Source organism: Saimiri boliviensis, chromosome 10 (genome assembly GCF_048565385.1).
Source record: "Saimiri boliviensis isolate mSaiBol1 chromosome 10, mSaiBol1.pri, whole genome shotgun sequence".
Taxonomy (NCBI): domain Eukaryota; kingdom Metazoa; phylum Chordata; class Mammalia; order Primates; family Cebidae; genus Saimiri; species Saimiri boliviensis.
The window spans coordinates 72,814,642-72,958,820 of NC_133458.1; the positions used below are offsets into that span (position 1 = coordinate 72,814,642).

General features: G+C 37.8%; 1 protein-coding gene and 2 long non-coding RNA genes across 4 annotated transcripts; 2 read left to right on the plus strand and 1 right to left on the minus strand.

Annotated features, from left to right (window-relative positions):
* Positions 1-1,973: 1,973 nt before the first annotated feature.
* On the plus strand, positions 1,974-60,687 carry SDHAF3 (succinate dehydrogenase complex assembly factor 3). The gene is made up of 2 exons (XM_003921238.4): positions 1,974-2,198; positions 53,627-60,687. Exons 1-2 carry the CDS (start codon positions 2,025-2,027, stop codon positions 53,792-53,794), a joined length of 342 nt encoding a protein of 113 aa, XP_003921287.1. The 5' UTR covers positions 1,974-2,024; the 3' UTR covers positions 53,795-60,687.
* Positions 40,707-111,070, minus strand: LOC141580092 (uncharacterized). Of its 2 annotated transcripts, none has more exons than XR_012512128.1 (3): positions 110,939-111,070; positions 52,886-52,976; positions 40,707-48,219 (listed from the first exon to the last, which is right to left on the minus strand). It is a non-coding gene; the product is annotated as an uncharacterized LOC141580092 (long non-coding RNA). The 2 variants fall into 2 exon arrangements; XR_012512129.1 differs by having other exon boundaries at positions 40,707-41,153; positions 48,055-52,976.
* On the plus strand, positions 75,835-85,757 carry LOC141580093 (uncharacterized). Its single transcript, XR_012512130.1, has 2 exons — positions 75,835-79,646; positions 82,379-85,757. It is a non-coding gene; the product is annotated as an uncharacterized LOC141580093 (long non-coding RNA).
* Positions 111,071-144,179: the final 33,109 nt, after the last annotated feature.

Below are 144,179 nucleotides of genomic sequence, written 5' to 3' on the forward strand. Positions count from 1 at the left end.
GAAAGAACTCTGGAGACTGTGAGAGAATCACAAAAATTCCAACATTCCTGCCTCTTATTCAGCAGACAGAATATGAGGCACCTGATACTGTTAGTAAGTTTCACACATTAATTCAACGGATATTTATTGAGAGCTTATTGCAGGTCTAGTGCAGGTCAATAACAAATCACAAAATCCCTGCCCCCATAGAATTTGTATTCTAGTTGGGGGGTAACAGAGAATAAGCACATGAGTAAATTACATAAGTAATATTAAGAGAAACAAAGCAGGCGAGGAGCATAAGAAATTCTTGGTTTGGTTATGTTGCAGTTTTAAGCAGGGTTTCAAATAGGGTTGCCAGGGAGGGTCTCATTAGAAGGGGACCTGAAATAATGAGCTGAGTGAAATAATGTGTTAGCTAAAATGATACATTTGGCAAAGCATTCCAAGTAGAGAGGACAGCAAGCGCCAAGTCTTCAGTTGGGAGCATAACTGGCTTTTTAAAAGTTGAACTAAGAGGTAGGAGGCCAGTGTGGCTGGAACTGGCTAACTAGGGAGAAAGCAATAGGAGAAAATTTAAAGTTTTAAAGGCTAGAGATTCTGGGCTTTACTCTGATGAAAATCTCTGGAGGCTTTTGTTGAGCAGAGGAGTGACATGGTTTGATTTACAGTTTAGGCTGTTAAAAGAAAAACTTTAGACAAGTTAAATCTACACAGACACACACACACAAACGATTTATGAGGCATTCATCAGGCAGCAGCACTTAGAACAGGGAGAGGTTCAGAGAGCTCTACCCAGCACTGTGGGCAGGCAGTATTTGCAGACAAAAAAAAGAGAGTGTTCCACAGAAACAGCTTGATTGGTTATAGTTGGGCTTGTTTGGGTAGGACATTATGAAGTATTTGCCTAATATGGACATAGTCTGATGAGTTGGCAGTCTGTGATTGGCTGAAGCTCAGCTGCCTCTAAAAATAATATACTCTCAGTTGCAGTTCATTTACATACTAAGTTAGGTTGCAGTTCCCTACATAGCAACTCAGAGTAGGGAGGAAGCTTTAGGCCAAATTTAATTTAAATTAAGTTGGAGCATGACCACAGTTGGTCACGGCCAGAAGCTGAACACAGATATGGAAGCTAACACAATATCCAATAGCGAGAGATTGTGGTAGAGTACACTGGGCGAAACGCTTGATTCCTGCATTTTTGTTGGTGACACCATCATGATTTGCTGAAGAACCAAATGGGAGACAGGAAAGGACAACACAAGGAGCTGTCAGCTTTGGAAACCAGTTCAACTCTCATTATTACCTTTGCAAAAGATAGAGCCTTGTGAATTTCTAGATTCATCATTCTTATCCCAGACTATTTAACCAGAATCTCCAGGATCATGGTCCTGGAAACAATACATTTAAAACGCTTCCTAAGGATTCTTCTGCAGCCAATGTGACTTGGACTAGGTGTCAGCCGGCTCAGGGCTCACTTGCGTTGTTTACATGGAAGAGCCCATGCCCAGAGTATAAACTGGGTGTACAGCGCTGTGCAGTGTGCAGGTTGGTGAGCTACCGGATTAATCTCTGATCCCTGGCGGTGGATGCAGTAGTATTCTAAGATGCCTCAAGTGATTTGGGAACCATGGAAGGATTCCTGGAGGAGCCTGATTTTAAGGAAGCGTTTCTCAGGCCTTTGGTAAGAGGATAGAAACGAAGTTGAATGAAGAAGACAGTGGAGTGGGACTGAGAAGTGACAACGGCCCACGACAGACCTCTCTTTCAAGGTCTTTGTCACCAGATCGCAGCCCAGGAGAGGCCACAACCAGGCGCAGGCGCGACTCCACAAAGGCTACGCTCTTTGCTGAGACGGACCAACCCGTTTCCCGCCCGGAGGAGAGCTTGGGTTTCCGGAAGGACCTAATTCTGGGAGGGACCAAACCGGATAGAGGTCGCGCAACCTCTTCTGTCGGCCTTCCGGTTCACTAATAACGCGATTTCTCAGAGGGACGTGAACACGTTGTCCCTCTGCGCAGGCGTGGTCGGCGCGCGGCGCAATGGCGGGGCGGCACGTTTCTCGAGTCCGGGCCTTGTATAAGCGCGTCTTGCAGCTGCATCGTGTTCTGCCCCCGGACCTCAAAGCCCTGGGCGACCGGTATGTGAAGGACGAATTTAGGAGACATAAGGCTGTTGGTTCTGACGAGGCCCAGCGTTTCTTGCAGGAATGGGAGGTAAGTGGCGCCCTTTCTTTGCCCAACACCTATGGGGTCCCTCGGTGTCCCGGTTTCTTGTTCCATGGCCCCATGCAGGATTAAACAGTGCAGCAACCTGTTTTGTGTGAACTAAACAGCGTAATGCTGTTCAGACGACACTTTCCAAAGTTTCTCTCACGGGTTTCTCAGTGGAGCAGATCCTGTTACTTCAGCGTCTCCAATTCAGTTTAACGTTTGAGCTCCTGCAGATAACAGGTGCTGGGAGGGTGAGGATGGGTCACTGAAATGAGCAGGTCCTCGTTAAGTGCCTGCTCAGGAGCTTTTTGTCCCTTTAAGTGCCTTTGCACCTAGAAAGACCAAAGGAACTTTTTGTCCCTGTAAGTGCCTTTGCACGTAGAAAGCGCCCATTAATAAATTAATGGCTCTATTATTAGTTTTCAAATTTAAAGGCTTATTTCCCTGTTATTATTTCTTTAATCTCAGCTCTCTTGGTGGATTTAAATTTTCTCACTTGACCGTTACAGAAATCAAATAACATGAAAAAGACTATAGATTACAATAGACTGGAGATTACAAACGGTGAAGGAGAAAAATGCTGGTGGCAGTTAAGTCAGGTGAAAGTTGTTTTTCCGGGGTCTCAAGTCAGTGTTACATCGCCACGCACCGTTGCTCTAAATATTAAAGAGACACATGCACTAGCAGTAAGTCATTTGACTATTTTTTTTTTTTTTTTGAGTGAAGAAAAAAACGTATTCAGAATATTTCGTGGGACTTGGGGCCCTGCAGGTTTGCCCCTAGTTTTCACTTGCAAATATTAAGAAATGAATGGAATTAGAGATTAGAATGACAGCTCAGATATTTTAAAGCATGAGTTGGAGCCGGTATGAAAATAGAGGTAAGCAATTCCTCAGCCTGAACAGTTGAAGAGGAGATGACTGAAGTCAGCTTAAAAAAAAAAAAAAATTGTAGAAGAATGGTTAGGGTGAACACAAAATTTGCACTTCCAGAATTCTTATTTGTAGAATTATTGAAGCTTTTAAGAGTGACATTTAGAACAATGGAGAAATTTAGAACTTTCTTGAAAATCATGGTGTATTTGGTGTAATTCGCTTGCCTGAAGCCAGGGAAGTTGAAGCTTTTCAGATACAGAGCACTTTTAATAAGGTAATTTGGTCTTGGAGCCTGAAGAACTGGAGTCAGATTGAGTCTCTGATATTTATTAAGTGTGAGATAATTTTCCTAGTCTTATTTTCTCATCTGTAAAATAGTGTTTATATATGCATCTCAAAATTTATGTATGTAAATGTATTTACAAGCACTTGTATTTTGTTAATTGTTATGAAGCTATAAGATACTGTATTAAAGTATTTTACATCTTTTAAGGTACATCATTTTGTGACTGTACACAAAGGAGAGTAGCCCTCTGTTGGGAGGAAATAAGGTTATTTCGAGAAGTCTTAAAGTGTAAGAACTTGGAAGCCTTTTAGGGAAAAAGTAGGAAAGAATAGCAACTCAGAAAAAAATTGATAATAGGAGAGAGATGATAGTAGGAGAGAGAGAGGGTATATAAAAGAACTGCGTAAATAAAAAATGTGTTAGTTGACCTAGTAGGCTTGGTAACAGGTGTGGAGCGTTTTAAAACTCATAGAGAAGAGTAGCAAGACTGCGGAGTTCCTCTACATCCTGTTTTCCCTTATGTTAGCATTTTACATAGTCAGGGTACAGTGATCAAAAGCAAGAAATTAACATTGCTACAATACTATTAACTACAGGTTTTATTTACATTTTGCCAGTACTTTCACTAATGTCCTTATTCTGTTCCAGGATCCCACGGGGATTCTACAATGCGTTTAGTCATTCTTTTTCCTTAATCTCCTTTCTGTGACTGTTCCTCAGTCTTCTTATCTTTCATGACTTTGATACTTTTTTGAAAAGTACGGGTTTGTTACTTTGTGAAATGTTTCTCACTTTGAGTTTGTCTGATGTTTTCTCCTGGTTAAATTGATGTTATACATTACTGAGAATAGCACGGGGCGAACTGTTCTCAACACTTAATGTCAGAGGGTAAATGATATTAAATGACTTCTTACTGGTAATGATAACAGTGATCACTTGGTTAAAGTGATAATCCGCCTGGTGTCTCCACTGTAAACTTACTATTTTCCCCTTTGAAATTAATACCTAGTTGGAGGTAGGTACTCTCAGGATTTGCAGATGAATGCTAATCTTAGCATTCGTTGAAGGATTTTGGCATTGTGTTCCAATGGTGTTTTTTGGTTTCCCTTATTCTTTCTGAATTTATTAGTTGACATATGTCTGTAGAGAACAGTTTTCTTATCTTTCCCATTGTTGACCTAGTGAATTTAATAAATTGGCAGCTGGGTAAAGATAAATTTTAACCTAGTTATCCCTTTGGATAACATAATTCTCATAGTTGCAAGGCAGCTTAATCTAAGCCTGGGAGTAAGAATTGGTAGATTGGGTCCTACTAAGAAAGATAACTTGAAGAACTGGTCACTTTGGAAGAGTAGGGCTAGAGAAGATGCTAATGATTTGGAGGGGAGGAAAACCTGGCTAGAGAAGTTTTATCACCAGAGAGTAATATACTTAAGACTTCCAAGTCTTTCCCCCCAACATGTTCTTCAAAACATGTAATTTATGATTGTTTTACTAGATATTGTGAGATATGATATGGATTTTTATGTCTTTGTTGTTTTTCAGTTAGTGCTGATTACAAACTTGGCACCTGTTGTTTGAATCTTATTTAATAGTTACATTTACATCAAACTAAGTAACTGTTGTGGACTTCTAACTTAATATATTATGTAGAGTCTGGACTACACAATCCCAATCCCTCACACACATCTAAATTTAATTATGGACTTGAATGGATTCTGAATTTGTTTTACATCAGTGGGCAATGTTGGGTATAGTTACCACTTGATAGAATGGGATCAAGAATGCTAGAGGCCCCTGTATTTGGAAGAGAGTTCTCTAATTCCCTTATTTGTGATCCTGAAAAAGTGGCAATATCATAATAGAATTCAGTTGGGGAAAGTTTTTGTTCAAGGGCCACTTGGGGCAGGATAGAAGGAAAGTATTTCATTTAAAGTATAGAAATGTAAAAAACAGGTTTACAGACTAAATATAAATAGTGAATTTATAAGTTCGGGAAGAGTTTTTGGGAATCTATTAAGGGAGAATGTACGATAACTGGTTTGTAAACTGTGCATTGTAATCTCTTAACTCTTAGGAGGTAACTTTTAGAAGTGAAATTGAGACTCCATAGATTAGGGGTCTTACTATGGCATTTTAAATATTCTGACTGTGCTCATTTTTGGGGAATAGTTGATTTAAGTAAGGCTATTTTTCTCTCTTTGCCTACCACTTATTTTGTAGGAAATCAGAATAAGCATTGAGGATTAAATAGATAAAACATGTTGGTGAGAGAATGAGACAAGGAGCACAGAAGAGTGTGCTGTCAGGAGCTACCTGAATAGACTTCATGTGTTTAATTTTTCTTTCTCTGTCCCATTTATTTTTCTCAGTTGCCCCTTGCCTAGTTTCTGTTGTTTTTCTTAAAGAGCTGCTTTGTTCTGTGTCTGTTGGGAATGTTTTTTAAGTGTTAGTTTTGTTTCTAGAAAACAAAGGCATAAACGTTTTGCAGATAGTTTTGATCACTTACTATTGTCAGACAATGTGCTAGGCATTTAGGATGCAAAAATGAACAATAATTATATTTTATTTTCACGGTTTTCAAAGTTTAGTAGAAAAGGACAATTGTAATATAGTATGAAAGAGTGTCTACTAAATGCTGTGGGATCAAGGAGGAATGGAGGAAGTTAAAAGCTACACAAGATGGTTAAGTCTTGAGTAGGTCAAATTTACTATGTCAAAAAGAGAACTTTCTAGAAAGAGGGAATAACATATGCAGAGGCATCGAGGTAAGAAACAGTATGACTTTTTTCCAGGAACTGCAGTGTTGTGTTTGGAATTTAGCGTTTTATACAGAAGATGAGGAAGAAATAAAGCTAAAGAGGTGGGAGGAGACAGGATATTTTGCTAAGGATTTTAAGTTTTTATTTTGAATCATTGAAAACTTTTTAAATGGTAGAAATGATTTAAATAACCTGAAAAGATCATGTTAGCAGCAGTATAGAGGAATAATTGAAGAGCCAGACTGAAAGTAGGAAGAACTGTTAGTAGATTGATATAGTAATACCAAGCCAAGTAGGTATATGCCTAAATCAAGACAGAGGCCTTGAAAATGGAGAATATGGATTTATGAGGTTTTTTTTTTTTCTTTTAAAGTAGAATGGAACTTGACTTGTTGACCAATACAGTATTAGTGAAGAGAAGAAAACAGAATGGATAACTTCTGGATTTGGAGCATGATACCAAAAACCAGAATAGTTATGTAGGAGGAACAGATTGGGAATGAGTTCAGTTTGGTGTGCTTTGCGCTAAAAATTCTGATGGAACAGTTAAGTGAAGATGTTCAGAGAGATAAGTGTTGGGCTGATGCTCAGGAGACAGATTGTGGCTGGAGATAGAGATTTGGAATTTATTACCTGTAGTTGGTGGACCAAAGGTGTGGGTGGAAGTGCCCCTTTTGGGTATAGTATAGGGAAACTTGGTCAAAGAAGATTAACATTTAGGAGTTATGAGATTGAAAGTAGTAGTATAGTGCTGGAATTGTTTTATTTTTTTTCCATTTGTATTTAGTTGTTCTTAGCTACTGCTGCAAAGGAATGTACTTTTTAACTTTTTAAAAATTTTAAGTTTTGGGATACATGTGCTGAACCTGCAAGTTTGTTACATAGGTATATATGTGCCATGGTGGTTTGCTGTACTATCAACCTGTCCTCTAGATTTTAAGCCCGGTGTGCGTTTAGTATTTGTCCTGATGCTCTCTATCTTTCTTCCTCTCATGCCCCTGACAGGCCTCAGTGTGTGATGTTCCCCTCCCTGTGTCCATATGTTCTCATTGTTCAACTCGCACTTAAGAGTGAGAACATTCAGTGTTTGGTTTTCTGTTCCTGTATTAATGTGTTGAGGATGACAGTTTCCAGCTTCATCCATGTCCCTGCAAAGGACATGGATTCATCCTTTTTTATGGCTGCATAGTATTCCATGGTATATATGTGCCACATTTTCTTTATCCTGTCTATCATTGATGGGCATTTGGGTTAGTTCCATGTTTTTGCCATTGTAAATAGTGCTATAGTAAATGTGTGCGCATGTGTCTTTATAATAGAATGATTTATTATCCTTTGGTTACGTACCCAGTAGTGGGATTGCTGGGTCAAGTGATATTTCTGGTTCCAGATCCTTGAGGAATTGCCTCACTGTCTTCCACTATGGTTGAACTAATTTACCCTCCCACCAACAGTGTAAAAGCAGCCCTATTTCTCTGCATCCTCTTCAGCATCTGTTGTTTCCTGACTTTTTAATGATCACCATTCTGAGTGAGGTGGTATCTCATTGTGGTTTTGATTTGCGTTTCTCTGATGACCAGTGATGATGAGCCTTTTGACAGATGTTTGTTGGCCACATAAATGTCTTCTTTTGAGAAGTGTCTGTTCATATCCTTTGCCCACTATTTGATGAGGTAGTTTTTTCTTGTAAATCTGTTTTAAGTTCCTTGTGGATTCTGGTTTTCAGCCCTTTGTCAGATGGATAGATTGCAAAAATTTTCTCTGATTCTGGAGGTTGCTTGCTCACTCTGATGATAATTTCTTTTGCTGTGAAGAAGCTCTTTAGTTTAATTAGATCCTATTTGTCAATTTTGGCTTTTGTTGCCATTGCTTTTGGTGTTTTAGTCATGAAGTCTTTGCCCATGTTTATGTCCTGAATGGTATTGCCTAGGTTTTCTTCTAGAGTTTTTATGGTTTAAGGTTTTATGTTTAAGTTTTAATCCATCTTGAGTTAATTTTTGTATAAGGTTTAAGGAAGGGGTCCAGTTTCAGTTTTCTGCATATGGCTAGCCAGTTTTCCCTACACCATTTATTGAATAGGGAATCCTTTCCCCATTGCTTGTTTTTGTCAGGTTTGTTGCAGATTAGATGGCTATAGATGTGTGGTATTACTTCTGAGATCTCTATACTGTTCCATTGGTCTGTATGTTTGTTTTGGAACCAGTACCATGCTGTTTTGGTTGCTGTCACCTTGTAGTATAGCATGAAGTCAGGTAGCCTGATGCTTTCAGCTTTGTTGTTTTTGGTTAGGATTGTCTTTGCTATACAGGCTCTTTTTTAATTCCATATGAAATTTAAAGTAGTTTTTTCTAGTTCTTTGAAGAAAGTCAGTGGTAGCTTGGTGGGGATAGCATTCAATCTATAAATTACTTTGGGCAGTATGGTCATTTTCACAATATTGATTCTTCCTATCCATAAGCATGGAAGGTTTTTTCATTTGTTTGTGTCCTCTCATTTCCTTGAGCAGTGGTTTGTAGTTCTCCTTGAAGAGGTCCTTTGTGTCCCTTGTAAGTTGTATTCCTAGGTATTCTCTTTGTAGCAATTGTGACTAGGAGTTCCCTCATTTGACGCTGTGCTTGTCTATTATTGGTGTATAGGAATGCTTGTGATTTTTGCGCATTGATTTTGTATCCTGAGACTTTGCTGAAGTTGTTCATCAGCTTAAGAAGAAGTATACAATCATGTCATCTGCAAACAATTTGACTTCCTCTCTTCCTATTTGAATATTCTCTATTTCTTTCTCTTGCCTGATTGCTCTGGCCAGAACTTCCAATACTATGTTGAATAGGAGTGGTGAGAGAGGGTATTGTTGTCTTGAGCCGGTTTTCAAAGGTAATGCTTTATCATTTTTATTGTGTCTATTTGAGTCTTCTCTTTTCTTCTTTACTAATCTGGTTACCAGTCTGTCTACTTTGTTAATCTTTTCAAAAAACAGCTCCTGGATTCATTGATTTTTCTTTTCTTTTTTTTTCTTTTAAGGGTTTTTCATGTCTCTGTCTCCTTCAGTTCTGCTTTGATCTTAGGTATTTCTTGTCTTCTGCTAGCTTTTGAATTTGCTCTTTCTTCTCTAGTTTTTGTTTGTTTGTTATTATTCTCTAGTTTTTAAATTGTGATGTTAGGATGTCAATTTTAGATTTTTCCCATTTTCTTATGTGGGCATTTAATGCTATAAATTTCCCTTTAAACACTGCTTTAGCTGTGTCCCAGAGATTCTCTTTGCTGTCTTTGGTTGTTTCTTTGTTCTCTTTGGTTTCAAGAAACCACTTTCAGGGACCCCAATCAATTGTAGCTTTGGTTTTCACATAGTCCCATATTTCTTGGAAACTTTGTTCCTTTTTAATCTTCTTTCTTTAATCTGTTTTCATGCTTTATTTCATTAAGTTGATCTTCAGTCTCTGATATCCTTTCTTTCGCTTGATTGACTTGGCTATTGATACTTGTATATGCTTCACAAAGTCTCATGCTGTATTTTTCAGCTCCATCAGGTCATTTATGTTCTTCTCTAAACTGGTTATTCTGGTTAGCAATTTGTCTAACCTTTTTTCAAGGTTCTTAAGTTCCTTGCATTGGGTTAGAACATACTCTTTTAGTGTGGAGGAGTTTGTTATTACCCAGCTTCTGAAGCCTACTTCTGTTAATTCATCAAACTCATTCTCCATCCAGTTTTGTGTCCTTGCTGGAGAGGAATTGTGGAGGAGAAGAGGCATTCTGGTTTTTGGAATTTTCAGCCTTTTTGTGCTGGTTTTTGCTCATCTTTGTGGATTTACTTTGGATGGGGTTTTGTGTGGGGTCTTGTTGATGTCGATGTTACTGCTTTCTGTTTGTTAGTTTTTCTCCTAACAGTCAGGCCCCTCTTCTGCAGGTCTGCTGTGGTTTGCTGGAGGTCTACTCCAGACCCTGTTTGCCTGGGTGTCAACAGTGGAGGCTGCAGAACAGCAAAGATTGCTGCCTGCTCCTTCCTCTGGAAGCTTCATCCCAGAGGGGCACCAGCCTGATGTCAGCCGGAGCTCTCCTGTATTGAAGAGGAAAATTAAATTATAATATTGGCAGTCTGTAATTGCTGCATAATAAAGTTTACTGTATTGTGTTCAATATAAAACCTAACCCTCAGCTCTGCTTAAAATTAACTAACTCCCCATAAGACCTACCTTATTTATTCTCCACACATTCTCAGCAAAGTTCCCAGGCATCTCAAGACTCCTGTTTTTCTTGCTGATCAGCTGCAAGGTCACAGGGCAAGGTAACACCCAAAGGATGTACAATGTGTTTCTCAAAATGCTATTTTTCAAAGGTAATGTACATCATAAGATATGTTACAAATTAATTTAGTGTTCTTTGTCCTGGCTTCTGTAAACCTGTTAGCTGCTATATTATCCTGGATGTATAAAAAGTACCCCATTTTCTTTCTCCTTTGCTCATCCTTGGTATGCTAATCCACTGAGCCAACTTAAAAAAAATCCTCCTGTTTCACCCACTGGTCTCTCTGGTCTCCTGAATATTCTGCAACAGTATGAGGTGTCTGTCAACCCTGTTCGAGGTCTCTTCCAGTGAGGAGGCATAGGGGTCAGGGACCCACTTGAGGAGGCAGTCTGTCCCTTAGAGAGCTCAAGCACTGTGCTGGGAGAACCCGCCTTGTCAGGATCCACTGCTCTCTTTGGAGAGGGCCAGCAGGAACGATTAAGTCTGCTGAAGCTGTGCCATCAGCTGCTCCTTCCCCCAGGCGCTCTATCCCAGGGAGATGGGAGTTTTATCTATAAGCCCCTGAGTGGGGCTGCTGCCTTTCTTTCAGAGATGCCCTGCCCAGTGAGGAGGAATCTATGGAGGCAGTCTGGCCACAGTTGCTTTGCTGTGTTTTGTTGAATTCCTCCAAGTCCTTAGAGGAACTTTCCCCCTGACAGTCAGGGGAAAACCGCCTATTCAAGCCTCAGTAATGGCAGACACCCCTCTCCACCCAGGCTGGATGGTTCCAGGTCAACTTCAAACTGCAGTGCTGACAGTGAGAATTTCAAGCCAGTGGTTCTTAGCTTGCTGGCCTTCATGGGAGAGGGACCTGCTGAGCGATACCACTTGGTTCCCTGGCTTCAGCCCGCTTTCCAGGGGAGTGAACCATTTGTTCTGTTTCACAGGGGTTTCAGGCACCACTGGGGTACGAAAGAAAAAGAAAAAGAAAAAGAAAACGAAAACAACTGCAGCTAGCTTGATGTCTGCCTGAAGAGCTGCCCAGTTTTGTGCTTGATACCCAGGGCCCTGGTGATATAGGCACATAGGGAATCTCCTGGTCTTCAGATTGCAAAATCTGTGGGAAAAGAGTAGTATCTGGGCCAGATAGCACAGTTCCTCATGGCTTCCCTTGGCCGGGAAAGGGAGGCCCTTGACTCCTTGCACATCTCTGGTGAGGCAATGCCCCAGCCTGCTTCTGCTTGCCCTCTGTGGGCTGCACCCACTGCCTGACGAGTCCCAGTGAGATGAACAGCGTACCTCAAGTGGAAATGGAGAAATCACCTGCCTTCTGCGTTGGTCTTGCTGGGAGCTGCAGACTGGAGCTGTTCCTGTTTGGCCATCTTGCCACATCCAAGATAATCCATTTTCTTTTTCATCCCTTCAAATAAAGGCAACAGTCTCACTATCATGGACTGACCATTTGAAACTGCTCCTACTTGTTGAATATGTTCAATTCTTTATACTTGTATGATAATCTAGATATCATAACATTTTCTCTCACTTTATTTTGTTGCATTTCGAGAGGAGGATACGTTTCAGATTTCAGGTAGCCATCTCTTTGTAACTATCATGGGATTTTTTTTTTTTATATATGATTTTGAAGTGGCTTATCAGATATGTATGATTAAGTGGCATGCCACCTATATTTAGAGTTTTCTTGACTTAGTATAATTAGGATTGGATGGGTGTTTTGCTAGTTTTATAAATGTATGCTTCTCTTACCTAATTTGAGGACCTCATTTTGTTGCTTTTTAACATCTTGATTTATAGTTTTATTTTAGCTTGAAGGAGAAAAGGAATGAATTGCTTCTCTGTTTAGTGAATGGATTGTATGTGTCAGGGATACATCTCCCAAATATGAGTGGGTCAGTTAGGTCTCAGTCAAATTGCTAATTCTGCATTTTACTCCTTGTTGGTGTTTTTGTGATGGTTTATTGAATGGTGATGTGTCACACATATATGTTTTCTACATCAAGTTTTAACTTCTAAAAAATTTTAGGCATATTGTGATACTTAACTAATGGCTTAAAAAGGAATGCAAGAGAAGATATAAAATAGTTTATCCTTGCAACATAAAATGTTTTTTAGTTTTTAATGTCGGAAACACTTAGTGAAGCTTTTAAGATACTACTCCTTAGGAATATTTAATTGTTATTAGTGTTATAAGATGTGTTATAACAATGCTCATGATAAAGTAACTAAAAGTATTTAAAACCATAATTCAGTAAATATTACATGTATTACTGACTTTATGGTATGTTACTGGAAGACTGGTATATGTTTCTTTTATTTTTAATTATTTTTATTGCATTTTAGGTTTGGAGGTACATGTGAGGAATATGCAAGATTGTTGCATAGGTACACACATGGCAATGTGATTTGCTGTCTTCCTCCCCATCACCTATATCTGGCATTTCTCCCCATGCTATCTCTCCCCAACTCCCCACCCTCCACTGTCCCTCCCCTATTTCCCCCCCGACAGACCCCAGTCTGTGATGCTCCCCTTCCTGTGTCCATGTGCTCTCATCGTTCAACACCCACCTATGAGTGAGAACATGCAGTGTTTGATTTTCTGTTCTTGTGTCAGTTTGCTTAGAATGATGGTTTCCAGGTTAATTTGTGTCCCTACGAAGGACACAAACTCATTATTTTTTATGACTGCATAGTATTCTGTGGTGTGTATGTGCCATATTTTCCATCCAGTCTACCATCGATGGGCATTTGGGTTGGTTCCAGGTCTTTGCTATTGTAAACAGTGGTGCAATGAACATTTGTGTGCATGTGTCCTTATAGTAGAATGATTTATAATCCTTTGGATATATACTCAGTAATGGGATTGCTGGGTCAAATGGAATTTCTATTTCTAGGTCCTTGAGGAATCGCCACACTGTCTTCCACAATGGTTGAACTAATTTACACTCCCACCAACAGTGTAAAAGTGATCCTATTTCTCCACATCCTCTCCAGCATCTGTTGTCTCCAGATTTTTTAGTGGTTGCCATTCTAACTGGTGTGAGATGGTATCTCAATGTAGTTTTGATTTGCATTTCTCCAATTACCAGTGATGATGAGTATTTTTTCATATGTTTTTTGGCCGCATGTATATCTTCTTTTGTAAAGTGTCTGTTCATATCCTTTCTCCACTTTTGAATGGGCTTGTTTTTTTCTTGTAAATCTGTTTTAGTTCTTTGTAGATTCTGGATATCAGCCCTTTGCCAGATGGGTAGATTGCAAAAATTTTTTCCCATTCTGTTGCTTGCGGATGCACTCTAATGACCGTTTCTTTTGCTGTGCAGAAGCTGTGAAGTTTGATTAAGTCCCATTTGTCTATTTTGGCTTTTGTTGCTAATGCCTTTGGTGTTTTGGTCATGAAGTCTTTGCCTATACCTATGTCCTGAATAGTTTGGCCTAGATTTTCTTCTAGGGTTTTTACAGTGTTAGGTCTTATGTTTAAGTCTTTAATCCATCTGGAGTTAATTTTAGTGTAAGGTGTCAGAAAGGGGTCCAGTTTCTGCTTTCTGCACATGGCTAGCCAGTTTTCCCAACACCATTTATTAAACAGGGAATCCTTTCCACATTGCTTGTTTTCATGAGGTTTGTCAAAGATCAGATGGTTGTAGATGTGTGGTGTTGCCTCCAAGGCCTCTATTCTGTTCCATTGGTCTATGTCTCTGTTTTGGTACCTGCTGTTTTGATTACTGTAGCCTTGTAGTATAGTTTGAAGTCCGGTAGTGTGATGCCTCCAGCTTTGTTCTTTTTGCTTAGAATTGACTTGGCTATGTGGTCTCTCTGTTGGTTCCATATGAGGTTTAAGGTGTTTTTTTCCAGTTCTGTGAAGAAGGTCATTGGTAGCTTGATGGGGATAGCATTGAATTTATAAATTACTTTGGGCAGTGTGGCCATTTTCACGATATTGATTCTCCCTAACCATGAGCATGGAATCTTTCTCCATCTGTTTGAGTCCTCTCTTACTTCGTTGAGCAGTGGTTTGTAGTTCTCCTTGAAGAGGTCCTTTACATCCTTTGTTAGTTGTATTCCTAGGTATTTTTTTTCTCTTTGTAGCAATTGTGAATGGCAGTTCATTCTTGATGTGGCTCTCTTTAAGTCTGTTATTGGTGTGTAGGAATGCTTGTGATTTCTGCACATTGATTTTATATGCTGAGACGTTGCTGAAGTTGCTAATCAGTTTCAGGAGATTTTGGGCTGAGACAATTGGGTCTTCTAGATATACAATCATGTCCTCTGCAAATAGAGACAATTTGACTTCCTCCTTTCCTATTTGAATACCCTTTATTTCTTTTTCTTGCCTGATTGCTCTGGCTAGAACTTCCAGTACTATATTGAATAGGAGTGGTGAGAGAGGGCATCCTTGTCTAGTGCCAGATTTCAAAGGGAATGCTTCCAGTTTTTGCCCATTCAGTATAATATTGGCTGTTGGTTTGTCATAAATAGCTTTTATTATTTTGGGATACATTCCATCAATACCTAGTTTATTGAGAGTTTTTAACATAAAGTATTGTTGAATTTTGTCCAAGTCCTTCTCTGCATCAATTGAGACAATCATGTGGTTTTTGTCTTTGGTTCTTTTTATGTCATGAATTATGTTTATAGAGTTGCATATGTTGAACCAGCCTTGCATCCCTGGGATGAAGCCTACTTGATAATGGTGGATAAGCTTTTTGATGTCCTGTTGCAACCAGTTTGCCAGTATTTCATTAAAAGATTTTTGCATCTATATTCATCATGGATATTGGCCTGAAGTTTTGTTTTTTTTTTTTGTAGAGTCTCTGCCGGGTTTTGGTATCAGGATGATATTGGTCTCATAAAATGATTTGGGAAGGATTCTCTCATTTTGGATTGTTAGGAATAGTTTCAGAAGGAGTGGTACCAGCTCCTCTTTGTATGTCTGGTAGAATTCGGCTGTGAACCTGTCGGGACCTGGGCTTTTTTTGGGTGGTGGGCTCTTAATTGCTGCCACAACTTCTGCCCTTGTTAATGGTCTATTCAGGGTTTCAACTTCTTCCTGGTTTAGGCTTGAGAGGATGCACATGTCCAGTAATTTATCAATTTCTTCCAGGTTTACTAGTTTATGTGCAAAGAGTTGTTTGTAGTAATCTCTGATGATGGTTTGTATTTCTGTGGAATCTGTGGCGATAGGCCCTTTATCATTTTTTATTGTATCTATTTGGTTATTCTCTCTTTTTTGTTAATCTGGGTAGTGGTCTGTCTATTTTGTTGATTGTTTTGAAAAATCAGCTCCTGGATATATTGATTTTTTTGAAGGGTTTTTTGTGTCTCTGTCTCCTTCACTTCTGCTCTGATCTTAGTTATTTCTTGTCTTCTGCTAGGTTTTGAGTTTTTTTGATCTTGCTTCTCTAGCTTTTTCAATTTTGATGATAGGGTGTCAATTTTAGATCTCTCCTTGCTTCTCATGTGGGCATTTATTGCTATATATTTTCCTCTAGAGACTGCTTTAAATGTGTCCCAGAGATTCTGGTATGCTGTGTCTTTGTTCTTGTTGGTTTTGAAGAACATCTTTATTTCTGCCTTCATTTCATTGTTTATGCAGTCAACATTCAAGAGCCAGTTTGTTCAGTTTCTATGAAACTCTGCGGTTCTGAGTTAGTTTCTGAATTCTGAGTTCTAACTTGATTGCACTGTGGTTGAGAAACTGTTATAATTTCGATTCTTCTGCATTTGCTGAGGAGTGACTTACTTCCAATTATGTGGTCAGTTTTAGAGTAAGTGTGGTGTGGTGCTGAGAAGAATGTATAGTGGATTTGGGGTGGAGAGTTCTGTAAATGTCTATTAGGTTTGCTTGGTCCAGGTCTGAGTTCAAGGCCTGGATATCCTTGTTAATTTTCTGTCTTGTTGATCTGTCTAATATTGACAATGGGGTGTTAAAGTCTCCTGCTATTATTGTGTGGGAGTCTAAGTCTCTTTGTAAGTCGGGGCCGAGGTGGGTGGATCACAAGGTCAACAGATCGAGACCATCCTGGTCAACATGGTGAAACCCCGTCTCTACTAAAAATACAAAAAATTAGCTGGGCATGGTGGTGCGTGCCTGTAATCCCAGCTACTCAGGAGGCTGAGGCAGGAGAATTGCCTGAACCCGGAGGCGGAGATTGCGGTGAGCCGAGATCACGCCATTGCACTCCATCCTGGGTAACAAGAGCGAAACTCCATCTCAAAAAAAAAAAAAAAAAAAAAGAACTTGCCTTATGTGTCTGGGTGCTCCTGTATTGGGTGCATATATATTTAGGATTGTTAGCTCTTCTTGTTGCATTGATCCTTTTACCATTATGTAATGTCCTTCTTTGTCTCTTTTGATCTTTGTTGGTTTAAAGTCTATTTTATCAGACTAGGATTGCAACTCCTGCTTTTTTTTTTTGCTCTCCATTTGCTTGGTAAATCTTCCTCCATCCATTTAGTTTGAGCCTTTGTGTGCCCTTGCATGTGAGATGGGTTTCCTGGGTACAGCACACTGATGGGTTTTGGCTTTTTATCCAATTTGCCAGTCTGTGTCTTTTGATTGGGGCATTTAGCCCATTTACATTTAAGATTAACATTGTTATGTGTGAATTTGATCCTGCCATTTTGATACTAGCTGGCTGTTTTGCTCATTAGTTGATGCAGTTTCTCCATTGTGTTGATGCTCTTTACGATTTGGTATGTTTTTGGAGTGGCTGGTACTGGCTGTTCCTTTCTATGTCTAGTGCCTCTTTCAGGAGCTCTTGTAAAGCAGGCCTGATGTTGATGAAATCTCTGAGTACTTGCTTGTTTGCAAAGGATTTTATTTCTCCTTCACTTACGAAGCTTAGTTTGGCTGGATATGAAATTCTGGGTTGAAAGTTCTTTTCTTTAAGGATGTTGAATATTGGCCCCCACTCTCTTCTGGCTTGTAGGGTTTCTGCTGAGAGATCTGCTGTGAATCTGATGGGCCTTCCCTTTGTGGGTAACCTGACCTTTCTCTCTGGCTGCCCTTAGCATTTTCTCCTTCATTTCAACCCTGGTGAATCTGATGATTGTGTGCCTTGGGGTTGCTCTTCTAGAAGAATATCTTTGTGGTGTTCTCTCTTTTTTCTGGACTTGAATATTGTCCTGCCTAGGTTGAGGAAGTTTTCCTGCATGATATCCTTAAGACTGTTTTTCAGCTTGGATTTATTCTCTCCATCACATTCAGGTACACTAATCAAACATAGATTAGGTCTTTTCACATAGTCCCATATTTTTTGGAGACTTTGTTCATTCCTTTTTACCCTTTTTTCCTCTAATCTTGCCTTCTCATTTTATTTCATTGAGTTGATCTTCGACCTCTGATATCCTTTCTTCTCCTTGGTCAATTCGGCTGTTGTAACTTGTGCATGCTTTGCAAAGTTCTCGTTTTTTTTTTTTTTTTTTTTTTTTTTCAACTCCATCAATTCACTCATATTCCTCTCTATGTTGTCCATTCTTGTTAGCATTTCGTCAAATCTTTTTTCAAGGTTCTTAGTTTCTTTGCATTGGGTTAGAATGTGTTCTTTTAGCTCACAGAAGTTTGCTACCCACCTTCTGAAGCCTGATTCTGTTATTTCATCACACTTGTTCTGCATCCAGCCTTGTTCCCTTGCTGGTGAAGAGTTGTGATCCCTCGTAGGAGGAGAGGTGTTCTGGTTTTAGGTGCTTTCATCCTTTTTGTGCTGGTTTCTTCCCAACTTTGTGGATTTATCCACCTGTCATCTTTGAAGTTGTTGACTTTCAGATTGGGTCTCTGAGTAGATGTCCAGTTTGTTGATGATGAAGTTATTTCCTTCTGTTTCTTAGTTTTCCTTCTCACAGTCTGGCCCCTCTGCTGTAGGACTGCTGAAGTCCACTCCAGGCCCTGCTTGCCTGGGGATAACCTGCGGCGGCTGCAGAACAGTAAGGGTTGCTGCCAGTTTCTTCTTCTGCCATGTTTGTCCCATAGGGATACCCACCAAATGTCAGTCTGAGCTCTCCTTTATGAGGCAACTCTTTGGATATATGGGGGTCAGGGAGCTGCTTGAGGAGACAGTCTGTTCTTTATAGGAGCTCAAGTGCAGAGCTGTGATCTCCATTGTTCATTTAGAGCTGCTGGACAGGTACGTTTAAGTCTGCTGTAGAAGAACTCATAAATCCCCCTTTTTTTTCCCCCGGCTGCTCTGTCCCAGGTAGTTAGGGCTTTATTTATGACTTTCCATTTTGCTGCTGCCTTTTTATCAGGGCTGCCCTGCCCAGCGAGGAGGCAGCCTTGTCACTATCTGCCTGTAGAGGCTTTGCTGAGCTGCTGTGGGCTCCACCCAGCTGCCATGTGAACTTCCCTGCAGTCCTGTTTATACGGGGTGTAGTTAGAACTGCCTCAGCAAAGCTGGCCCACCTCTGTAATGGTGGACTCTCTCTGTAGTGGTGGGTTGACTCAGCAATGGCGGGCTGCCTCAGCAATGGCGGGCTGCCTCAGCAATGGTGGACTACCTCTGTAGTGATGGAGTGCCTCGGTAATGGTGGATGCCTCTCCTCCACAGAGGTGGACCTTCCGGGGTTCAACTGTGCTTGCTGTGAATCTCCAACCGAGAGCGTTTCCAATTGCTGTTTTTTTGTGGGGGTGGGATCAGCCGAGCCTGATCACCTGGCTCCCTGAATCAGAGCCTTTTTTTTTTTTGTTGAACGGTTGAGTCTCTCCCAGGTGTCCCAGTCGCCAGTTGAAAAGGCATCGAGGTCTGTGTGATTTCCCGTGCAGTGACCCACTGTACCAGCTGAAACAGCAGTGCTGAGATTCACAGCTTTTTTTTTTTTTGCCTGAAAATCTCCTGGCCTGGCTCCCTGTTTCAGTCCCCTTTTTAATCAGATGAATGGGCGACTCTGCCTTCCTGGAGCTCCAATCGCCAGCTAAAATGATGCTCAGGCCTGTGTATTTTGTATGGAGAACCGCCACCCGGGGTGCCAGCAAACCAGCCACAGTGGCGACCTGTGGGGCTCCTCCACCTGGGAATCTCCTGGTCTGTGGGCAAGAAAAATCCATCTGGAAATGCGACGTCCACTCACCCTCTGTGCTTTCACTGGGAGCTACAATCCTGAGCTGCTCCTAATTGGCTATCTTGGTTCTCCTCAGATTAAACTACTTCTTACTTAGTTTTTCCTAGGCCTGAAAATTTTCAGATTCTTCTCTTTGTGTGAAAAGTTAATTAGCTTAACTCCAGAGGAAGGAGAATCATACTTGCCTCATTTACAAGTTTTTGCTCTTCTTTACTCCTAAATTAGTATAACTCAAAGCATTTCTAAAGTAAATTGCATTTTGCTTTCTGACTCTAAAACACTAAAATATTTATGCTTTATTCGATAGATTTTAAAATTATAATATGGTTTATTTTCCTTTAAAAGCCACTTCATTGTTATACCAAAAAACAAAAACCCCAAAGCCAAAGTAGAATATTATTGTTCATATCATAAGTTAAGTAGGAACAGTTTCTGTACTTTGATGCAATGATTCTTTCCTGATGAAGAGGTCTATAGTTTGTTTAAAAACTATCCCACTTAAAACTAAATTCATACACTTTTCATGCAGTGACTCCCTCCCTGCCTTTCCAAAGCTCAGAATGGCAGCAGATGATGTATAGCAAACACATACCTACAAAAACAGCTACAGCAACCACCTGGGTGAGATGGCTGCCAGCTGTAGCCTCAGTCAGTCTGGCTTCACAGCACATACCTTAAATGTGGCCCTTCTAAAAAGTAACATGTTTATTGCCTCACACTTCCAAGCATGGGCCTCAAGAATTTGTCTATGTGATTTATTTATTTTGTAAGCTATAGATACATATAATTGATAACACTGGATTTCTGGTGAATAACCAGACTGAACACCACTTTAAAATAAAAATGCTATGAATATCATTAAATGCCTTTATAAGGCTAAGAGAAAGATGCATAGAGTGAAAGAACTTTTTTTTTTTTGAGGAGTCTTGCTCTGTTGCCCAAGCTGGAGTGTAGTGTTATGATCTTGGCCCACTGCAGCCTCTGCCTGCCAGGTTCACGGGATTCTCCTGCCTCAGCCTTCCAAGTAGCTGGTATTACAAGCTCCTGCCACCATGCCTGATTAATTTTTGTATTTTTAGTAGAGACGGGGTTTCACTGTGTGGACCATGCTGGACTTGAACTCCTGACCTCAGGTGACCCGCCTGCCTTTGCCTGTGAAAGTGCTGGGATTATAGGTGTGAGCCATGTTACCCAGCTGAGAACTTACTTAAAATGTTTGGAAATGTTTGCAACTTTGATACAGTTTCTGGGTGCTCATAACACCTTTGACTATTGAATGCACATACTTAAAATTTTCAGAACACTTAGAAACTGCAATGCGATCATATTCTAATTTTGTAATTAAATCTAAGGGCAGAGACACATTCTCAGAGAGGTGTATTATGGTGTTTTCCCTACTCTGGAATTTACATGGAAAGAGATACTCAGTTTTATTTCTTCTTCATACCCCCTTCCTTAATCTTCTCTTTTTCGTATCTGTCATCCTCTTCATACTAGTCCCCTTTGTTTTTTCAGGAACCTTAGCTTTCTCCTTTGGACTGTCAGATTTTCCTCAAGTGGCTACATCCTTGTCATATTTCTCATTCAGCTTTACCCCCTTATTGTTGTAAGCCTGCTTTTTGCTATCACTAAGGTTACTCTACATCACAACTGACATTTTGGTCTTCAGTTAAGATGCCAGTGTTTGTGGATTTGTTCTTAGGTTGCAACTCTAAACAGAACAAGAAGCTAGCTGGCAGTGACAGTTTGTGTACATTAGGATCCTTCTTCCTGCTTCTCTTAGCGGCTCCAAAATGCTTCATTTCCAGGTCATTGAATTTAGATTTCCTTTCTTAGACATTGTCTTCGACTGGTGAGAGCACTTCTTAAGAAACTGCCGTACTAATGGGGATCTCTGGATTTTTCTTTTTGTACTTCTGGCCTATACAAAGAAGGTATAGTAGCTTTTAGCCCATTGGTTTCTTGGGGTCACCTTTAGTCATATTCTATAATTTGCTGGTCCCTGCATAGATTTTTAAAAAAGAATTTCGTAGGTTCATGATTATTAGGATAGATACAAATATAATTATCAGAGACGATCTTAAATATGCATTTCTATGCCATTTTCTGTTAATGTATTTGGTTTCACCTGCTATATTTGTCAAGCTATTGGGACAAAGACTAATAATAGGAGTTTCTGAAGCTTGATACTATTATAACTAACTAATTTAATACCCTTCAGTGTATTTCTGAAGAGTTGTTTATAAATGGATTTTTTTGAAATATAACTTTTAGTGTATTGGCAAACTTAGTTATTAAAATAGTTCTTTTGTGAATCCTTTAGAAAAGTGAATTATCAAACTATAATTTGTTTCTTTGTATAAGCCTGTATTTGCATAAATCAAATTTGTTTTAAATAGGGTATGTCTACAAATCTTGATACATGTGTCTGAAAAGAAAATTTCTGTTTCATGTGAAGAATTCAGCTTCAGTACTTTCGATAAAGTAAGACATGCCAGATTATTTCAGTTCCACTCTTTTTAACAACACGCTATCAATGCTATCAAAATATCCTTTATAGCCTAAATTAAGGGGGTGGCAAGAGTTTGTGTAAGGTTGAACTATAGTACATTTTTAAACTGTGTTTACCTAAATAGTAATGGGTAGTGTGAAGTTAGGCAAAGTTTAAAACGTTATTCAGAAGTTTTCTGCTTTTTTAAAAGCATAACTGGAATCTGAAATTTTTTGCTGCAGCTTGGTCTTTAGTTGTAGAAGTAGATGTATATGGTGCATTTAAATATAATGTTTGTTCTCTTACTATAGTTTGATTAGTTTATTGCGCTGCTTAATACTTGGAAGATAGTAATAATTCTTAGTTTGAATGCTTGAATTAGCCATAAACAGTGATCTAGTCCTTAATGTAATATAAAAGGGTAGATTTATAATGAATATATAAAATAAAATGTGATTGCTATTATGTAATATTTAACTGCATCATTTTTGTTAAATACAAAGTTTTTTTTTTTTTTTTTTTGGTTGGTTGTTTTTCAGGGCTGTCCGGGAGCCTCACTGTTTATCACATTTTTCTTTGGGAAAGTATATACAAACTAAAGCTGAGAGCATTGGGAACTTGTCCACATCTCTCACATCCTCTGCATAGCCTACTAGGTTGTCAAAGGAGAATCATGATTTAATACGTGTTCTGTTAGATCCCATGGAAAGTAAATCATTTCTTTGATAACTGAGGAAGGAGTCTGTGGGTTAGGGAACTCTTGGAAATTTCCTAGTCTCTAGGAGAAACACTTCTAATATAAATCAGGCCAGCTATATTTGTCCGTTACCTTAACAAGTTGAGAGTCAAGGATAATGCACAGGACATTATTAAGTTCAAAACTAGAAAGGAGACAACAGATCAGGAGCAGAGGTTTTGGGATCAAGTTCAAGTCAGGGACATGGAGAAATTGTTCAAAATGTAGGCCTTGGAGGGTGAGGGTGTTGATACTGTGTTGGAGAGGACTAGAAGAAGCAGCCCAACTGAGGTCAGTTGTTTACTCAGTTATTCAATGTTTACTATTTTTTAGGGGTTACAGATATTAATACATACGATCTTTAAGGACTTTGCGAGCCTGCCTCAAATCAGTATATGATAGGGTGAGACCCATTGTGTCTTAAAGAATAATAGTTGTGAATGCTGATCTTATGGCAGTGTGATAGTGATTTGGAGTATCAGTACAAGAGGGAAATCGTCTCTTTTAGCTATCGAATTTATGATTAGGTAGTTATCTATCCAATACATCTACCAGTTCATGACCACTTCATGTCACTTGCCATTCCTTCATACGCCCTCATTCCAGTTTCTTGTTTTTTTTTTTTTTTTTTTTTTTTTTTTATGGAGCCTCTCTCTGTCACCCAGACTAGAGTGCAGTTTTGCCATCTTGGCTCACTACAACCTCCACCTCCTGGTTTCCAGCAATTCTCTTACCTCAGCCTCCTGAGTAGCTGGGATTACAGGTGCATGGTACCACACCCAGATAAGTTTTTATTTTTAGTAGGTTTCACAGCATTGGCCAGACTAGCCTTGAACTCCTGACCTCAAGTGATTCACCCATCTTGGCTTTGCAAAATGCTGGATTACAGGTGTCAGCCACTGCACCAAGCCCCATTGGCTTTTTTTTTTTAAATGGAGTCTTTCTTTGTTTTCCAGGGTGGAGTACAGTAACACAATCTTGGCTCACTCCAGCCTCTGCCTTCTAGGTTTAAGCAGTTCTCCTGCCTCAGCTTCTCAAGTAGCTTGAGTCCCTACCTATATGACACGTGATGTACTTGACCTTACCACTGACCACCAGTGCCACACCCTACCTACCCCGCCCCCAGCTTTGTACTCAATAAAAGTCAGAGTGTCCAGGCACTCGGGGCCATTGCTGGATGCTGTGCTTTGATTGGCAGTGGACTCCTGGGCCCAAACTCTCTTTTCTCTATCTCTGTGTTTTGTGTCTTTTATTTCTACAGTTTCTTGTCTCCAAGATTACAGGTGTCTGCCACCATGCCCGGCTAATTTTTTGTGTGTTTTTAGTAGAGACGGGGTTTTACCACATTGGCCAGGCTGGTTTTGAACTCCTGACCTCAAGTGATCCACCTACCTTGGCCTCCCAAAGTGCTAGGATTACAGGCTTGAGCCACTGCTGCCCACCTTTTGAAGATCATTGTATCTTTGAGTTTATTTTAAAAATGTGTGTACCCATGTGAGAGATTACATTTTAAATGTATTATGACTAACACTTTTAATGATTATCTGACATTGGTTAACATCTAAGCACTTACTATGTGAACTTGGGTAATTTGGTTAATCATTCTACGCCTTGATTTCCTCATCAGTAAAATGGGCATAGCAACAGTACTTAACCTCTAAGGTTAAGGATTAAATAAGATGATATGTAGATAATGGTTACCCAGTGCCTTGCACGTAGTAAGTGCTCAATAACTGTGAGATGTTTTAGCTTTAATATTGATACAGTATTTTTTTGCTGCTGCTTTGCCAGCTGGAGACCTATGTGGCCAGTGACATCCCCACCAGGGCTTTGCTTGTGCCCAGGCTTACTGCAGGAGGCACCTACACAGTAGGTCCATTGGGCACACCTGGCCTGCACTCTGGCCCAGATCCTGTGCTTGCCACAGGATCCACACTCAACCTGTGGCTGGGCCAGGTATTCTCCAGCCTGCCTGTGCTATAGCTTGTTCAGTCCTGCTGCCCTGCTCCAGCCAGTGCGTCCAGGGCTGACCAGCTCTGCTGCTGCATCCCATTGCCTGAGGTGGCTGCCTGGTGCTGGCAGAGGGCAGAGGGCCACGGTGTTACAGCCTTTTTCCTATCAGTGTTTGGTGGTTCCTGAGTTCTTGTCCTGTGCCCAAGAAGAATGAGGTTGCACTGACAACTGAAGGGCGAGAAGGGCAGAGAAGAGTTTTACTGAGTGACAGAACAGTTCTCAGTGGAAAGGGGACTCAAAGTGGGTGTTCCCCCACCTGAAGGTGGATAGTCCCCCACACCCAGAGACTGGCAGTTCCAAAATATGGCTGAGTCTGGGGCTTTTATGGGCTCAGAATTGGGGAGTGCATGCTGATTGGTTTGTGAGTATTCAGAAAGGCTAAAACAAAGGCACCACTCAAAGGTAGACATGATGGTGTAAAAACCCAATTAGGGAAGGGTAGGTATATGTAAAATAGGTGAAGGATGGGTATCAGTCAGAGGAAAGAGCGCCAAAGGGGAAAAGAGGTTCTCAGTCTGGTTTGTAGATTCATCTGAGACATGTACCTTGGCTTTCAGGCTTTAAACTGTCTTTGGTTTGAAGGTGGGATTTTGTCAGGGGCAGACCCCGTAAGTACTGAGGCAGGAGTCAGAAGCCTCAGCCTATTTCCATATAAATAATGAAGAAGAAAAAAACTAGAGATATAACCATAGTAGTTAATCATAGGTAATCTTAGTTATTCATAGGTGATCATAGTTCTTTTACTAATGCCTTTCAGGTTGCAAAGTGTGAACCTGGGGTGGCATTGTGAAAGGAATTACCCTAAGGCAAGATGCTTTAAGCCTTCTGTCATGCCCATGTAAGGGCTGCTGGAGGGCTCTTTGGCTGTGTGGCAGTGCCAGCACTGGGAAAGCACATACTGTTTAGCCAGCTAGGGAAGGAGACATCCAAGATGGTCAAGACGTCTCCTTCCTCTGGGGAATTAGAAAAAAAATTCTGCTCCTCCAAGCTCTTGCAGTAGGCCTGACAGCTGTCAGGTAAGCCCACAGACATTTGGGGGCTTAATTGTCTCTATGTGACGCTCTGCTTCAGTGGATATGTTCCACGTCCACTCTCTTGTTCCACTTCTGCACCTGGTTCCTTTTTTTTTTTTTAGAAGAGATGGTCGGGAAAAGTAATATAAATCTTAATGTCTTTATTCTTTTCTTGACAAGTATGGAAAAGTGCTGAACTGTTATGTTCCTTACCTCACCTTGGCTACTAGAAAGTCTTGAGCCTCTACCTATATGACACGTGATGTACTTGACCTTACCACTGACCACCAGTGCCACGCCCTACCTACCCCGCCCCCAGCTTTGTACTCAATAAAAGTCAGAGTGTCCAGGCACTCGGGGCCATTGCTGGATGCTGCGCTTTGGTTGGCAGTGGACTCCTGGGCCCAAACTCTCTTTTCTCTATCTCTGTGTCTTGTGTCTTTTATTTCTACGGTTTCTTGTCTCCATACCAGCAGAGAGGGGCTCAAAAGACCCTGTAGGTCTGGACCCTACAGGGTTTGACTGTGGACCTGTCCCTATCTGCCTAGGCATTTGTCTGCTTCCTGCAGCTATTAATGTGAGGTAGGAAGTAGGTTGATAGGAAGGAGGCAAGAATTCCAGATAGGAATGCTCTGAAAACAAATTTTGTAATTTTATGATTCTTAAGTGTTTCTTCTTTCTCATATTCAGTATGCTATTAGTTGCCAAACCCTGTTGATTCTGTTTCCTTTTACAGTATCAAAACTCTGACCTATTGTCTCCATTCCAGTTGTCAATACCTCTGGATGTTTATGGTTATTTCATAAATAATCTTACCTTTAGTCTCTTTTAACTGTCACCTTATCAAGTACAATTTGATCATTTTATTACCATTGTCAAAATCCATCACTGTTTTCCCATTGACCTCTCTTTAACTTGTTGCTCAAAACTGTGCAAAATCTGGCCTGAATATATTTTTCCTACCTTTATCTCAATGTTCTCTGTCATGAATTCTATGTTCTAGTCATTTAACTGAGCATTACTGTCTGAAAGTGGCTTCATGTTGTTTTGACTCCCACTATTCATAGGGCTTAAATGTTTTTCTGTCTTGTTTTTCTGTCTTTTGCTGCATGGCCAAACCCTAAAATGTCTTTCAAAACAGCCTTCATGCTGTGCTGTTGGTTCTTAATTGATTAATTCTTCAAGTGGGAAGAAATCTCTATGTCTTTAATTTCCCTGAAATTGTGTTTTTTCTCTTTTGGTACTTCATGTTTTCTACACTGTATTACAGTTACTTATGTACACCTTTTTGCTACTAGTAGATGGTAAGTTCATTGAGGACAAAGTCAATGTTCTTATTTTTGTAAAATTACTGGGACAGTAGTATGTTTATATAGATGTTCAGTAAATCTTTTTTCCCCCAAAAATAAAAATGAGTGGTTATTTTTTGACAAAGATCAAACATGCTAATTACTACAGCTGGGTAAAATGTTGAGTAATCAAATGTGCGAATTGTAGTTTTTATAAATATTAATAATTTAAAGAAAGTTTTAAATTCTTAAATTGTATTTTATAAATATATGAGAATTTAGGACATTAGGCTTATTCTAAGCACTTTAAATTTATGTCTTTAGATAATACTATCAACTTATTAGGCATATGATAGTATGCATAGCTGGTTCAGTTTTTAATTATTTTTGTTTTTTTGCTAAGTGGCTATTAATAAGGTTTTTGTCTTTATAAAACTAGTATCAAGCATCTCTGGTTACTAATTATTCCGTATAAGTTAAAGTAGTTTAATACTCCTGTTACTTTTCCCATTTATTTTGGCACTTCACATAGTGTTTTAAGTGCCAAAAGTGGGGGAGAGAAAAGGAGAGGGTTTTTAAGGAATTTAAGATTTTGAAGTGGAAAAGACTTAGAAGAGCCATAATTGCTGAATCTTGGAAAGAAAATGAAATTGTCTGCATGCAATTTCCTTAAGGTACCAGTGAACACCACCATCTTCTCTCAGGAATGAGCAGCTTTTCAGGATCATTTTCTTCTTAAATTCTTTTTTTTTTTTTTGAGACAGGGTCTCACTCTATCACCTAGGCTGGAGTGCATTGGTGTGATCTTGGCTAACTGCAACCTCCGCCTCCCGGGTTCAAGCAGTTCTCTCCTTTCAACCTCCTGAGTAGCTGGGAGTACAAGTACACACCATCACGCCTGGCTAATTTTTGTATTTTTAGTAGACAGGAGGTTTCACCATGTTGGCCAGGCTGGTCTTGAACTCCTGGCCTCAAGTGATTCACCCACCTTGGCCTCCCAAAGTGTTGGAATTACAAGTGTGAGCCACTGCACCTGGCCCCTTCTTAAATTCTTCTTAGAATATTCACTTTGTTTAAAAACTGGATTAATCTTTTAAAATAGTAGAGCCTATTAGGGTAAACTAATACCCTACTCTGATACAGTGTTATTTTCCCCCCCCTCCGTAAGTTATTGATGTACAATGGCATTTGGTTACATGAATAAGTTCTTTAGTGGTGATTTGTTAGATTTTGTTCTACCAATCACCCAGGCAGTTTACACTGCACTATATTTGTAGTCTTTTATCCCTCACTTCCCTCCTACTCTTTCCCCCAAGTACCCGAAGTCCATTGTATCATTCTTATGCCTTTGCATTCTCATAACTTAGCTCCCACATATCAGTGAGAACATGCAATGTTTGGTTTTCCATTTGTGAGTTATGTCACTTGGAATAACAGTCTCTAGTCTCATCCAGGTCACTGCAAATGCTTTAATTCATTCATTTTTATGGCTGAATAGTGTTCCACTGTGTATAAATACCACAGTTTCTTTATCTACTCATTGATTGATGGGCATTTGGGTTGGTTCCATGATTTTGCAATTGTGAATTGTGTGGCTATAAACATGCGTGTGTAAGTATCTTTTTCAAATAATGTAAAAGATTATCTTTTCCTCTGGGTAGATACCCAGCAGTGGGATTGCTGGATCAAATGGTAGTTCTACTTTTAGTTCCTTAGAGAATCTCCATACTGTTTGCCATAGTGGCTGTACTGGTTTACATTTTCACCAGCAGTGTAGAAGTGTTCTCTGATCACTGCATCCACGGCAACATCTACTGTTTTTTGATTTTTGATTATGGTCATTCCTACAGGAGTAAGTTGGTATCACATTGTGGTTTTGATTAGCATTTCTCTGATCATTAATGATGTTGAGCATTTTTTCATATGTTTGTTGGCCTTTTGTATATCTTCTTTTGAGAATTGTCTATTTATGTCCTTAGCCCACTTTTTGTTGGGATCGTTTGTTTTTTTTCTTACTGATGTGAGTTCATTGTAGATTCTGGTTATTAGTCCTTTGTCAGATGTATAGATTGGGAAGATTTTCTCCCACTCTGGATTGTCTGTTTACTCTGCCACTGTTCATTCTTTTGCTATGCAAAAGCTCTTCAGTTTAATTAGGTCCCAGCTATTTATCTTGTTTTTATTCATTTGCTTTTGGGATTTTGGTCATGAAATCCTTGCCAAAGCCAATGTCTAGAAAGGTTTTTCCAATATTATCTTCTAGAATTTTTATAGTTTCAGGTCTTAGGTTTAAGTCCTTGATCCATCTTCAGTTGATTTTTGTATAAGGTGAGAGATCAGGATCCAGTTTCATTCTCCTGCATGTGGTTAGCCAATTATTCCAGCACCATTTGTTGAAAAGGGTATCCTTTCCCTACTTGATTTTTGTTTGTTTTGTCGAAGATCAGTTGGCTGTGAGTATTTGGGTTTATTTCTGGGTTCCCTATTCTGTTCCAGTGGTCTATGTGCCTATTTTTATACCAGTACCATGCTATTTTGGTGACTATAGTCTTACAGTTTGAAATAAGGTAGTGTGATGCCTTCAGATTTGTTCTTTTTGCTTAGTCTTGCTTTGGCTATGTGGGCTCTTCTTTGATTCCATATACATTTTAAAATTGTTCTTTCAATTCTGTTAAGAATGATGGTGATATTTTGATGTGGATTACATTGAATTTGTAGATTACTTTTGGCATATTGATTCTACCCGTCCATGTGCATGGGATATGTTTTCATTTGTTTATGTCATCTGTGACTTCTTTCAGCAATGTTTTATAGTTTTCCTTGTAAAAGTCTTTCAACTCCTTGGTTAGGTATATTCCTAAGGGGTTTTTTTTTTGTTTTTTTTTTTTTTTTTTAATTTTTTTTTGCAGCTATTGTAAAAGGGGTTGTTGAGTTCTTGATTTCTCTGCTTGGTCGTTGTTGTATTGAAGAACTACTGATTTGTGTACGTTAATCTAGTATTCAGAAACTTTGCTGAATTCTTTGATCAGTTCTAGGAGCTTGGTAACATTAATTTTTTTTGTGTGTATACATGTAATTTCAGAAATTTCCACATGATGGCAGAAGATACTTATGTCTGGGAAGACTTAACCAAATGAAAACTTGATATTTCAATTTTATCTTAAGTAGTGTTTGTCTTTTGACATTCTAAACTAGTGTTTTTTATGTTTGAATTGTTTAATATAGATCTGTTGCCACCTTAAATATCTTTTATATATTTTAACTAATTTTAAAAGAGAGTAAATGTTTTTCTACTGTATACAATGTTAATCTGTTTTTGAAGGCTTTATGGGTATTCACTGAATAGTGTTTAAAAAATTGGTTTGGTAAAAGTCATTGTTCTTAGTAAGTTTAGAGGATATTGAGGGGGTTATATTTACCAGTTATAGATGAATATATGAAACTTAACATGTGAAATTTTATTTGGCTTCATTTTAGAAAATAAGGAATTGGTTCAACATACATTCTTCTGTGTTAACTTACCTAGAATTTTTGAATGACCACTTCATGGTCTCATTACCATTTTGATTCTTGCTTCCTTTCCCTGTTGCTGTCAAGTGTTCTCTTAAATTTTCTTTGTCTTAGTTGAAGAAATTCTTTCATTCAGTAAACATTTATTAAGTGTCTTCCATGTTTCGGAGCATGCTCTATACCCTGATGATTTATAATAGTTCAAAATCCCAACAGATAAAATCTTTGTTTTTAGGATTTCCCAATCTTGGAAGGCAGATAGCCATCAAACACATAATTGCTTTTGAGTAAATTTCTGTGGTTCTTATTAAAACAATATATTTCTAATAAAAATTTTAAGGAAAATGCAGCTTTATACATAGTTAGCAAGTTAATTGTGAAATTATGAATTATATCAATGATGACCTGAAAAAGATAAAAACAGAGATTCAGAAATTTTCTGAAAAATAGGCCTTTTTTTCCCTGCTTTTGAACACTAGGTGGTAGATAACGTAGTTTAAAAAGTGAAGAGATTTGGGCCAGGTGTGGTGGCTCACGCATATAATCCCAGCACTTTGGGAGGCTGCGGTGGGCGGATCCTGAGGTCACGAGTTCGAGACCAGCCTAACCAAAATGATGAAACCCTGTCTCTACTAAAAATAGAAAAATTAGCCAGCTGTGGTGGCACCCACCTGTAATCCTAGGTACTTAGGAGGCTGAGACAGGAGAATCGCCTGAACCTGGGAGGCAGACGTTGCAGTGAGCTGAGATCGTGCCACTGCACTCCAGCCTGGGCAACAGAGCAAGACTCCGTCTCAAAAAAAAAAAAAAAAAAAAAAAAGCAAAGATAACATACAGCATTTTTTATTTTGGGCTGGTAATATTCTTTCCTTTTTAAATGTGCTGATGTTTTGTCCTGTTAGTTTGATTGTATAATTTGTCAAACTGGACACTTCTGGGAGTAAAAGAAGCACTAAAATCAAATCATACACACGTTTTTGAAATGTGTATTTATTGACATATAAATTGGGTTTATTATGTTAGAACTATAAAGCAGTTTTTTATAACTTCTCAAAAATTTTCAAAATATAAAACATTTGTATACTTCAAGACAGAAAAACACTTTTTAAATTGACCGATACCTTTTTTGAAGTTACATTTCATGATTAATAGAGAAAACTATTCTGCTATAGATGTTGGGATACCAAAGAAACTCAGGGCAAGTTCTGCCCAGTAAAGGATATTCTCAAATCAATATAATTTTTGCATTTAAATTATAAATATTTAAGCCCAAAGATTTTAATAGGTACTCTTTTTTGTCTCCATTTAGATTAGTTTTCTTAGACAGATATTTCTGTAAGATAAAAGTTGTCAGATAAATTACCTGAATTTAGGATTATATTAAATGGTTTGCCAAATTCACTTGCTTCAAAAATCATAGGCCTTTTCAATTTTCTTCTATTTGGGTATTAATATAAGCATACCCAGTTATAACTAGGAGTTCCTTCTAAAGATTGTTTTCAGAAGTTGAGATATGCAATTATTAAATTTCAGAATTAGATCTTATATATTATTTATGCTCTCATAATACATTGTTTCTTCTTTAAGTAAATTTGTCTTCTAGTTATAAGCTTTGTTTTCAGAAACATCATTTGTTAAAAGCTTAAGCTTTTTGTTTCTTTGTCCAGTACTTTGATTAAATAATTCCTGCTGATTTGAACAAAATGCAACCAAAATTTAGGGAATTAGTTTATAAGAAATTTCATCATTATTGTAGGATGCTATTGATTTGCAAATTAGTTCTGAAACAGCTCCAGTATTTCTAAAATCTATAGATGATAGGCAGCCCAAAAGGGCAGTTCATGCTGCCCTGGGGAAGTGCTTGTGTTCAATAACAGTCTTGTTACAAAAATTTTATATATTACTCTTACTGTATAAATAGATTTTTAGCTAAGTGTCAATTTGACAGCAGATTCTGTTTTGATTATTAGAATGTCACAGTTTGGGCATGGTTATAAATTGTGTACACACCACTAATTGCATGTACATTCCTCTCAAAGACTCTAATAAGAACATTGTTTCTTACCTGGGCACTCTGCTCCACCAAAATGTGTATTTGTGTTATCACTGTAAAAAATAATTTTATCTTCAGTGCTGAACTTTTTATTTATTTTTATTTTTATGTGTTTTTAGACAGAATCTTGTGGTGTCTCCCAGGCTGGGGTGCAGTCGTGTGATCTCAGGTCACAACCTCTCCCTCCCAAGTTCAAGCAATTCTCTTGCCTCAGCCTCCCACGTAGCTGGGATTACAGGCGCATGCCACCATGCCCAGATAATTTTTTGTAGAGACAGTGTTTCACTGTGTCACCAAGTTGGTCTCGAAATCTGGACCCCAAGTGATCCATCCACCTCAGCCTCCCAAAGTGCTGGGATTTTAGGTGTGAGCCACTGCTCTTAGCCAGTGGTGAACTTTTTAAAAACTGAGTTTACAATAGCACTGAACTGAAATAACATCAGATGTTTCACCTTTAAGAATGAATTTCGAGCCAGGCACAGTGGCTTGTGCCTATAATCCCAGCACTTTGGGAGGCTAAAGCAGGAGGACCACTTGAAGCCAGGAGATGGAGACCAGTCTGGACAATAAAGTGAGACTTTGTCTCTACAAAAATATTTTTAAAATTATCCAGGTATGACAGCTCATTCCTGTAGGCCCAGCTGCCCAGGGTGCCAAGGCTGGAGGATTGCATGAGTCCAGGAGTTTGAGGCTGCAGCCAGCTGTGATTGCCCTACTGTGTACTCCAGCCTGGGTGACAGATCAAGACCCTGTCTCTTTAAAAAAAAAATTAAACCGTCACCAGTAGTTTTACTTTGACTCCATGAATTTGATAAAGAATTCAGCCTGCACCTAGATTTAATTTAACTGGTTTTCCATTTGAAGCATCTAATATCACTGATATAAAGCTAACAGCATTAAACTTTTTGCCATTAAAAAAGAAAATATGGTACATTTGTTACAACTAATGAACTAATACTGATACATTATTACTAAAATCCATTCTTATTCTCATTTAGCTTGGCCTTTATTCACATTAGCTTAGGTCATGAGCCTAATGGCTTTTTTCTGTTCCAGGATTCCACCCAGGAGATCACATTATATTCTTCTAGGGTTTTTTTTGTGGTTTTAGGTCTTATGTTTAAGTCTAATTCATTATAAGTTAATTTTTGTCTAAGATGTAAGGAAGGGGTCCAGTTTCAGTTTTCTGCATATGGCTAGCCAGTTTTCGCTACACTATTTATTAAATAGGGAATCATCTCCCCATTGCTTGTTTTTGTCAGCTTTGTCAAAGATCAATTGGTTGCAGATGTGGCATTATTTCTGAGGCCTCTGTTCTTTTCCATTGGTCTGTATATCTGTTTTGGTACTAGTACCATGCTGTTTTGGTTGCTGTAGCCTTGTAGTATAGTTTGAAATCAGGAAGTGTGATGCCTCCAGCTTTGTTCTTTTTGGTTAGGATTGTCTTGGCTATATGGGCTCTTTTTTTTTTGTTTGTTCCGTATGAAATTTAAAGTAGTTTTTTTCTAGTTCTTTGAAGAAAGTCAATGGTAGCTTGGTTGGATAGCTTTGAATCTATAAATTGCTTTGGGCAGTATGAGCATTTTCACAATATTAATTATTCCTATCCATGAGCATGGAATGTTTTATCATTTGTTTATGTCCTCTCTTATTTTCTTGAGCAGTGGTTTGTAGTTCTCCTTGAAGTTATTTGTTCCCCTTGTAAGTTGTATTCCTAGGCATTTTATTCTCTTTGTAGCAATTGTGAATGGGAGTTCCCTGATGATTTGGCTCTGTGTCTATTATTGGTGTATAGGAATGCTTGTGATTTTTGCACATTGATTTTGTATTCTGAGACTTTGCTGTAGTTGCTTATCAGCTTGAGATTTTAGGGTGAGATGATGGGGTCTTCTAAATATACAATCATGTCAGCTGCAAATAGAGACAATTTGACTTCCTCTCTTCCTATTTGAATATGTTTCCTTTCTTTCTCTTGCCTGATTGCCCTGGTCAGAACTTCCAATACTATGTTGAATAGGAGTGGTGAGAGAGGGCATCGGTTGTCTTGTGCTAGTTTTCAAAAGGAATGCTTCCAGTTTTCGCCCATTCAGTATGATATTGGCTGTGGGTTTGTCATAATAGCTCTTACTATTTTGAGGTACATTCCATCAGTACCTAGTTTATTGAGAATTTTTAGCATGAAGGGCTGTTGAATTTTGTCAAAGGCCTTCTCTGTATCTATTGAGATAGTCATATAGTTTTTGTCTTGGTTTCATTTATATGATGGATTATGTTTATTGATTTGTGTATGTTGAACCAGCCTTACATCCCAGGGATGAAGCTGACTTGATGTGCAGCTTTTTGATGTGCTGCAGGATTCAGTTTGCCAGTATTTTATTGAAGATTTTTGCATCAATGTTCATCTGGGATATTGGCCTGAAATTTGCTTTTTTAATTGTGTCTGTGCCAGGTTTTGTTATCAGGATGATTTTAGCCTCATATAATGAGTTAGGGAGGATTCTCTCTTTCTCTGTTGTTTGGAATAGTTTCAGAAGGAATGGTACCAGCTCCTCTTTGTGCCCCTGGTAGAATTTGGCTGTGAAATGATTTGATCCTGGACATTTTTTTGATTGGTTGGCTATTAATTGCTGCCTCAATTTCAGACCTTGTAAGTGATTTGACTTTTTTCCTGGTTTAGTCTTGGGAGGGTATAAGTGTCCAGGAATTTATCAGTTTCTTCTAGATATTCTGGTTTATTTGCATAGAGGTATTTTTAGTATTCTGTGATGGTAGTTTGTATTTCTGTGGGATCCATGGTGATATCCCCATTATCATTTTTTATTGCATCTATTTGAATCTTCTCTCTTTTCTTCTTTATTAGTCTGGCTAGTGGCCTATCTATTTAGTTGATCTTTTCAAAATACCAGCCCCTGGATTCATTGATTTTTCAAAGAGTTTTTCTTATATCTATTTCTTTCAGTTCTGCTCTGAGTTTAGTTATTTTTTGTCTTCTGCTAACTTTTGAATAGCGTGTGCTTCTCTAGTTCTTTTAATTGTGAGGTTATGGTGTTGATTTTAGATGTTTCCTGTTTTCTCTTGTGGGCATTTAGTGCTATAAATTTCCCTCTACACACTGCTTTAAATGTGTCCCAGAGATTCTGGTACATTGTGTCTTCATTCTCATTGGTTTCAAAGAACATCTTTATTTCTGCCTTCATTTTGTTATTTATCCAGTAGTCATTCAGAATCTGGTAGTTCAGTTTCCATGTAGCTGTGCAATTTTGAGTTTCTTAGCCCTGAGTTCTAATTTGATTGCACTGTGGTCTGAGAGACTGTTTTTTAAGATTTCTATTCTTTTGCATTTGCTGAGGAGTGTTTTACTTCCAATTATGTGGTCAATTTTAGATAAGTTTGATGTGGTGATGAGAAGAATGTATATTCTGTTGATTTGGGGTAGAGAATTCTGTAGATATCTATTAGGTCTATTTGGTGCAGTACTGCGTTCAAGTCTTGGATATCCTTATTAATTTTCTGTCTTGCTGTTCTGTCTGCTATTGACAATGGGGTGTTAAAGTTTTCCACTATTATTGTGTGGGAGTCTAAGTCTCTTTGTAGGTTATTAAGAACTTGCTTTATTAATCTGGGTGAACCTGTAAGGGGTGCATATATATATTTAGGATAGTTAGCCCTTCTTGTTGCATTGATCCCTTTACTGTTATATAATGCCCTTCTTTGTCGCTTTGATCTTTGATAGTTTAAAGTCTGTTTTATCAGAGACTAAGATTGCATCCCCTGCTTTTTTTTTTTTTTTTTTTGCTTTCCATTTGCTTGGTAAATATTCCTCCATCCCTTTATTTTGAGCCTTATGTGTGTCTTTGCACGTGAGATGGGTCTTCTGAATACAGCACACTATGGGTCTCGACTCTTTATCCAACTTGCTAGTCTGTGTCTTTTAATTGGGGCATTTCGTCCATTTACATTTAAGATTAACATTGTTATGTGTGAATTTGATCCTGCTATTTTGATGCTAGTTGGTTATTTTGCTTATTAGTTGATGCAGTTTCTTCATAATATTGATGGTCTTTACAATTTGGTATGTTTTTGCAGTGGCTGGTATTGGCTGTTCTTTTCCATGTTTAGTGCTTCCTTCAGGAGTTTTTGTAAGGTAGTCCTGGTGGTGACAAAATCTCTCAGCATTTGATTGTCTGTGAAGGATTTTATTTCTCCTTTGCTTATGAAGCTTAGTTTGGCTTGATATGAAATTCTGGGTTGAAAGTTCTTTTCTTTAAGAATGTTGAATATTGGCCTCCACCATCTTCTGGCTTGTAGGGTTTCTGTAGAGAGATCCACTGTGACTCTGATGGGCTTCCCTCTGTGGGTAACCTGACCTTTCTCTCTGGCTGCCCTTAGCATTTTTTTTTTTCATTTCAACCTTGATGAATCTGAGGATTATGTGTCTACAGGTTGCTCTTCTCAAGGAGTATCTTTCTAGTGTTTTTTGCGTTTCCTGAATTGGATTGTTAGCCTGCCTTGCTAGCTTGAAGAAGTTCTCCTGGATAATACCCTGAAGAGTGTTTCACAACTTGGTTTCATTCTCCCCGTCACCTTCAGGTACACTGATCAAACATAAATTTGGTCTTTTCAGGCAATCCCATATTTCTTGGAGGCTTCATTCATTTCTTTTCACTCTTTTTTCTCTGACCTTGTCTTCTTGCTTTATTTCATTGAATTGTTCTTTTTCCTCTGATATCCTTTCTTCCACTTGATTAATTCAGCTATTGAAACTTGTGTATGCTTCATGAAGTTCTCTTGCTGTGTTTTTCAGCTCCATCATGTTGTTTATGTTCTTCTCTAAACTGCTTTTTTTCTAATTTGCAATTCATCTAACCTTTTTTCAAGGTTTCCTTGCATTGGGTTAGAATATGCTCCTTTAGCTTGGAGGAATTTGTTATTACCCACCTTCTGAAGCCTGCTTTTGTCAGTATGTCAAACTCATTCTCCATCTGGTTTGCTCCCTTGCTGGCGAGGGGTTGTCATCCTTTGGAGGAGAAGAGGTGTTCTTGTTTTTGGAGTTTTCAGCCTTTTTGCGCTGGTTTCTCCCAATCTTCATGGATTTATCTACCTTTGGTCTCTGAAGTCAGTGACCTTTGTATGGGGTCTCTGAGTAGATGTACTTTTTGATTTTGAAACGATTTCTTTTGTTAGTTTTCCTTTCAACAGTCAGGCCCCTGTGCTGCAGGTTGGCTGGAGTTTGCTGGAGGTCCACTCCAGATCCTGCTTGCCTGGGTATCACCAGTAGAGGCTGCAGAACAGCAAATATTGCTGCCTGTTCCTTCTTCTGGTAGCTTTGTTTCAGCGGGGTACCCGTCAGATGCCAGCCAGAGCTCTCCTGTGTGTGGTATCTGTCAACCCCTACTAGTAGGTATCTCCCAGTCAGGATACAAGAGGGTCAGGTATCCACTTGAGGCTGTCTGTCCCTTATCAGAGCCTGAAGGCTGTGCTGGGGGATTCCCTGCTCTCTTCACGGCTGCCAGGCAGGTACGTTTAAGTCTACTGAAGCTGTACCCACAACTGCCCCTTTTCCCACGTGCTCTGTTCAAGGAAAGTGGGGGCTTTATTTATAAGACCCTGATGGGCTGCTGACTTTTTTCAGAGATGTCCTGCCCAGAAAGGAGGGAATCTAGTGTGACAGTTTGCCTGCAATGGCCTTGCTGAATAGTGGTGGGCTCTGCCCAGTTTGAGCTTCCTGCCAGCTTTGTTTACACTGTAAGGTTAAAACTGCCTACTCGAACCTCAGCAATGGCAGACACCCCTTCCTCCACCAACCTTGTGTGTCTGAGGTCAATCTCAGACTGCTCTGCTGGCTGCAAGAATTTCAAGCCAGTGGATCTTAGTTTGCTGGTCTCCTGGGGGCACAGACCCACCGAGCTGGACCGTTTGGCTCCCTGGCTTCAGCCCCCTTTCCAGGGGTGAATGTTTCTGTCTTGCTGGTGTTCCAGGGTTCCAGGTGCCACTGGGGTATGAAAAAATTTTCTGCTGCTAGCTCTATGTATGCCCAGATGGCTGCCCAGTTTTGTGCTGGAAACCCAGGTGGTGGTACAGGTACCAGAGGGAATCTCTTGGTCTGTGGGTTGTGAAGACTGTGGGAAGAGGGCAGTATCTGGGCCAGAGTGCAGGGGACAGACCCTAATGGCTTCCCTTGGCTAGGAGAGGGAGTTCCCCAACCCCTTGAGCTTCATGGCTGAGGCAAGCCCTACCCTGCTTTGGCTCATTCTCCTTGGGCTGCACCCACTGTCCAACTGAGATGAATCAGGTCCCAATGAGATGAACCAGGTACCTCAGTTGGAAATGCAGAAATCACCCACCTTCTGTGTCTATATTGCTGGGAGCTGCACACAGGAGTTCTTCCTATTCGGCCATTTTGCCAGCAATGCCGCCTTTTTTCTTTAATAAATGTATGTCAGTGCCTGGTATTGCTAGACATTGAAGGCATGTGGGTGTCTTGGCAGGATTGTATGTTTTGAGGACTTTATTGTCAACATCAGCAGTAAGAAGTCTGCTATAAAAACCTGTGTGCAGAGTGCCAAGGAGCATAGAGGCAAACCTGGGGCAGGGAAAGAAAATGACACTTGAACTGAGTCTTGAAATCTTATTCCATGAAGTAAATAAGAACCTGCTAAACAGAGGGAATATAATGGCTGCTGATGCACGGATATAGAATATTTGGCAATATAAACCAGAAAGTGTCTGAGACAAGTCTCGACTAATCAGTTTGGAGTATTTTGTCAAAATTAAGGACATGCCCGTGACACAGCCTCAGGAGGTCCTGACTTCATATGCCCAAGGTGGTTGGTCTATAGGTTGGCTTTATACATTTTAGGGAACATAAGACATCAGTAAATACATTTAAGATGTACATTGGTTCAGTCTGGAAAGTGGGGACAACTCGAATTGGGGAAAGTGGGAGTTCCAGGTCATAGGTAGATTTAAAGATTTTCTGATTGGCAATTGGTTGAAAGAGTTTATCTGAAGACCTGGAATCAATAATAGGGAGTTACTGGGTTAAGATAAGGGGTTGTGGAAATGGAGATGAGGCCTCTTGATAGCAGCCTTCAGAGAGAATAGATTGTAAATGTTTCTGTCAGACTTACACAGTCTATTCTGTTAGTTTTAAGGTTTCTGTTTTAATGTTAATGCTGGTCAGCTGTGCCAGAATTCCAAAGGGAAGAAGGTATGATGAGGCATGCCAGACCACCCTTTCCCATCATGGCCTGAACTAATATTTCAGGTTTACTTTAGAATGCCCTTGACCAAGAGAAGGGACTATTCAGTTAATTGTTGGGGGGAAGGGGGGTGGGGGCAGCTTAGAATTTTATTTTGGGTTTACAGGAACTATAGGTAGTTAGTAATGATGCTGGTGAAATAAGGTGTCAAATGAAGAATCTTAGAGAATAGTAAAAATAATTGCCATCTGAAAGTTATTCATTTAGCATAGTCAACAATGCGTAATGGATTTTATGTACTTTATCCACTATAGGGTCTTGCTCAGGGCATCAAAATACTAATTTGATCTAGGCACTTTCTTTCTTGACAATGCTTGATAAGATTTTACAGCTTTCAATGATTTTTTCTTTTCATGCCAAGGCAGTTAAAGAGGAGTGTTTTCAGGGTGGATTTACATGTAACCACCTGATATGGTTTCGATTTGTGTCCCCTCCCAGATCTCATGCTGAGTTGGAGGAGGGGCCTGGTGGGATGTGATTGGATCATAGGGTCAGATTTCCACCTTGCTGTTCTCATGATAGTGAGTTCTCATGAGATCTGATGATTTAAAGGTGTGTAGCACTTCCGCCTTGGCTCGCTCACTCTCCTGCGGCCATGTGGAAAAGGTGCTTGCTTTCCCTTCATCTTCTGCTATGATTGTACATTTCCTGAGGCCTCTTAGTCATGTTTCCTGTTCAGGCTTTGGAACTGTGAGTCAGTTAAACATCTTTTCTTAAAAAATTACCCAGTCTCGTGTTGAACAATGAGAACACATGGACACAGGGAGGGGAGCACTACACACTGGGGTCCGTTGGGGGGAAATGGGGGAGGGGTGGGGGGGGTGGGGAGGTGGGAAGAGATAGTATGGGGAGAAATGACAGATACAGGTGAGGGGACGGAAGGCAGCAAACCACACTGCCAAGTGTGTACCTATGCAACAATCTTGCATGTTCATCACATGTACCCCAAAACCTAAAATGCAATAAAAAAAAAAAGGAAAAAAAAAATTACCCTGTCTCACGTAGTTTTTTTGGAAGTATGAGAATAGACTAATGCACTACCCAATGTGTTCACCATGCCTGCTACCTAGACAGAGCCAGTTTATCAAGACAGGGGAATTGCAATAGAGAAAGAGTAATTCACACAGAGTCAGCTGTCTAGGAGGCAAGTTTATTATTATTCAAATCAGTCTCTCTGAGCACTTGGGATCTGGGTTATTAAGGATGATTTGCTGGGTGGAGAACAGTCTGGAGTACTGATTGATTGTATCAGAGATTAAATCATACATAGTTGAAGCTATCCTCTTGCACTGAGTCAGTTCCTGGGTCAGGGGCCACAAGATCAGATGAGCCAGTTTATTGGTCTGGTGGGTAGTGCCAGCTGAACCAAGTGCAGGGTCTGCAAAATAAGAACTAATCTTGATAGAGGCAGGAGGTGGACAAATGCCTAGGCAGGTAAGAAAGGGTCTCTGGACAATCTCCAACCAGCCCCACAAGTGTTTACACTGGATGTTTTTGTGCAGATAAGGGAATACCTGCACAGGGTCTTGCCTGGGCATGCCCACAATGAACTGGAGGTCCACATGCACTGGGGGAATAGGGTGGAGCCACCAGGAGCTGGTGCCTTATGCAGGGGAGTAGCCTGGTCTCTTCAGCTCATGTGTGGGAGCCCTGGTATTCAGTTTGTGAGGTGGGAACCTGCTGACAGGACTCCCTCTTTTTGCCGAGAGCTTTCTTTTTGCTTGATAAATTTTGCCCTCCTCACCCTTCAGTGTTCAGATGCCCAATTTTTCCTGGTTATGAGACAAGAACCTGAATTTAGCTGAACTAAACTTAGAGAAAAAAAATCCCACATCAATCTTAAGTTTCACAATAGTGGTATTATTCCCAGGAGCAATTTGGGGAGAGTCAAAATGTAGCCTCCAGCTGCATGACTCTTAAATCATAATCTTTTAGCTAATTTGTTAGTCCTACAAACAGCAGTCTAGTCCCTAGACAAGAAGGGGGTTCGTTTTGGGAAAGATTATCTTTATTTCAAACTGTAAACTAATTTCTCCCAAAGTTAATTCAGTCTGTGCCTAGGAATGAATAAGGACAGCTTAGAGGTTAGAAGCAAGATGGAGTTGGTCAGATCTCTTTCACTGTTTCAGTTATAATTTTGCAGTGGTGGTTTCAGTCCCTCCCTTTGGGTTTTATAACACCTTAATCTTAAGATATGGGCTAATGAAATGGAAAAAGTGAGACAACTCCTCTAACTTCTTCCTGCTAACTGGGGGTGTAATTGGGATAGGTGTTGACCCCAAAGTGGGAGGTTTCATGTACTTGGCTTCTGTGTTTTCCTCATGCCTTTTACATTCGTTATGATGTTACTTCGTTAACTAATTTTTGTTCCCTCTTCTTTTATCCCATGTTTTAAGCGTATCAATAAATATCATGTTAATTTCTTATATACTTATTCTCATATATTCTCCTTTAGTGAGTGCACTATCTTATTTGTTTGGTATTTTAGATTGATTACAGATGTGTAGATTTTGGGTGAATGTTATTGTGATAATGCTACTCTCTTTCATTAGGTTAATTAGAATAACATTTAAATGCAGAAGATAACTTGTAAGACATTATAGTATATTTAAATGTTCTGTTAAAATTTGCCTTTCAGAAACAAAGTATTAATATCATAGTAGTCTGCTTTGGATCTGTATTACCCCAAATTGAACTGTAAAGGTATTGTCAGTTTCACGTGATTTTTAAAAATGTTACTTGATTTGATGTAGTAACTCACTTGATAATAGATACCTTTGGAGAGTAAGAATTATGGAGATTGCTATATATTTTTTTGATGACAGCTACAATCTAAATTTGTTATAAAACATACTCATTTTATTTTCTCAATGAATTGAGTATTTTCTAAACAGATTACATCATAATAGAATTTGAATGCATCATGTTCTTAAGTCGGTTTATGTGTGTGTGTGTGTGTGTGTGTGTGTGTGTAATATAGAATTAACCTGCATTGCAGATTAACAGGTAGTTAAAAATCTATTGTTAAATGCATTTTTTTTTCTGTAGAGTTAAAAAGCCTGATTATAAAAATGTAAAAAAAAAGAAAAATCAAATTAGAGTTTTGAACTCTGTACGTTTTAATGTCTAGGAGTGAACTTTTTGTTCTATTTTCTTAACTATTACAATTTAGCTAGTTTTTGATGATTAATATTGATAGTAAAGTATTTGGAGGAAAAGAATTTTTTCAAAAGCTTTTTTTGAGTTTTAGATATCAGCCTCATAAGCTGTTTTTTGTTCTCCATCCATTTTTAAATCAGTGTCCAGGCATTTTTATCTAACTGGATTATTGTCATCCTTCGTTAGTATAGTTAAGCTTACTTTCTTGCTAATTTCCTAGAACCCATCCTAACCTCCAAAAATGGCATTGGGGTATAAGTGAGTAAGTGAGTAATGTAAGAAGGAGTTGGCTAGTTCCTTTTTTTTTTTTTTTTTTTTAAGCATAAGAGCTTTACTGTGGCATCATGGATCCACAGTGAACCACACATATTAATGTATACACTTTGGTGAGTTTTGAAATATGTATCCACCCGTGAAACTATCACCACAGTCAAAGTAACAGAAAAGTCTGTCACTCCAGAAAATTTCCTGTGCCTCACTGTATTCTATTCCTTGCTATTACACTCTCTCTCTCTTTTCACGTAGGGAAATTATATTACTAAAAAATAAATTTTAAGTTTGTATATAAAACATAAAATGATCTTTTCTGTTACTCAGTGTGAGAGGTAGCTGTTTCTTACTCTCTCCTCCTGTTTCTCTCTCTGTCTCTCTCTAAATAAACCACTATCTACAAAAAAAAAAAAAAAACAACAAACAAACAAAAAAGTGTAAAATGTACAAATAGTCCATTTACCCAATCAGGAAAATGCATTTTTAAAATAAGTTTTATGAATACATTTTTAGATGGTGAAGTAAAACAAGTTATGTAATATTACCTTAAGTACAATGCTATTACTGTTTCTAGGAACTTTTGGATGATTTTCATAAACAAGAATGTGCTTATTTTTTGTGCTGACTTCTCATTTCTGACATTATGACATTTAATTTGTAAGTGTCCAATATCACAGGCATACAGAATTTATTGTAGACAAATGTAAAGAATATTTGTGAACTAGGTTTTCTATAACATTTCCTTACTACTTTCTTAGCCAATAACTTTGTTTTTACTTTTCTTTTTTTTTTCTTTGCTGTGCTATGTCACAACTAACACCTTTTCTGCTGATCTTTGGGAGTCACAGGTGAATCTTGAGTTGGCTTTACAGAGGAACCTGGGGAATTTAACTTCACAGAGGGTTAAGCTTCTTGGCCACCTGAGAAATTCACTTGTTGGTGACACTAGTGTTACTTTCTATTCTTTACATTCTGTAAATCAAAGTATTGTATATTACAAGTGTTTGCAGGCTAAGAAATAGCATGTATAATCTATCTGTGACTTGGAAATCATAAAACTTGGTCAGAATGAGCCCAATAAGCCAAATTTATTGTCATTGCCGATGTAGGTTCTTTTTTTCTGTAATATATTCTGTATTAATGACTTGGGCAGATGTGATTCAAATCCCCACAGTGGCTTTGAATGTAGTTATAGTAATTCAGGTAACTTTTAGGTTTCTTGTGGAAAGTGGTGTTTTTGTTTTTACTCCTCTAGGAGACATGATATTTTTAATAAGTTCTCTGGGGAAAGCTTGATCAAATCCTCCTAACTTAGGTTTATTGGTTCAGTGTTGCTAAGTAGAATCTTAGAATAATTGAATAATTCGGGGCAAAAGTTACCCTTTTCTTCCCCAGATCTAATATTTGGCTTTCTCTTTGGATGTTTACATTGAAGAATACAAATAATCTATAAAAAATTGTCATTTTAGCTATCCAGGAAGTTGTGAGAATGGTAACACCATGTATGCCTATTTTAAAAGGGAATTTATAATTTATGTAATTCAAAAGAATGATAGGCATCAGACTAATTCTGATTGTGGCAGTATTTTTATGATTTAACCTAAAATCTTTTATGCTATTGAGGAAATTCTTTGTATATAAAATATTTTAAAAGTCATTTTTAATGGTACAGATGTTACACAGTTTGGTATTTTCTTCAACTCTGTATAGTCGATGAGTACCTTAAAAATGCTGTTTTCATAAAATGTTTTAAACCACTTCATTTTAGTATTAAAGGAGGCCTATGATACATTTTTTTCGAAATACAAATAGCCTTTTGTGAGGCAACTAATTTTCTTTATTTACAGAGCTTGACAGTTCAGATTTTCATATATCATTATTAGTTTTGGGTTATTTATGTGGAATTTTGTTTTAAAGAACACAGTTGAGCAAATACCAGATATGTGATTTATCTGCAAATTTTTCCTATAGCTATTCCTCCCTACTTTCTTTCCCTTTCATTTAATTACTTAAATAGTATTATTATAAAATACCAAAACAGTACAGAGCTGAGGTCTTCAGAACAAAATGTGAAAAAGTATTCTTCAAAAATTTCTCGGTATCCTTTCAGCCTTTGTTTTTGTATACAAATATATAATTCTTCACATATATAAATTTGTACATGTTTTGAAGCATATACAAATGGCATATTTTTGCTGGTTATTTTACTTGGGAAGCTTTTCATGTCAGTACATGTTTGACCTGATTTTTAACTATTGCATACTTTTCTGTAGCCTAGATTAACTAGTTAATTTGACCAATCCTTATAATTCTTTCTATATGTATGTATGTTTTAAGGTATAAATGGATCCAGTAGCTTTTCTGCCTTCATAGTCCTGTTACTCACAGAGTCCTCAACTCTCTGAAATCCACTGTTTTCTTGGTTCTTGTCTTTCTGTGACTGTATCACCATTCCATATTCAAACCCCATTCTCTTCTTCCAATGCTGTTCTTTATTGAAATCTTAAATTGTGACCCAGATTTGTTTATTGACCCAGTCAGTCTCAATTTTTGTATGTCAGTTATGTAAGGAATTGTGCCTCTTTGATGCTAGCCTCTGGGGAAATTCAGTGTTTCACATTATAAATGTAAATAGTAATGGTACACAAAGTAAATTAAATAAAGGTTCACCAGCTATGTGCTAAAGTGACAATTCTGAAATCCCATGGTTTTGATGAGGAAATTACTGTGAAACCTATTTAAAAATGATTTTGGTATGTCTTGGATTTTAAAAATGTATATTGTAAAAAATTATATGTTTAATATTTCTAGAAACAGAAGAATAACTACTGGTAAGTCAAGGCTTTCTTTATAAAAGAACTTTAGGTGTTCCCCAACCTTTTTGGGATTGGTTTTGTGGAAGACAATTTTTCCACTGGTTGTGGAAGATGGTTTTGGGATGAACCGGATCCACCTCAGATCATCAGGCATTAGATTCTCATAAGGAGCACACAACATAGATCCTTTGCATAAGCAATTTCCAATAGGGTTCATGCTCCTATGACAATCTAATGCCACTGCTGACCTGACAGGAGGTGATGCTTGCCTGGTTCGTAACAGGCCATTGACTGTACCAGTCTGTGGCCTAGAGGTTGGGGACTCCTGCTCTAATGAACACTTAGTAGAGAGGAAGGAATGACAGTAAATTGGTTAATTGACAGCATGAGAATCTAACAAATTAACAGCAAGAAGTATAAAAGTTTGTTAGCCATGTTATTATGATTTCATTGAAATATTAAGCTCTCGAGATTGAGAAAAGATACCTTCAAAGCTAACTAGTTTTTTTTCTTCTTGCACCATGATACATTCACAAGAAAAAAATCTTGTGATGGTTTACCAGTATTTGAATCTGAGTAAAACACGGTTTGTTTTTTCTTTGCTGATTTTCAAAAATTTAAATTGGGCTTTGAAGACAGTATCCTTCACTCATTGAAACAAAAAGAATTGAGAGCTGTGATTTTTGGTTTGATAAAACTATATGAGAACATTCTCTTTCCAGAGTTATAGGCTTGTGTTTAGACTTAGGCCAAGAGTAGCTCTTCAGTACCTGGGAAGCTTTGTTGATAATAGTTTTGGTTGAATGTTTCTAATTTTAAGTTATATATGAATGTGTGTGTGTGCACATGTATGTGCATTTTTTAAAAAATTAATGGGATAAATCTCAATCACATACAGATGTAGAGAAAATATAATGAACCACTTTGTATCTATTGCTCGACTTCAACAGTTATGCAACCCGATTGGCCATGAGTTGATCTGTACCCACACCTATTTCTTCCATATTATTTTTAAATCAAATCACAAACATAAAATTTTAATGTACAGATATTTTAATAGGTCCCTAAAAGAGACTCTTTAAAGTCATGACTGTACTATTATGTCACCTCCAAAATTAGAAATAATGCCAAAGGTTCAGTCAGTTTTTTATGTTTCTGGATTCTCTATTTTGTTTAAAGGCAGTCTTACTCTATCACCCAGACTGGAACACAGGGGCACAACTGTGGCTCACTGCAACCTCCGACTCCTAGTTTCAAGCAATTCTCCTGCTTTAGCCTTCTGAATAGCTGGGATTACAGGTGCATGCCACCATGCCCAGCTAAGTTTTGTATTTTTTGTAGAGATGAGGTTTCACCATATTGGCCAGGCTAGTCTTTAACTCCTGGACTCAGGTGATCTACCCACCTCCCAAAGTGCTAGAATTTAAGGCATGAGCCACTGCTAGCATTTTTGTTCAAATAAGAAATAAATATATGTATTATAATGAGTTAATATACCTGTTAAATCTTAATTTTTTTTTCCTCTTTGAATTAAAATTTAGACTTACAGAAGAGAGTTGCAAAGATAGTACAGGTTTCCTGTACCATTCTGCAAGTGACTTCCCCTATTAACAGCCTACATAACCATAGTACATTTATAAAAACTAAGAAGTTAACATTGATGCAGTATTGACTAAAGTATAGAGTATATTCAGTTTCACTAGCTTTCATAGGAATGTTATTTTTTTTCCTGTTGGCAGGGCGTAATCCAAGATCTGACATCACATGTAGTCATCAGAGCTCCTTAGTTTCCCCTAATATGTGATAGTTCTTTCCTTCCTTTTTCCTTGTCATTGATGGCCTTAAAACTTTTGAAGAGTACTGATGAGTTATTTTATAGAGTGTCCCTTAATTGAAGTTCGTCTGATGTTTTCTTATGATTAGGCTGAGGTTGTGCGTTATTAGGAAGAACACCACAGAGGTGATACATCCTCTCAGTGCATAATTATTGGGAGGTACATGAGGGCAGTGTGACTTATTACTGGTGATGTTTACCTTGATCATTTCATTGAGTGGTATCTTTTAGCTTTCCTCACTGTAAAGTTGCTATTTTTCCTTTATTACTTCTGAGACTGGGGTTGTTAACGTAGTTTTTCATAGTCTGAATCATGCTGATTGCAGTCCCGTGGTGTCGTTTAACACTTACGTCTCTTGTGTTTCCTGTAAATTGATAATTAGATGTAGAGGCTTATTAGGTACATGTTGATTTTTGTTGTTGCTGTTTGGTATAGGCAATATGTACTTCTATCAGGAGGCACATAATATCTGGTTGTTTCTCTTTTTATGCTATTCCTTGAAATGGTTTATTTAGCTCAATCCCAAATGCTGGTAAGAAGAAATCTTATATATAGTTCATTTTTATTCTTTAAAAAATGTACAATAGATAAATGAGTTTTAAAATTTTTGGTTTAGTGGCACATGTGAAGGTTTGTTGCATAGGTAAACTTGTGTCACGGGGTTTGTTGTACAGATGAGTTCATCACCGAGTCATTAAGCTCAGTATCCAATAGTTATTTCTCCTACCCTCATGTAGGTATCTGTTCCCCTCTTTGTGTTCACGTGTTCTGATCATTTAGCTTCCACTTATAAGTGAGAACTTGTGGCGTTTGGTTTACTAAAAACTTTGTAGTCCTTTTGGCCTCCCAAAGCTCTGGGATTACAGATGTGAGCCACTGTGCTCGGACATACCATTAATTTGATAGTATCAATTTGATTCAGACTATAAGCAAGTTTAATATATGGTAGAGAATTAGAAAGTACAGTGAAGGCACAGCTAGCCTTAAAATATTTCTGATTGTTCTGTCACTGATAAACTGGTACTACAGCTTCTCTGCCTTTTCAAAAACTCTGGTGGGAAATAGTATAGCATGAAGGTTAGTTTTCTCTACTAAGAGACTTTAAAACTGTTTCTGTAGTTCACTGCTGTATTAATTTCCTCTGTGTGCTGTAATAAATTACCACAGGTTGGCTTAAAACAATAGTATATTTTAGAGAGCCCTAATTAAAGAGTGAGACTCTAGGGGAGAAATCCACATCTTTCAGCTTCTGGTGTATGAAGGATTCCCTTGACTTTGGGCCACATCACTCCAAAATGATTTTGTCTTCATATCACGTTCTCCTCCGTATGCCTAATTTCTCTTATCCCCTCTAAGAATACTTGTGAATGTATTTTCTGACTGATCAGGATAATCTCCTCTCAAAATCCTTAATTTAATCACACCTGCAAAACCTATAAGGTACATAAGTAACAGTGCGAGATTAGGACTTATATAATATATATAAGTAACAGTGCGAGATCAGGACTTGACATCTTTTGGGGACACCATTCAGCCTGCTGCGCCTGCTCTCACTGTACTCAAAGTGTCTCTCTTCAATTGCTTGCTGCTGCTTGAAGCAGCTGCTTAACTTATCCTGAGGAAGCACTGCACATTCTCTTTGGTTGAAGAGAGCAATCATAAGAGTCTTCTAACTTTCAGGATAGCTTTATTCTTAGAAGCCAGCATGATAACAGTTTGAAACCAAAGGATGCTGTTAGTTAATGTGTAGTGTAGTATTTTTCTGTTCTGAGTCTCCTCCCTCCAGGTAGATATGCTTGACAGGGTGACCTAGTCATAAAGTCACATTTTATTGCTGCAGTTTCTGTATCTGGACACCTCCAAATTGTGTCCTGAAGTTATTTTTATTTTGGTCATTCTTGCGTCTTGTCAGGAAAGGAATGCTGCTGCAAGTACATGGAGTCAAAGAGTAGTAGGTAATGGGTGGTGGTGCAGGGGGAAAGGGTTTTTTTTTTTTTCTTTTCATGACAGTCTTCCTACCCAAGATGTTTATTCACTGATCATTCCTCACACATGAAATAGATTTCTAGTTTCCATAAGAAGCATCATTGCCATAAAGTTATAAAGTTTTTCAAAACTGGAAAAGTTATGTATTTACCATTCAGATTTAACAAATATTGATATTTTGAAGAATTTACTTGAGATCACTCTTTTTGAAAGTAACTAAAGGTACAGCTAAAATTCCATTCCCCCTTCTTACTCCTCAGAGGTAATCAGGATCCTGATATTGGTTGCTTCCATGCTTGTTTTTATGTTTTGTATATTTGCACGTATTTGTAAATATTTTCTTTTTTGAATTTAAAAAAAAAAGATTTTGCTTTATTTTTCAACAATTTATATGCTTAGGTATAGTATTATTTTGTATTTTGCTTAGAACTTGCTAAGCTTCTTGAATTTGTTTTTCTGCTAAGGCACTTCTGTGGATTCCACTTAAATGTATAGTAAATCTTTTGGCATTGTTTCACAGATCAGTGATATTTTATTCATTTTTAAATAGTTTTTTTGTCTTTAAAATTGGATAATTTCTATTGCTATATTTTCAGCTTAATGTATCTTCCCTTCATCTCCAGTCTACTAAGTGACATTTAAAAAATTCCAGATACTGCATTTTTGAGTTCTAGAGATTATTTGGTTCTTACGATTCTTCATTCTCTGCTGAAATTTTTCTGCCCATCTATGAGGACTTTATTTTCTTTTACATAACATTTATAGTAGGTGCTATAAAATCTTTTTCTGCTAATTCTAATGTCTGAATAATCTCAGGCACTGGTCTCCATTGATTGCCTTTTCTCTTGGCTATGTTTGTAATAATTTTGAATATTTTTCCTGGATACTGTAAATGATACATTATAGAGACATTATTCCAGATTTTTCCTTCACCCAAACAGAAACTCTGTGGCCATTAAGCAGTAACAGCCTTTCCTACCTCCTCCCAGCCCTTAGTACTCTCTATTCTACATATTTCATTTAAGTGGGATAATATAATATTTGTCTTTCTGTGTTTGGCTGCTTCACTTAGCATAATGTTTTCAAGGTTTATCCATGTCATATGCATCAGAACTTTATTCCATTTTAAGGGTGATAAATATTCCATTGTATGTCTATACCACATTTTGTTTATCTGCTTGCTTCTGGACATCTAAGGTTATTTTCCAAATATTGTCTGTTTTTAATATTGCTGCTGTGAACATGGGTATACAAATATGTGCTTGAGTTCATGCTCTCAGTTATTTTGGTATATACCTATGGTGCATTTAATCATATGGTAATTCTGTTTTAACTTTGAGGAACTGCCAATCTTTTGTGCAGTGCCTATACCATTTTATATTCCCATCATTCATAGCCTTGCCAACACCCCTTATTTTCTGGAGTTTAAAAAATTATTTTAGTAGACATCTTGGTGTGAAGTGGCATATCATTGTAGTTTTCATTTACATTTTTTTAAATGAGAAGTGATTTTGAGCACCTGTACTTGGCCATCTGTATATCTTCTTTGGAGAAATGTCTATTCATGTACTTCACCCATTTTTAAATTGGGTGTCTTTTTTGTTGTGGTTCTTAATATATTCTGGATAGTAAACCCTTATCAGATAGGATTTGCAAATTTTTTCTTATTCCGTAGCTTGTCTTTGCACTATTAAGTGTCCTTTGATGCACAGAAGTTTTAAATTTTGATGCTGTCCAATTTATCAATTTTTGTTGTTGCTGCTTGGACTTTTGGTGTCATATCTAAGAACCTATTGCCAAATCAAAGGACATAGTCATAAAGATTTACCTATTTGTTTTCTTCTAGGATTTTCATGATTTTAGCTATTATATTTGAGTTCATTTTTGTATATGGAGGAAGATGGGGGTCTAACTTCATTTGCATGTGGAAATTCAGTTTGCCCCCCAGCACCATTTGGGGATCAGACTATTTTTTCCTCCATTCAATGGATTTGACATCTTTCTAAAAAATCTATTGGCTATATATGTAAGGATTTTCTTCTAGACTGTCTATTCTATTGGTGTTATGTATCTATACTAATGCCAGTACCATACTGTTTTAAGGTAGCTTTCAAGTTTTAAAATTGGGAGTTGTGAGTCCTCTAGTTTTGTTCTTGTTCAAGATTGTTTTTGCTATTTATTTATTTCCATTTTTGCAAATGAGTAACTTTTACGGAGATTCATCCATGTTGATACATAGACTTTTAGCCTTTTTGTTGTTACTTCTTTATTATTTGAGTAAGTTTTAGTGTATTTGACTTCTTTCCTATTAAAGTACAATTGTTACCAAGTTTTTGCATTAACAATGAACATCTTATGTATGATATTTGTTCAGATGTTTGGTACTTCTCAACCAGGGTGATTTTTGCGTACCAGGAAACCTTTGGCAGTGTTTGGAGACATTTTTGATTATCAAGACTAGGAGAGGTTGTTGCTCCTAAACATCTACAATGCAAGAGCAGACTCCCACCAACCTTCTCCACTGCCAACAAAATAGTACCAAGGTTGAAAAACCCCGCTCTGAAGCATATACTTAGAAGTGGAATTAAGAAAACCTGAAGTGTTTTCATAAGTGGATTTCTGTAAATCATGGAGAAAATATTTTCTCCATAAGTTAAGGTTTGGAATGTTTGGAATTAAAGTTGCTCTGGCAACGTTCCCATTCCAGCAATTACAAGAAATTTAGGTATCTCAAGCCAGATTGAGTAGCAGCATTATCCATAGTTAGCCAGTTCATTCACTTTAACTTTATGAACTAAAATACATTGGTACTTCATCTGTGAGTGACAGTCTATTTTAAAACAGTGGCACTTGTACAGATGGGGATAGTTGAAATATTAGGCTGAATGTACTTAATGAATAAAAAGCAAAACTAGAATATGAAAAAGTTTTTCTTGACACAGATGGTTGTTACATATTGAAAGCTTAAAGGTTTAAGAAGTTTTTCTCCAGTGTATTTTAAACTAAAATTGTACTTGAAGACATAGGAATAAACTTAGACTTACTTGAAGATGTCTTACATGTCACTGTGGAATACTGTGCAGCCATAAAAAGGATGAAGTCATGTCCTTTTACAGCAGCATGGGTGCCATAATTCTAAGCAAATTAACACAGGAACAGAGAAAATGTTAAGGGGGAGCTAAACATTGAGCACACATGGATGTAAATAGGGAAGAATTGACAGGATGGACTACTGGAGGGAGGTATGGGTTGAAAAACTACCATGCTTACTCCCTGGGTGACAGGATCAGTACCCAAAACTTGAGCATCATGTAATTATTAACCATGTAACGAACCTACACATGTACCCCTTGTATTTAGGGGATACATGTGAAGGTTTAAAATGAAAGCTGGGGGGAAAAAGACCCATGGTTCCTGTTTGAGAATCTGTTGGAAGCTATGGCCCTAGAAACGACGTCCATACTTGTGTAACTACAGTTTTGCACATGTTTTGAAGTGGTTTATGCATGCTCCTGAAGCCCATCCATGAACTCACCATGCCCTACTTATTTTCAGGTTAAAATTTTTGCTAAAAATTGATTGAAATTCTTAAAGTGCTAAAAAATAGATACACATAAAATTATCAATGAATTGTATCTTCACAACTATATTTGTACCTTCCTAACCAAATGCTTCTGCATTTAGTGATGAGGAAAAATAGGTGACTTGGAATTAGAATTCAAGTCTTCTAATGTTAAATACTAGTTAAACTTTATGTCTATAACCTTCATTCTTTCTCTTTTTAGGTGTATGCAACAGTGTTATTGCAACAAGCTAATGAAAACAGGCAAAATTCAACTGGAAAAGCATGTTTTGGCATCTTCCTCCCAGAAGAAAAACTTAATGACTTTCGTGATGAACAAATTGGACAGTTGCAGGAGCTGATGCAAGAAGCCACGAAACCCAATTGGTAATTTAGTGATTCTGAGTCTGCGGAACCAAAATTGTAGTCTACATCAAAGCTTAACAAGACATGCAAGAATTTAGAACCCTTACTTTAATTATCACTGGTTTTTGAAATATTCAAGCTTTGAAAATGCCTGTTACTAATGAAATATTTTATTTTTGGATATTATAAATGTAATATATGGATCAAGATCACTAGTGACAATTGAAAAAACGTCATTGGAATAATAGCACTTGATGTATGAAATTCGATTTTACAACTAAATAGGAAAGAATGGATCAAAATAGACAAGTTTCTAGAATTTTGCTGAAAAAATTTTAAAATGCTATTCTCATCCAAGAATATTAGCCTTCTGGCTTTTCTTTAGCTTCATCAAAGAAGTATGTTGTGATAATGATAGATGTAGAATTCTAGCAAGGTTATTTTTTAAATACATTCATTCTGAACATCTCTTCTCCCTGCATCACTGTTCATTCACAATAAAAGGTTAGGGAGAAACTTTAAAATTCACTTACTATCAATCATTGGTATAACAGACTATACAAAGTATAATATTCCTAGAGTGTTCATTTATAATAACCCCTGACATAATGTGTAGCTACCTTGAAACTTTTTTTTATTACCTAATAGTTGAGGAGATTACAAATCAACTTATTAAATATAAAAAATGGTAACTCCCTCTAAAAAATAAGATGAATTTAAAAAATATGCTAAATGACTTATATCTTTAGTTATTGAAAGCTGACTCCCAGTGTGATACTATTAGGCGGTAGAGCCTTTAGGAGGTGATTGTCATATGGGATTAGTACCCTTATAAAAGAAGCTCCAGAGAGATCTCTTGCCCCTTCTACCATATGAGGATACAGTGAGAAGATGTTGAAGCAGAAAGTGGCCCCTCATCAGACACTGAATCTGCTGGTGCCCTGATCTTGGACTTTGCAGCCTCCAAAACTAGGAGAAACAGATTTATATTTATAAGCCACTCAGACTGTGGTAATTTGTTATTGCATCCCAAACAGATTAAGACAGTTTTGGAGGCCTACTCCAAGATTCGGAAATGACTATTCTTTAAGATGTACTTGCAATTTATATCATCTCTTTAGAAACTGATTTATGTTTTCTCTGTATATAGCGGGAAGGGCCCCCTTAAGTCCATGCTTTCTTCCTTTTTTTGAGTCAATCTGTCCATTGATCTGTTGGTCTTTTTCAATGAGAAAGATAGTCAATCCATAATTAATCTGTCTATAACAGGATACAACAATGGATAAGATAAAGCTCCTGCCCTCAAGAAGTTTAAAATCTAGTTGTACATTCAGGAGCCTTCTTTCATCCTGAACAAATACATCTGCAAACTCTTTACAGCATTCCTTAAGGAATCACCACACTGTCTTCCACAATGGTTGAACTAATTTACATTCCCACCAACAGTGTAAAGTGTTCCTATTTCTCTACATCCTCTCCAGCATCTGTTGTCTCTAGATTTTTAAATGATTGCCATTCGAACTGGTGTGAGATGATATCTCAATGTAGTTCCAATTTTATTAAAATGACCTTTTATCAACCCAAAGCAGTTTATAGATTCAATGCTATTCCTATTAAGCTAACATGACATTCTTCACAGAACTAGAAAACTATTTTAAAATTAATACAGAACCAAAAAGCCTAAATAGCCAAGGCACTCCTATGCAAAAAGAACAAAGCCGGAGGAATCACAGTACGTGACTTATACTACAGGGCTACAGTAAGCAAAACAGCATGGTACTGGTACAAAAACAGACACATAGACCAGGGGAACAGAATAGAGAGCCTGGAATTAAGCTATACAGTTACAACCATCTGATCTCCCACAAAGGTGACAGAAGCAAGCAATGGAGAAAGGACTTCCTCTTAATAAGTGGTGCTCAGATAACTAGCTAGCCATATGCAGAAGATTGAAACTGGACTCCTTCTTTATACCATGTACAAAAATAAATTCAAGATGGATTAAAGACTTAAATGTAAAACCCAAAACTATAAAAGGCCCGTAAAACAACCTAGTCAGTATTATTCACAACATAGGCACAGACAAATATTTCGTGATGAAGATGCCAAGAACAATTACAACAAAAGCAAAAATTTACAAATGGGATCTAATTCCAACTAAAGAGCTACCCTGAATAAACAGGAAGTCTACAGAATGGGAGAAAGTATTTGCAAACTATGTATTTGACAAAGTTCTATTGTCCACCATCTGTAAGGAAAATACAACCTCATTAAAATGTGGGCAAAAGACATGAACAGACACTCTTCAAAAGAAGACATACTTGCGGCCAACAAGCACATAAGAAAAGCTTAACATCACAGATCATTGGAGAAATGCAAATCAACACCACAATGAGATACTATCTCACACCAGTCAGAAGGGCTACTATTAAAAAGTCCAAAAATAACAGATGCTGGTGAGGTCTTGGAGAAAAAGAAATGCTTATACGCTGTTGGTGGAAAATTTTTAAAAATGTGGTATATATACAACATGGAATACTATGCAGCCATAAAAGAGTGAAATCATGTTCTTTGCAGAAATGTTGATGGAGCTGGAGGCCATTATCCTTAGCAAACTAATGCACAAACAGAAAACCAAATGCCACATGTTCTCATTTATAAGTGAGAGCTAAGTGATGACAACACATGGACACATAGAGGGGAACAACAGACACAGACCCTGAGGCCTGTTGGAGGGTGGGAAGTGGGAGGAGGGAGAGGGAGCAGGAAAAACAACTAATGGGTACTAGACTTAATACCTTACAAAATAGTCTGTACAACAAACCCCTATGACACAAGTTTACTTGTGTAACCTGCACATATATCTCTGAAATTTAAATTTTTTTTAAATTAAAAAAGGATGTGCTTTGTGTAATGAGAGGAAATAAAAGACCAAGAAGATTGTAAAAATGGATGACCCTGAAGGAGCTTTTATTATATTGAATAATGATGTTTTGTGGGGTTAAAAATGAGATATTTTAAAAACATACAAGAATAATGATGTGTGTGTGGTGGGGGGGTGGGTAATGACTGAGGGAATAGCTCAAAGTTTAGATGGTTTGAGAAGTGAATACAATGTACTGATTAACAATTGTAAATATAGATGTGATTTCTAGTGTAACCACTACAAATGATTGTTACATTGAAATGAATGTATAACTTCAAAGCTAGTAGAGTAGAAAAATGAAATAGGAAAATTACAAAATAGAAAAACAAAATGGAATAAGTAGAACAAAATGAGACAATACTAACAGACATAACTAAAATATGTCAGTAATTACATTAAATGTAAATAGACTGAGTTATCCAGTTAAAGGCAGATTGTTAACTGATTAAAAAAATGAAACCAATTATATACTGTTATAAAAGACAACACCTAAACCATAAAATACAAGCAACTGGAAAGTAAGGTGATGGGTAAAGTTATACAAACCAAAAGGAAGCTGATGTGTATATATTAGTATTGGAAAAAAGAAATTGCTAGGGAAAAGAGTCATAATGAAAAGTTAACTTCACTAGGAAGATAATTCAAAATTGGCATTACCAGCCAGGCTCAGTGGCTCAAGCATGTAGTCCCAGCCTGGGTGACAGAGCAAGACTCTTGTAGAGACATAGATAAATCTAGAAACCATCATTCTCAGCAAACTGACAAGAATAGAAAACCAAACACCATGTTTTCACTTCTAGGCAGGTGACGAACAATGAGAACACGTGGGCACAGGGAAGGGAATAACACTCATTGGGCTAGGTGGGGAGGGTGGAAGGGAGAGTAGGAGAGGGCCAGCAGAGAGGATGGGGAGGGATGACACCAGGAGGAATGCCTGATGTAGGCAATGGGGCGGGGGATAGGGAGGATGATGGAGATGGAGACAGCAAACCACCATGGCATGTATGTACCTGTGGAACAATCCTGCAGAATGCAGGATGTGCACATGTACCCTAGAGCCCAAAGTACAATAACAAAAAAAAAATTGGCATTACCTGGTAAGTAAATGATTGAGCAACCCCTTATTTGAGGATGTTAAGACAATTCAAGGTAACCCATGAGTCAAAGAAATGCTTATCTAAACTAGAAGTGGAACTGGACAGTGGTGAAAATACTTAAAATATATGCATTGCAGCTAAAATAGAACTTGGAAGAAATTGATAGATTTAAATGTGTTTAGCAGAAAGAAAGATGTATTAAGGAAAGATACATATATCTTAAGTTATTATAGAAAACGCAAAATAAGCTGAAAGAAAATGGAAGCCAGCCAGGTGTGGTGGCTCACGCCTGTAATCCCAACACTTTGGGAGGTTGAGGTGGGTGGATCACGAAGTTAGGAGCTCAAGACCAGCCCGACCAATATGGTGAAACGCCATCTCTACTAAAAATACAAAAATTAGCCGGGCGTGATGGTATGCACCTGTAGTCTCTGCTACTCGGGAAGCTGAGGCAGGAGAATCGCTGAACCCGGGAGGCGCAAATTGCAGTGAGCTGAGATCGCACCACTGCACTCCAGCCTAGGTGACAGAGTGAGACTCAAATGGAAATAAAGATTAGAGCAGAAATTTCTTTTTAAGGTTTTTTTTTTTTTTTTTTTTTTTTTTTTTTTTTTTTTTTTAAGATTCATAACAGTGATAAAATTCTGGCAAAGTTAAGAAAAAAAGGCACACATATCCTGTATCAAGAATGAAGAGGATATAAATATTTCTGTTATGATGTTAAATATATTATTATGAATAACTTAAAACGAGTAAATTTGTAACATGTAGAAAAAATTGAATTTTAATAAGAATATAGCTTACCAAAATATACAAAATAGTTCTATAGCCATCACAATAATTGAATCATAATTTATAATATTCCCAGAAAGAAAATTCCATCCTAAACAACTTACTTGGTGAGTACTAACAAGTATTCAAAAACTAATTTCAAACTTAAGCCTTTTCAGAAAAAGAGTGATACTTCTTAACTATATGAGCCCAGCAAATACCTGAAAGCAAATGAAGTATGAGAAAGGAAAATTACTGGCCAATTTCACTTAGGAACATAGATTCAAAATTCTAAACTAAGCATTAGCAAGACAAATTTGGCAAACGATAATTCACTAGGAACTAGTTGGGTTTATGCCAGGAATACAAAGTTGTTTTTACATTAAAAAAAACCCAATTACTATGATCAACCACATAAAGGTGATTTAATTATGATCATCTCAGATGGGGAAAAAGCATTTGCTAAGCATTCAGTATCCATTCATGATAAAAATGCTTTTAACAAACCAGGTATAAAGGGCACTTTATCAGTGAAAGGGTTTATACTGAACAGCAGCAGCAAACATGATGAATCATTGAAAGCTTTGTCTTTAAGACTGGGAAAAAGACAGGATATTTGTGATTTCTTCTACTGGATTCAAAACTGATAGTCTCAGATAATATAATTGTATATGTAGAGAATCTAGAAGATTCCACAAATTTCCACAAATTCAGATGAATAAGAGAAATGCGAAAATTGCTATCAATTGAATTCCTGTGTAGCCTGAGAATTTATAAGTAGTTTATCAACAAATATTAAATACTTAGAAACCAGTTTAGAAGAAGATGTTAAAAATTATCTGAAGGAAATTGTAAACTTTCTACTTAAAGTCATTAAAGAAGTCTTAAATAAAGTGGCACTCCACAGTCAAGGATTAGAAGATTTAATATTGTAAATATCTTGTTTCCAAATGGTCTGTAGTTTCAATGCAGTCTTCATCTAATTTCTAAATGTTTTAATTTTTAAAACTGACAAGCTTATTTTAAAATTTATATGAAATTGTAAAGGGCCAAGAATAACCAAGGCATTCTTAAGAACAATGTAATAAGACTTACCCTACTAGATGTCAAAATATAGCTTTAGTTATTAAGATAATATAGCTTCTTATTATGTGGAGCCTTAACTTATGGCAATGATGTACTGCACTATAATGGAGAAAGGACTGCTTTTCAATAGACTGTTCTGGAACAGTGGTATTTTTCTAGGGAAAAAAAAACTTCGGTGTCTCAAATTGGTTATAGGTTTCTTAAAGATCAAAATATGAAAGGCAATAATACAATACTGCAAGAAGATAATATAAAAAATATCTTCAAAATATTGAAGTAGAAACAAACTTTTAAGACACCACAAGTTCTAAAGAACAAAATGAGTAAGTCTGATTAAAATGTAGCTTCTTGTTAAAAGTAGTAAAGAATGCAAACACAAGCCTCAGAATATAAAAAGATAGTTCCACCACATATAATGGCCAACAGAACATCTGAAGAACTCCTATAAATCAATGAAAAAAGGGTAAAATTCAATAGAAAATGGGCAAATAATTGAATAAGAAATTCACAAATAAGGAAATTTACATGGTCAGTTAACATAAAAAAAATCCTTGGCCTCCTTTGTAATAGGGAAAAATGCATATATAAATTACAATGAGATTATATTACACAACTTTCAGGTTTGATAAAGTCTGACAATAACAAGTGTTGATGAAGATAAATAATAGAAACTCTTATCCTGCTGGTGGGAGTATAATGTGTTTGGAATACAATTTGGCATTTTCTAGTAAATTGGAAGATTATTATGCATAATACTATTGTATTTTCATGTTACTGCACTGATGGTTGGTTTTACATTGTGGTATGATGGTTGAGTACAGACACTTCTGCCAACTACATGGATTGGAATCCCATTTTCCTAGATTTTTGGCCTTGAACATGTAATTTGATTCATAAAAGTAAGGTCTGTCTCCCTACCCCCAAACCAATTTTTGTTTTCACAGCATTGAGAGTATTAAATTCAAATGAATTAATCTGCGTGAAATGTTCAACAGTACCTGGAATGTAATAAACACTACAATGCATTTTTTATTGTTATTGCTGTTACTGTTATTACTTTGCAACTCACAAAAACAGTTCTAGACAATTTTGTGCTTGTGTGGATTAGGATACTATACAAGAATGTTCATGTAAGAATTTTAGCAGCTTCAGTTTACTTCTAGGGTTTTTATTGTTTTAGCTCTTACGTTTAAGTCTTTAATCTATCTTGAGTGAATTTTTGTATAAGATGTAAGGAAGGGATCCAGTTTTTCCCAACACCATTTATTAAATAGGGAACCCTTTCCCCATTGCTTGTTTTTGTCAAATCAGAAATAATGCTAATGTCCCTTAATAGTAGAATGGGAAAAAAGTTATGATATATAGCAGCAAACCCGAATGAATATATTATTTTCATGTATTCTGATGGATGAAAGAAGTCAAATATGGTGTGAATGCATTAGTAGAACAGATTGGATGGTCAATTATAGAGGAAGTCAGGAAGATATTGCAGAAATCCAGATGAGATAATGGGTTGAACTAAAGTGAAAGTGTAGATAGAAAAACACTGAGTGAATGTCAGAGTTATTAAATAAAATAAACAAGACTTGGTGTGATAGGTTGGATAAAGTTGGGGAAGGAACAAAAGGAATGTATTTCATGCAGAGCTAAGGAAGAGAAACATTATCAAAGATGGCAGTTTCTGATAATGACAGCTGGGTGATTCAGTTCACAGAAAGTGCAAACAGGGTGATCAGGTTTCGGGCAATCGAATGAATGGAGTTTTGAACTGTGGTTTTTGGGTCTTAGGATAGCCAGGGGTGGATATCTGAGGAATGCTTGGATTCAGAGGTATGGAGCTCATGAGAAAGAGATGTAGCCTGGTGAGAGATCTGGATATCATTAAATACATGGCTCAGAGAGCCAAAGAAATTGATGGAGTACCCAGGGAGGGAATGGAGTAAGAAGAGATCTAAGACCAAAATCCTAAGAACAAAATGTGAGGATGATTGGTGTGGTACTTTAAGCAGGTGTTTCTTTTCATTCCTGAATTTGAAAGGTACCATTGACAGTGTCGAGAGTTAGGGCCCATTTACACGACCTCAGGATCTCAGAAAATTTGCCTTGCAGTTTCCTTTTGGAAGAGTTGCTATCATCTAGTGTTCACTGCCATGCCTGCATTGTCTCCCTACACAGGGGACTCTAGTGGGACTACTCTGTTTGTTGGCTTCACTATTTGATGACCAGTAAGGGGTGCTCATCTATGAGGAACTGATGGCAGAGGTACCTAAAGGAATGCTTAGCACCATGCAAGCAACGTGAGAACCTCTGAGTGGGTAAGACCACTGGAAAGCAACTGTCTAAAGGGTCACTTGATGGGGACATGACCAATAGGTGCTGACCCAACAGGTCACCTTTACCAATTCAATTACATTTTCCTCTGGGAGGAAGTGTAATTGTATAGTGGTTAAGGGCATAGGTGCTAGGAAAACTTAAAAGGCTAAAATCCCACTTCTCACTCTTATCAGCCATTTGACACCTAGCAAGTTACTTCATTCCTCTAAGCTTCAGATGAGTCATCTATAAAATAGTAATACCAAATCATAGGGAAGTTGAGGCTTAAATAATTTATGTAACATCCATCTAATAGATGAATAACTATACTATATGTAATCTATATAAGAACCAATATAAATCTCAGTATTCTGTGTTAACTATACATGCTTGATGTCAGTTTATTGCCTCTCTTCTCCAATATGATCCTGCATTAGCAGCTCTGTGATGATGGAAATTTAAGTATTTTTCATTTGTAGTGAGAAAATCTCTAGTTTTATCCAGGGAGAGTGCGGAGGATCATTGTAAAAGCATGGATTTATCTAGAGTGCTGCCATTTTTGCTTCTCCTTTGCTCCTGCACAGATGCCACCAGCATGTGTGTGTTGGGACACCACTGTACTCTGCCAGCTGCATTTCCAGGATATATAGTCTCTTGCCAAGCTTGTAGTCTGGCCTGGACTGCTGATCACCTCACCTGGCACTCAGGACATGATCACTGAACAATCTCAGGCTATGGTGCACTCTGCCCACAAATAAGCTCCAGATGCCCTGACTCCCTCTTTGTGCCTACCGGGCTCTCAGCCTCTGCCCATCTCTATCCAAGTTGCTTATTGTATAATTCTAGACACAAACACGGTGCATTCCAAGCCACACATTTCCTGAGGCCTGATACTCTCTGTGTGCTTGTTAACATCATCAACCTGCCTGCATTGCATAAGGTTGTTTCTTAAGATGCCCAGATAGGCACACTGCATACCTGTCTGTACACAGCCTTACCAATGAGCAGAATCCCAAAACTCCAAATTCCTTTGTAAGCCTGCCTGCCTGCCAGTGCCATCACACCTACTAGAGGGCAATTTCCTGCTTGCTTAGCAACTGTACCCTAGCTCTAGCCTGGGCCACACAGCAAATGCCTCTGCTACCTACTAGACTTTGAATCCCAACCTTGGAAAGGGCCCCTCTTTCCAAGTTTGTTTTTCTGTGGATACTCTGCCTTATCCCTAGGGTATTCCTTTGCGTTCTCTTTACAGCTTTATAACAGCTTTACAGTTACTTCCCTACTTAATACTTTTTATATTAAACTTTCCATATTCAAATTGATGGTTTGTCTCTAGAATGAACACTGACTGACATACTATTTTTAGGTATTACTTTATTCAACTAATATTTATTGAGTCCCTACAGTGTGGCTGACACTTTATAAGTATTTGTCAAACATCAGTGAATAAAACAAAATTTCTGCCTATGGAACTTGGATTCTCTATAGAAAGACTCAGATTGGGTTCTCTCCTCCCACTGCCCAAGATGCTAAAAAGAAAGGCCAATGGGAAGAAGCAGGTAGCCAAAAAAGTAGTGAATCCCTGTTTGAGGAAATACTTAAAGATTATTTTGGCATTGGACAGGACATCCAGCCCAAAAGGGACTTCACCTACTTTGTGAAATGGCCCTGTTGTATCAGGTTGCAGCAGCAGAGAGCCATCCTCTGTAAGTGGCTGAAAGTGCCTTCAGAGATTAACCAGTTCACCCAGGCCTTGTACTGCCAAACAGTTACTCAGCTGCGCAAGCTGGCCCACAAGTACTGACCAGAGAAAAAGAGAAGCAGAGGCTGTTGGCCCAGGCTGAGAAGAAAGCTGCTGGCAAAGGGTATGTCTCCACTAACAGATCACCTGTCTTTTAAGCTGGAATTAACACTGTCACTACCTTGGTAGAGAACAAGGCTCAGCTGGTGATGACTGCACAGGACATGGATCCCATTGAGCTGGTATCTTCTTGCCTGTCCTGTGTTATAAAATGGGGGCCCTTAACTGCATTATCAAGGGAAAGGCAAGACTGGGGCATCAAGTCCACAGGAAGACCTGCACCACTGTAGCCTTCACACAGGTTAACTTGGATGACAAAGGAGCTCTGGTTAAGCTGGTGGAAGCTATCAGGACCAATTACAATGACAGATATGATGAGCTCCCCCGTCACTGGGGAGGCAATGTCCTGGGTCCCAAGTCTGTGGCTTGCATTGCCAAGCTGGAAAAGCCAAAGGTTAAAGATATTGCCACCAAATGGTTAAATGAACACAGCTAAGTTTTCTATACATAAAAATAATTGAAATAATGCAAATTCTCCTTTTAAAAAAAAGACTGAGATTAGGGCAACAGAATTAAACCATGTGAGATGTGTCTTTGCATCTAGAAGACAGAAAGGTACCCTCACATTTCATAAAGCTAAGCTTTGAGAACAACTCCAGTATTTTGAAGATATTCAGAACTGTATTATTTTATGGAATTGTAATGGTGTTGCCTTTCTCTCTACTTTAGTTGGTTTAAAATACTATCTAATCCAAATCCCATTCATTCGAATGTTTTTACCATAATCTTTTTGTTTAGTCATATTTTAAAATCAAATAGCTATTGAGTGAACTTGTCTTACACTTAAAATTAATATATATTTTAAATGTAAAATTTGCTATTCTTGTAGCCTGGTGCTTTGTTCTCCTTTCAGAACAAAAAAATTACAGGGTAATTTTTCTCAAATTCAAATCTGATTATTCACTTCCCTGCTTTAAAACACTTCAATACTATCTTGTTCAAGGTAAGTCCAAACTCACTGCATATTGTTAGATGCTTTACAAGCTAGCCTGAGTTTACCTCTTGAATCACTTAGAGTTGCTAAAACAAAAAACCATATAAAAATTAAACAGTTTAATTGAACAAAGAATGACCCAGAAATCAGGCAGTTTCCAAACCAAAATAGGTTCAGAGAGACTTCAGCACAGCTCTGTGGTAAAAGATGATTTATGGACAGAAAAAGGAAAGTGCTGTACAGAAAATGGAAGTGATACAGAAACAGTTGGATTGATTACAGCTTCATGTTCACTTTATTTGAACATGGTTTGAACCTCTGGCTGCCTTCAATCGGCCAAAACGTGATTGAAACAAGATTAGGTTATAATCTTTTTACACATCTGGTTTACAGTGTTTCTCTGTATGGAGAAACCTTTAGGCTGAACCTGAAATATATAAGAAGGCAGTTTTAGGCTAAACTTGAGTCCAGTCAGAAGACAGAAACTATACCAGTCGTTTTCATTAAGAGTATTTAATATGAAGAGTTTTTAATTAGTTATTAAGAACTGATAAAGCAAAAGAGAACAATAAGGTGTCATAGAGGTGGCAATTGCAGGAAGAAGCTATCAATTCTAGAGCTGAGGGAATAAGGGGAAGAGGTTCAAATTATTAAGGTTTAAAAGCTTAGAAGTGTGCCCCAAGTAGCTGAAACTCAGACCTCCGAGGAGAGAGGCAGTGGACAGTGGGTGTCTCTTAGATGGACTGAGTATGAAGCAGCTAGTTTTGCAAATGTTGGAAACTGCAAATTTGCTTCAACTGTTGCTATTAGAACTGTCTGCCACTTCTAGAGTGAAAAGAGGCTGGAGGACACTGACAGGAACAGGAATAAGAAGCAAACAGGAAGTAACAAGGCTTTTCCTTCTCCAATCTAATAGTTTTCCTCTAGTATTCCCTATTGGCAGAGCATAAGGAAATCATCTAGTAAAGCAGGAATGTAGTTTGTAAGTCCCAAGACCAGCATCACAAAACTCAGTTAGAAGAGTGGGTTTGAAGCTTCAGGACAGCAATTCAGAGACTGGCAAAATCCATCCCTTTAGCTACTCAGCATACTTGCATCCTTCTATGTGTATTTGTTTTACAAACAACAAAAACAACTCTGTGTTTCCACCCAGAAATGCAACTATCCTTTGTACAAATGAAGATGCTCTCATCCTTTTTTCAAAATGAGGAGCCTAAAGTCACAACAATAAAAGCATCCACATCCATAAATGATTAGACTATCTATCTCTTGGCTATGATAACTATTCCCCGAATTCCGTTACAGTTCCATCTGAATATTTGGTCACCTAAACATCAAATTATAAACTTAACTGCCAACAAAATTTGTGAAAATTAATAAGGAGAAGCATATGAAGGAAAATTTACATGTATAGAGATGAACACTCACTTATACAATAAACACAAAGTACCTATATTATTTAGTCATTATTTCTTAACTAGTCCAAAGGACATAGTTTATAACTTTCCTCTTTCACTATCAATCCCTTTTCTCTTTTGTTCTCAGTCGTTAACTTCACCTTATCAAATATGTCATTGCTGGGTTTTTTTTGTTTTTGTTTTTGTTTTTTGTTTTTGTTTTTTGAGATAGAGTCTTGCTCTGTCACCCAGGCTGGAGTGCAGTGGCATGATCTTGGCTCACTGCAACCTCCACCTCCCAGGTTCAAGTAATTATTTGCCTCAGCCTCCCTAGTAGCCAGGATTACAGGCGCCTACCACCATGGCTGGCTAATTTTTTTTTATTTTTGGTAGAGACAGGGTTTCACCATCTTGGCCAGGCTGGTCTTGAACTCCTGACCTTGTGATCCAACCACCTTGGCCTCCCAAAGTGCTGAGATTACAGATGTAAGCCACCGTGCCCGGCTCATTGCTGTTGTTTTTAACCTGGTGAGATGTCTCAAATCCTCATTTTGAAGGACCTGAATCTTTAGTGGATGTTCCCTTTTGGGGTGGAGAAATTCCTGGGTTCCAAACATAGTCCTCCTGCTCTGGTATAGGCAGCAACCCCATTTCTGTTAGTAATCAGAGTCAATCATCCCAGCCAGTTGATTAACCCCATCTTTGCCTGTTAAATCAGTAGCATGAAGAACCCTAGATGGCTAGGTGGTAGCCCTGACTTATAATTCAATAGTATCCTCATGGTGTCCCCGGTAGAAACATTTTTCCCTTGGAGCCATATTTTTTAAATTGGCAAAGCTCAAAGCAAAAATTCTGCAAGAGGTTTACTAATAGTGAGGGGAATTATATGCAATTCTGTGTATTGATTCCTGGGTCCATCTATCCTGACTATGGGAGAGGCAGCACCAAATATTGGTCACTAATTCAAACTATAAACTTCATCCTGTAAAACAGAACCTCATACATTGTCTCCAAACTGGGATCATAACTGGGTCTTCACTAGGTTATTCTAGCATTCTATCAGGTCAACTGCTTCTAGGTGATTGGTGCTGGAAAATTAATGAACTCATAAGCCGATTATGCACCTTTGCTCTGAAATGAGTTCCCCAGTTACCAGCAATATTTGTATAGTAACATAATGATGAATGAGGCAATCCATAGGTTCACAAGTTGTGACACTGGCAGTGTATTATAAACAGGGAAACCCAATTCATATCCAGAATACATGTCTATTCCAATAAGAATAAATCCCTGCCTATTCCATGTAAAGAAGAGACTGATGTAATCAATTTGCTACCAGATATCTATCTAGTCCCCTGGGGAATAATGACATATCAAAGGGCTAAGCATTGATCTCTGTTGTTGATAGATTAGGCTTAACAACAGTGATATTCATGGCAGCCTTGATGAGTGGAAGTCCATGTTATTTGGCCCATGCATAGCATCTATCCCTGCCACTGTGGCTATTTCATACATAGGCTCATCAGCCACTAGGGTGGTTGGAGAAAGGAGTTGAAAGATATTCACAAACCATGTATGTTAATTTATTCACCTGATTATTGGGAATCTTCTCTGCTGTACATGTTTTTTGTTCATTTTTTTGTTTGTTTGTTTGAGACAGAGTCTGGCTCTGTCGCCCAGGCTGAAATGAACCATGGGTTCATTTCCAGGCTATTTTTTCCCACTGGCAGGAACTCAGCTGACTGCAACGTTCACCTCCCTGGTTCAAGCGAGTCTCCTGACTCAGCCTCCCTAGTCCTGGGACTACAGGTACATGCCACCATGCCTAATTTTTTGTATTTTTAGTAGAGACAGGTTTTCACTGTGTTAGCCAGGATGGCTGCCATCTCCTGACATCGTGATCTGTCTGCCTTGATCTCTCAAAATGCTGGGATTACAGGTGTGAGCCACTGCACCTGGCCTATAGATGTTTTTATTAATTTTTGTTTGTTTGTTTATAGTACAGATGAGGTCTCACTGTTGCCTGGGCTGGTCTGAGACTTCTGAGCTCAAGCAATCCTACTGTCTCAGACCCACAAAACGCTGAGATAGGCATAAGCCACCATGCCAGGCTTATATACACTTTTAATTGTAAATTGACAAATTATGATTGCATGTAGTTATGGGGTTCAAAGTGATATTGTTTATAAATATGGAATAATTAAATCAAGCTAATACATTCATTGCCCTTTAATACTTATTTTTTTGGTGAGAACATGTGAAATTAACTCAGTGATTTTTAAATGTACATTATTTTACTATACTCATTCTGCAGTCCAATATAAAGGAAAAAGATCGGATATCTAATCTATAGATTTGTTCTTTTTGACCAACTCCTAATTCCTCCCGCATCCTCCCTCTGCCTGTAACTACCATTCTATTCATTGCTTCTTTGCATTTGAGTGTTTTTATATTCTGCATATAGTGAGAACATGCAATATTCATCTGTGTCTGGCTTATTTAATTTAGCACAATGTTCTTCACTTCCATCCATGTTGCCACAAATGACAATTTTTTTTTTAACTGAATAGTACTCCATTATGTGTAATACCACATTTTCTTTATCTAATCTGCTGTTGATGGACACTTAGGCTGACTCTATAACTTTGCTGTTGTGAATATTGCTGCAGTGAAAATGGGAATGCAGACATCTCTGCAATATAATGATTTCAAATATTTTGAGGAAATATTCAGAAGTGGGATTGCTGAATTATACGGTAATTCTATTTTTATTTTTTTGAGAAACTTCTGTATAGTTTTCCATAATGGCCATACTAATTTATATCTCCACCAACGGTGTACAAGTGTTCCCTTTTCTATACATTCTTACCAATACTCATTATCTTTAATCTTTACATAGCCATTCTGAAACATGTGTGGGGATATCTCATCGTGGTTTTAATTTGCATTTCTCTAATGATTAGAAATATTCAGCATTTTTTCCATATATCTGTTGGCCATTTGTAGGTCTTTTTTGGATAAATGTCTATTCAGTTCCCTTACCTATTCTTAAATTACTACCAGACTTGCCCTTCAGGACTCATGAAGGAAATACTAAACACAGAAAGGAAAAACCAGTACCAGCCACTGCAAAAAATAACCAAATGGTAAAGACCAACAACACAATGAAGAAATTACACCAACAAAAGGACAAAACAACCAACCAGTAACAAAATGGCAGGATCAAATTCACACCTAACAATATTAACATTAAATGTAAATGGACTAAATGACCCAATCAAAAGATACAGACTGGTAAATTGGATAAAAAGCCAAGAACCATCGGTATGCTGTATTCAGGAGACCCATCTCATGTGCAAAGATACACATAGACTCAAAATTAAGGGATGGAAGAAGATCTGCCAAGCAAATGGAGAACAACAACAACAAAAAAAAAAGCAGGGGAGGCAATCCTGGTCTCTGATAAAACGGACTTTAAACCAACAAAAATCAAAAGAGACAAGGGCATTACATAATGGTAAAAGAATCAATACAACAAGAAGAGCTAACTATTCTAAATATAAATGTACCCAATACAGGAGCACCCAGATACATAAAGCAAGTCCTTAAAGACCTACATAGAGGCTTAAACTCCTGCACAATAATAGTGGGAGACTTTAATACTCCACTGGCAATATTAGATCAATTAGACAAAATCAACAAGGAAATCCACAACTTGAATGCAGATCTGGACCAAACAAAATTAATAGACATTTACAGAACTCTCAACCCCAAATCCACAGAATATACATTCTTCTCAGCACCACATTGCACTTACTCTAAAATCAACCACATAATTGGAAGTAAATCATTCCTCAGCAAATGCAGAAGAATGGAAATCATGACAAACAGTCTCTCAGATCACAGTGCAATCAAATTAGAACTCAGAATTCAGAAACTAACTCAGAACTGCACTTCATGGAAACTGAACAAATGGCTCCTGAATATCAACTAGATAAACAATGAAATGAAGGGAAAAATAAAACTGTTCTTTGAAACCAACAAGAAGACACAATGTACCAGAATCTCTGGGACACATTTAAAACAGTGTCTAGAGAGAAATTCACAGCAGTAAATGTCCAAATGAGGAGCAAGGAAAATTCTAAAATCATCACCCTATCATCAAAATTGAAAGAAATAGATGAGCAAGATCAAAACAACTCAAAAGCTAGTAGAAGACAAGAAATAACTAAGATCAGAGAACTGAAGGAGACAGAGACACAAAAAACCTTCAAAAAAATCAACGAATCAAGGAGCTGGTTTTTTGAAAAGATCAACAAAATAGATAGACCACTATCCAGACTAATAAAAAATAAAAGAGAGAAGAATCAAATAGATGCAATAAAAAATGATAGAGGGGACATCACCACCAATTCCACAGAAATACAAACTACCATCAGAGATGACTACAAACGACTTTATGCTCACAAACCAGTAATTCTGGAAGAAATGGATAAATTCCTGGACACTTGCACTCTTCCCAAGACTAAACCAGGAAGAAGTTGAAACTCTGAATAGACCGATAACAAGGGCTAAGGTTGAGGAAGCAATTAATAGCCTACCAACCAAAAAAAGTCAGGTCCAGATGGGTTTACAGCTGAATTCTACCAGATGTACAAAGAGGAGCTAGTACCATTCCTTCTGAAACTATTCCAAACAATCCAAAAAGAGAGAATCCTCCCCAACTCAGTTTATGAGACCAGCATCATCCTGATAGCAAAACTGGGCAGAGATTCCACTAAAGAAAACTTCAGGCCAATAACCATGATGAACATAGATGCAAAAAATCTTCAATAAAATACTTGCAAACCGAATACAACAGCAAACCAAAAAGCTTATCCATCACAATCAAGTAGGCTTCACCCTGGGGATGCAAGGCTGGTTCAACATACACAAATCTATAAATGTAATCCATCACATAAACAGAACCAAAGACAAAAACCACATGATTATCTCGATAGATGCAGAGAAGACCTCTAACAAAATTCAACAGCCCTTTATGCTAAAAACCCTCAATATACTAGGTATAAATGAAACATATCACAAAATAAAAAAAGATCTTTATAACAAACCCAATGTCATACTGAACAGGCAAAAACTGGAAGCATTCCCTTTGAAATCTGGCAGAAGACAAGGATGCCTTCTCTCATCACTCCTATTCAGTATAGTATTGGAAGTTCTAGCCAGAGCAATCAGGCAAGAAAAAGAAATAAAGAATAGTTAATTAGGAAAAGAGGAAGTCAAATTGTCTCTATTTGCAGATGACATGATTGTATATTTAAAAAAATCCCATCATCTCAGCCCCAAATCTCCTGAAACTGATAAGCAACTTCAGCAAAGTGTCAGGATACAATATCAATGTACAGAAATCACAAGCATTCCTATACATCAATAACAGAGAGCCAAATCAAAAGTGAACTCCCATTCATAATTGCTACAAAGAGAATAAAATACCTTGAAAAACAACTAAAAAAGGAGGTAAAGTACTTCTTTAAGGAGAACTACAAACCACTGCTCAAGGAAATAAGAGAGGACACCAACAAATGGGAAAAAATTCCATGCTCATAGTTAGGAAGAATCAATATTGTGAAAATGGCCACACTGTCCAAAGTAATTTATAGATTCAATGCTGTCCCCATCAAGCTACTAATGACCTTCTTAACAGAACTGGAGAACACCACTTCAAACTTCACATGGAACCAAAAGAGCCCACATAGCCAAAACAATCCTAAGCAAAAAGAACAAGGCTGAAGGCATCACACTGCCTGACTTCAAATTATACTACAAGGCTACAGAAATCAAAGCAGCATGGTACTGGTACCAAAACAGAGACATCAATGAAACAGAACAGAGGCCCCAGAAAATGCCACACATCTACAACCATCTAATCTTTGACAAACCTGACAAAAACAAGCTATGGGGAAAGGAGACCCTGTTTAATAAATAGTGTTGGGAAAACTGGCTAGCAATGTGCAAAAAGCAGAAACTGGACCCCTTCCTGACACCTTACACTAAAATTAACTCCAGATGGATTAAAGATCTAAATATAAGACCAAATACCATAAAAACCCTAGAAGAAAACCTAGGCAAAACCATTCAGGACATAGGCATAGGCAAGGACTTCATGACTATAACAACAAACAATGGCAACAAAAGCCAAAATAGACAAATGGAATCAAATTAAACTCCAGAGCTTCTGTACAACAAAAGAAACAATCATTAGAGCAAACCAGCGACCAACAGAATGGGAAAAAATTTTTGCCATCTATCCATCTGACAAAGGGCTAATATCCAGAATCTACAAAGAACTAAAACAGATTTACAAGAAAAACAAACAAACAAATAAACCTATTCAAAAGTGGGCAAAGGATATGAACAGACTCTTTACAAAAGAAGACATATATGAGGCCAAAAAACATATGAAAAAATGCTCACCATCACTGGTCATTAGAGAAATGCAAATCAAAACCACATTGAGATACCATCTCAGTCAAGCCAATTAGAATGGCGATCATCAAAAAATCAGCAGACAACAGACACTGGAGAGAATGTGGAGAAATAGGAACACTTTTACACTGTTGGTGAGAGTGTAAATTAGTTCAACCATTGTGGAAGACAGTGTGGCTATTTCTCAAGGACCTAGAAATAGAATTATCGTTCGACCCAGCAATCCCATTACTGAGTATATACCCAAAGAATTAGAAATAATTCTATTATAAAGACACATGCACATGTATGTTCATTGTGGAACTGTTTATAGTAGCAAAGACTTGGAACCAACCCAAATGTCCATTAACAATAGACTGGATAAAGAAAGTGTGGCACATATACACCATGGAATACTATGCAGCCATAAAATGTGACGCATTCATGTCCTTTGTAGGACATGGATGAATCTGGAAACCACCATTCTCGGCAAACTGATGCAACAACAGAAAACCAAACACTGAATGTTCCCACTCATAGGTGGGTGTTGAACAATGAGAACATGTGGACACAGGGAGGGACACACTGTGGTCAGTTGTTGGGGGGCTAGGGGAGGAACAATGTGAGGTGGGGAGGGATAATGTGGGGAGAAATACCAGATATAGGTGGTGGGGGGATGAAGGCAGCCAACCACCTTGCCATGTCTGTACCTGTGCAACGATCCTGCATGATCTGCACATGTACCCAAGAACCTAAAGTACAATAAAAAAATTTTTTTTTGAGGATTTTTACATGGATGTGGATCAAAGATATTGGCATTTAGTTTTTTTGAATGTATTGGTTTGTTTGCTTGTAGTGTCCTTCTCTGGCTTTGTTATCAGGGTAATGCTGGCTTCATGAAGAGTTTGGAAATATTCCTGCCTCTTCAGTTTTTTGCAAGAATTTATAAAGGGTTGTTATCAGTTCTTTAAGTGTCTGGTAGGATTCAGCAGTAAAGCAATCAGGTCCTGGGATTTTCTATGATGGAAGACTTTTAATTACGGATTCAATCTGCTCTCATTATTGGTCTGTTTATATTTTTTATTTCTTCCTGTTTCATTCCTGGTGTAGTGTATGTGTCTAGAAATTTATTCATTTTCTGAGTTATCCAATTTATTAGCATGTAACTATTTATAATAGTCTCTTATGATCCTTTTTGTTTTGTGTTATTAGTTGTAATGCCTTTCAGTTCTAATTTTGAATTCTCACTTTTTCTTAATTGTCTTTTCAAAAAAATTTATTTTCACTGATATTTTGTATTATTCTTCCAGTCTCTCTTTTATTTATGTTCTAATCTCTTTACTTGTTTCTTTCTGCTGACATTGGGCTTAGTTCTTTTTTATTTCCTTGAGGCATAACATCGTTTTTGATATCTTTTTCTATGTATTTATTGCTATGAATTTTTTGCTTAGCACTGCTTTTTCTCATCCCCTAAGTTTTAGTATGTTGTGTTTCTATTTTTGTCTCACGATATTTTTAAATTTTCTTTAAATTTCCTTATTGACCCATTAGTTCTTTGAGAGCATGTTGTTTAATTTCCACGTATCTGTGAATTTCTTGAAATTCCTCCTGTTACTGATTTCTAGTTTCTTACCATTGTTGCCAGAAAAGGTGCTTGACATTATTTTAACCTTCTTAAATTTGCTAAGGCTTGTCATTTGGCTTAACATATGATCTATCCTGGAGAATGTTCCATGTGCAGTTGAGAAGAATGTTTATTCTGTTGTTGTTGAAAGGAATGTTCTGTATATCACTGCTAGGTTCATTTGGTCTAAAGCATTTTTCAAGTCCAGTGTTTCTTTATTAATTTTCTGTTTGGATATGTCTATTATTGAAGTCCCTTACTATTATTATGCTATAATGTCTCTCTCACTTCAGATCCTTTAATATTTTCTTTACATATTTAGGTGTTCTGATATTGCATATATCTTCCTGATGAATTGACCCCTTGTAGAATGTTGCCTTTATCTTTTTAAGGTTTTTGATTTAAAGTCTAGTTTGTCTGATAAGTATAGCTACCTCTGTCCTTTTCTGGTTGATATTTGCATAAAATAGTTTTTCATCTCTTTACTTTCAGTCTGTGTGTGTCCTTAAAACTGATATGAATTTCTCGAATGCAGCATATAGTTGGGTGTTGTTTATCCATCCAGTCATTATATGACTTTTTATTGGATAATTTTATCTATTTACATCCAAGATAGTTATTGATAGGTAAGGACTTATTACTGCCATTTTGTTAATTGTTTTCTGGTTGTTTTGTAGACAGTTTTTTTTTCCCTGTCTTTCTGACTTTGTAGTGTGATTTTGTTTTTGGAGTGGCATGCTTTAAATCCTTTATATTTTTGTTTTGTGCATAGATTTTTGCTTTGTGGTTTACATGCTTTGGATACTTTTTGATAAGCCATCAGTTGAAATACCAATATTTTCACACTGTGCCCATTCTGAGAGGTCTACCCTCATATCTCTTTTCCAGACCTTGCTGTCACCAATCTTTTAATCTTGTTCTTTCCAAGTCCCTGATCATCAGGCCCAAGTGTTAACAAGTCCCCAGAAATCAATATAGATACATTTTTTGTCTACATTCTGATGCAAAGTGATCAATCAAATGAACTGCTTGAAGTTCTGCCCATTGGGATAAATTTCTATTACTACTGCCCTTCATTACCAATCCCAAGAGGGATTATAATGCTACAGCCATTCACTTCTGGTAGGTACTAGTATACTGGGTAGAAACATCTATAAACCAGAACTGAGTTTTTTTTTTTTTTAATTGCATTTTAGGTTTTGGGGTACATGTGAAGAACATGCAAGATTATTGCATAGGTACACACATGGCAGTGTGGTTTGCTGCCTTCCGTCCCCTCACCTGTATCTGTCATTTCTCCCCATGCTATCTCTTCCCACCTCCCCACTCCCTGTCCCTCCCCCATTTCCCTCCAATGGACCCCAGTGTGTAGTGCTCCCCTCCCTGTGTCCATGTGCTCTCATTGTTCAACACCCACCTATGAGTGAGAACATGTGGTGTTTGATTTTCTGCTCTTGTGTCAGTTTGCTGAGAATGATGGTTTCCAGGTTCATCCATGTCCCTACAAAGGACGTGAACTCATCGTTTTTGATGGCTGCGTAATATTCCATGGTGTATATATACCACATTTTCCCTAGCCAGTCTATCATCATTGGGCATTTGGGTTGGTTCCAGGTCTTTGCTATTGTAAACAGTGGTGCAATGAACATTCGTGTGCATGTGTCCTTATAGTAGAATGATTTATAATCCTTTGGATATATACCCAGTAATGGGATTGCTGGGTCAAATGGGATTTCTATTTTTAGGTCATTAAGGAATCGCCACACTGTCTTCCACAGTGGTTGAATTAATTTACATTCCCACCAACAGCGTAAAAGTGTTCCTATTTCTCCACATCCTCTCCAGCATCTGTTGTTTCCAGATTTTTTAATGATCGCCATTCTAACTGGTATGAGATAGTATCTCAATGTAGTTTTGATTTGCATTTCTCTAATGATCAGTGATGATGAGCATTTTTTCATATGTTTATTGGCCTCATGTATGTCTTCTTTTGTAAAGTATCTGTTCATATCCTTTGCCCATTTTTGAATGGGCTTGTTTTTTTCTTGTAGATCTGTTCATATGGAACCAAAAGAGAGCCCGCGTAGCCAAGTTAATTCTAAGCAAAAAGAACAAAGCAGGAGGCATCACACTACCGGACTTCAAACTATACTACAAGGCTACAGTAATCAAAACAGCATGGTACTGGTACCAAAACAGATATAGACCAATGGAACAGAACAGAGGCCTCAGAGGAAATACAACATACCCACAACCATCTGATCTTCGACAAACCTGACAAAAACAAGCAATGGGGAAAGGATTCCCTGTTTAATAAATGGTGTTGCGAAAACTGGCTAGCCATGTGCAGAAAGCAGAAACAGGACCTCTTCCTGACACCTTACACCAAAATTAACTCCAGATGGATTAAAGACTTAAATATCAGACCTAATGCCATAAAAACCCTAGAAGAAAATCTAGGCAAAACCATTCAGGACACAGGCGTAGGCAAGGACTTCATGACCAAAATGCCAAAAGCAATGGCAACAAAAGCCAAAATAGACAAATGGGACCTAATCAAACTCCACAGCTTCTGCACGGCAAAAGAAACAGTCAGTAGAGTGAATCGGCAACCAACAGAATGGGAAAAAAATTTTGCAGTCTACCCATCTGACAAGGGGCTGATATCCAGAATTTACAAAGAACTAAAACAGTACTGAGTTTTTTCCTTCTCAGTCATAGGAACTTCCATGGGGCCATATGTGTGGATTGAGGAAAAAAGGAGGAATGCGATAGAAATAAGTGTCAAAAAATCTGGGCCATCTAGTTATAGAACTTGAAGATAGATTGCTGCTGTTTATCCTTAAATTATGGCTCAGCAAATCAGATAACACCCAGTTTTTATAGATACTCCAGGTTGCCTGCTCATTTGATATAGTTAGCTTTTTGTCTATATCATTGCATCACAGAGAGAAAAGATTGTTTCTCAAAGTGAGGACAGTTATCTGCTGAAGAGAGTGTGATTTTTCTTCAACCCTAGAAGGCTATGCTATGATTTTTCTTACTTTGTCTGTCAGAGACTCCATACATCATTCCTATTTGCCACAGACATTTTATGTCTTGTTGGATATGCTCATCCTAAGTCCCAAGTGGAAGAGCTGCTTACGCTGCAATCTTGACTTTCTGCAGAGCCTTTTATTGCTTTGAACCACTCAAAGGTGGCACCCTTATGGGATACCTTAAAGAAACACTTGGGGCAAAATAAATTTAATAAGAGTTTATTTGAGCAAAGAATGATTCATGAGTCTGGCAGAACTCAGGCGAGATTCAGGGTGCGCCACCGCAGCAGCATGGGCAGTGAGCTTTTATGTGGAGGGAAAGCAAAGACATAGATTGGTTTCACATGGAAAGACTCTCATTGGAGATTCATTGGCAGTTTCTGATTGGCAAAGTCTCTTGTTTCTTTTTACTGTTTACATTGGACTTTGGTCTGCTTATCTGTTTTCTGGCCCTTGCTTGCTTTTTGACCTTAAATATTGCCTGCTAAGCAGTCTTTCCTGTCGTCCTAAGCCTGGGTTAGGTGTCCCTTCCTTGTGGTCCCACAGCCCACCTGACTTATTCTTATCACAGCATTTAGCATATTATGTTGAAATTGCTTGGTAAATTGTCTATATCAGTGTGTCTTAACCCTTTATCACCCGTCTGAGTCTTTTTAGACATTTTGTTTCTAATCACCACTCCCCTCCTCCTTGAAAATGTAATGACCTGTATATGCTATATGTTTATGTACTGCATGTTATATATCTTTTATGTTTTAAAAAATGATATTCTTCCACTTCTACCGAGAACCAACTTTCACCCCCTCTGTGGGTGATAGCACTTTCCCCCTTTCCTATGCCCCTTTTTGGGAATGCCTGCTTGGTCTATAAGCACTCCCAGGGCATTCGCTATGTCTTGTTCTTTGTTAAATTACCAGAGCTTAGCATGGTACTTATCTAGTAAAGACTCAATAAATATTTGTAGCAAATGAGTTAGTAAATGAATGAATCAACCGTTAAAGGAGACCGAAGATCACAGATGAAAGCAGATTAGTTTTCTATTACTTTTTACCTTTGATTCCCCCTACAGAATTTGCTAGCCTATGATTTTTATTCATTTAATTTTTTACACACATTTTTCGGCTAAACTTTTTAAAGGCCAGGACCATTCCTCATCCATTTGTCAACTCCTTAGAGAAACAAAGTACAGTGCTTTGTACACATAAGGTATTCAATGAATATTTGTTGAAGTATTTCAAGTGACTAAGTTAAGAATTTCCAGGAAACTACCAGTTTTCAATTAAACCCTAAGGATGGGGTCAAAAAAGAAATGTGATTGCACTGAGAATTTGCTTCAAGGACTGTAAGAGACTTTTCTACAAACCACTGCCTGTTTTTTTTCTTCTTCTATGCTCTTAGTATTATTTATATGTATCTACTAGTATTATTTATATTTCTCAGATAGACTGAGAAATCCCCTAAGGCAAGAATTAGTTTTTACCCAGTCTTGTATTTCCTGTACCACACATTGTATCAGACATTAAAGGAAGTAGTAAAGTAGTAGAGGCATATTCATATTTGAGTTATCCGATTGCCTTTGACCAGTTGTGTTCTTTGGCAAATTACTTAAATAATTGGTCTCTGTTTTTATCATATGACAAATGGAAATAATATTAACTATCTCAAAGGAGTAGACATCCCACTCCTTAAGTGTAGTGTACATCCATACTCCTGGGTTTCTGGTCTATGCTAGACTAGGATAATAAAAGGGGACCTTCAGTAATACAGAGCAGAGTATACATTCTGTTAGGAAATGCAATTGATTATACTGAAAGGGGACAATCTTAGAATTAAAAATGTTTATGTATAAATGCTTTATCATCAAACAGACCCATAGAAGACTGATTTCTTCCTGAGTTTGATTTTCCTACATTTAGAATGTCAGGATTTGGCTCAAGCTTTTTTCTTTTTATTATCCCCCATCTTTTGTTTATGTTAATCTTCTCTCATCAAGCAAACAGGGGAGTCACTCACAGTTCCCTCCCCATTCCTATTTTTTTTCTGTATTTTGTTTAGCCCATTTCTTGCTGCTTAGAGGGCCCTTATCACCCACCTAAGGAATCTTTTTAAACAATTAGACAAAATGTCTAAAAATTTGTTTCTAAATTTTAGACAATTTAGAGGACCCTTCACCTGATCCCATTTCCCTACTCAGTAACTGACCCCCAACCTCTAACTGCTACTCTTACCCCATTCCAGCCTGGCCAAGAGGCAAAGGAGAGAGCTCAGAATGACCAGCTCTGGGGAAACAGAGCCAGAAAAGAAGTGGAACCCTAGGGGAAGAAATAAGAAATTAAAAGATGAAATAAGAAATTAAAAGAAAAAGGTAGGATTTATGTTTGCTCATATAAAAACTCCGTATGGACTGACACATGTTAAGAGAAACAAACTTTTTTCTTCTTTCTTGGACTCTGTGAATAAGGTTAACTCTCAGATACTAAGGTTTGTTGTTTATTTGTTTGTAGTAGATTCTTCCTGCTCTTACATATGTTAAGGGCATAGGGTGATGAATACTAAATGAGATAAAATCAGTTAGGAATTGTGGACAGTTTTAAAAAAATAAGTAGGCATTTATTTTTATCTTTTATAACAGGAAAAGGAGAAGTGGGTGGTAAAGACCTGGGATGACTGCTTCATGTGGTCATTAGAGTCCCAGGCTGACTGCGGCTTACTTATGCTAACATGATGCCATGGAAGAAAGTCCATTACATAGTCATGTTTCAGGCAACAAAAACAAGGGTGGATCAGGGACCAAATCTACATTTCTTCTAAGGAGTTTTCACAGAAGCCTCATATCCAACTGCTCATGGCCAGATCTGAGCCACACACCCATATCCACAAAGGAGGCTGAGAAATACAGTCTTTTAGCTGAATTCACTGTCATTTCTAATATAAAAAGGGTTAAGTCCTGGGTTCTGTTAAATGGGAAGTAACTGTCTGTCTCTGTACATTAATGCATTGAGCCAGACACAGGTGAGTACCCAGTTATAATAACTATTACTGGGTACTTAAGGCTTATTGAATAAATGAGCAAATGGATGGAAACATTTCCACACATGCATCAGAATTAGAAATAGCTGGTAGTTCCTTATTTCTTTTGAAAGCTTATGGGCCACTCTATTTGAATCCTAGGAAGACATAAAGGAGGCAGCTGCACACTGAAAAGCAGCCTTGCTACTTACTGCAGTATTGTATGTCTCTGAGGGCAGGCAGAGCAGTAGAATGAAAGACTTAGGACTATTCTAGTCACTATTCTTTGTCTAATTTTTTTTCCTGCTTTACCCATGTAATAATAATCTCTTTTTAAGCAAATATGTCCACTGAGTTTCAGTTCTGTCTCAATTTCTGGTTCCTCTGCTACTTTGTTCAAACAATTTTTCCCCTATTTAGAAAGCCTTCTGCCTTCCTTCTCTCCTCTCCAATGATGCCTCTTCATTTTTAGGGACCTGTCTCCATGCTGATCTGTATCTCCTTCCCTGGAATTTTCTAACACTGTCAAACATTGAAAAATACTTAAATTCTTATACATTAGCTTCTTGTGTGTCTTTCTTTTTGTAATTTTTACAATGTCTCAATACCTATCAGATAGTCCATAAACATATTTTGGCCAATTATACCATTGACTATTAAAGCCTAAGCCTTGTTAATGTGATAAGTGATGGCCAATGAGAGTCAGGCTGAAGCATTTTCACTTTGGCAAGACTCATGGGGACTGCTTCATGGCACTGGTTTTCTTCCCTCTTCAATTGTGTAAGGCAGGCTCTTGTGAAACAGTTTTTTTCCTTAAAGCTTCCTTGTTTTTTACTGTTTTAATGTTCATGAGGCCAGAGAGGTCTCCCAAATTATCCAAATGTCTCACGGCAATGGGGTCCCAAGAAAGAGCTAACCATGGGCCTCCATTTCCTATCTTCTTCCAGTGGTTGTCTGACTGCCTGATTGAAAACCTCAGGTGGATGATCAAAGAATTGTAAACAAGTTGTAGGAAGTTTTGTAGGGATTTCGGCTTTCAGGCAAAAGCCTGTAAAAACGAGTTGTGAACCTTACAATGTATAGGTGGACAGCTAGAATTCACACCTGGGTTTTACATAGGAGTTAAAGCCAAACTCAAGTAAAATGCTCAGGACAATCCCCTCAAAGCAATAGACAAAAAGTTCTAATTTTATTGACCAGGGTTCTTAATGCAGAAAGAGAGTCCCCTCTACCTAATAGAAAGACACATATTTAAGTGAATTTCTTGGCCTACAGAATCTACATAGTCAGAAACAAAGAATCAGGAAATGTATCCCACTATACCTGAGTTGGTTATAATGGAAAAAAAGAAAAAATCCCTGCTGCCATAGCTTGCTGCTTCTTTTTATGATGCTAGAGATTTGACAATAGAAAGACACTGGAATTGCCCGAGAAAAAACAAGTACTTTTGTCATGCCCATTAGAAGATCTGATGGCTTTTCCTATGGGTTTCATCACCTGGGCACCTCGTGCTCACTTCTGCCTGGAAGACTGATGCAGGTGGATCTGCTTGGCAGACCCTATATGCATGGTCACTAGAGTGGGTTCCTAGTTTGGATTGTTAGTCAAACTTTCAAGCACAACCTTACTCACCATAACATTTAACTGGCTCTTAGAAAGGATACAGAAGAAACAGTATCCAGAGCAATAGCATTTCAGAAGCCTTGGGTGCATCTTCTGATGTCCCCAAGCACATACATCAGGGCATGTTTTGTTCAGAACAAATGACAAGCTGAAGTGAATGTAGATCACATCAGCACAGGAAAGTCATGGGGTTTAGGATCCCTGAAGCCTGGAGTCTTTTCTAATCCTCAGCATCCCTAAGGCTGCATGCCATGCTTCCATTCTTTAGTGCAGCTATAGTCCGTAAATTACAGGTTACACAATGAACAATCTTGACAACTAGGTAGAGTACTTAGGAACATCTTAGAAAGGGTTATTTAGCCACAGTGGATGTGTCAAGAAGTTCGACTAAAGATCAAACTATGTTCAAGCATCCCTGAGACTCTAAGAGTGACAGTCCAGCTGCTAATCCTTATCTTTCCCCAGGTCATGTGTGGAATTCTGGCTGAAAGGGAGTCTGGGAATTTGCAGTTTTCAGTTTTTCTGACATCAGTAGTCCAGTAAATCAAAGAAGGAGCTTAGAAAACATGTTGTGTGGACCAAAACACAGACCAGTTAAAGGTGAAAACAGGTAATCTAAAAATTCTCCATTCTGGGTGTCTGGTGATAGGCCACTAAAACTATCTGCCCTAAGTTGTGACTGAACAAATTACCTGCTCACTTTGGTTTTCAGCTTCCTTAGCTGCCCCAAGAGAGATTTGGACTGTATTGCTTTAGCAGTTTGTTCAACTGTAACATTATATTATTCCGTAGTTTGGGGGCAAATCTATTCTAAACCGCTTAGCTTCAGCACCACAGAAGACACATGGCCAGATAGGCTATAACTGATGTATTTGAATTCAAATACCATGCCATGTCAGACCTTAGCTCTTACCTCTGTGCTATTTTCAGATTTGTGAAATATTTTACTCAATCTTATTCTAATGTGACTTGTATAGAAGTCAGTTGGCTTTGATTCACATAATATTCAATTTTACGAGCTTTAACTCTAAGCATATTTTATATTCTTTGGGGCACAATTTCTGGAAAAAAAAATTTTAATTAGGAAAATAGCATGTAGAAAGTAAAAAGTTCTTCTTCAATGTTTCCCTTCTTGTTAAAGAATAATAATGAATGCTAGAAATAATAGTTGATTTTAAAGACTTTCTTCAAAGCTTTCTTGCTTTTTGCTAGTAACTCTTTGTTAAGCCTTGTTCTATGTAGCCGTTAGATGTAAAGCAGTAAGTACATTCTATGTCCTTGTACTTTAACCAAGACATTTGTGCTAGACATGCTCACAAGCAAATAGTACATTCTATGTCCTTGTATGCTGCATGGTCACTAAAGTGACCAAGATATTTATGTTACTACTTTTCTAAGTCCTTCTGCAAGCAACTTCCTCTCCCCCCTTTCTTATTTGGACTTCCTCTTTTCCCTTGTTCTCCACTGCCTTAACCTATTTAGAAAAGTTTTTAAGCTGTTAGCCAATCAGGTTTTAGTTTAGATCATGAGGTCTGGCTCCAATCAATGGAGATCAACACACCAATAAGGACCCTATGTGTAAGGAATAAATATGCCTGCCTTTCCTTTCTTCATTGCACTCTAATGGCAAGATGGCTAATTAGCTGTACCTTTTCTGCAGAAGGTAAAATTGTCTTGCTGAGAAAACTTTTTGTCTGAATGCTAATTTGTCCTTGCAGTACCTAGAACAAGCATTCTGTCTCTAACAAATGGTGGCTTGTACAGGGACCCATTCCCTATTGGGGGCAGTCTCTGGTTCTCTCTCATGAGGAGGTGCAACCCACTGCCTCATGGTGGCCTCAGGAGTAAGAAACCAGGACCCACCTGGTGAGAAGAATAAACCCAGACTCTCAGCAATGTGGGAAAGAAAAAAAAAGTTAGGGGGCTTGGAGTGCTGGCAACCAGGCAACTCTGTCCACAGACCAAGGTAGGAAATGTCACAAAGCGGTGACAAAGTACTTCCTTGGTGGTCAAAATTCTGGGGGTTGAGTGAATGTGGGTGTGCATTTGTAAGTGTGGTCTTCTTCGTGAGTTTAGAGGCCAGAAAGGGTGAAATGAATGCATTTGCAAGATCTGTGATACTTTCATACAGCCTAGAGGCTGGAGAGGTTCAGACAAAAGAAAAGGAATGAGAAAAGTCTCCAGAAGGGAGGGGGATAGTTAGAATCCTCCCCAGGGAAAAGAAAGGCAAGCCTTTGGAAAATAGGATAGGCAAAAAATCTCTAGGTTGAGAGGCTAAGTCTAACCAGTACCCAGTATGGAAATATTTCTAAAAACAGGGATAGGAAAGAGAAGCCATGAGGGTGGTGAAGTATTCCTTGGTCAGGACCAAGGAAAGAGAACCCGGCAGGAGCACAGGGTGAGAGTGAGCTAGAGGCTTCAGGAGGCAAGGTTAGTAGGGAAACGGCACTGAGGCTGCCGTCTCCACCTCTGCCTCTGCTGCCTGGGACTAGGGGGTAGGGGATGAACAAGCCCTGATGCCGATGCCTGGGGAGATGGAAGGGTGAGGGGCCCACCAAGAGTGAGTGCATGGAGGAAGCTGAGGCAGTGACAGCTAAGGCAACTACAGAGGAGCCCCAACAATGGCCCTGAGGGGCCATGGCAGCCCCTGCAGGGACCACTAGCAGTCGCATGCTGAGGGGAGGTTGGGACCAAGGCTGGGCCACTGCTGCTGTGTCCCACTGGAGGAAGGCCAAGTATCCCTGCAGGTGGAGGAGCAACTATAGTACCAGGCCTTCTGATGTCCCAGGCAGCAGCCCCAGACCGAGAAGTCCTCATCTCCAGTTCAGCATATGACTCCTATGCCTAGAAAAAGTAACCACTGATAAGGATTCATAGGACAGAAAGAGGAATGGACTAAGTGTAAGGGAGAGAGGGAACAGGGTATGACAGAGAGAGAGAGAGAGAGAGAGAGAGAGAGAGAGAGAATATGAAAGAGTATAAATGGGATAGAAACTTAAGGAAGAGACCCTGTGATTGAAAGATAGAAGGAAGTAATGAGTGAAGCAGAGAGAGACATAGAAAGTGAGACTAAGGAAAGAGAGTGTAAAACAAAGAGGGTGAGAGAGAAAGGAAGAGAGAGAGAGAAAGACAAGAAAACAGGAGAGGCAGAGAAAGAAGGAAAGACAGAAAGTTGAGGCATGTTGAAGATCATCTGTGAAAGTTGTGAAAAAAAGTTATAAGAAGGAATTTATGCAAAAAATGTTGTATAAAAGTAATTAGGCCTTCTAAATGTAAAACTGAAAGAAAGTTTATGTACAAGGTGTCTAAGGAAAGTAAATTATACTTTTGAGAAAAGTATTTTATAAGGAGGCATAAAAATGTGGATTTTTACCTACATTAAAAATTAAAAAAAAAAAACTGTTTTGAAGGTTTAAGCAAGTTTTGAAATGCTAATTGTAAAGGAAATTCTGCGTGTGAACATACTGGCTACAGTTAAAGGGCTATCATCTAGTTTTTCTGTAAACTGGACATTAAAATAAAAGCACAATAGGTTTTTCTTAAAGCACTAATCTGCTCTTTAACAAAGATTATAACAAGTCTCTTAGCATAGGCACCACCCCTAAAATGTCCAGTACACCAGCACCAGCCTAGGGATCATGTCCTCATCAAAGGATGGAAAGAAGGAAAACTCGAGTCAGCCCGGGCAGAACCCTACCTTGTGCTGCTAACCACTGAGACTGTCATTTGCACAGCAGAAAAGTGATGGACACATCACACCCAAGTCAAGAAAATACCATCACTGTTGGAATCATAGGCCATTGTTCCAGGATCAAGCCCTACCAAATTAAAACTAAGAAAAACTTAGCCTATCTATCTTTGCTTCCCTTTAACTATTCCTCATCTTATTAATGTAATTAGATCTAACTCACCTCAAGTTGTTACTTCTGATGCCTATTTAGTTATACCTTGTAGAGATTTACATAACAAAAGACAGCTTACTACTTCAGAAAAATATCTACCCCTCTTGGACTTTCTCAGATTGGGAAGATGTAATGAGTTCCTGTAAGGATATTAATAATCCAGAGAATAGTAGCTGTATTAATTGGTGGGAATTGGACTTGTCTCTCTAAAACAGAATCTCTATGTTTTGCTTAGTCTGATGTCCCATAGAACACTAAGGGTTTAAGATGGACTGCTTCCATATGTCTTTGTCAGTCCTTAAAACCATATATTCATTTCATTAAAGGAATTACTCCTTCTAGCTGTCAATATAACCAATGCAATCCTATACAGTGTACTATTGTTACTGCAACATCTGAAAACTCTTCCCCTTCATTAAGTCATATTTATAGTATGGGAGCTGACATGCGGGAAAGGATCCTAAAGGAATTCTTTTTTTTTTTTTTTTGAGACGGAGTTTCGCTCTTGTTACCCAGGCTGGAGTGCAATGGCGCGATCTCGGCTCACCGCAACCTCCGCCTCCTGGGTTCAAGCAATTCTCCTGCCTCAGCCTCCTGAGTAGCTGGGATTACAGGCACGTGCCACCATGCCCAGCTAATTTTTTGTATCTTTAGTAGAGACAGGGTTTCACCTTGTTGACCAGGATGGTCTCGATCACTCGACCTTGTGATCCACCTGCCTCGGCCTCCCAAAGTGCTGGGATTACAGGCTTGAGCCACCATGCCCGGCTAAAGGAATTCTTGAAATGCACTTTATTGCTCCTTCAGCCTCTCTATCAATCACTCCTCCTAAACACAGAGACAAAACCAAAGAATCTGTAGTAGAAGTAAAAGACCTAAGGCAAACCACAGCAATTGAGACAGGGTATCAAGATGTAAATGCCTGGCTAGAATGGATTAGATAGTCCATCCGCACTCTGAAGGAAAGTGACTGTTACGCTTGTGTACATGGTAGGCCAGAGGTCCAGGTTGTCCCCTTTCCACTTGAATGGTCCTCTAATCAACAGGACATGGACTTCATGGTAGCTATTTTCCAAAATCCTATAGCCTGGGATAATGAACCGTGCCATACTCTCTGCTATTTCCTGAAGTGCAACACCCTGTAAGTCAGCCCCCAAGGGCCATCCAGCCTCCATCTTCCAAGACCAATTTTACCTCGTGTGTCCAATGACAAGGGGAAAATTTGGCATTCCTTAGAGACTTAACAGAATACAGTGAGGTCAGGTACTTCCAAGATCTGACCCATCAGTTCACCCTTATTCATCCCCAAGCAGATGAATGGTAGTATTTCGGAGGACCTTTACTGAATACTCTGCCAAATAGTTGGAGCAGTACTTGTGTTCTAGTTAAATTAGCTATCATTTTTACCTTGTATTTCATCAACCAGAAAAAGAAAAACACAACATAGTAAAACAAGAAGCTTTTTCTTTTAGAGACTCAGGCAGAACAACTAAGCCAAGACGTGTTAAAAAAGTTTGAAGAGGAAAACTATAAAGTCAAGAGGAGGAAATTGTAGAAAGTAAAAAGTTCCTCTTCAATGTTTCCCTTCTTGTTAAAGATCTACAAGAAAAAAGCAAACAAGCCCATTCAAAAATGGGCAAAGGATATGAACAGATACTTTACAAAAGAAGACATACGGGAGGCCAACAAACATATGAAAAAATGCTCATCATCACTGGTCATCAGAGAAATGCAAATCAAAACTACATTGAGATACCATCTCACACCAGTTAGAATGGCGATCATTAAAAAATCGGGAAACAACAGATGCTGGAGAGGATGTGGAGAAATAGGAACACTTTTACACTGTTGGTGGGAATGTAAATTAATTCAACCATTGTGGAAGACAGTGTGGCGATTCCTCAAGGACCTAAAAATAGAAATCCCATTTGACCCAGCAATCCCATTACTGGGTATATATCCAAAGGATTATAAATCATTCTACTATAAGGACACATGCACACGAATGTTCATTGCAGCACTGTTTACAATAGCAAAGACCTGGAACCAACCCAAATGCCCAACGATGATAGACTGGATAGGGAAAATGTGGTACATATACACCATGGAATATTATGCAGCCATCAAAAACGATGAGTTCACGTCCTTTGTAGGGACATGGATGAACCTGGAAACCATTATTCTCAGCAAACTGACACAAGAGCAGAAAATCAAACACCGTATATTCTCGCTCATAGGTGGGTGTTGAACAATGAGAACACATGGACACAGGGAGGGGAGCACTACACACTGGGATCCGTTGGGGGGAAATGGGGGAGTGGCGGGGGGGTGGGGAGGTGGGAAAAGATAGCATGGGGAGAAATGACAGATACAGGTGAGGGGACAGAAGGAAGCAAAGCACACTGCCATGTGTGTACCTATGCAATAATCTTGCATGTTCATCACATGTACCCCAAAACCTAAAATGCAATTAAAAAAAAAAAAAAAAAAAGAAGAGCTGTTTGGAACTTTATTAACACTTGGGGGAAATGAATACAAAATGAATCCTTTCCTTTGTTGACCTCAGTGACATGAAAATAAATGGCCAAGCCTTCTTGAGGTCCACAGATCTTCATTTCACACTAAAAATGTGCTCAAAGATTCCATTGTGATGACTTCATAAAGTCTGGGGCTAATCAAATATTTCTTATTTTATGATGTTGGCTCTAAACTTGTTTTCTCACAAAAATGATCCTAACATATAAAAGATTGCAGGTTTAAATTTAAGTAGTGTTTTGTTCCTGATGAATTAAAGAAATGACTGAGAGGGAGTATTTCAGGATCAGATAAAATAAAGAGTAGGATGAATAGCAGGAAATCAAAGAGGCTAAATAAAGATTTGGAAAGACTTCAAAGTACAGACTAAGAACCTGAGGTTTACCTGGGAGCATGATGGTGCTGAGGAAGAGTTTTATGGAAAGAATATTCCTCTGGTAATTTAAGGGTTGTCCTAAATGACAGGGGAAAGACAAAAAGGGATGAAAATTAGTAGAGAAGTCTATTAGTAGAGAGAGAGGAATGAACCAGCAGAGCACAGAGGAAAGCTATCTGAAGATTTTAAATTGAACAGGTAGTTCCACCATTTATTTTGACTTTTAACATTCAGAAAACTGGGATTCTACTTTTCTTGAAAGAGCACATAATTATGCCAGTAAATAGCCTAGTGAGTTAAAAGGCAGTCTTGGGAATTTAGAAATGCAGGATTTCAGGCCCCACATTTTAAGGGTCTCAGGTGGTTTCCATGCACATTAAGTTTAGGAAGCACTGGGACTGCAACTGGGAAGACAGATTATGATGTTAGAAGGACTGAGTCGAGTCCTACCTGTTATAGTCATTCTTCTAAAGGTGCCACTATGGGCAAGTTACTTCATATCATTAAATCTTAATTCTCTTATTTACAACACAATGGAAATATAATACCTACCTCAAAGGGTTATTAGGATGAAAGGAGGTAGAACTTGCAAAGCTCTTAATATGGTGCTTGGCAAATAAAAAGTAGTCCATAAATGAGAACAGTGATGTTCCTAGCAAAGGTCTAGGAAAAATTTAAACTTATGTTGAGTTTTTCCTTTTTAATTTTCAAAATCATTTTCCTAAAGAAGAGGGAAGGAAGAAAGGAAAGGAAGGAAGTAGAAGAATGGGGAGGGAAAGGAAATAAGAACTGTCTGATTCCCTAAAAGAACAGACATATTATAGACACTACCCAGATAGCTGGATTGTTCCTTTCTATTTGAGGAAATAATTGGCATTGTTCCCTTGGAGCTTTGCATAAAAACCGTATGAATCAATCTGCCACAGATTGACACCACCTAAATGAACTCATTTTGCTCTCATTTAGTCCCAGTGGTTCTCTGCTAGTCAGCTAATCAATCTGACAAATGCAATGGTCCTCCTCTGGTCTCACTAGCAGCAAAAGCACCAATGTGTCTCACCATAGGAACCTGTTATTTGGCACTAGTGACTGTTTTGGATCCTATTATTCCTAGAAGACATTTAATACTAAAATTTTTGCTTTAAGTTGAACAATTTAGGGACTAGAATTGTACCTTATTTGAGCCAGGTGTTGTTTTTGTTTTTGTTTTTGACAGAGTGTCTTGCTCTGTCTCCTAGAAGCTGGAGTTCACTGGCGCGATCTTGGCTCACTGCAACCTTGGCCTTCCGGGTTCAAGCGATTCTCCTGCCTTACCCTCCTGAGTAGATGGGATTACAGATGTGCACTCCCATGCCCAGCTAATTTTTATATCTTCAGTAGAGATGGGGTTTCACCATGTTGGCCAGGCTGGTCTTGAATGCCTGAAGTCAGGCTATCCACCCACCTTGGCCTCCCCAAAGGGCTAGGATTACAGGCATAAGCCACCACACCCAGCCTAAGCCAGATGTTTTTGAAAGAGTCTATCATTTGATAACAGTTACCGGTTTTGAATAGTCAAACTAATACTTTGGGATGATTCCCTATAATATTAGAAGTCAGGACTCTATGATTGTTTTTCCCAATGCCAGTATCGGAGGTTATACCTGTGGATTTGAATGTAGATGATAATCTAATCTAACTGGCCTTGCCAGCAAAATATTATGATGAATTCCTTTCCTAATGCTGTTCCCTCTATCTCTGAAAGCCCTTATTGCTTTTTTACAGAATTCTTACTTGTTCCTTAGATTGAGTTTAAGTGTCACTTCTGTGTAGACTTGCCCAGTTGCCTTAGGCATAGTTCATGTGTCTACTCTTATAGGGTCTGGTATCTACTTCTATCTTTTACCATGTATCTCTCTGGATAGTGCTGGCTGCTGGTGTGTCTGCCTCTTGCCCCTGCTCCCACTTCTCTGGGATTGTTAGTTCCTCAAAAGTAGAAACCATGTCATTCATCTCTATTTCTAGCACTTAGCCTAGAGAACCAGTAGTGGACATCTAATAAGTGGTTGTTGACTAATTCAACAAGTGAATTAATGGCAGGGTTATTGCTTGGACAGTATTTTAATTTCCTAGAGCGACCATAACTAAGTACCACCAACTGGGTGGCTTGCACAACAGAAATCTATTTTCTTATAGTTCTAGAGTCAGCAGGGCCATGCTGCCTCTGAATTCTCTAGGTGATAATGGAGAAGAGACAGGGAAATACTGGGTAGAAGATGTCAGTTCCTCAGCAAGGCCCTCCTCTCAGGCCTGGAGGAGGATACCCACGGCCCTGAAGGAGGACAGGCATGTTGGTTTTTGAGCCCAAAAAGTTGCCTTGTGACCTGCCATGCCCCCTATCCTGCCCTCATATAAACCTCAAACCTCAGGCTCCAGAAACAGTAGACGAGGAGACAGGCAGACCAACAGCAGAACAGCACAGCAGAGGAAGAGAGAAGAAAAGGAATATCTGAACACCAAGAGGAGTTTGACTGGGGGTCGATTAAAGAGGAGTTCAGTCACTGGACAGCCAAACTCCAGGGGAAGATCATCTTCCCACTCCATCCCCACTTCCAGCTCCCTTTCCATCCTGCTAAGAGCCACCTCCACCACTCAATAAAACCTCTGCATTCATCCTTCAAGTCATGTGTGACCCTGTTCTTCTGGTACACTGGACAAAAGCCCAGGTACCAAGGGGATACTGAGCTGGTTAACACTTAAGCCATCTATGGATGGCCTGAAAGAGCACCGTAACACTGGGGCTTTAGGAGTTGTAGGCACCCAACCCTAGATGCTTCCATAGGGCCAGAGCCTGAAAATGTTCACCCCAGTTCCTGCACCTGCCTGCTGTGTGCTCCCTGTCCCATAGGGGGTTGAGCTTGCGGTGGCTGAGAGCACCACACCCCTATTGCATATCCTATAAGGGGGACCATGGAAATCTCCCATCTCAAAGGGGAGAATCCATCCTTGTCCTTTTTCTTTTTCTTTTTCTTTTTTTTTTTTTCAGTTGGAGTCTCAGTTTGTCACCCAGGCTGGAGTGCAGTGGCACAATCTTGGCTCACTGCAACCTCCACCTCCCAGATTCAAGCAATTCTCCTGCTGCCTCAGCATCCCTAGTAGCTGGGATTACAGCTACCCACCACCACTCCTAACTAATTTTTTGCATTTTTATTAAATATGGGGTTTCACCATGTTGGCCAGGCTGGTCTCGAACTTCTGAACTCAGGTGATCCACCTGCCTCAGCCTCTCAAAGTGCTGGGATTACCTTGTCTCTTTTAGCTTCTGGCAGTCTGAGGTGTTTTTTGGCTTATGGCAGCAACTCTTCAATCTCTACCTCAGTCTTCACATGGCTGTTTCCCTTCTCTCTGTCAATTTTTTTTTTTTTTTTTTTGGACAGAGAGCCATATTTGATTAAGGACACCAGCCATATTTGATTACAGACTTACCCTACTCCAGTATGATTATGTATTAACTAATTGCATCTACAGTGACCCAAATAAGGTCATATTCTGAGATACTGAAGGTTAGGGCTTCATCTTTCTTGGGGTCATAATTCAACCAAAACATATAGTAAGGATCTTAGAGGAAATCTCACAGCAGGCATGGTCTGTGCCTTCCACTCTATCATGGTACAACTGAATCCTGATTTAAAATTAAGATCACAGGCAGCTTTAATAAATAGTAGCCAGAAATGAAACATTAGGAAAAAGAGGTAAAAATACTATAGCAGGAAATTCATTAATCTCTCAAGTGATATAAAAGTATTTCTCATCTAGACCTCCCCTCTAATGTTAAATGAATGAAAAGTAATTAAACTGAAATCTTTATAATTGTTAATGGAATAAAATATCATTTATTCTATACACAGGTTTGACCCAGGTATTAGATTTGCAAATATTTATTGCTATTTTATGTTAACTAATATTTCTTTGATGATTTACCAAACTGTTGGCAGCTCAAATTATAATAACTTTGGTAAATAACAAGAGAAAAGCAGGCTGATTAATTCTTGAAGATAGCATGGGAATATATCAAAAGAATGGTGAAGCTAGATGCAGTGGTGCACACCCATAGACCCAGCTACTTGGAAGGCAGAGGCAGGAGGATTGCTTGAGCCCAGGAAGTCAAGGCTACAAATGAGCTGTGGTCCTGCCACTGCTCTGTAGCTTGGATGTCAGAGCAAGACCTTACCTCTAAATAAAAAGATAAAAGGATAATGAGATGTTGATAGCCTAAGATGTTAGCAGTATGAGTGTCAGCATCAATGGCAGATGACACCCCATGGGACAGACATCAACTCCTTTGACATTGATCGTTGATAGCTTAGTTCTAGGTGGGAGCAATAGAGGTCTTGCAGACCTTGGTAGTGTATCTGCTGACATTCCTTCTCTTTTCTTCTCTTCTCTTTCTCTGCTGTGCTGTTCTGCAATTTGTCTCATCTGCTACTTCTGGAGCCTGGGGTTTGGGGCTTATATGGGTATAGGATAGGGGGCATGGCAGGCCAAAAGCAACAACTTTTTGGGCACAAAAATAGGAATGCCTCTTCTCATTTAGGGCCATGGGTAACCAGGCTTGAGGGTGGGACCTTTGCTGAGGAACTGCCCTCTTCTGTAAAATAACACCATAATAAACCAGACCAAGGGGGAAGAAATGGCAGACACCAATGGGTAGCAAAGAAACCTTCACATAACACAAATCAGGAAAGCAAAGAGAAATGTGAAGAAAAGAAGATAGAATGAGAAAAGGGAAGAGAGGCTTCTTGGGAAATCAGAGAGGCCCAATGACAATCAGGGATCATCTCAACAACAGGGTGCAAATGTAATAGAAGTGGCCTTGAGAAGGGTGAGGTTGGGAAGATGTTAGAAGACCTGGCTAAGAAGCCTGTTAGAAGGTGATAATGGGTAAACAGCCATTTTTTTCTAGATAATGGGAAGAATATAGGGAATATCTAGCATGGCTTTGATAGGGGTTAGGGGTCTGAAGAGCTGGGTGTGGAGAAGGGGATGGCTAGGGAAGGCTGCAAGGATGTGGCAGGAGGGCTGTGGATGTACTGACCCAAATGTCCATGTCGGCCAGAAGCAGGACCATGTGTACCACTGTGCAGGTGTAGCCTGCACTAAATAGCAAGCTGAGCCAGGATGTGGGGTCTGGAATCCGATGTGGATGCCTCATACCAAGCTGTTGGCTCTGTCTCAAGATGGCATCCCCTTGGAAGAAGCAGGGGGACTTTTTAAAATCTGCAAAGCACCATGTGGGCTAGTATCGCTTTGGCCAATAGCTTTTTTTTTTCCTGGTCACTTTTTGGCCCCTTAGGCACTGATACTGCTTCCATCTTCCCCTTCCATATTTGAAAACAGCTCTCTTTTACCCTCACCCATTCTGTAAAGCCTGTGCTTGTTTTTTTCCTTTTTTTTTTTTAAGATGTGTTTTCACTCTGTCACTCAGGCTGGAGTGCAGTGGTGCAATCACGGCTCCCTACAGCCTCATCCTCCTGGGCTCAAGCAGTCTTCCTGTCTCTGACTTCTAAGGAGCCGGATCTAAGTGTGTCCCATACCCAGCTAATTTTTATTTTTATTTCAGATAGGGTCTCATTATATTGCCCAGGCTGGTCTCAAATTCCTGGGCTCAAGTGGTCTTCCTGCCTTGGCCTCTCAAAGTTCTGGGATTGTAGGCATGAGCCACTGCACCCAACATCTCTGATGGGGTATTTGACATAAATTTCAGGAGGCTTTTGTGCTGTATCTCCATCTCAAGCTTTCCCATAAGTTACTACAAAATACTTTTCCTGTCTTAATATCCAGGCCTTGTCTTCTTTGATTAGAATCTTCTCAGTGTAAACTTGCATGTTTCAGGGATTAGACACTCTCCACTCTGAGGAAGCTCTGCATAACATGCACCAACAGTTAACTTACAGGCTTCATTGTGAAGGAATGGTGTTTGAAGTCATTCTCTTTCATTTCTTAAGCTAAAACTTTGTTTTGAGACTTGGACCCATTTGAGTACTTGTAAAGCTATGAACCATCTCTTCACAAAAGTACATGTAATTACACATACACTTTCAGTAGTTTCCAGATTCTGGAAAACTCTTTCATAGCACTCCCTAAGAAGGTAAGTCTTAGCTCTAGATACCATTCAAGGTAGTTGTAGACTTTGGTATGTTGTATATTAATTTTCCTTTTGTAGGACTCATAGTTTCAAATATAAACAAAAACCTGATGTTACCAAATGTCTATGGCACCTAGAGACATTTGTTCTTACTGCCACTATTCTGAGAATACTCTATGATTTCTCTCTAATCTGTCTCATGGTCACCAACTGTATTCCCTGAATTCATTATCTTAACTGGTTTATTATAAATGGGCTCCTTACTCTGTATCCTCATTCTTACCCTCTTTCATCCCATGTTCCACTCTAGCTTCCCGAGTGATCTTTGTAAAATAAAATTCATGTTATTCCTTGCTTAAAAACTGTTCAAAGGCTCCCTGCTGTTTACAGTATGTGGTTATATATTTGTGACCACTAATCCTTCATAAATCAGTGTGTAAAACTGGTCTGTGTGTGAAATCTGTTGTTGCTCCAGTTGAGACTACTTGAGCTGTATCAGAGAGAAAGTGAGTTGAAATGGTCTTGGAATTCAGTGTAGATTGGGGTGGAACTTGATGTGACAAGAACATCAAGCCAAGACAACAAAATGGTCATGTGTTTCCTAGAACTGCAATACCATTGTCTCGGTAGTACAAGCAGCAAATGAGCAGCAAAGAATTCTAATAAAAGAGCAACACAGTACTGATGGATGATGACATTTAAGTGCAAGAATTTATGTGGGAGGTGATTGGTGGAAGCATGGTGAGGGGATGGAGAAGTGAGACAGTAATGAAAGAGAACCACTAAAGGGTGTGTTGATGAGGGGTTACTGATGTGGCCAGGTAGACTCTTGTCTGCTGGGGCCTCAAAACAGAGGTGAGTCCTACACAACTCTTAACTTAGACTAAGAAAAAAAAAAAATAAATAAAGTCAGAAGTGAAAAAGGAGACATTATAAAACCTGTATCACAGAAGTACAAGGATCATAAGATCATATGCACAATCATATGCCAACAAATTGGACAATCTAGAAGGAATTGATAAGTTTCTAGACACACATAACCTACCAATACTAAATCAAGAAGAAATAGAAAATCTTCAAAGACCAATGACAAGTAAGGAAATAGAATCAGTAATAAAAACATCTTATCAGGGAGATGCCCAGAACCTGATAGTTTCACTGCGGAATCCTACCAAACCTTTAAAGAAGAACTGATATCAATCCTTCTTAAACTCTTGCAAAAAACTGAAGAGAAAGAAACACTTCCAGACATTTTATGTGAGGCTAGCATTATCTTGATATCAAAGAAAGCAAAAACATCATTAAAAAAAAGAAAGTTACAGGCTAGTAACCTTAATGAACATAGACACAAAAATCCTCCACAAAATACTAGCAAACCAAATTCAACACCACATTAAAATATGGTTCAACATACACAAGTCTGTAAGTGTGATACATCATGTTAACAGAATGAAGGACAAAAACCATATGGTCATCTCATTAGAGGCAGAAAAAGCATGTGACAAAACTCAACATCTTCCATGTTAAAAACTCCCAGCATATCAGGTAAAGACCTCAAACAATAAAGGCCGTATATGACAAGCCCAAAACTTTATGTTCAATGGTAAAAAACATTGAAGCCTTCTTAAGTTTTAGAACAAGACAAGGATGCTTACTCTTCCCACTTCTATTAAACATAGTGTTACCAGAGCAATTAAACAAGAGAAAGAAATAAAAGGCATCCAAATAAGGAAGGAAGTAGGTGAAAGCTTTTCTTCTAAGATCAGGAGCAAGACAGAGATGCTCACTCTCATCACTTCTCTATATAATATAGTAATAGAGATTTTTGCCAGAACAATTAGGCAAGAGAAATAAGTAAAAGGCACACATAGGAAAGGAAGTTGCAGAATCGTTGAAGACACGATTATATATATAGATAATCCTAAGAACTCTACCAAAACACTGTTATTATAGAACTAGTAACAAAAATCAATAAAGGTTTGGGATACAAAAATCAACATAAAAAATAAGTAACCTTCCTATGAACTAACAAACTATCCAAAAAATACATGAAGAGAACAGTCCCCACCACCCCTCTTTTCTGAGACAGAATCTCACTGTCACCCAGACTAGGGTGCAGTGGTGTGATCTCATGTCACTGCAACCTCTGCCTCCCAGGTTTAAGTGGTTCTCCTTCTTCAACCTTCCAAGTAGCTAAGACTACAGGCATGCACCATCATGCCCAGCTAATTTTTGTATTTTTAGTAGAGACAAGGTTTTGCCATGTTGGCCAGGTTGGTTTCAAACTCCTGACCTCAGGTGATCCACCCGCTTCAGCCTCCCAATGTGCTGAAATTACAGGCATGAGCCACTATGCACAAGCACACAATCCCATTTATAACAGCTGCAAAATAAAAGATGTGTATACTGAAAGCTAAAAGGTGTTGATACAAGAAACTGAAGACACAAAATATGGAAAGATATTCTATGTTCATAAATTGAAAGACTATTGTTAAAATGACCATACTACCCCAAATTATCTATAAATGCAATACAGTCTCTTTCAAAATTCTCATGTCATTTTTCACAAAAATAGAAAAACAAATCTTACAGTTCATATGGAACCATAACAATCATGAATATCCAAGACAATCATAAACAAAAAGTCTGGAGGCATCATACTACCTGACTTCAAACTATATTGCACTATAGTAATTAAAACAGCATGGTGCTGGCATTAAAAACAGAAACACCAACCAATGAACCAGAATAGAGCTCCTAGAAATGAACCTATGCCTTTATACTCAGTTGATGTTTAACAGAGATGTGAAGAACACACAATGGGGAAAGGAGAGTCTCTTCCATAGAGTGCCAAAGAAACTAGACAATCATAAAAACTAGACAGAAGAATAAAATTAGATCTTATCTCACCTCATAATAAAAAAAAATCAACTCAGAATGCTTCAGGGACTTAAATGTTAAGACCTACAACTATAAAAATACTAAGAGAAAACATAGGAGGAAAACTTCATGACATTTGGATGGGCAATTTTTGTTGACCCCAAAACCTCCTCAGGGAACAAAAGCAAAAAAAAAAAAAAAAAAAAAGCAAATGGGATTTTAATCAAAGTAACAGCTTTTGTACAGCCATGAGATCAACAGAGTGAAGAGATATTCTACAGACTGGGAGAAAATATTTGTCAGCAATACAACCAGTAAGGGATTAATATGCAAAAATATAAGGAACTTAAACTCAATAGCAAAAAACCAAATAGCCTGATTTAAAAATGGGCAAAGGAACTGAATAGACATTTCTCAAATGAAGACATACAAATAGCCAACCAGCACATGAAAAAAATGCTCAACATCACTAATCATTAGGGAAATGCAAATTAAAACCACAGTGAAATTTCAAACATCTCAGAAGAGTGTGGCAGCTGTTTTTTTCATGAAAAATATGAATAACAAATGTTGGTTACAATGTGGAGAAAAGGAAACCCTTGCACACTGTTGATGGGAATGTAAGTTAGTATATCCATTATGGAAAATAATGTGGAAGGTCCTGAAAACACCAAAAATATAACTACTATATGATCTAGCAATACCACTTCTGGGTAAATATTCTAAGAGCTTGAAATCACTACGTGTCAAAGGTACTTGCACTCTCCTGTTCATTGCCGTGTTACTTACAATAGCCAAGTTATAGAGTCAATCTAAGTGTTCATCAACAGATGAATGGATAAAGAAAATGTAGTATATTTACCCAATGGAATACTATTCAGCTTTAAGAAAGAAGGAAGTTCTGCTGTTTTCAATGACGTGGGTAAAGTTGGAGAACATTTTATTAATTGAAATAAGCCAGGAAGAGGAAGACAAAAACCACGTTCTCCTTTATATGTGAAATATCTAAAACAATGGAACTCTTAGAAGCAGAGGGTAGAATGGTGATTGGATTCCAGAGTCTGAAGGGTGAGGTAAATAGGGAGATGTTGGTAAAAGGGTAGAAAGCTGCAGTTAGATGGGAAGCAGTAAACAATAATTATTTAAAGTGGCTATGTTAATTAGTTTGATTCAACCATCCCATACTGTATGTGTGTGGGTTCATATGTGTGTGTATATACATCAAAACATCACTGTGACAGCTTATAATCAGCTGTCAGAAAAGAAAATTTAAAAATAAATGCAAGCAAGTTTTCTTTATTGTGATATGAAATATGGATTTTATTCTACAGGCATAGGAGAGCCATTGAACAATTTTAAACAGAGGAATCAGCAGATATAATTTACCTACTAAAGAGATCACTCTGGAACACTTTCTTTTAGATACTAAAGAAAGCATTGTTCATAGATACTGAACTGTATACCACAGACTTGCAAAAGTAAGTCCATATCATTGAAATCTTCACAGATAAATTTTTAAAGGTGATGAGTAAAAATAATTACCCTGCCACCTTCATATTGTCCCATATGTAAATTTCTATTGCAAATTTTTATAATCTTCACAAGTAATATTTCAGCTAAATATAGATGTATTTTAAGTTTTTGGCAAAAAACGGCAGTTCACAAGGTAAAAGATAAACAATTTCCTAATGATAAACTTGTTGTAAGTTTAAAAACAGGCAAGGCCAATACACCTTGGGAGAAAACAGTTTTCCAAGCAGAAGTGGAATATTCTAGAGTGCAAAAGGAATGAAGCAAACAGCATGACATCATCCTCAGAAGAGCAAATAACCATAGATAGCCGGAGTGCAATTTTGTGTGGAAATTCAAAAATTGTAACAAAAAGGAAAATGGGATTTTTTGCTGTTCTAGAAACTTTAGATTGTATCATACAAAAATAGAGGTTCATAGATAACCCATCATCAGTGACAGAACATTAGCTGTCATTTTGTAATTACTCAAATATATGAGATTTGTTGTAATGATGATTACTATTAAAACTTTTAAATAACTGCAACAACAAAAACAAAAGAGAAAAAACAAACAAAAAAACAGGCAAGGCTGTTTTTACTGTATGTCATCACCATGGCTTCAGCAGGCTCCACCAGATGAGGATATAAACAGAAGGATGATGGCCTGACTCAATCTTCCCTTCCTCAGAAAGAAGAACCTCCATACTGTTCCTGACGCCAGACAGACCCTTCTGATTCTTCATGTCTAATGTCATCTGTATAACATTCCACACTGTGATCATCTAATTGGATGCCTTTCTTGACTTCTACTCATTAGCATTTAGCTGGGCTCAGACACTGCTACTACAACAATGCCTGAATCACATGGCATTACTAAGATTTTAGAATCAAAATCATTCTTCCAGGAAAACTGAATATAAATAAACTTCAAATATATTTGCTCTACATTTATATAAAAATGTTTACCTAATTTCAGGTATCTGTGTTGGTGGCATGCTGAAAGCAGCAGCATGAAGAGGACAAGGAATCAGCTCTGCTGGCTGTGTGATATTGGTCATGTTTAACTTCTCTAACTCATTTTGACATTTTATACTGTGGGGATAGTAATACCTGCCATACAGAGATGTTGGGAAGTTTAGAGAGTGCATTCACAGTGCTTGGCACCTAATAGATAGTGAATTAATGATAGCTCTTATTGCTATTTTATTTGCCAACTTTACCTATCTGTGGAGTGGTGTTCTAAGTATTAGGTGGGCTATAGTAATTACTAAGGGCTAAGCATTGAGCACCAGAGGGAGATGATAATGGGATGAAACTCATACCATGTCAGGCAACAAGAACTATATATTCCCAACATTTATAGATACATCTAAGCCAGAAAGGCTGGCAGAGAAAATCTGCATGTGCACAGTTCTAAGGAAATAGCAATTAAATTAACTGCCACCCACTACATCTTGAGAAAACTGAAGCATGAGGATGTTATGTGGCTATTAATAGCAGCAACAATGGCTACTACTTATTAAGAGGTTTCTAGGTGGCATGTGTTATATTAAACACAGGCACTTTATATCATTTACTCCAACACTGAGATAGGAATAATTATAGCTTTCTTCCCAAATTGAGGACTGAAGTTTATAGAAATGAAGACACTTGGCCAAGGGGTACAACAATTGCTAAACGATGGAACCAAGATTTGAGTCAATGAAGTCTATGTCTAAACTTATATCTTTTACCACTAGGTACTATTTCCAATCATAGATCCATAATCAATAAGGGGACCATTATAAGAATCTATCTTTCCATGGTTACAACCTGATAGAAACCAAGATGTCTTTATGCCTCACTGTTAGTTGTATTGACAGTGTACTGGGAACAGCCACATTGTCAGGAAACAGAAAAAGTTGGGGCAACTAGTAATCTCTATCGAAGCCTTCCTGTGATGGACCAATGGAGAGAAAACATTTTCCCGGCTTTTCAGCCAAACTTCCATCTTTTGCCAATCCTGTGCCCTTAGGAATATTAACAGGTATTTGTACTAACAGATTTTGAACTTTCCTAAGCAAATAAATGTTCTCAGATTAATTTCCCTTCTCCTCCGATGCACTTGAGAACCTCAAATTAATTCTGGTTTAGACTCAGCATTTGTAACTGAGGCCAGAAATAAAAAGTGAGGTTGACAAAGAACAAATTACTAGTAAAGATATCTTCCTATATAATCCTATCCTCAACCTGCCTAAGTATAGACTAGAGAGAATATATTCCCAGGCCAAAAATCTGAGAGACTTAGCTAGAGAAATTAAATGAATAATCTAGGAAATAGAAAGTTTTATAGTTTATGTGTTAATATTGCCATATGGTACTTTTCTACATAATGACACTTGGGGAGCCATAAATTTAATGGGCTTCCCACAAGTGGTTTTATTAATATCAGAAAAAATAGCATCACCACTTCTATTCAACATAGTACTGGAAGTCCTGGCCAGAGCAGTTACTAAGGAGAAAGAAATAAAAGGTATACAAACCAGAAAGGAAGAAGCTAAATTGTTCCTGTTTCCAAATGACATGATCTTATATAGTCACACACCACTTAAAGATGTTTCTTTCAATGACAGATTGCATATACAATGGTGGCCTCATAAGGCCATAATGAAATATCTTATTTTTACTGTACCAACTAGTTTTATGTAAGTACACTCTATGATGTTTACACAATGACAAATATCACTTAACAGTGCATTTCTCAGAATGTATTCTACTATTAAGTGACACATGACTGTATATAAAAAACCATAAAGATTCCACACACAAAAAAACAAAACTAGCACTACTAAACAAATTCAGTAAGATTGCAAGATACAAAATCCATGTACAGAAATAAGTAGTGTTTCTTTTTAGTAACAATGAACAATCTGAAAAAAGAAATGAAGAGAACAATCCAGATTATAATTAGCTACAAAAATAAAATAAAATTCTTAGGAAGAACTTTAATCAAGGAAGTGAAAGAGCTGTATACTAAAAACTATAAAACACTGATGGAATAAATTGAAAACACAGATAAATGGAAAAATATCTAATGTTCATGGATTAAAAGAATATTGTTTACATGTCTATACTATCCAAAGTAATCTACAGATTTAATGAGATTGCTATCAAAATTCCATTGACATTTTTTCACAGAAATAGAAAAGCCTGAAAGACCCCAAATAGCCAAAGCAATCCTGAGCAAAAAGAACACAGAGGCATCACACCAGTGATCTCAAAATCTACTACAAAGGCAGCATGATCCTAACATTAAAAACAGACACATAAACCATGTAGAGCACAGAATGTAAAGCACAGAAATAAACCTTGTGCATTTATAGTTAATAGATCTTTGACAAAGCTATCAAGAATGCACAATAAGAGGACAGCCTCTTCAATAAATAGTGTTGAGAAAACTGGACATCCACGTGCAGAAGAATGAAATTACTTATCTCACATCATATGTAAAATGCAACTGAAAATGGATTAAAGACATATGTAAGGCCTGAACTATACACTACTAAAAAAAAATGGGGAAAAAAACCTCTTGCTATTGGTCTGGGAAATGACTGTTTGGATATGACCAAAATCACAAGCAACAAAAGCAAAAAAGACAAATGGGATTCTATCAAATTAGAAAGCTTCTACACAGCAAAGAAAACAGACTAATCAGACAATTAATGGAATGGGAGAAAATATTTGCAAACTATACATCTGATAAGGGGTTAGTATCCAAAATACACAAGGAACTAAAACAACTCAATAGTAAGAAAACAACTCAATTAAATAAAGGGCAAAAGACTTGAATAGATATTTGGCTAAAGAAAACATACAAATGGTCATATTTTTATATGAAAAATGTTCAATATCACTAATCAGGGAAATGCAAATTACAACCATAATGAGATATCGCGTCACATCTGTTAGAATGGCTATTATAAAAAAGAAAAGATACCAAGTGTTGGCAAGGATGTAGAGAAAAAGGAACTCTTGTACACTGTTGGTGGGAATTAGCACAGCCATTATGGAAAACAGTATGGGGTTTTCTCAAAAAGTTAAAAATAAAACTATCATATGATCCAGGAAGAGTATATATCTGAAGGAAATAAAATCAGTTTATTGAAGAGATATCTGCATGCCACATTCATTGTGGCATTTTTCAGAATAGTTAAGGTATGGAATCTACGAAAGTATATATTGATAGATGAATGAAGAAAATGTGATATAGATATGTACAGTGGAATACTATTCAGCCTTGAAAAAGGAAATTCTGCCATTTGCAACAACATGGATGAACATGAACCTAGAGGACATTATGTTGAATGACATGAACCGACAAAGAAGGCTGAATACTGCATGATTTCACTTACATGTGGAGTTTTAAAAAGCTGAACTTATATAAGTAGAGAGTAGAATATTGCTTACCATGGTCTTGGGTGGGGATGGGAGGGCATTAGGGAAATGTTGATCAAAGGATGCAAAACTTCAGTTAGACAGGAGGAATAAGTTCAACAGATCTATCATGGTGAACTATCATGGTGAATACAGTTAACAATAATGTATTATATACTTGAAAATTGCTAAGAGTAGATTTTAAATGTTCTCACCACAAATTATAAGTAATGCATAATTAGCTTGACTAACATTGATGCACTGATTCTACAATGTATATATGAAAACATGTATACCATAAATATATACAATTTAGGCCAATAAAAATGAATTTTAAAAGTAGTTGTATTATAAGTACAGTTTATTATTTAATAACTTTTAAAAGTAGTTGCATTGTAAGTACAGAAGATAATTTAACAGTGATGAATCATATGTGTACAATGACAATGCAGCTAATCGTATAAAGCGACTACTATTAGATATGTAAGAATATGTTAATGAAAGCACAATTAATGTTTTAACGTATTTTTTTCTGAATATGATCTACTATACAATAATAAAAGGAATACAGAAGAATATACAAGTTTAATAGCTAGGTACAGAATTTTTAATGCCATAGATAAAACAGATCTAAATACTTTTCTTCATAAATTTTGCATTTTACCACAAAGAAAACCTTACTTATTTATTTATTTTTTGAGACTGAGTCTTGCTCTGTCACCAGGCTGGAGTGCAGCGGTGCTCAGCTCACTACAACCTCCACCTCCTGGGTTCAAGAAATTCTTCCACCTCAGCCTCCCAAGTAGCTGGGACCACAGATGCATGCCACCACACCAAGCTAATTTTTGTATTTTTAGTAGAGATGGGTTCACCATGTTGGCCAGGATGGTTTCGACCTTTTGACCTAGTGATCCGCCTGCCTCACCCTCCCAAAGTGTTGGGGTTATAGGTGTGAGCCACTGTGCTTGGCCGAAAACCTTACCTTTTTAAAAAATAAAGTTGAGAACTCTTTAAGCTATGTACTGTGATCTTTATCTGATGAAATTAGAAATTAAAAGATGATTTATAAAAACTTAGAATTTAAAGAGTCTAAATAATCCCTGAATCAAAGAGAACATTAAAACTGAAATGACAAGATATTTATAAAGAAATGAAACAGAACACCACATATTAAATCAATGGGACTCAGCTGAAGCAGTTCAGATAAAAATTTATAGGTTTTATAGTACTTCATATTAAAGATACAATCCAAAATAAAGGAATTTTGTATTCATGTTTAGAAAATGAAAAACAACAAAAAATAGTTAATGCCTTCAAGAGCCTAATAGGGAAAAAATCACACAGCAAGAACAAAATCATGTAAAATTATAAATGACAAAATAAGGAAATAAACATGAAAGTGAATGAGATTAAAATAATTTTAACACTGTACTATCTGCAACTACTTTATGGGAAAAAACTTGAAAACCTACAGGAAAGGATAATTCATTAAAAGATATAAATTAGCATAATTATTTCAAGAATAAGTTAAAAATGTCAATGGATCAATTCAATTAAAAAAAACTGGAAGGAGAGTCAATATTTTTCATTACAAATGGTACCAGAAGCAGACAGCTTCACAAACAGCCAATTACAATGTTAAACAATTCCAGACAAAGCATGAACATTTCAAGAATTTTATGAAGCCAGAATTTAAGTTTAACAGAAAAAGCTGATGAAATTAGTGTAAAAAAGAAAACTGTAGACCAATCTGACTCACTCATGTAAAAATTCTATATAAAAATATTATTGGCCAGGCATGGTGGTTCACGCCTGTAATCCCAGCACTTTGGGAGGCCAAGGTAGGCAGATCTCGGGATCTGGACATTGAGACCATCCTAGCTAACACAGCGATCAAAAACAATGAGTTTGTGTCCTTTGTAGGGACATGGATGAACCTGGAAACCATCATTCTCAGCAAACTGACACAAAACAGAAAATCAAACACCACATGTTCTCACTCATAGGCAGATGTTGAACAATGAGAACATATGGACACAGGGAGGGAAGCATCACACACTCAGGTCTGTGGTGGGAAACCAGGGGAGGGGCAGTAGGGTATAGGGTATTGGGGAGGGAGAACATGGGGAGAAATGCCAGATATAGGTGATGGGGATGGAGGCAGCAAACCACATTGCCATGTATGTACCTATGCAATAATCCTGCATGTTCTGCATATGTACTGCAGAATGTAAAGTGCAATATATATATATATATATATATATATATATATATATATATATGAAAATAAATTCAATTCTCTCAAGCTTGATATATAAATGAAATTCAATTTTAACTGGTATTCCAGTGCTTTTTGGGGGGGAATATTGGACAAGATTATCTTAAATTTTAATATACAATTGTATAAACAGTCACAAATTATCAAAAATAAAAGCTGTAAGGGGGAAATTAATTTATTAAATAAAGCCACACAACTGAAATAGTGTATTAGCCAGAGAAATACACTTAGGTCAATGAGACAAAATAGGGGCTATTATGATGCATTCCAGAGTAATTAGGAAATTAATATATGACAAGTAGTATTTCAATTTAGTATGAAAAGGATAGTTTAAAAACTTTATTGATAGCAATGGCTATCTACTTGAAAAAATTAAGTTGGATGACTTATTTCAAACTGTATCTCCAAATATTTTACAGATGAGAATCTAAAGCATGAGCAGTATGTAATTGCTTCTGGCCACATGGCTGGCACAGGTGAAGCCAGGGCTTGAGGCTTTTGTGCATCCAACTTCCTCTCTCCTCCGAGTGGCCTGTGTGTGTCCCAAGAGCTTAAATAAGGAATTTTGCTTTAGGAGAGTCCCATGAGAAAAACAGTGGCAATTGGGTTTCTACCTTTATCCTCATGGATTCTAATAAGGGTTGAAAATGGCCTGAGAGCCAAAGCTGGCCCACTGCCTGTTCTTACAAATAAAGTTTTATTGGAACATGCACACATGTGCACGTTCACACACACACACACACACACACACTTTAAAGACATGTGCAAAATAACTTACTAAAACAATATAAATCTGAAAAAAACTTCAAACACTAAGTATAGAATAGGAACTGGGTAGTTTTTAAAATTTTAAATGTTTGTATTTAGATTATTTTTTAAAGAGATGGCGATCTCACTGTGTGGTCCAGGCTTGAATATATTCCTGGTCTCTAACAATCCTTCTGCCTTAGTCTCCTGAGTAGCTGGGAGGCACTACAAGTGCATGCCACTGGGCCTGGCTACCAATACACCCACAAGTAAGAAGCAGAAATACTTGACTACAGAAACATTTAGTATTTTTTGTGTGGTTAGAACCACAACACACACAGTCAAATGCCAACTGTGAAAAAATATTTGTAATATGTATGATGGAAAAAGAAGTTAGTAGATATAATTTTAAAAAAGCTGTTGTAAATCAATACAGAAAAGATAACCTAATGGAGAAGTAAACAAGTGCTATGAACAAGCAATTAATTATATGTTTCAAAATATGTAGAAAAATTGATCTCAATGACTCAAATGAATTCCAAAACACGGAAAGCCACAGAGGAGAAGCCACTTTCCCTCAGATGAAGGCCAGGGGATGGGCACTGACTCTACTCTCCCCACCCCACCCCACCCCACCACCTACGGGTGACAGCAGGGCTCTCCCTCTGTGTTTAAAGTCTGCAGATTGTTATGGGGATAGATGCCCTCCCTACCTTGCCTCTGAGCTTCTCAGCTCACAGTACCTGCATCTGGGGAACACACCTGGGGTTGCTTTATTGCTCTACGGGAAATACTTAAGGCAGAATCAATGAATCTATGCCTTGTTTTTATTTTTCCAGAAACACACTCAAAACCCAAGTTCCTTTTCTTTTATGATTTCAAAAGCTTTGTTTCATTTCTCTCTGCCTTTTTCTGGCCTCCTTAATGTTTCTGCTGTAAGGAGTGGAAAATAAAAATGACCCAGGATTTAAAATAATAATAGTAGAATTCCAATCTGAAATATTTGAGGCAGAGGAAAAAACAAAACAAAACAAAACAGATAACTCATCACCATGTTGTTCCTTGTTCCCATATTCCTTAATGGTCAGCTTATTTTCTCCACCTTTCAGCATTTTCTTGTTCTACACTGCTTCCAGAGTTTTCAGTTGCACTTATCAGGAGAAATAGGGAAAAATCTCCTTTCTCCATCTTTCCAAAAGCAAGTATGATTTGTTTGAGGTTAATCATTTTATCTCAGACACCGAAGGAAAATAATTCAATCACTGGTTGGTCAGAGAGAGAGATCATCAATACTAAAAATCCCTCCATTGATTTCACCAAAAAGATTCTTAGTCTGAAACCCCAAAACGAATCTCAGGTTACTTTTTCTATTTTCAAATATGAGTAACGCTTTTCAGAAAACTTCAGTTTTGTTCTTTAAACTGAAAGTTCCTTGAGGCCAAGGGCTACTTTTTTAGTTCCATGTTTATTCAAAACGTACTTGGGAAATACTCTCTTTCCAGAGCTAGAGTGAGAAAGATCCAAGAACAAGACCTGGTAGGAGTTTAATCATAATAATAGTATGGCTAAGGCTAAATACCAAGAATTAGGCCAGATGATTTTCTCAGAGCATCAACTATTATCTCTAATTTTCACAAAATCCTATAAACTGACAACAATCTCCTTTTACAGCTGTGGAATTTAAGATTCCAAGCAATTAAGTGATTTGTCTAAAGAAACATGGCTTGGGAATAGGAAGGCCAAAAGTTGGTGTTAGGATCCAAGGCTGATGCTCCTCCCTTTACGTTATAAAAATACAGAAAGGAAAAGGAGTGGCTGGGTGCAATAAAAATTATGGCAAAAGAACTGGCAGGACTTACTGCTTAGATGTGGGGTGTAATGACAGAGAACGAATACAACTTTGGAGTTAAGGTTCTTTGCAGAAAAAGTGATGGCTCTTCTCAGTTACTAAGCAGGAAGAGATGTTAATAGTAGCAATCAGTGCTTACAAAATTATAGGGGAAGCAAAAGAGTGGAAGCTAGCCTAGGTCTCCAGAAATACTTTCCAGATCCCAGTTCTGACCTGCTAAGAAGTTACTACTACAGATACTATCACTGGAATTATTGCATTCAAAAGACATCCTACCATATGGCTAGGTTCCTGTCAACACTACTGCCTTAGCTGTCACTGGGCCCCAGAATCTGGAGCCTTCCTGCTGCAACTATCACAGTTCTTTCTCAGTACCTATGAAAATGAAGAATGGACCTGGAAATATGGCTGTAGAACCTCATGTCTCCATTGCCTTGATTTGAAAAAGAGTATAGCTAAAAACACAGCCTTCCCAAACTGGGTAAGTGCATTCAATAGGCAGAACCTAATTGTTATTCTGACCCAAGATTGTAAAGGAATCTGAGAAATGTAGTTTTAGCTTTTCAAACTTTGTAATTAAAAAAAAAATCATACTAGAAGGAGGGTGAACAGAGGATGAGCAAGACAAACCTTAATATCCTCTATAGGTCTTTAACCTACAGGACTGGTGGAATGAAGTTGCCCTTTACCGTTATTAGGGACATCGGAAGAATTTTGAAAAGGCTGATAATAAATTCAGTATGTGGATTTTCACTGTGATGAACAATGGAAATGTCATTCAGGGATTAGGAATTAAGCAGGAGATTCAGGTTAGGAGATATTAGCATATAGATAAAATCTAGTCACACATGCAGCTGAGACTGACCAGATTTAGAATACAGCCTAGGGGAAAACAGTGCAGTTAAGGCTTCAATAACATGGATTTGTACTGCTCATGTGCCCATAAGCAGTAACCCGCCTATGAGTCAACTTAGTGTGAATTTTCTTCCAACTCTGCCACCCCTGAGACAGCAAGAGCACTCCCTCTACTCCCTCTTCCTCCCAGTCTATTCAATGTGAAGATAAGAATGAAGACCTTTATGATGATCTCCTTCTACCTAATAGTAAATATGTTTTCTCTTATAATTTTCTTAATAACATTTTCCTTTCTCTAACTTGCTTTATTGTTAAGAATACAGCATATATATGAATACATATAGCATACAAAGTATGTGTTAATCAACTGCTTATGATATGGGTAAGATTTCTGGTCAGCAGTAGGCTAAGAGTTCAGTTTTGGGGGAGTCAGAAGTTTCACATGGATTTTTGAATGTGTGTTGAGTCATTTCCCTTAAGCCCTGTGTTGTTCAGGGACCAAAACTGTACTGGCCATTTTAGTCTTTAGATGAAGTCAGTTCCTGGGGGGAAGGGATTAGGTAATCAGTGCCTTATTTTCCGCCCAGAAGCCAAAGACAATTCCTTTTAAAAGGTAAAATGGCTTTTCTCAGAAAACTGATGCAGCCTGAATACAACTAATGTAAAAATACAGTGAGAGCTTCAGCGTGATGATTTTGTAAAGATAAGTTATTAAAATTTTGTCACACCTAGCGATCTCTATCAATTTAAATTTCTAAAAACCAAAATGTGTACATGGTATCAAATTAAATAATACAAACAGCGAAAATTGAAAAGCCGTAGTCTCCCCATCCCTCTCTACCCTGCACCGACTCTGTATCATGTATGAATGGAAATGAAAATTAATAACCAAAGATGTAATTTTGTTAATAAAATACCAACTAGTAGTTTGGAGATAAGAAGTGCAGAGTTTGTTCAGGGATCCGAGGTCACTATCCCCAAGTGCTCCATACCTCAGGGAGAATGCTGCAACTTCATGATCATGCGGATTCACTTTTCATGCATTTTATCAATTGTTTGTAGTCCCACTTCACCTGAAACCTCCCTTCTGAAGGAGCCTCTTGCTCCTCTCTTTATCTGCTGCTTTCTAGCCTCACCGCATAACTGCTGTCCTTAGAATGCACTGCTCTGTAGCTTCAGAGAATCAGCACGGGCATTTAGCAAAAAACTATTGTAGATTAATTTCTGAGAAGATTTCCATCCAGAGGGCTGATATACTTTGAGTGTGTCCATGGTTAGATGTGTCTATGGGTTACAGCTATTTCCTGTTATAGTACATTTTACTAGTAGCAAATTTGACTTTTTAACAGCAAAATTTACTTTTATGATTTCTATAGTTATGGTTTATTTTTAACTTGATTTTGAGGTCTTTCTCTCGAGAGTGACCATAAACCAAGAAAACCACTTTCTAGGAGAGCTCTGAGCAGGACAAAGTTAGATTCGGGTGTATCAGGCAGGTGAGACACAACGAGAAGGTAAAACCAAATGCATGAAACAAAAGAAAGTTATTACTTACAGAGCTCGTAGAGGTTAGGGGTGCCAACAGGAGACTGATGGGAAGGCTGGCGGTGGCAGGGAGCTCAACCAACGGGTGGGGAGCAAGAAGGAAGAGGAAGGAGGTGTGGCGCCAGGACTTTATTAAGGTGCACAGGTGTTATCCCTTACAGTTTCCTCAGGGGTTGTGAATTTTTTAATTTAAAGAAAACACCTGTGAGGTGGGGAACTTGTTTACAAGACTCTGGTGTTAACCATTAAGTTTTAACACGGGCAGCACCTGTGGAATACGTTGGGTTTGGTTCAGTGAGATGAGGGAAAAAAAATGGGTTGTATTGCAAACAACCACATGTGGAGGGAAAGTTTTAACTGGGCCAAAGGTGACAGGATATGACTGGACTTCAAAAAACTTATGGCAGTCCTAAAAATGGATGCTGAGGCAGCTACTGTATTAAACAAACAAATCGATGGCAATCTACCCCTGGGTTGTGCCCTGGCTTGATCTTTTAAATATAAGACAGTTGTAACTTGAGTGGTGAAGATATTGACTGCAAAGAGAATAATATCATTCCCAAGAAATAAGCATTTCAGTGTGCCACTATTGTTGGTTATGAGCTAATAATTGAGTAAAGTATATGTAAATATTAGTGGTATTGTGTCCAGCCAAAGGGAGTGGTTGTGGTTGGAGGTGCAAGGCAAGAGGCTGTGGTAGAAAGCTGAATGGGGTTACAGGAGAAGAAGTAACCAGAAAGTAGTCGTTCTCTCCCCAGGTGGCTGTGGAGTTGTCTGATATGAGATAGGTGCCTTCTGGGGAAAACAATAATCATCATTAATTTTAGTAATGTCTATTAGGTTTTCCTTTAGGCATGCAAGTGTAGGGTGTATTTTGGAAAAGAGTAAGGAGTATACCCGGATCATGGGCTAAGCAGACACTGAATTCAGAAAGAAAAATTTAAACATCCTGTGTCAATTTTGTGCTTTAGGAGAGGCAGCCCATGGGTGTTGCTGAGTGGAGACTTTAGTGTAAGAGGTGAAGTCTCCAGCACAGGGGACAAAGTCATCTCCAGCAATAAGGTCTTGGGATGGTCTTGCAATGAGAGCTGAAGCATTGAGATTTGGGCCCTTGCAAAGCTGTGTGGAATGTGGGACTGGGGTATCCTTTTAAGTGGGTACCTACTTAAGTTGATATGGGCCTCCGGATTGTAAATCAGTAAAAATGCCCAAACCAATAGTGATAAGGCCATCAACAGAATGGTGTGCAGCTCAATCTGACAGGGTGTGTGTGTGTGTGTGTGTGTGTGTGTGCGCATGTGGAAGTTTAGGTTTAAATGTGTTCTCTATCAGATAAGCAGATGCCTGGCCTATAGGAAAATCTATTATTAATGAGTCCCAGGAAAATATGTGCCTGTGATCTGGCATCCAGCCCTTGTGGGACTGACTGACTGACTGACTGACAGACTTCCTTCTTTCCTTCCTTCCTTCCTTCCTTCCTTCCTTCCTTCCTTCCTTCCTTCCTTCCTTCCTCCTTCCCTCCCTCCCTCTCTTTCTCGCTTGCTTGCTTGCTTTCTTCTTTCTTTCTTTCTTTCATCTCCCTCTGTCTCCCAGGCTGGAGTACAGTGGCACGATCTCAGCTCACAGCAACTAGCTTCAAGCCATTCTCCTACCTCAGCCTCCCAAGTAGCTGGGACTACAGGAGCACGCTACCACACCCAGCTAATTTGTGTGTGTGTGTGTTTTTAGTAGAGACAGGGTTTCATTATGTCTCAATCTCCTGACCTCGTGATCTGCCCACCTCAACCTCCTAAAGTGATGGGATTAGAGTGTGAGCCACCACGCCTGGCCTACTTTAACTTTTTAAAGGTTTGTTGTTGTTGTTGTTGTTGTTCTGTAATTGATTGTTTAGTATATTGTTTTATAGTTGAAATAGCTTCTCCAGTTTCTTGACTTCTTAAGGGATTCCTCCCCCATCTTAAGCTCTGCTTTGTTTCTATAACAATTACGTACAAGTTAAATAGTCTGGTTTCTTTTTCTTTCAGGCAGCTGTGTTTTTCTAAATGTCTGGTGATTTTTGTTGTTTATTAATAAGAATGAAGAATTGGGGAGTCAGGTCTGACTTGAGCTCTCTCTCTCTCTCTCTCTCTGTTTCTGTGTATGTGTGTGTGTTTGGCAGGGTGTCAGCCAGAAGGCTTTATTTAAGGTGAAATTCCCAGGAAGGAGCCAGAAATGCTCTCAAATTTGGGGTTGGGGACAAATTACACTGCTTTTACTTGCAGGATAGGACTAGTTTGGTCCTGGCTCTGCTTTCTAGCAGCTTTTTGACTTTGGTCAAAGTACTGACCTTTCCTATAGTGTAAAAGTGTTTTACAGAGCAAGGGCTTCCTCTTCAACATTTTTATATCTTTCTACTATACCTGACAGGGCTAGTACAGTCCACCATTCCTTCCTTTGGGTCCCTACTGTACTCCCTTGCAAAACTTATACCTACATTTTTATTTTCTTCTACTCACCTCAGAAAGACCTGTGGGCAGAAACCCAGTCTTACTTATCTCTGTATCTCAACAAGTAGTATAATGCTTGACACATATTAGGAGCTTGACAAATGTTAGTTGAATTAATAAATCTAAATCTCAATACTCATTTCAAAGATGTGAAATTATGGAACTTGAGACAGCTCAAACTTAAAATCCTCTAAACCCCTTCTTAAAAGTTCAACTATAGTTTAGATGTCATGTTGTATTACTTCTGTGGAAGAAGGAAGATCCATAGTAATTAATGCTGACAAAGGAGTAATGAGCTTAAAAAATTATTAGCTAATATTTATTAATCATAAGATATTCTCCAAAACTATCTCCAGGTTGGTCAAAATGAATACTCCAATGCAATAAAGAAATATAATTTAATTTAGTTTCATTTCTTTTCTAGGGTAGACAATGTTTATCTTACGAACAAATTTATTTTGTTAATCTCTTTGTTTCTGTAATTTTGACTGGTCTTCCAACTGCTGGCCATCCATCATCAGCAATTAAACTAGGCAAAAATTAATCACTGAGAAATTATTTGCTGAAACTAGACCTAATACCGGGAACTTAATTGTAAAAGTACTTCCTCAGACTTCAACTGTAGGCCTAATTGTTACATTTTCTATAAAACTGTGTAATTGTTCTGTTCTTTGGTCAGAGTGATTTTTCACCCTAGCACAATTCTGTTTCAGTGACTCAAGTTTCCTAGAACTGGAGTGGTCATAGTGTGAGCCCACCAGCTGCAGATGTCCTGGTTAAGACCTTCTCTTCATTTTAATTCAATTATAACCAGATTATTTTCCCCCTTGTTCATTCATGTTTAATTCAATGTTCACATATATGAAAAGGAAATTTGATAAAGTTGTGAATGTATCATGTTTATATGTAGAATGTAGAAATTGAGGTTAAGTTTATTTCAGCTCTAATAAACTAAAAATCTCAACTAATTTTTACATTTCCATTCTCAACCCTCTGAATCAAGTTCTTATTACATTGTGTGGATTATTACAATATCATATTAATCAACTGGTATGACTGGCTTAGCTTTGCATGACCCTGATTGTTTCTCTACATTATTATTGTAATGAGAACCTACTGAATTGTTTAACTAGAAATATTTTCTTTGCTCTCCTTTTTTTATTGTTGCAATAGGAGCAGAGCAAGGGGAATGTATGCTAAGATTTTTGTTTTTTGGGCAGCAAAGCTCAAGAAAATCTATTGTAACACTAAATGTAGGGTTTAAGTTTCTAACAGAAAAAAAAATCTACCTATACAATGGAAGATAGAAAAAATGAAAAAATGAAGCAAAGAAAATGTTTAAATAGAAAACAGAAAATAAGGGCCAGTGGCTCACACCTGTAATCCTTTGGGATGCTGAGATGGGCAGATCACAAGGTCAGGAGTTTGAGACTAGCCTGGCTAACATAGTGAAACCTCATCTCTACTAAAAATACAAAAAAAAAAAAAAAAAAGAAAGAAAAAAAAAGGTGGTTGTGATGGCAGGTGCCTGTAATCCCAGCTACTTGGGAGGCTGAAGCAGGAGAATCGCTTGCACCTAGGAGGCAGGGGTTGCAGTGAGCCGAGATTGTGCCACTGCACTCCAACTCAGGTGACAGTGTGAGACTGTCTCAAAAACAAAAAAAGAAAGAAAAGAAAGAAAGAAAGAAAGAAAGAAAGAAAGAAAGAAAACAGAAAATAAGAAAGCAGAAATCAAGTCGGGTGTGATGGCCCATGCCTGTAATCCCAACAGTCTGGGAGGCCAAGGTTGGGGGATTAGCTGAGGTGGGGAGTTTGAGAAGAGCTTGGCCAACATGGTGAAACCCTGTCTCTACTAAAAAATACAGAAATTAGCCAGATGTGGTGGCATGCGCCTGTAATCCCAGCTATTTGGGAGGCTGAGGCTGAAGAGTCATTTGAATCTGGGAGGTGGAGGTTGCAATGAGCCAAGATCATCTTATTGTACTTCAGCCTGTGCAACAGAGCAAGACTCCATCTCAAAAAACAAAAAAACACATCAAACACTGCATGTTCTCACTCATAGGTGGGTGTTGAACAATGAGAACACATGGACACAGGGAGGGGAGCACTACACACTGGGGTCCATTGGGGGGAAATGGTGGAGGGATGGCGGGGATGGGGAGGTGGAAAGAGATAGCATGGGGAGAAATGACAGATACAGGTGAGGGGAAGGAAGGCAGCAAACCACACTGCCATGTGTGTACCTATGCAACAATCTTGCATGTCCTTCACATGTACCCCAAAACCTAAAATACAGTAAAAAAAAAAAGCAGAAATTAGATAGAATGAAATACTTACATAATAATTTGCATGTAAATGTGCTTAAAATCCTAATAAAAATACAGCTGCTCTCAAACTGGATTAAATTGTTACTGCTTTGTCTTTAAAAACAGATTTAAACCAAAAGGATGCAGAGTAATTGAAAATAAAAAATGTATGTCACAGAAAAATGAACCATGATGTGGTAGCTATTTAACATCATGAAAAACTAATTGAAAACTGAAAGAAATGAGAACAGATAAAGAAGGACATGTATATGTCCTAATTTTAAAAACAGACTAGGAAGTTTTGATTAAGAACATATATGCATATAATATAGCTTCAAATATGTAAAACAGCAATGAATGGATATATGGGGAAAAAACAAATAATCAGTATTTGTTGTTAGACACTTTATACACCCTGTCAGAAAATGATAGAAGAGTGAATTATATAGAAACTTCAAAAAAATTCAAATTACATACTGACTTGACACGAAATGCTTATATGCAAAATTATAAGATTCATAATATGCTACTATGTATCAATGACAAACTGGTTGAATATCACCAACTTAAAAGAATTTTAAAACATATTTGTGTATTTTATTTTATTTTTTAAAGAGACAGGCTCTCACTATGTTGCCTAGGCTGGATATGAACTCCTGAGCTCAAGCCATCCTCCTGCCTCAGCCTCTGGAGTAGCTGGGACTACGGGCAAGCACCACTGTTCCCAGCTTTCCAATTAAAAGAGTATTTTAATAGTTGTCAGCCACTGAAATGTTCTGAAATACTGATATGTCAAATTTGAGACTACTGACAAGAGTAGTCTCAAATTTGACAATAATGTTAAAAAATTCATATGATATACCAAGACAGAGAAATTAAACTGAAAAATTTTTTTTTGAAATTATCAATAATAAAAAGCAAATTTCAATCTAAAGTGAAAAAGGAAAGACTCAATTAATTTTAGAGTAATTCTATACAAATATTATACATTTGTTGACATATGAATATGTGATCAAGGAATATGCACTCAAAAATGCAGGGAAAATAGTATTTTATGGTTATATTATATAGTTATTTAATAAAAGCATGTATTTTTCTGTGTTTTTAATGTCTTTGATATTGTAAACATCTAAAAATTTCTGTTATTTTTATTTTGTTCTGATTCTAATTAATTCACCTTTGTACCTACCTTTGTATTTGTAATCATATTGTATTTCTCAAAGAGAGTTCCCCAAATTAACCATATGCTTCAGGATCCACAAAATCCAAATTTGTTCTTTCCTTCAATATAATAGCTCTAGCTCTAGATGGAGGCTATAATCCCTAGCAAACTAAAACAGGAATAGAAAAATCAAATACTGCGTGTTCTCACGTAAAAGTGGGAGCTATACAATGAGAACTCATGAACACAAAGAAGGGAACAACAGATACTGAGGCCTGCTTGAGAGGGGAATGGGGAGGATGGAGAAAAGCAGAAAAAAAAAATTGGGTACTAAGCTTAATACCTGGGTGATGCAATAATCTGTACAATAAACCCCCATCTCACAAGTTTATTTATGTAACAAACCTTCACATGTACCCCTCAACCTAAAATAAAAGTAAAAAAATAGCTCTGAAGAGAAACTCTAAGGACAATTTCTAAAACTCTATTGAAATATACAGATCTGAATTAATAAATAGATCATATTAATGAATGGTTAACTTAGTATTGTTTCAAAATGTATCCTCTCCAAATGAATCTGTATATTTAAGGCAATTGAAATAAAAATATTATATAATTTTTCTTCTCAAATTTGACAGAATTATTCTAAACTTTACATTTCTCTCAGTCAGAATGTAGTGAAATCTAAAAGCATACCAGTGATTTTAACAGATAGAATTTAATATATATAAAATTGTCAACCAGATATTGAAGAACAAAGAGGCAAAAAGAAAGCAATGACATTCTCTAGGCCTGGGGAAACAAAGGGAAGAGGTTAGAATTCTGGAGGAAGGGTTTTGTGGAGCTGGGACTTAGACCTTTGAGGAAGGGGAACAACTTGGCTAATGCCTCAGAGCTCTGACAAGGCAACTCATCTGGCTGATTCTGGCATGTGTGAGGCAGTGCCTGTGGTGAGGCTGATTTTGAGAAAATGGGAGAGACTATAAAATGAAGTCAACTGCTGCTACTGTAATCAACTGCCACTGTTGGGTGGAGAAGTTTGGCTGGGGCAACACTAACAGGAAAAAAAGCAGATAAGAAGGAACAAGTCCCTTGTCTTTCTCCTCCCAGCACCGTTTAATATTCCCCAGTAACAGAGCCTAAAAGGAACCCACTCGGAAAAGGAAAAATGCAATTTTACAAAGAAAGTGCAGCGGTTAACTGGAAGCTGAAAGACCATAGCTTAACAATCAGTATAGCATAGCAGAATACAGGTCTTTTAATAGTTGGGATTGCCGAGTCTGTCCTGCAGACTGGCCAACCAACAGATAAATGGAGTATGCAGACACAGGTGTTTTTGCCTGTGAACACAGCTAGGGGACCGCATAGTTTAGCATAGTAGACGAGAAAGTGTGGCCCCTGATAAGCTGGAGATGCCTGCATTTATTTAGTACAGATTTAATAACAAAGGCCTATAGCAAACACCATTTGTGGGTAATTAACATTGTGCACCCCAATCCTGTGCGAGGATGATCAAAGGTTGAAATAGGTAAACAAACTTATCTAGATAAATTCCTTTGCACTCCCTTGTTATCTGCCCTTTACAGTTAACTCAAAGTAAGGTGATTAGGCTGCCTTCAGCCATAACTCTTTCCCTAAGCTTTTGTAAAATCTCCCAGCCTTCCAAGAAGGTTTGTATCTTTCCTATTATTTTCCCACCACCCTGACCGATCTCTTGCATCACCACCTTTCTGTTTTTTGCAGCAGGTTTTGTTGATTGAGGAGTACAGATGTGTGCAGCAACAGGTTTGTCAACCACAGTGGTTATAAGTTGTGTTCTAGCTTTGCATCCTAGAAGTAGTAAATAACATAAGACAAACATGAGTATAATCAGTACATTTCTTTTCCAATCAAAGTGTGACTTGTAGTGTTACTTGGCACCTCAGTCCACTGTGGGCCATTAGGGAGAAATCCCACCATGGGTATGTCAATCCTTCCTAGCCAAGCAGTTGCATTGTTAGAGGCTAGGAAGGGGGTGTCTGCCCAAGTACCAGGTGGAAAAAAGGCATATTTAGAAGATGGTCACAATAGAGTGTAGCAGGTACAGGTTGCAGGCAGAATGAGAGAATAAAAAAGGATCAAATTATCTGGAATGAATGGTGTCTGTGTCTGAAGCAGGATTCACTTAGCCTCCTGGGTTGTCTTCTTCAGCATCCCCTAGGTAATGTTCAGGGCTTGTATCATTCGAGAAAGCCACATCATCCAGGTCTGTGGGTCCTGCAGGGTCATTTCCATCATTTCTGGTATTGGGTTGGGTCCTAGCCACACCATGGTATGGTTTGATGCATGGTGCCAGAATCTAAAGAGGACCTGAGGGGGTGTGAAAACAAGCATTTCCTCTTCCTCATGTTAGCAAATCATTTGAACCACACCATACATTACTGCTCACCTCTTTCCATAAAACTGCAGGTTTTATGTCTTGAGAGGTTTTAGCAAAGTGCTTTCCAATAGCTGATTGAAATTTGTCATCTACATTTAAGAAATTAAAGGTAAATAAGAGTCTTTATTCATATTCCCCCTTTTTTGTTTTCTGAGTTTTTTTTTTTTTTTTTTTTTTTTTTTTTTTTTTTTGAGGGTATTGTTCACATCGTGAGGTTTTCTGGAGAGATTAGGGAAAGCACTCAAGCTTGTCCATTGGGCTGAAATAAAAGAGGGATGAATGGCTCTGGGTTTTAGTGTGGTTAGGAGTGGGGTTGGAGGGAAGTTCCATGCATATGGGCCAGAGGTTTGTTTTTTTTTTGTTTTTTTTTTTTTGGCTCGAACTTCCTCACTAGCACCAAGGGAGTGAGTGTTTGGGCTTTCTTTCTTTCTTTCTTTCTTGTTATTGCATTTTAGGTTTTGGGGTACATGTGAAGAACATGCAAGATTGTTGCATAGGTACACACATGGCAGTGTGATTTGCTGCCTTCCTTCCCCTCAGCTATATCTGTCATTTCTCCCCATGCTATCTCTCCCCAACTCCCCATCCCTCCATCCTTCCCCCATTTCCCCCCAACGGACCCCAGTGTGTAGTGCTTCCCTCCCTGTGTCCATGTGTTCTCATTGTTCAACACCTGCCTATGAGTGAGAACATGCGGTGTTTGATTTTCTGTTCTTGTGTCAGTTTGCTGAGAATGATGGTTTCCAGGTTCATCCATGTCCCTACAAAGGACACGAACTCATCGTTTTTGATGGCTGTGTAATATTCCATGGTGTATATGTACCACATTTTCCCTGTCCAGTCTATCATCGATGGGCATTTGGGTTGGTTCCAGGTCTTTGCTATTGTAAACAGTGCTGCAATGAACATTCATGTGCATGTGTCCTTATAGTAGAATGATTTATAATCCTTTGGATATATACCCAGTAATGGGATCACTGGGTTAAATGGGATTTCTATTTTTAGGTCATTGAGGAATCGCCACACTGTCTTCCACAATGGTTGAACTAATTTACACTCCCACCAACAGTGTAAAAGTGTTACTATTTCTCCACACCCTCTCCAGCATCTGTTGTCTCCAGATTTTTTAATGATCGCCATTCTAACTGGTGTGAGATGGTATCTCAATGTAGTTTTGATTTGCATTTCTCTAATGACCAGTGATGATGAGCATTTTTTCATATGTTTGTTGGCCTCCTGTATGTCTTCTTTTGTAAAGTGTCTGTTCATATCCTTTGCCCACTTTTGAATGGGCTTGTTTGTTTTTTTCTTGTAGATCTGTTTTAGTTCTTTGTAAATTCTGGATATCAGCCCCTTGTCAGATGGGTAGACTGCAAAAATTTTTTCCCATTCTGTATTTTTAAGGATGGAGTGAATTAGTTTTGTAGGCAAAACTACAGGAGTATGAGATAAGAACTGAAGCAGTTTGTCAGCAGGAAGGGCATGCTTTATATGGCCTCCAGAATCATAAAGTGCTATCTGAAGATCTAGAGATAGGGGCAATACTGCTTTGAATTGGTTTTTTACTCAAAGGAATTCTTATGACATCAGGGTCATAACCTACCAACAGATTGCATAGTCTGCAGCCCATATAGATGACTAAGTAGCTGGATATAGGCCACAACAGTGGCCGTAATTAGAAAGAGGTCTGCAAAGTGATACCCCTATTGGACTAACAGGTCCCATCCCCAAAGGTTAACATGGATGGGCATGACTAGAGGTTATATAACTGCTTTTCTTCCCTCTGAATCACAGCATGTGAGGGGGCATGTGCTCTGCTTGGCTGCTCATGCTTCCCTGCTGCTGACAATTTTTTGTTTCTGAATGACCTAAGGCCAAGTTACTGGCCAGTTTTGATCACTAATGATCAAAATATCTGCCCCTGTGTCCAATAAACCAGTAAAATTCTTATTTCCAATTTTAAGGTAATCATGGGTCTTTGATCAGTGATTAATTGGCTCCGATATACTCCTGTGGCTCCCATGCTTCCAGAACTTCCCTTTCCCCTTTCCTTTCCCTGGGTGTTGGGGACCCAGTATGGTAAGAGTAGTAATTGAGCTATCTTTGAGCCAGGGGGAAGAATATGCAGACCATTACATTCCATCACAACTAATATCTCACCTTGATAAACACAATCAATCACTCTGGTGAGCACATTAATTCCTTTACTGGATAGGCTTGATCACCTTAGGACTGATCCTACTGTTCCCAGAGGCAATGGAACCCAGATCCTAGTTGTAATCCTTTTAGGGTCTTCTCTTTCTTTAGCACTAATTCATTGGGGTAGAGTAAGCCTAGTCCTGCGTGCCCAGCGGTGGCTTCTCTGAGAGAGAGGACTGTGGGCTTTCCATCTGATGGAGGAAAGCCGCTGGCATTGCCCCAGTTGGGAACAGGGCCTAGCGATGGCAGCTCATGAAGTTTCCCATCTGATTACTTAGAAGGCTGCTGTTTTTATCAAATTTGGATTTGCACTGATTTGCTCAATGTTTCCCCTATATACATCAGGGGCACATAGAAGGGGATTCTCTTCCTGAGTTACCTTGCTTTCTGTTATTGGGGCAGTCCTACTTCATATGACCTGGTTTTCCACAGAGAGCAATTTGGGATTTTCTCCCTTTTCACTTTAGGAGGCTTTAATGCCATAGCCAATATTTTGGCTTTGTGTGTTTCAGTTCCCACCAGTTGACATGTTCGTATAAGTTCCCTGATTAAAGCTGCCTTTCCTCTGATTGCCTGCATTGCTTGCTGGCAGTTGACATTAGCATTTTCATAAGCTATTTGCAACAATAGGATATCAGTGGTCTGAGCATGACTAATTTGTCTCTTAATTGCCTGGGTTATCCAATTGATGAATTCAACAAATGGCTCTTGAAGCCCCTGTCGAACATTTATAAAAGATCCCTGTTGAACTCCACTTTCAGGAATTTGGTCCCAATCCCTGAAAGTGTGCAATGATACTTGTGCATACGATTGGGAAACAAAACTTGTTGTTGTACATTGGCATGGGGACCCCTCCCCTGGAACATAACAGCTGTTATGTCTTGCCCAGTGACTTGATTCTGGTTGGCTTGTTGTTTGCACAACTCATCATATTCTGTCTTCCAGAGGAGGAACTGACTAGGTTCTTAAGTTATTTTAGCTAGCACTGACCAGTCCCATGGGGTCATATGGAAGTTGTCTGCTATGGCCTCAGTTAATCCTTTTGTAAATGGGCTAGCAGCTCTGTTTTCTCTAATGCTTTTTCTTATGTCTTTATAAGCATAAAAATAAAATGAGTTCATATACCTGATTGCCTGTCAATTTTGCATTATTGGGCAGGTGAAGCTACCCTTCTAATGCCAGTTGCTTAAGACAGGATCCCGTAACTGTAGCATATCCCTTGTCTTATTTCCAATTTATTGGGGAAGGGGGCTCAGGCAAAAACCTCTGTTTCCTCTTTGGCATTTTTACCTGGTATTGGTGGGACAAAGGGAGAAGGAGGAGGTGGTAAGGTAGGTGACAGTTCCTCTTCCCTTCCCTTTTTAGGCTCTTCTGTGTAGAGCAGGGCCAAAGCAGCCCTAACTAAGGCTCATAATGTTAAAGATGTTACTGGGACCCATTGCCCTTGTACATTATTGTGCTTAAGATTTCTTCCCACTTGTTTCCAGAGCTCTACATCAAGTGTGCCTTCTTCAGGGAACTTGGGTTATGGGAAACAACAGTTTGCATTAGGTCCCTTAATTGAGCCTGTGAAACTGAGGCTCCACTAGCCTTAAGCAACTGTTTCAATACATTGATATGCTGTTTCTGTTGTGCTGATAATTGTCCCATGATGAAACCCTAGCTTGAACAATTCCCTCAAACTTGGAAATCCCAAGTGGGTACCAATGACTTAGTGACTGACTGTGCAGTCTCTTCACCTTCATTTTTGAGGGTTCTGCCATGATCTGTTGCAGCATTCCTCACAAGGGGCACCAGCTGCTAAGTCTGTCCTGCAAACTCTGGCCAAGCAATGGATGAATGGAGTACACAGACACGGGTGTTTTTGCCTGTGAGCACAGCTAGGGGACCACACAACTTAATACAGCCAACGAAAAAGCATGGCCTCAATAAGCTGGAGATGCTCGCATATTTAATGACAAAGGCCTGAAGCAACCACTGTTTGTGGGTAATTAACATTGTCAACCCCTGAATAGGTGGCAATCCTGTGCTGAGATGATCAAAGATTGATTTCCAGAGCAATAGGTAAACAAACTTATCTAGATAAATTTCTTTGCACTCCCTTGTTGTCTGCCCTTTGCCTTTAGCTCAAGATAAGAGGGTTAGGCTGCCTTCAGCCATAATCCTTTCCTGAAGCTTTTGCAAAATCTCCTGGCCTTCCAAGAAGGTTTGTGTCTTTTTTATAATTGTTCCTATCACCCTGACTGATCTACTATATGGGATAATTCTGAAAATGAAGTGTGAAAGTGGGGGGCATGCTTTCTCACGTTTTAAAACATAATATAAAAAAAGTTATTTCAAAAGTTTGGAACTTACGTAAGAGTGGAAAAATAGACCAAAAGGGCAGAACTCAGAGATAATCCTTGGAGAGTTATTATGGAGACAATCCATAATAAATGGACAATCTTGAAATTATAATACACTTGGCCTCACACATCAATCAGGAAATAACTTTTAAAAATGCCACTGCATTGGAAAACCAGATTATTTTATGGAAAAGCATATACAATTGACCCTTCAACAGTGCAGGGGTTTAGGGTGTCAACCACCCACTCAGTTAAACATTCACATTTAATTTTTGACTCTCCAAAAACTTACCTACTAAAAGCCTATTATTGACTGGAAGCCTTCCTAATAACATAAACAGTCAATTAACATGTATTTTACATGTTATATGGGTTAACATTATAACGGTATTTGCAAAATACAGTATGCTAGAGAAAATAAAATGTTATTAAGAAAATCATAAAGAAAATTTATTTATTTTTTGTTAAATGAAAGAGGATTGTCATAAAGATCTTCATCCTCATCATCTTCATGTGGAGTAGGGTGAGGAGGAGGAAAGGCTGTCTCAGGATTGGCAGGGGTAGAATAAAATCCAGGTATAAGTGGACCACACAGTTCAAACCCATGTTGTAGGAAACAAGAATAAATAAAAGGTTCCTCTTCAAAGCTTTCCTCTTAGTGCATTATGAATAAATCATAGTTCCTTCAAAAGTTAATTTATTTTAAAGCTTTTGCTAATAATCTTATAGTAGCTGTTAGTCATAATAAAGAAATGAGTGTATCCTGTGTTCTTAGTTCTTACACTTTAACCTAGATATTTGCCCTGACATGCCTGGACAAGCCCAGGCAAGTCATAGATCATAGCTTATTTCCCTTCCTTATTTGGAAATGTTATTGCTTCTCTAAGCATTTCTCAAATTACTTCCTGTTTTCCTTTGTTCTCCTTTTCCTTTCCCACTTCAGAAAAGTTTTAAGTTGCTAGCCAACTGGGTGCAGCCTAGACTGTGAAGTCCAGTTCCAGCCAATGGAATTAGGACACAGCAGTAGGGTGAATGCATTAGATATAAACAGCCCTGTCTCCTTTGTTCAGTGTCCTCTCGTGGCAAGATGGCTAACAAAGCACCCTTTCTGCAGAAAGTAAAGTTGCCTTGCTGAGAAAATTAAATTTATATTCAAATGCTGCTACTTTTGCAGCACTGAAAATTCACATAACAATTTGGGGGCTTGTCCTGTATTGCCATCCCCACCAGGGTGGTCTCTGATCATCTCTCATGAGGAGGTGCCCTGCTGCCTCTTTGTGGAGGCTTCATGGGTAGAGAGCTGTGCCCCACGGCATGCAAGGAATAAACCTGGATTCTCAGCAATGCCAGTGTGGGGAGGAAGAGATTCCAAACCGTGGCAACCAGGGGCCTTAATCAGCAATCTCATGCACAAACCAAGGTAGGAAATGTTACAAAGAGGTAACAAAGTACTTCCTTGGTGGTCAACTTCTGAAGGGTTGAATGTGTGTGTGAATGTGGTGTTGTTTGTGTGAACGGTGACAAGTCCTACTGCTGGATGCAGTGAGTGGGTCCTCTCTGGTTCTGTGGCTACCTCATACAGCTTATGATGGATCCTGCCATGGAACTTACACTGTCACACCGACACTAGGAGAACCCTAAATCTCCTTTGGGGGAGCGTTCAAGGGGGATGGTATGAATCAGAAGAGTGCAAGGAACCTTCAGAAAGGGGAAGGGAAGAAACAGGTCAACTTCCCGTGGCAGGAAAGGCAACAAATTCCTAGCTTGAGGGGTTGAGTCTTCTGTAAAAATGGAATAGGCAAGAGATTCCCAGCTTAGGGGGTTGAGTCTTCCATAAACAGAATAGGTGAGAGATTCCCAGCTTTGGGGTTTGAGTCTTCCATAAACAGAATAGGTGAGAGATTCCCAGCTTTGGGGTTTGGGCCTTCCGTAAATGAAATAAGCAAGAGATTCCTCGCTTGGGGAGTTGGGCCTTCAATAAAAATGGAATAGGTGAGAGATTCCTTTTTTTTTTTTTTTTTTTTTTTTTTTGAGATGGGGTCTGCCCGGCTGGAGTGCCATGGCCCAGTCTCAGCTTATGGCAACCTCTGCCTCAGGGTTCAAGTGATTCTCTTGCCTTAGCGTCCTGAGTAGCTGGGATTACAGGTGCCCCACCATCATGCCCAGGTAATTTTTGTGTTTTCAGTAGAGATGGAGTTTCCCCATGTTGGCCAGACTGGTGTTGAACTCCTGACCTCAAGTGCTCCACTAGCCTTGGCCTCCCAAACTGCTGGGATCACAGGCATGAGCCACCATACCTGGCTGGCTATGCTCTTTCTAATGAGGGATGGAATCCTGGAAGGGGCCTTTCCCAGATCTGTCACTTCTTTAAATGCTGTATTTCAGCTCTAAGGGCAGAAGCTGCTCTTACAACTGCTATTCTTATTTCTTGAGCATTGTCTTTACTTCTTACCAGCTAATTCTTCAATCCCTTGTTATAGTTAATAATTCTGTGTATTAAATTTTATTTTAAGCTTGTCTGTTCAAATTATTCTGTAGTTTTGTCTTCTAATTGGACCCTGCCTCATACAGCCATTAATTAGTAATTGTAGCACTATGCGCTAGAGCATGATCATTATGAAGGAAAACATTACCATTTAATATTTGACTAGCAGGTCTTTTTTTAATAATTGTTTCTAAACTCTGTGAAAGATAATTCAAAGCAATATTTCCCATGTACACTATAAACTATCATAAAAATAAAGCATTCTCTAAATTCTCAAAAGGTTTGAGTATAAGATGGAAATATGACTTGATAGTGTCTCCAACTTTCAAACACTTCAGTAAAAGAGTTTTTGAAAGGTACTAAATCTATGTCATTAAAATCAGTGACAGTTAGTAAATTTTAATCTGCTTGAAATATTGCCTAGATGGCTATGAATGGTGTATTTCAAACTGTTGCTATCACCTTGGGGATCTTTGCCTACTTGGGGCTAAAATCCTCAGCAGAAGCAGGGCTAGGCACTGGCGCTAACCAAGACCCTCCTGAACATCCAGAGGTTATTGGGATAAATAATCTGACTAATGCCTGAGCAACTTACATGGTGACTGGTAGTCTCTAAAATTCAGTTTCATTCTCGGTAATCTGGTTGTAAAAAAGCTTAAATGCTCATCTATGGCTTCCTAGATTTCATGGATAGGCACTCAAAGACTATTATAGGTTTTTTAAATGAACATATATTTGGGCTGGGCACGGCGGATCATGCCTGTAATTCTAGCCCTTTGGGAGGCTGAGACAAGCAGATCAAGAGGTCAGGAGATCGAGACTATCCTGGCCAACATGGTGAAACCCCATCTCTATTGAAGTACAAAAAGCTGGGCATGGTGGCATGCATCTATAATCTCAGCTACTGGGGAGGTCGAGGCAGGGGAGCCACTTGAACTCGGAAGGTGGAGGTTGCAGTAAGCTGAGATCACACCACTGTACTCCAGCCTGGTGACAGAGCAAGAGTCCATCTCAAACAACAGCAAAAAAAGAACATATATTTGAACATTAGTTTTATTGATAGACAATAAAAACCCAAGATCATAATTTAAAGAATGTAATTCTTGTGAATGGTGGCAAGCCCATAGGTCTGGATTCCAGCCTCAACTCACTAGCTGCAGACCTGTGGCTTATTTTTTGATCCTCCCCAGGCCTCACTTACTTAGGCATATAAAATGAAAAGAGTAACTTATCAGATTTCTGCCAGGGCTAAAGTTTATCATTCTATGAAGAGAAGAGCTTTCTCAAAGCTCTTCACATGCCTCCAGTTTAGACTCATATTTTTTCATAATTCCTTCTGTCTCTGTTAGCTAACTTCTAAACACATTACTGACACCATACACTCAAAGGTTACTAATGGATTTTGGCCTACAGTAGTGACTTGACTGTCTTTTCTCTCGTTATACAAATCTCCCTCTCTGACCACTTTGATTTGGGGAAACCAGATGACAGACATGAAAAGCGATTAATGTAAAGCAGAAGTCACTTAATATCTTATCACCCATAAAGCTTACTATTTCTATGCATATAACTTCTGCTTTACATTAATCGCTTTTCACGTGTGTCATCTGGTTTCCCCAAATCAAAGTTCAACATATTTTTTTCTTCATGTTCTATAGCAGAATGTGATATTCACATAGCACATGTTTTATAAATATGTGTTGATTCCTATATGCTGTTCTACTAAAGATGGATGAAAATAATTAAATGGTAGAAACCAAATCTTTTTCTTTCTGTGATGTTTTGCCTAAGGAAAAACAGAAACAGAAAAAAAGATTGATAATAGTTTTTTTCTAGTAATTTGTGTTTTAATTCCAAAAAATTGAAAAATGTAGAAGTGAATGAAGTAGAAAAATGTTTTATATTCATCCCCATCCTGTTCCCTAGGATGTTAACTTTTCAATGCATAATCTCAGAATCTTCTAATAAATATTTCCAGTGCTTCCTGTAACAACATCTGGAAAAGTGTGCAGGTACACTCCATTACCAGAAAGAGGAAGAAAGACAACTCTTACTATTAGTCTGCTGATAATACAAATAGAATACAGAACAAACATCTACAAAGTAATTTGTCATTTTTCCCAAGTTGCTGCCCTTAGTCCAGTCAGAGTCTGCCTGTAATGGACTTTGGAAGGCCTTTCTCACTCCAGTTTCCTTCCTTCTCCCTTCCCCACTCCAGATACTTCTCTGTCTGTCCCAGCCTATGGAGGACTCCCTCCCTCCTAAAAGGCTCTCAAGGTTATGACACTGGTTTCTGGCTCCCTCCTGGAAGGTCCTGGGAGGTCCTCCTTGAGAATAAGATATGGGTCTTTTCAGTGTTTCACAATGAAAGCTTCAACACACCTTTTTCTTACTCATATTAACCAGCTCTCTAGCATAGCTTTGATGTGTCACCATCCTAAATAAGAAAGGATGCCTTACCAAAGAAGTGAGAAAGGGAAATAGAAGACAAAGAGAAAGAAAATCAGATCTATTGATCTATCTATTGATCCATCTATTCTATTATCAGTAATAATAAATATATAATTCTATAACAATTCAATATTTTGTCACATAGATATATATATATATATATAAAATTATACATATATGTACACACACATATATAAATGTTATAAATGGGATTATTCTAAACAAATGTACCAAACATATTAGTCTACAACTTGTTTTTTTTCACACAATATTCCTTTTTACTTACTTTTTTCACTTAAATTATTATGGATATTTTTCTATGATTATATATATATAATCGCTCAAATTTTAAAAAGCTATATGTGCAATAGCTTATCTAATCTATCTCCTAAGTATGTATATTTAGCTTAGTTTGCATATTTGCTTTTGCATATAATGCTGCAATCAAATCGCTGGAATATATATATATATATATATATATATATATATATGGTCATTACACATTAAATATTTATACTATAAACATTTTAGGATAAATACCTAAAAGTAGAATTGTTGGGTTAAATGATATGCACACTTAAACTTGAAGTTGATACTGCCTACTTACCTCCCAAACATGGTTGTACTCATTCATATTCTTATCAATAGCATGTGGGAACCCTGTTTCATTATGCCCTTATCAATTCAGGATATTTTTAATATTTTGTAAAATACTAACTAATATGATAGGTGGCAAACAGCATCCTCAAGTCTGAAGTTGCATTTCTATAATTTCAAGTGTTTTTGAGTCATTTGCATTTCTAATTCTTTGAACTGCCTGTTAGTATCTTTTTCTTTTAAATGTCCAGTCCATCTATTACTGAAACCATTTTTAATGGAGATAATTCTCTATCATATTGATGCAAACATACGGATTTATTTGACTTTTAGCTTTCCCTATTATTATTTTAATTAGATAATTATTAATTTTAAACCACTTCTGAGAGTTAAATTCAACAATATTTTCCTTTTGAATTTGGCATGGTATATCATAGTAAGAAAGACTTTCCTCCAATATACAATAATGTTTATCCGTAAGCCTTTTTTTCTTGTAATTTTTTTTTTTTTTTTTTTTTTTTTTTTGAGACGGAGTTTCACTCTTATTACCCAGGCTGGAGTGCAATGGCGCGATCTCGGCTCACCGCAACCTCTGCCTCCTGGGTTCAGGCAATTCTCCTGTCTCAGCCTCCTGAGTAGCTGGGATTACAGGCACACGCCACCATGCCCAGCTAATTTTTTGTATTTTTCGTAGAGACGGGGTTTCACAATGTTGACCAGGATGGTCTCGATCTCTTGACCTTGTGATCCACCCACCTCGGCCTCCCAAAGTGCTGGGATTACAGGCTTGAGCCACTGCGCCTGGCGTAATATTTTTTTTATCTACCTGGAAATTATTTTGGAGAAAGATGTGAGAAAATAGAATGTCCTATTTATTTCTTCTTTTTCAAACTGGCAAGCCAGTTTTGCAAGAAAAAAACTTTTTTTTTTTTGCATTTTCATTTTCATTTTTAAATTATCAAGTCTCAGGTATGTCCTATCATTTAAAAAATGTCTTCCCTTTACCACATTGAAATAGATGTTTTTGTTTATTATTTCTTTCTAGACATACCAAGGCCATTATTTATTTTTACAAAGTCACTTACCTGGTCTGGCATCCCATAAGCTTGAGGTCAGACAATACTCAGTCTTCTGTAAATCCAGTTTTTTGCTTTTTCTTGGAACCTTGATCTCTAGGAAAGCAATAGCTTTCCATGAGCATGGGATGTTTTTCCATCTGTTTGTGTTCTCTCTTATTTCTTTGAGCAGTGGTTTGTAGGTCTCCTGGAAGAGGTCCTTTACATCCTTTGTTAGTTGTATTCCTAGGTATTTTATTCTCTTTGCAGCAATTGTGAATGGGAGTTCACTCATGATTTGTCTCTCTGTTTGTCTGCTATTGTTGTATAGGAATGCTTGTGATTTCTGCACATTGATTTTGTATCCTGAGAATTTGCTGAAGTTGCTTATCAGCTTAAGAGATTTGGGGCTGAGACAATGGGGTCTTCTAAATATACAATCATGTTGTCTGCAAATATTGACAACTTGACTTCCTCTTTTCCTAATTGAATACCATTTCTTTCTTTTTCTTGCCTGATGCTCTGGCTAGAACTTCCAATGTTATATTGAATACAAATGGTGAGAGAGGGCATCCTTGTCTAGTGCCAGGTTTCAAAGGGGATGCTTCCAATTTCTGCCCATTCAGTATGATATTGGCTGTGGGTTTGTCCTAAATAGCTTTTATTATTTTGAGATACGTTCCATCAATATCTAGTTTATTAAGAGATTTTAGCATAAAGCGCTGTTGAATTTTGCCCAAGGCCTTCTCTGCATCTATTGAGATGATTATGTGTTTTTTGTCTTTGGTTCTGTTCATGTGATGGATTATGTTTATATATTTGCATAGGTAGAACCATCTTTGCATCCCTGGGATGAAGCCTACTTGATCATGATGGATAAGCTTTTTTATGTATTGTTGCATTTGGTTTGCCAGTATTTTATTGAAGATTTTTGTGTTAATGTTCACTATGGATATTGGCCTGAAGTTTTCTTTTTTAGTTGAGTCTCTGCCGGGTTTTGATATTAGGATGATGTTGGTCTCATAAAATGAGTTAGGGAGGATTCCCTCTTTTTGTATTGTTTGGAATAGTTTCAGAAGGAATGGTACCAGCTCCTCTTTGTATGTCTGGTAGAATTTGGCTGTGAACCCTTGATCCTGGACTTCCCAGTCCCTAGACCTGTGAGAAATAAATGTGTTGTTTATGAACCACCCAATTTATGATCTTTTGTTATAGCAGCTTGAAAAGATTAAGACTTATCCTTCTTTCTTTCTTAAGCATTATAAAAGCTTTAGTGATATAATTTTGAAATTCTGATAATCATCTAAGCAAATCTAATGATTAGAACAGCAAAAAAAGAGAATAAAGAAATCGAAAGATTTCTGGAAACAATAACAGGTTATAACACAATGTTAGGGAGTAGGGAGTTTTTCCTTCTGGCTACAAATAGCCCCTATTCTGTAACTTTTGTAAACATGTTATTTCAGCTGAAATTAACAGTATGGAAAACAGAACAAACTTTACATGCTTTTAGAGAAGTATATTGTGTGTTACAGCAATATCAATAAATAATGTAGAAGCATTGATGTTTACCATTGTAAACTTTAGAGCTGGACATCTCTGGGTTTAAGTCTCATAGCTGACATTGACTGGATGTTTGAACTTGGGCAAGTTAATTTTGCTAATCCTCATAAAATAAACTCTCATATAATTTTTGAGATGGTACATACTCTTAGCATTAAAAATATTAGCTGTCCTTAGTGTATGCTACCAAAGCTTTTGAGACTTCATAGTTACCCAGGAACTAAGGAACCATAACAGCCAGTTCTCATTCACTCAGCAAACTGAAAAAAAAAAAAAAAAAAAAAAAAAATTGTGGAAACACTTACCTTAGCAGATCTTCAGGAACAATCAGCAGTTAATTAAATTTGGAGCTGTTAGAATAAAGTGAAAGAGAACACGAGTAAGAGCTAGTCAAAAAAATCACAAGACACAGCAAAAATGCAGATTTACAAAACAGGCTGGGAAGAGATGAGAACTGAAGCTATGATATTTACTAAGAGCATTTTTTATAAAACAATACTGCTAACTCCTCTAAAACACATTCTAAATAATATTTTTACTTCAAAAATGTATTTATTGTTTATTCAACTTTTATTGTCATTGCCTTAGGTTTTTTTTCAGCTTTGTTGAGATATAAGAAAAATTGCATTTTTTTTTGTTTTTATCTCAGTTGCTTTCTTCTATAACTTTCACATTATTTTGATCCTCCACTTTTTTTGTGTGAACTCCCCCAACACAAATACTCATCAGAAGAGACAGACTATGTTGTTTCCTTTTTTCAGCCTTCAAGTGCTGCTTTCTCTCTTGTTACTTGTATTGCTCTTCATGTAAATGGAAAATTATTGGATGATTGTGGCAGAAAATATGTGGCAGTGCTTGTTATCACATGCCTGCTTAGCATGCTTTCAATTACAATGAAGATCTCAGTTCTGAGAAAGAAATTTCATTTCTCTAAAAAATAAAAAAGTAAATTGTTTATATATAAAAACTTATATAATATTTATATATATAATTTATATATATAATGTTTATATATAAATAAAAATGTTTATATATAAAATAAGAGCTATCGAAATTTTAAAAGCTTAAAATTGTTCTCTTTTTAGAACCATAAAAATGACTACAATTTCTTAGTCCAGAAGAGTTAAAAGAATATTAAGTAATAGGACTTCACACTCTTACAGTCTTAGCTACTTAAAAAGCACATTTTGGGCTGGGCTTGGTGACTCATGCCTGTAATCCCAGCACTTTGGGAGACCGAGGCGGGCAGATCATGAGGTGAAGAGATCAAGACCAGCCTGGCCAACATAGTGAAACCCCAGCTCTACTAAAAATGCAAAAGTTAGCTGGGTGTGGTAGTGTGCACCTGTAGTCCCAGATACTGGGAAGGCTGAGGCTGAAGAATCGTTTGAACCAGGGAGTCAGAGGCTGCAGTAAGCCAAGATTGTGCCTCTGCATTCCAGCCTGGTTACCGAACAAGACTCTGTCTCAGAAAAAAATAAATAAATAAAAGCATATTTTTCTGTGTCTTACACAGAATCATATTGTAAAAATGCCACTTGTCAATTTAGGTGTGATGTTTTGTGGCTTTTATTCAAAACATTATTTAGTAATTCCAATCAAAACTAAAGTACAGTTTTTATGGAACTTGACAGGCTAATCTGGAAATCTGTAAGAAGAGCAATGGTCCAAAATGCATATGAAAGGAGCACAATCATCTGATACAGAAAAAGAAGAAGAAAGAAAGAAGAAAAGGAGGAGGAAGAAGAAGAGGAAGAGGAGGAAGAAAAAGGAAGAGGATGAGGAGGATGGGAGTGGGTATAATTTTTTTACTAGACACAAGATTTATAATAAAGTTCCAGTGACTTTCAAAGTATTATATTAATGTGGGGATTGATAGAAACCATGGAAACGAATGTATAGTTTAGACACAGACATACATAAAGACTTGATATCTGACAGAGGTGGCTTTGTAGATGAGTAGCCAGTAAATGGTGCGTAGATATTTAGTTGCCAAAATAGAAAAAAATAAAGTCAAATCCTTACTTCACACCACACATAAAAGATGAATTAAAGACCTAAATAAAAAAGAAAGGATGTAACAGTTTAGGAAAAATATAGGAGAATACCCTTATAATCACAAGATAAAAAAGGTATAGGAAACACAAACCGTCATAAAGAAACTGAGAAATTTGACTACATGAAAACTAAAACTTTTAACAAAAGACAACATAATTATGGTAAAAAGATAAGCCATAGACTGGAAGAAGCTATTTGAAACATGTACAAGTTTTGCAACATATATCTAAGATATATGAAGAACTTGCATAAATTAAAAAATAAGCATGCAAGTTAATAGAAAAAGGGCAGAAAACATCATCAATTCACAGAAGAGCAACCAGAAGAGGAAACACACACATACATACACACACACACACACACACACATGCACACAAACACACACAAACAGATAATCTTACTAGTAGTCAGTAATCTTACTAGTAGTCAGTAATTTTAATGAAAATTAAAATATCAATCAGATTGACACAATTTTAAAAGTATAAAGAATGATGTGAAGCAATTGAAATTTTATACACTCCTTGTGAGAGTATACAAATCAATTCAACCACTGTAGCAACTTGGTGATAGTTGGTAAACTGATAATTCTTATTATTCACAAAAGCCTGAAAATGTCATAGGAAGAAAAATCTTCAGGGTTGTATTGGTCATAATGTTAGGTTGGTGCAAAAGTAATTGCAGCTTTTACCTTTACTTTCAATGGCAAAAGCTGCAATTACTTTTGCACCAACCTAACAGGAAAAAGACAAACTATATGTCCATCAATGAACCAGAACTGTGCATATTAACATAATGTTGCACAAAAAATACATTACAGGCTGAGCATGGTGGCTCACACCTGTAATCAGTAATTGGAAGGCTGAGGCAGGCAGATCACTTGAGGAACTCTCAGGAGTTCAAGACCAGCCTGGCCAACATGGAGAAACCCCGTCTCCATTAAATGTTCAAAAATTAGCCAGGCATGGTGGTGTATGCCTATAATCCCAGCTACTCAGATGGCTGAGACATGAGAATCACTTGAACATGGAGGTGGAGGTTGCAGTGAGCCAAGATCCCGCCACTGAACTCCAGCCTGGTCTGTCTCAAAAAAAAAAAAAAAAAAAAAAAAAAAAAAAAAAAAATTACAAAAGAGTAGTGTAGTATGTTACTGCTTAAAGTATTGCAGTTTTATGAAAAAACATATTGTTTAGGCCTAAGCAGATGTAGGAAAAGTATAAAGAAATGCACAGGAACAAGGAGCATCTAATTTGGGGTGATCATTGCCCACTCAGGAAGGAAAAAAGGGAATGTGATAAGCTTAAGCTATCATAATATTGTAATTCTTAAACTGAAAGGTGGGCATCTCGGTGTTCATGATTGTAAATCTTTATGTCTTTTTGTATGTCTAAAATATTTGATAACAAATTTATTTTAAAAAAAGAAACAACAATAGGGTAGGGTGCATTTTTACCAAAGGCCAAAATAAAAATTCTTGAGTTGGAATTTATACTTAGAAAAGGGACTTGCATTTTTCTTAGTCACACTATATTGATTGGGATGGGGGGAACACAGATTTTTTTTTTTCTCAATCTTTGTTTTCTCCCCAACTACTATTGCATTACATAATCTTTGAAAAGGCTAAAATGAATCAGAAACTTATAATGACAGTAAAGGTGTCTCATAATCCAATTCCTTCAGAATTTTGCAGACTTTACTCAACTGGTTTTTTTTTTTTTTTTTTTTTTTTGGCTTGTTGAGGGAGCTAAGGCCATTCTGATTTAAGATCCTTTGTGAACACTGTTGACAATGTTTAAAAGCAACTGATGCAGATTCTGAAGGTGTGGTATAAATAAGAATTTCAAGCATATACTGAATAATATTATTTTGTGTATTTCAAAGTGACTCCTTTGAAAGACGCAACCCTCATTGGATTGAGCAACCATAATTCCTACTGGACTTGCAATGCTGTTAGGCCTATTGATTATTTTCTGGATTGCAGTGACATGACAATACAAAGAGGGAGGTTTGGAACCACATTCTGCCATTCATCACAAGCTGGAAAAGAACTGTATTAATGAAATAATACAAGCATAACTTTGCTTTTTACAAATGTGTTTTTTTTTAGAATTGCATAGCCCTACATATTTCAAGCCTAGGTCAAATGCTACCTCTTTCTTTATTCTTCAGGAAACATAAAGTGCCAGAGCATACTCCTGATGCAGAAGATGCAACAGAAAGTGGGATATAAGTGATCTCTATCCTCACTGAGTTTATTATTCTTTATCTGTATTGCTTTAATGGTGCTCACTACATTTTGTCATTTGTGAACATTTCGTTCTACTAGACAGTGAGTTTGATGCTAGCCTCATTTTCCAATCATCAGTTTTTCCCTATGGAATTTAACACAGTGCTTTACAGCTACATACAGTGAATCAATGTGTGTTGAATCAATAAATGAATGATTTTTCCCAGAATGCTTTGTTGGAATAAAACAACATAGCTTCTCTTTGACTAAATTGGTAGAAACTAACTTAATTATGTTATTATGTCTTGGAGTCATATTAAGAAGTTTGCATTAAAGAACCTATTAAAATGAAATGATAGTGCAAAAATCAGCCTTAATAATTTTTCCTTGGAATTATAGAATATAATTTGTAGCCTAATATTGGTGAATCATGTATGTAGGAAAAGTTTATGAATGTGGAATAATATACTTACTCAAAAGGCTTAATATCTATTTAGAAGCAACTATTATTATGTACTAGGGAAGAATATTATTTTAAAATATTTCTGAGGAAAAAGTTTTAAAAATTCTCTAAATATCTAAATATATCTTTATGATAGATAATACCTAAATGAGAAAAAGTTTTGAAATAATCTCTTACTTTGATTTGGTTTAAAAAATAGTTTTCTTTGTGTGAAGACAAATTCCAAGGGTAAATATTTTGAAGAATTAGAATTTATAACCTCAAATTTAGAGCACAAAGAAAAAGCATATAAAATGTGTTAAAATTGTCTTCTACCCAGGTATACTCTTTTCTGATAACTCTCCACTTTAGAGGAGTTCACTGCTCTCTCGCTCTCTCTTTTTGTTTTGAGATGGAGTCTCGCTCTGTCACCCAGGCTGCAGTGCAGTGGCGCGATCTCGGCTCAATACAACCTCCACCTCTTGGGTTCAAGAGAGTCTCTTGCCTCAGCTTCTCAAGTAGCTGGGACTCCAGGCATGCATCACCATGCCTGGCTTATTTTTGTGTTTTTCAGTAGAGTCGGGGTTTCACCATGTTGGTCAGGCTGGTCTGAAACTCCTGATCTTGGGTGATTGGCCTGCCTCAGCCTCCCAAAGTGCTGAGATTACAGGTGTGAGCTACCACACCTTGACTGGAATTAGTCTGAGGGGAAAGCTGACAGCAATAGATCTGCAGTAGGCTTTATTGTGAATCCAGTAACTTTGAAATGATTTTCTGGGTTGGGCGTGGTGGCTCACCCCTGCAATCCCAGCACTTTAGGAGGCCAAGGTGAGTGAATTACTTGAGGTCAGGAGTTCAAGACCAGCATGGTCAACATGAAGAAACCCTATCTTTACTAATAATACAAAAATTAGTCTGGCATGGTGGCAGGCGCCTGTAATCCCAGCTACTCAGGTGGCTGAGGCAGGAGAATCACTTGAACCTGGGAGGCGGAGATTGCAGTGACCTGAGGTCATGCCACCACACTCTATCCTGGGCAACAGAGCAAGACTACGTCTCAAAAAAAATTTTTTTTCCTATTGCAAAATTACTGAATATAGAATGATACATGATATACAGAATTCCCCTATTCTGCAGCTGGATGCTGCAGGAGCAGTAAGCCCTATGTTCCCTAGAACCCATTTATGACTTTGCCCACTAATTTATGAAGGGCTTCTGCAAATTCTCAGAAAAGCTAAAGTTAGGCCATATTGAGGATCCAATTTCCACAAAGTGATGCAAAAAGGACCAGATGACACCTGCACATGTAGTGGGTTGTGTTACAGGAGAGAAACCTTGAGGTAGAGAACCCAAATCTTTAATAATGTGCAGTAAGCATGCCTGCCCTTTGCTCTAGAAGAAAACACTATCCCAAGACTGTTTGCTCTAGAAACATTCTTAAATAGTCTGGAACAAAGAACAGTAAGTACCTTGCTGGCTATATGTGCAGAAATGTGAGCAGCTCATGGCGAACTGTCTTTCAACATTCCCCGGCTGACCTGATTCGGGCTGGACTGATAGTTCTAGTAAAAAAAAAAAAAAAAAAAAAAAAAAAAAAAAAAAAAAAAAAAAAAAACACTTTTCAAAAATTTCAAAATCTTTTCCTATCCATTAAAGATAAGAGGTTTTCATCTCCTTGACTAGTTTTTGTTTCCTCTAAATTGGTTTATTATTATTATTTAGAGACAGGGTCTCACTCTGTCACCTACGCTGTGATCATAGTTCACTGTAAACTTGAACTCCGGGGCTCAAAGGATCCTCCTGCCTTAGCCTTCTGAGTAGTTAAGACTCCAGATGCATGTCACTGTGCCTGGCTAATTTTTAACTTTTTGTCTCACTATGTTTCCTAGGCTTGCCTCAAATTGCTGGTCTCAAGCAACCTCCTGCCTTGGCCTCCCAAACTGCTGGAGTTATTTTTATTATGATGTGTTATTTACAGTCTCTATCTTCTGTGTTGGGAATTTTTTTTTAGATGCTTAATAATTTTAGCTGTTTGCTCACTAAAAACAGGAGACTAAATAGCTTATTGGTATTTCTGAATGCATAGGTAGGGCTTTGTTGCCTGTGGTGTTACCTATTGAGTGATTTCATTGAACCATCTGGAAAGAACATTTGATGTCAATACGTTTAGGTCTTTTCTCCAGCCAATCAGTTTCCCTACATAAATCTTATCCAATCTTCTGTTTGGGTGCTAGTGAACTGGCTTTTAGGGTTCTGAGAACCCAGTTGTGGAATCATCACACATACATTTATGCACACATTAACAAAGTCTTTTTGTTTAAATAAAGTACTCCCAAATCACACTTCTCTAATTACAAATAAGATTAAGAATATTTTACCTGCATTTATTGTCAGTGTGTTTTCTCTTCTGTGAAATGACCATGTCACTTTCATGTTTATACTGAGTTGGATTTTTCTTTTTAGGAATTATTGATGTATTCCTGTTCTGAACCCTATGTCAACTGTCTGTGTGGTATCTTCCTCCAGGTTTTAGATTTTCCTTTCCTGCTATCTGCCTCTGCCGAGCATTTTCCTCAATACAGCCTTTCTTGATTCCTAGACTTTTGTGATGTGGCCTTTGGTCCAACACCTCACCAATGTACCAATGAGGCCTGAAGGTCCAGTCCCTATCACCACCCCATCCCCATGCTCCTCATAGGCCCTCCTGTGCTGTTAGAGGTCAGGTGGTACACGATGCTTTAAGAGCTCATTGCCCATTTTGCATGGTTCCTATTTTCAGGGGATCTGTTTTTACTGTCTCCCAACTCCTTCATTGATTTAAAAGAATATTTTATCCATTTATCAATTTTTTCTTGCATTTTTGGGTGTTTTGTAGCCAGAGTGCATAGTGATCTCTAGTGCAGTTTGTTGCTAGAAACAGAGGTCTATAATTTATTTTTCTTCTTCTTTCTAAACACTGTATCCATTCTGGCTGGAATTTTATAGGAGCATGTATCTTCTGGCTAGGACTTTAAAATGTAAAATTGAGTTTATGCACTAAGTTTTAAAGTTTTTGTTTTTTTCATTTGTAGAAAAGAATACATTTAGTTATGTTCCCAATTTTAAGGGAATCTATGCCACATTTTAGTATTGTTTAACTAGAGATAGATCTCCAATGACTTAGTTATAGGTAATCTTGATAATGTTGGTGGGTATATTTAATTTTAAGTAAACACATTTTTTACAATAATGTCTTAACCAATGTTTCCTATGATAAGTGTTCTAATTCTCAAGGTTGTAAGTTTATAATCTTTGGAAACATTAAAACAAAACTTTCAATATTGCAGAGATGCATTTTGGCTTTCCAAGCAGTCTAAGGCAGGAACTTGAAATTTACTTAATGTTTATGGCAATTGGTATGTACATATTTCTAACCTTCTCCTTATCTAACAAGACGCAATAACTGAGAATAAATGCCTGATGCTTCTTCTAAAAGCCCCATGTTTCAAGTTTCTCATTCTTTCAAAAGTATATTCATTAAATTTCCTTGTACAGTAGTTATATTTTCTAGCAAAGGCTGAGTTAAAGACTGTTAGGCTCATAGTTATCTGTTTCCATAGGATAAATAACTGAAAGTTCTTAATGAAACTTTCCTGGAAAAAAAAAAATCCAGTAGGTTAAGGCAACTACAAGTCAAAAGTCTAAGGTAGCAATAGGCCTGAATGGTACAAGTTCTGAGAAATGACAAGACCAAGACACTTGTTTAAACAAATCTTACATCCATTTCCTTCATAAATTTATCTTAGTGGATTATTTAGAAGCCAAGGAGAATATCATCATAATTTTAAAATGTTACTTATTTTAATTACATTTGGTTGACAATTTTATCTCATAAATCTTTTCTCTCTAACACTGCAGAAATTTTGCCCTCAACATTGGTTCCTAACTAAGGTCCCAGAGTTTCCTTCAATTGTCTATGGGCAACCTAATGCATAAGGCTGCACATTCAAGGTCCTTCTATTACTAAACAATTAACACAGTGCTAGGTGCTGGTGGTGATGGTGGTGGAAATAGACTGTTGTTACAAAAGACCACCTCTTTTTATGATGCAAAAATGTGCATTCTTGTTGAGGCAGCAACATACAAATGAAACAAAACAGACTCGCGTATAGTTCTTAAATATTAATGTGCATATAAATCATCTAACCTTTATATACATGCTGATTCCTAGCTCTCTACCACCAGAGATTCAGATTTGATAGATCTGATTTTTCAAAATGCTCTGGTAATTCATTTTGAGCAAGACTATAATTGGAGCTTATAGTCATGTGCAAAATAATGGCTATTTTAGGCCAAAGATCTGTCACAGAAAACTTCAGGGAAGTGGTGAATAGGATAGGATTGTAAAGCATGACTTGGGTTTTTATGTATGGAAAGGGGAGAGAGAGAGAGTCTTTGGCATAAAAAAAAAAAGTACTGTGAGCTAGAGGCTAGATTTGGAAATGGTTCCTATGAAAAAGAGCAATGAATAGATTCTCCTGACTAAAGCATAGAGGTCATAGCAGCCTGCCTTGAGAAGACTGAAAAGACAAATGGCCAGTAAATACTTGTTGATTAGAATTGCTGGTTTCTTTCCTTCTATCTTTCCTTCTGGGGAAAGTTTCCAGCCGGTGCTGACAGATAAGATTTGAAGTGCAAAGGAAATTTTTCCAGAATAACCTTAGCTCTGGGAGCTCATCATCTGCAGACCTGGAAAATTAAGTAATTTTTTTTTCTTTTTCATCCCATTCTCTATTAAAAGCCCTAATCTGTCTCCTTGTCTCTCTTTTATGGAAGTGTGTACTTTCTATCTTATAGTAATTCAAAGGTTCATCTTGTCTTCCTTATTAGACTCTAGATTTTTTGAGGGCAGATTCTTAACTTATTCATAATTTTATTTCTTTACAGTTCATCATATAATGCTATGCACAAGGGCAGTATTCATAATATTTGTTTAAAGAATCAGTTGATTACATTATCACTTCACTATACTAGGTATTTTGTACATAACATCATATTTAGATTTTTGAAATTTATTATGAGTTAGGCATTGTTATCCATAGACTGTGAGGAAGAAAACTGAAGTTTGGAAATGTCAAGCACTTGTCTGTTTTCACACAGCTACTAAAGGGCACAATCAGAAAAGAATGCAGGACTGGAAACTCTAACTGACTTAAAAGATGTACTCTTTCCACTGCTGGATGGGACAAAGAAATGAATGAATGAGAGAATGAAGTGTATAAAGCTAAGTAATTCATCTTAAGGGAATGATAAATGAGATTTTAATCAGAATTTCAATCTTATTTTATTCTAGAGGTGGAAGGAAGGAAAGCTGGGGATTTTTTTCAGTTTTCAGCTCTTTGAAAAAAGGTGTGGTCTGCTGGAAGGGAGTGCCAGAGCACAGAATGTACACTTAGAAGGTGCTGGAATGTAGGGCAGGGCCCACTGGTTATTCTATACCTACATTGATGGGGAGAGAGACCCAGCTGTTTACACACGACATTATGACAATCTGGTAGAGGAAGAAAGCAAGACCTTTGATGAGAGTTGGTCTTGAGGGAACAATCACCGAAGTGATTGGTAAAATATATGGATTCTCAGGTTCCATAGCCAGAGATTCTGATTATATGGCCCTGGGGTAATGTGCAGGACCATACAATGTGCAGTACAGGTTGAGAACACACTGTTCTAGGATTTAACTTCATTTCTTGAACATTGGGATTTGGCCTCACTGTTACCACAGCTCTGACCTTCACAGGTGTTCTTCATGGAAATAAGTCACTACTTTAAGGTTATTGGTCTCTGGATGTTGAATAAAACGGCATGATTATTACTAGGGGACTGTTTTGTTCTCATGTGATAGTAGGTATCTTTTTCTGAGCAAGTCCTGCATTCCAAGTGATTTTGCTTCTGGGATCAAATTACACAGCTATTGGCATCAGATTGGCTTAGCAAAATTAATGAAAACATAATTAAGCAAGTTTTCCTCAGCTGTGCCATCTGAAGCGTCCTTATAAATTTTTAAATAATAAAGTAGTAACATAAATTAAGAAAGTGATTGTTAGAATTGCAAGTTAGACTTTTCAATTAAACTCAAATTACACCTCTAATGAAGTGGATCATTAGTAATGATTTCAAATTATGAAGCAATACTTAAAAGAATACAGCATGGGGCTTGAAGTGGAAGACCTAGCTCCAAAACCTGACTTTGTAGTAGTAGATGGAAAACTTTGGAGAACATAGTAACTTGTCTGCACCTGAGTTTCCTCATTTATAAGATGATAATAATACTTCCTTGCAATAGTGTGATGTAAATGCATAACTACTGGCTCTCTGGAAGGAGAGCTGGTTTGTGGCATTTGGCAATTTTTGAGATACAAATATTTCCACCATTGCTGATATCAAGTTACTAAGAGAACTGCCTCTAAAAATTTAACAGTGGGTTTGTGTGAGTGCCTCTGCTTACTGACATATTATTATGATAAAATACTGTGTAGAATATCTAACTCAGTGTTCAATCCAAATGTGCTCAATATGTACAGTCTTTCCTAATTCTATAGTTTTCAAAATTTTCAAATGTTACTCTATTGAAAATATAATTGTTAACCATTTGAAAAACAAGATGTTTTAGGGCTGGGCGTGGTGGCTCACACCTGTAATCCCAACACTTTGGGAAGCTGATGCTGGCAGATCACAAGGTCAGGAGTTTGAAACCAGCCTGGACAACATGGTGAAACTCTGTCTCTACTGAAAATATAAAAATTAGCTGGGTGTAGTAGGGCATACCTGTAGTTCCAGCTACTTGGGAGACTGAGGCAGGAGAATCACTTGAACCTGGGAGGCAGAGGTTGCAGTGAGCTGAGATCATGCCAGTGCCCTCCAGCCTGGCAACAGAGCAAGACTTCATCTTAAAAAAAAAAAAAAAAAAAAAAAAAGACGTTTTACACGGCAGAAAAAGAGCCGTACTGTTCTGTTAATCTGAACTTGAAATGGATTTATGCTCTTCAAAGCTGGATTAGTCCTAAATTCACCATGTTTCCCTTCATGAGTCTGAAAATCTATATTTACATATTTGAAAATTATGAGATCTGTGTGAAGATTTTATTAGCAAGTATTTATTAAGCATATTTTGAGTTCTCAGTATTATGCTATACAGTGTGGATTACTTTGGTAACTTCTTTGAAAGGTGAGGTTTTCATGTGTGGAAGTCTTAGTTTGTCTTTAATGCTTTCTACTTTCTTCCCAATGCCCTTGTCTCCGCTCTTGGCAACCAGTGCTTCTCCTTGCCTCTTCTCTTTTCTCCATATAATCGCTTCTTCAAGGGGCAATTTTTTTTTCTGCTAAGGGACATCACTAGAAAGATAATGGTCAAATCTGACAAAAGAGGATGAGAAATAAAGGAGCTTACTGAGAAGCCAAATATTTATTTGGCAGCATCCCA

Excerpts from the sequence above, each read along its gene's own strand:
- SDHAF3 (XM_003921238.4), top strand. The coding sequence starts at position 2,025 with ATGGCGGGGCGGCACGTTTCTCGAGTCCGGGCCTTGTATAAGCGCGTC. Across the intron at positions 2,199-53,626 it reads GTTTCTTGCAGGAATGGGAG|GTGTATGCAACAGTGTTATT; the intron begins GTAAGTGGCGCC and ends TTCTCTTTTTAG.